Here is a 138,319-nt window from a genome sequence, read left to right as displayed (position 1 = left end):
CTCTAAACACACCTAAATTCATGATTTTTCATTAAAGCCTGCTTTTCACCTCAGAATTAACACACCGTAATTGATTTAATCATATCTAATGAAGAAGCATTTGGCTAATACTTCTCTGTTTAAGAAGCATACATACCAAGGTGGGTAACATTCAAAGTTTATGTTCTTGGTTAGGGGAAGTTGTTCATTTGTGCTCACTGAAATATTAAAAAAAATACGTGGCTAGATAAAAGTATAAAATTAAAGAAGGCTGTACATTACCAATGACAAGAATAGCTTATGAACCATAGGTAATGATGTTTAATTCACTTCTGCACAACTAATGACTCCTACAAAAAGATGGAAGTGTTTCACACATTTTCAGAGATGTTTGCTATTCTCTTTTATATTTACATGCCAGTTGATATCAACATTTTTCCCTTCAAAAGATCTCAGTGAGAGGAAGGACATATGTCCTACATTGAGGGTCATTGCAAAGAGATCTAGTGTTATTGGCTCTATAGGAAATGAGCATATAGATAGATCATAGTAACATTCAAGGATCTTATTCTCAAGATTCTGTAATTTATATGTAGTGATTGTGTTATTATTGGACTAGTGAATGAAACAATAAACAAAGGGATAAAGGATTGAAGAAAAAGAGTGCTGAGCTTGGACCAATGATGACTCCTAGAGTGGGGGTTAGGTCTGAATCCAAAATTGTAATTAATTCCTATCTCAAAATCTGTGGTCTATTGAGTAAAAAGCAGAAGGTAAACTCCCTGGGAAATGAACTCATGAACGGATAAAGAAATATGTAAATGAACGAAGATAAGGAGGGCCACACAGAGACCAATTATGAAATTATGTAATAAAGGTTATTATTAGCGCCTGTTTGAAACACGGGGTTCCATAGATGAAGAGATCAAAGCTCTGAACCCTTCCGTAGGGACAGTATAGACAGAGATACCTCAGAGTCCAGGTTGCTGCTTTCATTGCTGGTTTGGTTGTTTTAATTAGAAAAGGAGAAAAAAAAAGTTTACATAAAGAGTTGCTTAAATAATTGTCTTATTGAGAGAGGGCCAAACATGAACCAATACTGAGACTGTGTCATATGATCAGAGTTAGGATTAATCTAACTCTATTCGCTGAGTCTTATTTTTAAAAAAATCAAGAGGATTTAGTCAGTTATGTCCATGGAGCACTAAGCAGGATATTCAGTGGTCTTATGCAGTGCCTTGCTTTTCACTGATATTGATATGTTGTTATAAGAGAATGAAGGAATGTATTTTATATATAGTTACTCAAAAGAAGGCCAAGGAAGGGCCAGTGAGGAACATGTGTTATGAACCAGAGGTAATAATTACTCCAGTTATACCCAAATGTTGTCCAGATAAAGAACGAGAATTCTGGGTTTCTCCCCACTTTGGCTAAAAGTGGTCAAGCACGGACCAATGGGACTGATATAGAAATTCACATGGAGAAATTCTTTAGAAAAATGGGTAATTTATTTCATGCCTAATTATATACGTGAATCAATAAATGAATTACTAGATATATAAATCAGAAAAAATTGTGTGAATTGGTGAGACTATACCACAAAACAAAGATTTACACGTATCCAATTTTGCACAAGTGAGATACATTAAAAGCACTCACCAAGCTGTTACCTTTATGAATAGGGAGTGTGTAGACAATTTATGACAGATGAAGCTTCTTATTCTCATATTGGTATTCATTGTATTATTTAAAAATAAAAATTAAATGAATCAACGAGTAAAGAGTGCCATTCTTGGGCAATGATGAGATTATTAAATGACCCAAGTTTATAATTAATCAAATACTGAAAAACTAACTCCCATTAAAGAAAATCTAACTATAGGCTCTTTCTTTTTTTGGAAAGTCTGTGTTTTCACCAAGTGAACGTACTACAGATGATTTAATCATTATCTAATGCTAAAGATCTTGGCTTTTACAAATTTGGTGGGTAAGGACGGAAGAGAGTGATGTAAGTAACAGAGTTTATGTTCTTGGGTTGGGCGGTTGGTTTATGGGTGTTGCTTAAAGTTTTCGAAGTAATAATTGGGTATATTAATAAATAAAACCAAATAGCACCAACTTAGACCAGAACTGGGATTTATGATTGATTAATCTGATTTAGTACTCTTTTTAAAAAATAAATTTATTTATTTATTTATTTTTGGCTGCGTTGGGGTCTTCGTTGCTGTGCGCGGGCTTTCTCTAGCTGCGGCGAGCGGGGGCTACTCTTCCTTGCGGTGCGCAGGCTTCTCATTGCGGTGGCTTCTCTTGTTGTGGAGCACGGGCTTGTTGCAGAGCACGGACTCTAGGCACGCAGGCTCAGAAGTTGTGGCTTGCGACGTCTAGAGCACAGGCTCAGTAGTTGTGGCGCACGGGCTTAGTTGCTCCGCGGCATGTGGGATCTTCCCGGACCAGGGCTCAAACCCGTGTGCCCTGCATTGGCAGGTGGATTCTTAAGCACTGTGCCACACGGAAACCCCGATTTAGTACTCTTAAAGTCCAATAAAAAAAGATGCAGGTGTTTCCTTCACTTTCAGGGCTGCTTCACATTGTGTTTTATTTTTGTAGTGCAATTCATTTAAGTATGGTTCCATTGATAAAGATTTAAGCTATTAATTTTTTGAGGGAGGAGCACATAAGAAGATGGAAAAAATTGTTCTAGTTGTGGAGTGAGATTATGGGTCCCTTAGTTATTCACTGCGTCATCTTTAAATGAAAAGGGCCAAGCGTGGACCAATGGGACTGATACGAAGCAAGGATGCTGATTAATTTATATGTGCAAAAAGCACATATATATATTGCAAAAAATGTCTGTTAGCACTGTGGGAAGTAGGCATATAGACAGTTATTAGTGATATTCAAGGATGTTGTTCTTGGGCTTTTTGATTCATGAGAATTGATTATATTATTATTAGTGAATCAATGAATAAAGGAATAAACAATGCATAAAAAAGGAAGAAAAAGATGCCCGATATAGACCAACGATGAGTATTCTGAGATGTATCAATCGAAGATTTTGATTAAGCTCTGTAACTTTGAGATTTATTAGAAAAAAGAAACCTTGTTTATTTCCTTTGTGGAAGAGGGGCTTACAGCGAAAGTCAGGAGTAGGCAAAGATGTGGTTCTTGAGGTTTAGTTCTTAATGCCTGTGAAATGTATTGTAAGTGAAGCAATGCAAGAATAAATGAAGAAGTGTAAATGAATGATGACCAATGATTCAAGTCTGCAATGAAACAAGGATTGTTATTTAAATATATTATTTCCTGAAGCACTGAGTTTCATAACCTAAATAGATCAAGTCTCTCTTAACTGTTCTACATATGGGATATATTCTATTCCAGGAGTCCATGTTGTTTTGGGGTTGGTGTTGGGTAGCTGGTTGTTAGTTTATTTAGAAAAGGAACAAGTCATTTACATTAAAAATAATTGTTTAAATAAGTGCCTAATTGAAAGAAGGCCAAGCATGGACTAATACTGGGAATATGACAGTATATGTGATGAAATCAATTCTATTCACTGACTATTATTTTAAAAAACAAGAAAGGATCTAACAAGTTATATCTGGACAATGAGTGTATGGACAGAAACTAGTATTTGTCAGTATTCTCGTTCAGGGTCTTGGCTTGCATTCATTTCGGATGTGTTGTTAAAAGTGAATAAATGAATGAGTTCACATTTGCTCAATTATTTAAAAGAAGGTAGTACGTGGGTCAGTGAGGAGCAGGCGTCATGAAACAAAGATAATGATTACACCATTTTAGATGAAAGAAAAGAAATCTAGCCTTATTTTACTTTGGACAAAGCATGTCAGCAGTTGAATGAAATGGTATTTCAATTCTGAATACTGGTGGGTTTTACTCTTTCTTTAAAAAGATGAATAAATAATCACATTATTCTTTGAGTATTTAAATAAGAGAAAAACATGAGTGAGTCAGTGGATGAAAAATTAGGGTAAATCTTGGACCAGTATTTCATGGCACACTCTAAGCAATGCATGAATGTGGTCCTTTAAAAAAGATGAATGGGGCTGTGAACTGTGTGGCTAGGGAGTATATAGATCAATAGAAGTACCAGTTACGTTAATTATTCTCATGTTAGGTGGTAGACTTAACAGCATTCACTACGTTAATTAAAAACTAAACAGTAAACAAGTCAATATATGAAAATTCAATAATAAGAAAGTGATAGGAACCAAGGTTTATGATTAATCTAGTACCTCATGACTCCAGTTCTTTAAAAATAGTTAAATTTATCTTGTTCCATTCTCTATAAAAATGTACATCTTACGTCACAGAATGAAAGAACTATAGCTGATTTAATTATTCAATAGTCATAAGGTTTTAGTCTTTACCTCTGGGTAAGGAGTCTAGAGACTCTGGTAGACGACAGTCACAATTCATGTCCTTGGTGAAGGTGATTTGTCCATCCTGACATTATGTTAAAGGAAAAAATACTAAATACATAAATAAAATCAAAGTATGCCATGCAGGGACCAATAATGGTAATTAACCGAATTTTACATGTAATCCAATGAAGGGCAACTGAGATTCATTAAAAATGATGGAGGGCTTTTATTCATCTTCAGAGTTTTTAATATTTTATTTTATTTTATACCATGGTTAATTTAAACCTTTCCTCAGTGATAAAGAACTAGTCCATAACTCCTTGAAGGGGGAGTAGATAGGAGAAGAGAAAATAGTATTAATGTCCTCATGGTGAGATATGACAGTGGTTGGTTGATCATTGTATTGTATTAGTTATTTATTGCTGTGTAACAAATTACCCTACAAGTTAGTGGCTGAAAACAACAGTAAATATTTGTTACCTATCACAATTGCTATGGGGCAGGAATCCAGGAGAGGATTAGTGGGCAGTTTTGGCTTAGGGTCTTTTGTGAGGTTGTAGTCAAGATGTCAGGTAGAATTGTAGATATATGAAAGCTTGGGCTGGAGGATCTGCCTCCATGGCTCACTTACGTGGCTAGAAAGTTGGCGCTGGTTGTTGGCAGGAGGCCACAATTTCTTCCTACATGGGCCTCTCCTCAGGACTGCTTGAGTGTCCTTACAACATGACAGCTGACTTCCCCAAGAGTAATAAATACAAGAGAAAGGGAGGTGGAAAACTCAATGTATTTATAACCTAAATTCAGAAGTCATACACCATCACTCTCTCAAGTATTCTGTTGGTTATAGAGGCCAGGCATGGTTTAATATGGGAGGAGATTGTGCAAGGCTGTGAATACCAGGCATCATGGATCATTGGGCGCCATCTTGGAGGCTGGCTACCATCTTTAAAATGTGGAAAAATTAAAAGAAGGACAAGCATGGACAAGGCATAAATATGGGATTGGCATGAAGCAAGTAAGCTGATAATCTCTATGCTGAGATCTGCTGCAAAAAAGACGTAGCCTCGTAGTTTTATGGAAAACAAACCTATAGATAGAGCTTCGTAACATTCTAGGATATTGTTTTTAGTTTTTTTAATTTTATTTTTACACATTGACTTTATTATTATTAGTGACTTAATGAGAGAATCAGTAAACAAAAGTATGCATGAATGGAAAAGGCTCCAAGTTTGGACCAGTGAATATCTGGGGTGCCTGGAATCAATGATTTTGATTAAACCCTATAACTCTGAGGCCAGAGACCTAGTTAATGCCTATATGGTAAATGAACTTACAGCAGAAGTTAATAATATTTAGGATTTTGTTAGGCTATTAAGGTTCGTAGGTCTGGATTGTATTACTGTAAGTGAATTAATGAACAAAGAAATATATATATATTTTATATATATGTATATATATATAAATAAATGAAGACAAGGAGAGCCATATGTGGCCCAATTATGAATGTTTAATATATTTTTTATTATTAATATTTTTCTGAAATACTCAGTTCCAACATGAATCTATTTGAGTCAGTAGCATATAGAGATAAATATCTGGAAATCAATGTTGTTCTGCATTATTTGGGCAGTGCTGTTTGCTTATTGAAAATAAGAAGATATGATCTAATTGGTTATGTCTGGGAGTAATGAACACATGAGCAGCTGTTAATACCATTGAAATTTCTGATCCAGTTTCTATGTTCAGTGGTACTGGTGATATTATGAGTGAATGTATAAAGACAGTCATCTTTCAACCAGTTATTTTGAAGAAGGTAAAGTGGGATTTCTCAACCTCGCACTATTGGCATTTTGAGCTGGGTAACTCATTGCTGTTGGAGCGCTGTCCGGTGCATTGTAGAATGTTTGGTAACTTCACTGACTTCTACTAACTAGATGCCAGTATTGACCCCCTCTCCCATTGTGACCACCAAAAATATCTCAACATTGACATATGTCCTCTGGGGGCAATATCGCCTCCATTGAGGACCACTAGGTAAAGCATGGACCAAAGAGGAACATGTGTTAAAAAACAATGTGACTCATTTGTCCTATTGTTCCTTGCTGATATTAAGACAAAGAAAAATCAAACTAGGCTCTTCCCACATTATCTCAGGTTCATGTGTATCTAATTGTATTGCATTTTGAGTTGTTTATGGATTGATCATATTGTGTTTTCTCTGGAAAAATAAATTGATGTTCAAATTATTCATGAATACAAAAGTAAATGAATAAATAAAACAATGAATGGATAAATAAATACACAAAGTAGGGTCTAGCATGGACTATTGGTGAAAATGTGCCATGAAAGAAGTATTTAAGTGAATCCAATCCTGCACAAGTGACATCTACTCAACCTAAGTTGGGCTGTGAAAGAAAATAAGATGGAGGACATTTTCATCCCTTTCAGAGTGGATGATGATTCCACTGTATTTTTGTACCACAGCTAATTTAAATTTCCTCAAGTGACCTAGGCTCTTGACTCTTTAATGAGAGCACATAAGAAGATGGTTGATGTTGTCAGGGCTCCTATTGTGGGGTAAAGATTGTGGGTTCATGGTCATTTATTGTATCATGTTTAAAATAGGGACAAATTAAATGAAAAGGAGTAAGCATGGATCTGCCATGAGTACAGAATTTCTAAGAAGCAAGGAAGTTAATTAATCCATGTGTGTGACTTTGAGATTCACACATTGATCTTAGCAATATCACAGTTCTTAATTTTGGGATTTTCGTGTGTTGACATTTTATTGTTAGTGAATCACTGAATGAGTCAATCAATAAAGGTGCAAATGAATGAAGAAAAAGAGTGCCAAGCCTAAACCAATGATGAGTATCCTGGGGTGTCTGAATCTGAAATTCTGATTAAGCCTTATAGCTGTGAGATCTATTAGAAAAAGAAAATTACCCTATTATCTCTGTGGGAAATGATCATATAGCAGAACTGAGGAAGTGTCAGTTCTTATTCTTGGTCTGTTGAGGTTCTTGAGTATAGATTATATTTTAACTAAATCAGAATAAAATATGTAAATGAATGAAGACAAGGAATGTCCTGAATGGATCAATTATGAGTGTATGCAATTAAATAAGGAACAAAACTAATATGATTTAGAAATGCTGAGTTCCAATAAAATTAAATAGATCAAAGCTCTTACACTTTTGAGTAAGAAACATAAAAGACAATTTTATATGAGTCAATGTTGCAATTGATGAAAAGCAAATTTTTTGTTTTTGTTCTTTTTTTTTTTTTAGATGTTGCTTACTTTTCTAAAATACTTTATTTTTTTAGAGCAGTTTTAGGTTCATGGCATAATTGAGAGGAATGCACAGAGATTTCCCATAATCCCCCTGGGTCTACATGTATATAGCCTCCCCCATTATCAACATCCTGCACCAGAGGGGTACATTTATTATAATTGATGAACCTTCACTGACACATCATTTTCACCCAAAGTCCATAGTTGACCTCAGGGTTCACTCTTGGTTGTAAATTCAGTGGTTTTGGACAAATGTATAATGACATGTATCCACCATTATAGTATCATACAGAATATTTTGCTGCCCTAAAAATCCTCTGTGCTCCATTCATCCTTCTCTCCCCTTAACCTCTGGCAACCTCTCCATTTACTGTCCCCCTAGTTTTGCCTTTTTCAGAATGTAATAGTGTTGGAATTATACAGTACATAGCCATTTCTTATTGTCTTTTTAAATTTAGTAATATGTGTTTAAGGTTCCTTCACACCTTTTTATGGCTTTGATAGCTCATTTCTTTTTAGTGAAGAATAATCTTCCATTATTTTGATATAACACAGTTTATCCATTCACCTACTGAAGGATATCTTGGCTGCTTCCAAGTTTTGGCAATTATGAATAAAGCTGCTATAAATATCCATGTGGAAGTTTCTGTCTGGACATAAGTTTTCAGCTCCTTTGGGTAAATACCAAGGAGTGTGATTTCTGGATCGTATGGTAAGACGATGTTTAGTTTCGTAAGGAGCTGCCAAATATCTATTCTAATAGGTTTTAATTTCATTAATTTCATTGTTTTAATTCGCATTTCCCTCATGACATATGATGTGTAGAATCTTTTCATATGCTTATTTGCCATCTGTATATCTTCTTTGGTGAGGTATCTGTTGAGGTCTTTGACTTTTTTTTTTTAAATAGATCTTTATTGGAGTATAATTGCTTCACAATACCATGTTAGTTTCTGTTGCACAACAAAGTGAATCAGCCATAATGCATACACATGTCCCCATATCCCCTCCCTCGTAAGCTTCCCTCCCGTCCTCCCTGTTCCACCCGTCTAGGTCATCCCAAATCACCGAGCTGATCTCCCTGTGCTATGCTGCTGCTTCCCACCAGCCAACTATTTTAAATTCAGTAGTGTATATAAGTCGCTGCTACTCTCACTTCGCCCCAGCTTCACACTCCCACCCATGTCATCAAGTCCATCCTCTATGCTTACCTCTTTATTCCTGCCCTGCAGCTAGGTTCAGCAGTATCTTTTTTTTTTTTTTTTAGATTCCATATATATGTGCTAGCATGCGGTATTTGTTTTTCTCTTTCTGACGTACTTCACTCTGTATGACAAACTCTGAGTCCATCCACCTCACTACAAATAACTCAATTTCGTTTCTTTTTTGTTTTGAATTTTATTGATTTTTTATACAGTAGGTTCTTATTAGTCATCAGTTTTATACACATCAGTGTATACATGTCAATCCCAATCGCCCAATTCATCACACCACCATCCCCACCCCCCGCGGCTTTCCCCCCTTGGTGTCCATACGTTTGTTCTCTACATCTGTGTCTCAACTTCTGCCCTGCAAACCGGTTCATCTGTACCATTTTTCTAGGTTCCACATACATGCGTTAATATACGATATTTGTTTTTCTCTTTCTGACTTACTTCACTCTGTATGACAGTCTCTAGATACATCCACGTCTCAACAAATGACCCAATTTCATTCCTTTTTATGGCTGAGTAATATTCCATTGTATATATGTACCACAACTTCTTTATCCATTCGTCTGTCAATGGGCATTTAGGTTGCTTCCATGACCTGGCTATTGTAAATAGTGCTGCAATGAACATTGGGGTACATGTGTCTTTTTGAATTATGGTTTTCTCTGGGTATAGACCCAGTAGTGGGATTGCTGGATCATACAGTAATTCTATTTTTAGTTTTTTAAGGAACCTCCATACTGTTCTACACAGTGGCTGTATCAGTTTAGATTCCCAGCAACAGTGCAAGAGGGTTCCCTTTTATTCACACCCTCTCCAGCGTTTGTTGTTTGTAGATTTTCTGATGACGCCCATTCTAACTGGTGTGAGGTGATACCTCATTGTAGTCTTGATTTGCATTTCTCTAATGATTAGTGATGTTGAGCAGCTTTTCATGTGCTTCTTGGCCATCTGTATGTCTTCTTTGGAGCAATGTCTATTTTGGTCTTCAGCCTATTTTTGGATTGGGTTGTTTGTTTCTTTAATATTGAGCTGCATGAGCTGTTTATATATTTTGGAGATTAATCCTTTGATTGTTGATTCATTTGCAAATATTTTCTCCCATTCTGAGGGTTGTCTTTTCGTCTTGTTTATGGTTTCCTTTGCTGTGTCAAAGCTTATAAGTTTCATTAGGTCCCATTTGTTTATTTTTATTTTTATTTCCATTATTCTAGGAGGTGGATCAAAAAAGATCTTGCTGTGATTTATGTCAAAGAGTGTTCTTCCTATGTTTTTCTCTAAGAGTTTTATAGTGTCCAGTCTTACATTTAGGTCTCGAATCCAGTTTGAGTTTATTTTTGTGTATGGTGTTAGGGAGTGTTCTAATTTCATTCTTTTACATGTAGTTGTCCAGTTTTCCCAGCACCACTTATTGAAGAGACTGTCTTTTTTCCATTGTATATACTTGCCCCCTTTATCGTAGATTAGTTGACCATAGGTGCATGGGTTTACCTCTGGGCTTTCTATCTTGTTCCATTGATCTATATTTCTGTTTCTGTGCCAGTACCATATTGTCTTGATTAGTGTAGTTTTGTAGTATAGTCTGAAGTCAGGGAGTCTGATTCCTCCCGCTCCGTTTTTTTCCCTCTTTTACGTCTCCATACAAATTTTAAGATTTTTTGTTCTAGTTCCATAAAAAATGCCATTGGTAATTTGATAGGGATTGCATTGAATCTGTAGATTGCTGTGGGTGGTATAGTCATTTTCACAATATTGATTCTTCCAATCCAAGAACATGTTATATCTCTCCATCTGTTGGTATCATCTTTAATTTCTTTCATCAGTGTCTTATAGTTTTCTGCCTACAGGTCTTTTGTCTCCCTAGGTAGGTTTATTCCTAGGTATTTTATTCTTTTTGGTGCATTGGTAAATGAGAGTGTTTCCTTAATTTCTCTTTCAGATTTTTCATCATTAGTATATAGGAATGCAAGAGATTTCTGTGCATTAATTTTGTATCCTGCAGCTTTACCAAATTCATTAATTAGCTCTAGTAGTTTTCTGGTGGCATTTTTTGGATTCTCTATGAATAGTATCATGTCATCTGCAAACAGTGAGAGTTTTACTTCTTCTTTTCAATATGTATTCCTCTTATTTCTTTTTCTTCTCTGATTGCTGTGGCTAAAACTTCCAAAACTATGTTGAATAATAGTGGTGAGTGGACATCCTTGTCTTGTTCCTGATCTTAGAGAAAAGGCTTTCAGTTTTTCACCATTGAGAATGATGTTTGCTGTGGGTTTGTCATATATGGCCTTTATTATGTTGAGGTAGGTTCCCTCTATGCCCAGTTTCTGGAGAGTTTTAATCATAAATGGGTGTTGAATTTTGTCAAAAGCTTTTTCTGCATCTATTGAGATGATCGTATGGTTTTTAGTCTTCAATTTGTAATATGGTGTATCACATTGATTGATTTGCATATATTGAAGAATCCTTGCATCCCTGGGATAAATCTCACTTGTTCATGGTGTATGATCCTTTTAATGTGTTGTTGGATTCTGTTTGCTAGTATTTTGTTGAGGATATTTGCGTCTATATTCATCAGTGATATTGGTCTGTAATTTTCTTTTTTTGTAGTATCTTTGTCTGGTTTTGGTATCAGGGTGATGATGGCCTCGTAGAATGAGTTTGAGAGTGTTCCTTCCTCTGCAATTTTTTGGAAGAGTTTGAGAAGGATTGGTGTTAGCTCTTCTCTAAATGTTTGATAGAATTCACCTGTGAAGCCATCTGGTCCTGTACTTTTATTTGTGGAAGATTTTTAATCACAGTTTCAATTTCATTACTTGTGATTGGTCTGTTCATATTTTCTATTTCTTCCTGGTTCAGTCTTGGAAGGTTATACCTTTCTAAGAATTTGTCCATTTCCTCCAGGTTGTCCATTTTTTTGGCATAGAGTTGACTGTAGTAGTCTCTTAGGATGGTTTGTATTTCTGCAGTGTCTGTTGTAACTTTTCCATTTCTAATTTTATTGATTTGAGTCCTCTCCCTCTTATTCTTGGAGTCTGGCTAATGGTTTATCAATTTTTTTATCTTCTCAAAGAACCATCTTTTAGTTTTATTGATCTTTGCTATTGTTTTCTTTGTTTCTATTTCATTTATTTCTGCTCTGATCTTTATGATTTCTTTCCTTCTGCTAACTTTGGGTTCTGTTTGTTCTTCTTTCTCTAGTTTCTTTAGGTGTAAGATTAGATTGTTTATTTGAAATTTTTCTTGTTTCTTGAGGTAGGCTTGTATAGCTATAAACTTCCCTCATAGAACAGCTTTTGCTGCATCCCATAGGTTTTTGATCATCGTGTTTTCATTCTCATTTGTCTCTAGGTATTTTTTGATTTCCTGTTTGATTTCTTCAGTGATCTCTTGGTTATTTAGTAATGTATTGTTTAGCCTCCATGTGTTTGTGTTTTTTAGGTTTTTTTCCCTGTAATTCCCTTCTAATCTCATAGCGTTGTGGTCAGAAAAGATGCTTGATATGATTTCAATTTTTTAAAATTTACTGAGGCTTGATTTGTGACCCAAGATGTGATCTATCCTGGAGAATGTTTCATGCACACTTGAGAAGAAAATGTTATCTGCTGTTTTTGAATGGAATGTCCTATAAATATCAATTAAATCTATCTGGTCTATTGTGTCATTTAAAGCTTCTGTTTCCTTATTTATTTTCATTTTGGATGATCGGTCCATTGGTGTAAGTGAGGTGTTAAAGTCCCCCAATATTATTGTGTTACTGTCGATTTCCTCTTTTATAGCTGTTAGCAGTTGCCTTATTGCCGTATTGAAGTGCTCCTATGTTGGGTGCATATATATTTATAATTGTTATATCTTCTTCTTGGATTGATCCCTTGATCATTATGTAGTGTCCTTCCTTGTCTCTTGTAACATTCTCTATTTTAAAGTCTATTTTATCTGATATGAGTATTGCTACTCCAGCTTTCTTTTGATTTCCATTTGCATGGAATATCTTTTTCCATCCCTTCACTTTCAGTCTGTATGTGTCCCTAGGTCTGAAGTGGGTCTCTTGTAGACAGCATATATATGGGTCTTGTTTTTGTATCGATTCAGCCAGTCTATGTCTTTTGGTTGGAGCATTTAATCCATTCACGTTTAAGGTAATTATCGATATGTATGTTCCTGTGACCATTTTCTTAATTGTTTTGGGTTTGTTTTTGTAGGTCCTTTTCTTCTCTTGTGTTTCCCACTTAGAGAAGTTCCTTTAGCATTTGTTGTAGAGCTGGTTTGGTGGTGCTGAATTCTCTTAGCTTTTGCTTGTCTGTAAAGCTTTTGATTTCTCCATTGAATCTGAATGAGATCCTTGGCGGGTAGAGTAATCTTGGTTGTAGATTCTTCCCTTTCATCACTTTATGTATATCATGCCTCTCCCTTCTGGCTTGTAGAGTTTCTGCTGAGAAATCAGCTGTTAACCTTATGGGAGTTCCCCTGTATGTTTGTCGTTTTTCCCTTGCTGCTTTCAATAATTTTTCTTTTTCTTTAATTTTTGCCAATTTCTACTATGTGTCTCGGCATGTTTCTCCTTGGGTTTATCCTGTATGGGACTCACTGCGCTTCCTGGACTTGGGTGGCTATTTCCTTTCCTATGTTAGGGAAGTTTTTGACTATAATCTCTTCAACTATTTTCTCTGGTCCTTTCTCTCTCTCTTCTCCTTCTGGCACCCCTATAATGCGAATGTTGTTGCGTTTAATGTTGTCCCAGAGGTCTCTTAGGCTGTCTTCATTTCTTTTCATTCTTTTTTCTTTATTCTGTTCCATAGCAGTGAATTCCACCATTCTGTCTTCCAGGTCACTTATCCGTTCTTCTGCCTCAGTTATTCTGCTATTGATTCTTTCTAGTGTACTTTTCATTTCAGTTATTGTATTGTTCATCTCTGTTTGTTTGTTCTTTAATTCTTCTAGGTCTTTGTTAAACATTTCTTGCATCTTCTCGATCTTTGCCTCCATTCTTTTTCCGAGGTCCTGGATCATCTTCACTATCATTATTCTGAATTCTTTTTCTGGAAGGTTGCCTATCTCCATTCATTTAGTTGTTTTTCTGGTGTTTTATCTTGTTCCTTCATCTGGTACATAGTCCTCTGCCTTTTCATCTTGTCTATCCTCCTGTGAATGTGGTTTTTGTTCCACAGGCTGCAGGATTGTAGTTCTTCTTGCTTCTGCTCTCTGCCCTCTGGTGGATGAGGCTATCTACGTGGCTTCTTTGACTCATTTTTTAATGAAGTTGTTTATTTTCTTTTTTTTCCCTTAATTTTATTTATTTGTTTCTGGCTGTGCTGTTCTTTGTTGCTGCACATGGGGTTTCTCTACTTGCAGCAAGCAGGGGCTACTCTTCGTTGCAGTGCATGGGCTTCTCATTGTGGTGGCTTCTCTTGTTGCAGAGTATGGGCTCTAGGTGTGTGGGTTTCAGTAGTTGTGGCACACAGTATCAGTAGTTGTGGCCTGCGGGCTCTAGAGCGCAGGCTCAGTAGTTGTGGCACACGGCTTAGTTGCTTCGTGGCATGTGAGATCTCCCTGGGCCAGGGCTCGAACCCGTGTCTCCTGCATTGGCAGGCAGATTCTTAAGCACTGCGCCACCAGGGAAGTCCCAAGTTGTTTGTTTTCTTATTGTTGACTTTAAGAATTCTTTGTGTGTTTTGGATAATAGTCATTTATCAGACATGTCTTGCAAATATTTTTTCCCCCAATTTGTGGCTTGTATTTTGTTCTTTTGAAACTTTCTTTGCAGAGCCGAAACTTTTCATTTTAATGAAGTCCAACTTATCAATTGTTTCACATATGTCTTTGGTGTTGTATGTAAAAAGTCATCAGTTAACCCACCTCCTAGCAAAATGGAAATAAAAACAAAAATAAACAAATGGGACCTAATGAAACTTATAAGCTTTTGCACAGAAAAGGAAATCATAAACAAAACCAAAAGACAACCCTCAGAATGGGAGAAAATATTTGCAAATTAAGCAACTGACAAAGGATTAATCTCCAAAATTTACAAGCAGCTCATGCAGCTCAATAACAAAAAAACAAACAACCCAATCCCAAAAATGGGCAGAAGACCTAAATAGACATTTCTCCAAAGAAGATATACAGATTGCCAACAAACACATGAAAGAATGCCCAACATCATTAGAGCAATGCAAATCAAAACTACAATGAGATATCATCTCACACCGGTCAGAATGGCCATCATCAAAAAGTCTAGAAACAATGAATGCTGGAGAGGATGTGGAGAAAAGGGAACACTCTTGCACTGTTGGTGAGAATGTAAATTGATACAGCCACTATGGAGAACAGTATGGAGGTTCCTTAAAAAACTAAAAATAGAACTACCATATGACCCAGCAATCCCACTACTGGGCATATACCCTGAGAAAACCATAATTCAAAAAGAGTCATGTACCAAAATATTCATTGCAGCTCTATTTACAATAGCCAGGACATGGAAGCAACCTAAGTGTCCATCAACAGATGAATAAAGAAGATGTGGCACATATATACAATGGAATATTACTCAGCCATCAAAAGAAACGAAATTGAGTTATTTGTAGTGAGGTGAATGGACCTAGAGTCTGTCATACAGAGTGAAGTAAGTCAGAAAGAGAAAAACAAATACCATATGCTAACACATATATATGGAATCTAAGAAAAAAAACAGTCATGAAGAACCTAGGGGTAAGACGGGAATAAAGACACAGACCTACTAGAGCATGGACTTGAGGTTATGGGGAGGGGGAAGGGTAAGCTGGGACAAAGTGAGAGAGTAGCATGGACATATATACACTACCAAACGTAAAATAGATAGCTAGTGGGAAGCAGCCGCATAGCACAGGGAGATCAGCTCGGTGCTTTGTGACCACCTAGAGGGGTGGGATAGGAAGGGTGGGAGGGAGGGAGACGCAAGAGGGAAGAGATATGGGAACATATGTATATGTATAACTGATTCACTTTGTTATAAAGCAGAAACTAACACACCATTGTAAAGCAATTATACTCCAATAAAGATGTTAAAAAAAAAAAAGTCATCACTGAATACAACGTCAGCTAGATTTTCTCTTAGGTTATCTTCTAGGGGTTTTATTGTTTTACATTTTTCATTTAGGTCTGTGATCCATTTTGAGTTAATTTTTGGGAAGAGTGTAAGGTCTCTGTCTAGATTTCTTTCTTTCTTTTTTTAAATGTGGATGTCCTGTTGTTCCAGCACCACTTACTGAAAAGTGCTCCTTTGTCAAAAATCAGTTGCCCATATTTATGTGGGCCTTATTTCTGGGCTGTATTCTGTTCCATGGATCAGTTTGTGAATTCTTTTACCAATACCACAGTCTTGATTATTGTAGCTTTATAGTAAGTCTTGAAGTCAGATACTGCCATACCTCCAACTTTGTTTCTCAATATTGCGTTGGCTATTCTGGGTTGTTTTTTTTTTTTTTTTGCCTATCCATATAAACTTTAGGATCACTGTGTCTATATCCACAAAACAACTTGCTGGGATTTTGATTGGAATTGCCTTGAATCTATAGATCAAGTTGGAAAGAAGTGACATTTAGACAATATTGACTCTTCCTATCAATGAACATGGAATATCTTTCCATTTATTTAGTTCTTCTTTGATTATTTTCATCTGAGTTTTATAGTTTTCCTCATATAGTATTTATACATATTTTTTCAGTTTTATACCTAAGTATTTCATTTTTTGGGTGCCAATGTAAATAATATTATGTTTTTAATTTCAAATTCCACGTGTTCATTGCTATTATATAGGAAAGTGATTGACTTTTATTTATTTACCTTGTATCCTGCAGCCTTGCTATATTTGCTTATGAGTTCCAGGAGTTTTTTGGTTAGTTCTTTTGTATTTTCTATATAGATGACCATTTCATGTGTTAATAAAGACAGTTTTATTTCTTTTTTCACTAATAGTATACTTTTTATTTCCTTTTATTCTCTTGTTATGTTAGCTATAACTTCCAGTACAATGTAGAAAAGAAGTGTTGAGAGGGAACATCCTTGCATTGGTACTGATATTGGTGGGAAAGCTTCAAATTTTACATCATTAGGTATGATATTATCTATAGGTTTTTTTGTAAATATTCTTTCTCAAGTTGAGGAAATTCCTCTGTATTCCTAGTTTACTGAGAGTTTTTTTTTCTCATGAATTGCTGTTGTATTTTATCAGATGCTTTTTCTGCATCTATTGATATGATCATGTGAGTATTCTCCTTTAGCCTTTTGATGTGATAGATTACACTAATTGACTTTTGAATACTGAACAAGCCTTGCATAGTGGGATAAATTCCAGTTGATCATATTGTATTTCTTTTTATACATTGTTGGATTCAATTTGCTAATATTTTGTTGAGGATTTTTGCACCTATGTTCATGAGAGATATTGTTCTGTAGTTTTTCTGTATTTTTATTAGGGTAATGCTGGCTTCATAGAATGGGTTATGAAGTGTCTTCTCAGCTTGTATCTTCTTAAAAAGGCTTTAACAATCTACAGATTCAGTGCTATCCCTAACAAACTACAACTGGCATTTTTCACAGAACTAGAACAAAAAATTTCACAATTTGTATGGAAACACAAAAGACCCCCAACAGCCAAAGCAATCTTGAGAAAGAAAAACGGGGCTGGAGGAATCAGGCTCCCTGACTTCAGACTATACTACAAAGCTACAGTAATCAAGATAGTATGGGCTTCCCGGGTGGCGCAGTGGTTGAGAGTCTGCCTGCGAATGCAGGGGACACGGGTTCGTGCCCCAGTCCAGGAAGATCCCACATGCTGCGGAGCAGCTGGACCCGTGAGCCATGGCTGCTGAGCCTGCGCATCCAGAGCCTGTGCTCTGCAACGGGAGAGGCCACAGCAGTGAGAGGCCCACATACCACAAAAAAAAAGGTAGTATGGTACTGGCACAGAAACAGAAATATAGATCAATGGTATAGGATAGGAAGCCCAGAGATAAACCCACGCACACATGGTCAACTAATCTATGACAATGGAGGCAAGAATATACAGTGGAGAAAAGACAGCCCTTCAATAAGTGGTGCTGGGAAAACTGGACAACTACATGTAAAAGTATGAAATTAGAACACTCCCTAACACCATACACAAAAATAAACTCAAAATGGATTAAAGACCTAAATATAAGGCCAGACACCATCAAACTCTTAGAGGGAAACATAGGCAGAACACTCTATGACATAAATCACAGCAAGATCCTTTTTGACCCACCTCCTAGAGAAATGGAAATAAAAACAAAAATAAACAAATGGGACCTAATGAAACTTAAAAGCTTTTGCACAGCAAATGAAACCATAAACAAGACGAAAAGACAACCCTCAGAAAGGGAGAAAATATTTGCAAATGAAGCAACTGACAAAGGATTAATCTCCAAAATTTACAAGCAGCTCATGCAGCTCAATATCAAGAAAACAAACAACCCAATCCAAAACTGGGCAGAAGAGCTAAGTAGACATTTCTCCAAAGAAGTTATACAGATTGCCAACAAACACATGAAAGAATGCTTAACATCATTAATCATTAGAGAAATGCAAATCAAAACTACAAGATATCATCTCACACTGGTCAGAATGGCCATCATCAAAAAATCTACAAACAATAAATGCTGGAGAGGGTGTGGAGAAAAGGGAGCCCTCTTGCACTTTTGGTGGGATTGTAAATTGATACAGCCACTATGGAGAACAGTATGGAGGTTCCTTAAAAAACTACAAATAGAACTACCATACGACCCAGCAATCCCACTACTGGGCATATACCCTGAGAAAACCATAATTCAAAAAGAGTCATGTACCAAAATGTTCATTGCAGCTCTATTTACAATAGCCAGGACATGGAAACAACCTAAGTGTCCATCAACAGAAGAATGGATAAAGAAAATGTGGCACATATATACAATGGAATATTACTCAGCCATCAAAAGAAACGAAATTGAGTTATTTGTAGTGAGGTGAATGGACCTAGAGTCTGTCATACAGAGTGAAGTAAGTCAGAAACAGAAAAACAAATACCGTATGCTAACACATATATATGGAATCTAAGAAAAAACAGGAAAAAAATGGTCACGAAGACCCTAGGGTTAAGACGGGAATAAAGACACAGACCTACTAGATCATGGACTTGAGGTTATGGGGAGGGGGAAGGGTAAGCTGGGACAAAGTGAGAGAGTTGCATGCACATATATACACTACCAAACGTAAAATAGATAGCTAGTGGGAAGCAGCCGCATAGCACAGGGAGATCAGCTAGGTGGTTTGTGACCACCTAGAGGGCTGGGATAGGGAGGGTAGGAGGGAGGGAAATGCAAGAGCGAAGAGATATGGGGACATATTTATATGTATAACTGATTCACTTTGTTATACAGCAGAAACCAACACACCATTGTAAAGCAATTATACCCCAATAAAGATGTTAAATAAATAAATAAATAAATAAGTCTTTAAGAGAACTGTTATAATTTTTTCCTTAAATATTTGGTAAAATTCACCAGACAACCCACCTGGGTGTGGTGCTGTCTGTTTTGGAAGGTTATTAATCATAGACCTATTTCTTTAATGGATGTAGGCCTATTCATATTGTCTATTTCTTCTTGTTTGGATTTTAGCAAATTGTGTCTTTTGAGGAACTAGTCTATTTCATCTAGGTTATCAAATTTGTGGGCATGGATTTCACAGCATTCTGTGACCTTTCTTCTAATGTCCCAGGGATCTGTAGTGCTTTCTCCTTAGACTTTCTATAATAGTAATTTGTGTCCTCTCATTTTTTTTCTTAGCCTGGCTAGTAGCTTACTGTTTTTATTGATCTTTTAAAATAAACAGCTTTTTGTTTCATTGATTTTTCTCTGTTGATTCTCTGTTTTCAGTTTCATTGATTCTGCTTTAATTTTTATTATGTCTTTTTTTCTGCTTACTCTGGATTTAGTTTGTTCTTTTCCTAGTTTTCTAAGGCAGAAACTTAGATTACTGATTTTACATATTTCTTTTTTTCTTTAAATAAAAATTGTATATATTTAAGATGTACAACATGATGTTTTGATGTACATATATATAGAGAGAAATAATTACCACAGACAAGCTAATTAACATCTTCATCTCACACACTTTTATATTTTGCTTTTTTGTTTTTGTGATAAGAGCATCTGAAACTACTCTCTTAACAAATTTCCAGTATACAATATATTTATTAACTATGGTCACCGTGCTGTACATTAGATTTCTGGAACTTACCTACCTTACATAATAGCAGATTTGTACCTTAGACCAACATCTTTCTATTTCCTCCACCTCCCTGCTTCTGGTAACCAGTAGTCTAGTCTCTGATTCTGTGAATTCATCTTTTTTAGATTCCATGTGTCAGATCATTCAGGATTTTTCTTTCTGTATCTGGCTTATTTCACTTAGCATAATGTCCTCCATGTTCATCCATGTTGTTGCAAAAGACAGGATGTCCTCCTTTAAGGCTGAAAAATATTACACTGTATATATATACCACAATTTCTTTATCCATTCATCTGTCAGCAAACACTTAGGTCTTCTTTTCTAATGTATGCATTCAATGCTATAAATTGCCCTCCAAGTACTGTTTTTGCTGCATCCATTTTTTTGTTTTTTTGGTGTTTTTGAAACAGGAGACGTTAACATAAATGAACGAGAAGCTCATTGAATGAGAAGCAGTTATGGACATATGTTGATGACAGGTCATATAAAAAACATTAGGATTGAACAGATTGTGTTCTCTAAATTTTATTAACAGCCCAAACATGATCTAGTCTGTTATGTCTGTGACTAACAAGTGGATAGACAGATGTTTGTATCATTCAGGATTTATTCCTAGTGTCTTTGCATTCATAGATATTGATGTATTATTATAATTGAATGCGTAAATAAAATCCTATCTTAATTGTTTAAAATAAGAGAAAGCACAGATCATTGGAAGACCATGTTTTATGAGACAATGATAATTATTAGTTTGGGTTTTTGCTACAGATGTTTATAGAAAGAAAAAATTCCTAGCCTACTCCCATTTTTGATAAGGGACATATAATTCATTGCATATAATAATATTTCTGTTCTGGATTACTGGCTGGTTTACCATTTTGACTTTTTTCATATAATAAGCATATAATTTAATCATTCCATGTGTAGTTAAGTAAATAAATAAATGAACATATAAAATTGAATCAAGCAGAGTCATCACTGAGAATGTGAAATAAGAATTTTTAAAAATGAGATTATGGGTTCTTTCCTTTTCTGTTTTTTTTAAACTGAAGTATAGTTGATATATAATATATAAATTACAGGGGTACAATATAGTGATTCACAATTTTTAAAGGTTATATACTCCATTTATAGTTATTATAAACTATTGACTATATTCCCCGTGTTATACAACACATCCTTGTAGCTTATTTTATACCTAATAGTTTGTACCTCATAATTCCTTACCCCTATATTTCCCCTCCCCCTTTTCTCTCCCCACTGATAACCACTAGTTTGTTCTCTGTATCTGCTAGTCTGCTTCTTTTTTGTTATATTCACTGTTTGTTGTATTTGTTAGATTCATACTTTCTTTCTCTGTCTGACTTCACTTAATATCAATATGATAATCTCTAGGTCCATCCATGTTGCTGCAAATAGCATTATTTCATTCTTTTTTATGGCTGAGTAGTATTCCATCACACACACACACACACCACATCTTCTTTATCCATTCATCTGTTCATGGACACTTAGGTTTCTTCCATATCTTGGCAATTGTAAATAATGCTGCTGTGAACATTTGGGTGCATGTATCTTTTCAAATTAGTGGGTTTTTTTCTGAATATATACCCAGGAGTGGAATTGCTGGATTATATGATAGTTCTATTTTTAGGTTTCTGAGAAACCTCCATACTGTTTTCCATGTTTTACATTCCTACCAACAGTATATGAGGGTTTCCTTTTCTCCACATCCTTGCCAACATTTGTTATTTGTGTTATGTTTCATGATGGCCATTCTGACAGGTGTGAGGTGGTATCTCACTGTGGTTTTGATTTGCATTTCCCTGATGGTTAGCGATGTTGAGTATCTTCTCATGTGCCTGTTGGCCGCCTGCTTTTCCTCTTTGGAAGAATGCTTATTCAGTTCTTCTGCTCATTTTTAATTTTTTTTTTTTATGTTGAGTTGTATGAGCTGTTTGTGTATGTTGGATATTAACCTCTTATTGGATTTAAAGGTACCCAAATAAAGATTTAAATGTACCTAATTCTGCAAAAGTAGCATCCATTAAAATTATCTTTTATTCTGTTAAAACTGTTAAACTATAAAGATATATATATATATATATATACTTTTTTTTTTTTTTGTGGTACGCGGGCCTCTCACTGTTGTGGCCTCTCCCGTTGTGGAGCACAGGCTCTGGACGCGCAGGCCCAGTGGCCATGGCTCACGGGCCCAGCCGCTCCGCGGCATGTGGGATCTTTCCGGACCGGGGCACGAACCCGTGTCCCCTGCATCGGCAAGCGGACTCTCAACCACTGCGCCACCAGGGAAGCCCCCTATAAAGATATTTTTGATAAATATCTTTCTTATTCTTATGTGTGAATTCAACAGTGGCTATAACTAAAAGTATCTAAAAGTAAAAGTCGAATACTGGATTAATTAAAAAGGACCGAAGTTTATAACTCCCTAGCTCCAAGTAACTAAAATACGCTTAAATTCTAGTTTAATTCTCCTTCTTCCTCCACAGAATGACCACAGGACAGCACACTTATTCATTTTCTAAGAAGCAAAATCTTGGCAGTTAGCTCTGTGAGTTAAGAACCTAGAGAAAAATAAGTAAGAATTGAAGTTCCTATCCTTGGGTAGGATGATTTGTTCACAAATACTTAGTGGTATTTCAAAAGAATCAATGTGTATAAAGGAAATAAAAATCCCAAATATGGACCAATGATGGCAATATGTTATGAATCAAAAATTATGTTTAGTCTAATTCAGCAGTCTAATTCAGTAGTCGTTTCATTCATTTTTAGAACTACTTAATATTACATTTTATGTTCCTCCACAAATGACTTAAACATTTCCATATCGGTATAGCACTGGCTGGTAACTGTGTGGCAACCCACAAGCCCATGGAAGACTCTGTGTTTGAGAAGTGATTAAAGGTGGTGCTTTCATCACTTTTCATTGAACCATCATTAAAACATGGGCAAACTAAATAAAAGTAACACCCAGATGGACCAATGGTGAATGTGGATTTGGTATGAAGCATGGATGTTGATTGATCACACATGTTCTCTGAGGTCCATTATAAAAGATTTTGTTCCTGGAATTTTATGATTATATTGTTATTCATGGATCAATTAATAAGTAAATACAGAAAGAACAACGTGTCTGGATCGATGATGAGTTCCATGGGGTATCTGAAACAGGAGTTTTGATTAAATCCATATGCAATTCTGAGGTCCATTGCAAAGAGGCACATGGTTAAATTATTCCCTCTGTGGGAAATGAGCACATGGTACCTTGTGTTTGTACTTTTGTGGTTCTTGGGGATGGATTGTATTTTTATTATAAAGTTGAGCCATAAATAAGTGAAATGTATCAATGAATTTAAAAATATAATAAGTCATGTACCTATTATTAAGGAATGTAACGAAACATGGATTGTTATTAAAATCTAGCTGAGACTCTGACTCTTTACTATACATTAATAGTAGAGACTGTTACTGCTCTGGAAAGTGGTATATGTATGGTCATTTGTATATAACAGTTTTTGTTCTGTGGTGGTGGTGGGTTGCTGACTGGTTGTGGTATTAAGGAAATGCAAATGCATTTACTTGTATAAATACTTGTTTAAATAACCACTTAATTGAGAGCCAGAGACCACTGATGAGAATGTTTTGTAAGACAACACTTCTAATTAATCCAATCCTGTTTTTCATTGATTTTTGTTAAAACAATAAAAAAAGAAGCAAGTCTGTTATTCTCAATGGCAATGACCATAGATAGACATAAATTTTGTTCAGTGTTCTTGTCTAGTGGATAAGATCACAGATACTGATATGCTTGTATAAGAGAAAGAAGGTATAATTTTATATCTTAATCTATTTTTTAGGAAGTCAGCAAACCACAGACCAATTCAGAACACATGTTTTGATATCAGGATACTGACTCATTTTGTTTTCTGAGTCAGATATTCTAGGAAAAATTCTAAGCTCTTCTATTCTTTGAAAGGTACACCTGAACTTTTCCAAGTTCCAGTAATTTGATTCTGGGTTAGTGTCTAACCATTTTGAGTTTTCTTTAGAAAAATAAAGACATGATAATATTATTCTTTGAAAAATAAAATGAATCAGTAGGTGAATGAATCCATAAGTCCATATAGTGGAGGATTGGTGAGATGGTACCATGAAACATATTAAATATGTCCAATTCTGCAGAAGTCCAATAAGATGATCTTGGCTCTTCCTATGTAAGTAGCAGGTAAAGTCAGATATCTGTAATTGTAGTTTTAATTTTGTGTTGAACAATGAATTCGGTGGTATTCATATAATTTAATAGTAAAATGTAAGTAAATAAAAGAGTGCCATTCTTAGGAAAATGATGAGAACGTGTTATAGCAATTTGAAAAAAGCTAACTCTATAGTTTTTGATAATAGGCTCTTATTTTTCTTTATAGAATGAACACCACACATCTGATTTAATCATTCTCTAAAGGTGAAGACCCTTACTTCTGAGACTAAGGAGCTTAAAGACCGAAATAAGGAAACATCAATGTTGGTGTTCTAAGCTCCAATGGCGGTTATTAATGGGATCCCACTAAATTATTTCAATAAAATAAATAGTTAAATAGTACATGAAATTAAGAAATGCCAGTTACCAGCTCATGATTGGAATGTGTCATAAACTAACATTTATGATTAATTTGACCCGGCCCAACTAAGGACCGTTACTAAAGTGATGGAGGGCATTTCACGTATTTTCAGAGCAGTTTAACTTCCTACTTAATATTCTTGCCACATTTGCTGAATCCATTTCTTCATTGATTAAGATCTCAGTTGTTAACTCTTTGAGGCTGGAGTACTTTGGAAGATGGCAGATGTCATTTTTGTCAGTTGTGGGCTAAGATGATAGGTCTGTGGTTGTTGATTACACTAGCTTTAATGTAAGGACGAATCAAGTGAAAGAGTAGCAGGTGGGCACTAATCTTAAGTAAGGGATTGATATGAAGCAAGCATGTTGATTAATCCCTACATGTAAAACAGAGCCTCACAGTGAAAAGTGACTGAGTCTATTCACTCTACATGAACAGGGGCAACGAACAGATCTTGGTTGTATTTAAGGCTTTTGTTCTTAGTTTTGCGTCACCGAAGGTAATTGATTGTATAATTATTCGTGAATTCATGAACGAGTGAATCAGTTCAAGAAGGCATAAGTGGATGAAGAAATAGAAAGACATGCCTGGGTCGATGATGGGTATTGGGGGAGGTATCTGAGTCAATAACTTTGATTAAGTGCTCTGTGTAACTTTGAGGTCCACTATGGAAAGAGAACTAGTAAATATTCTCTGTAGACATTAACTAGTAGTAGAAGTTAGGAAAAGGCAATAAACTTGTTCCTGGGCTTTTGTGGTTCATGGATACGGATTGTATTATTGCAAGTGAATCAGTGCATGAATGAAGAAAGAAATGTACATCTGAAAAACGAAGAGATTTGCTCATGGAGCAATCAGTAGAGTGCAATAAAATAAGTATTAATATTAATACAGTTCTGAAGTAGAATGAACAGGTTTAGTCTGCAATCCTCTTTCACATGGAGCATATGAGTATCTGTGGTCAGGAGGCAATGTTTTGAGTTTTGGTAGTTTGCTATTTTTTAATTAGGAAAAGGAAAAGTGTTTGCATCAGTCAAAAATCTATTAAATAACCATGTACTTAACAGATGTTTATATTCGTGGATATCTGTAATCATTACAGATCTTAATCTTGGGCTAAGTGGTGAAGTTAATAATGTTTATTATATTATTCATAACTAAGAATTCAGTACTGGATTAGTAAAAAAATTACATTTTTGAGCCAAAGTTTATTGTTATCTAGTTCTGCCTGGCTAACAATAATTAAAAAATTGAAATCTAGTCTAAATCTGCTTTTTTCCTCCCCAGAGTGAACACAGGACAGCTGATTTAATCATTTAATAAAGAATTGTTATCGCAAGCAAGGAGCATAAAGTCTAATATAAGTAAGTCCCTTGGTTCACATTCTTTGTTTGAATGGTTTATTCATGAGTGTTAGCTGAAGAATTCCAAAGTAATAATTATGTACTACATACATGAAATATATAAAATACTTCAAGTATGGACCAATGATGGGAATGTGTTACAAACTCCAAATTATGTTTAATCTAAATCAGCACAACTGAGGTCATTTTAAAAGCAGATAGAAGTTATTTAATTTATTCTCCTAGCTGTTTAATATTATTTTCTATTTTCTACCATGGTTGATTTCACCATTTGCATATGGGTAGAGGGGCTGATAACTCTTTGTGGGCAGCCCAGAGGTGATTCAGATGGTGGTTTCATTGTTTTTCATGGAACCATCTTTGACATACAGATGAATTAAATAAAAGAGGGCCACACAGGAAGCAATGCTGAATGTGGGTTTGATACAAAGCCAGGATGTTGATCCATCCACACGTGCAGGTTTGAGTTCCATTATAGAAGAAATGTCGTTTATTAGCTCTATAGGGTGAGAGCCTAAAATTCAAGGATCTTGTTTTTGGAATTCTGTGATTGTATTATTTGTGCATCAGAAAATTAATCAATAAATGAAAAAAATTTTTCTAGCAAGGACCAGTGATGAATCTCATGGGGTTTGTGAAACAAGAATTTTGATTAAGCCCATCTGCAACTCTGAGGTCCATAACGAAGAGACATCTCATTATTTTCTTTGTGGGAAATGAGTGTACAAGCACCTTATTCTCAGGCTTTTTGGTTTGGGGTATGAATAGCATTATTAGAACAAATTTAGCCTATGAATAAAGAAATATATCAGTGAATGAGGAATAAGAGAGATATATGTGTAGTACTTTTTAAGGCATGCAATGAAACATTGATAATTACGAAAACAATTTTGAGATTTTTAGTCCCAGTAAATTAATAGTCAAGGCTCTTATCATTTTTGTAAGGAGCATATGGTCATTTGCACACAAAACTCAATGTTTTTGTTTTGTGTGGAGACGAGTTGCCAATCGATCATTTTATTAAGGAAAGAGAAATACATTTACATAAATAGTTGATTGAATAAACTGTGTAATTGGGAGGGAAGGCATTGAATGATGATGAGACTCTTTTATTCAGCCACATTTGTGATTAATTCAATCTTTTTATGCAATTTTATGTTGCATACAAACAAACTTAAATTAAAGGAACCAGTTTGCTATTCTTTTGGGTAATGACATTAGGACAAATGTAAATATTATTCAATTGGGTAATGACATTAGGACAAATGTAAATATTATTCAAGGTGCTTATCCAGTGTCGGTGGGTCACAGATATTGAAGTTTAATTATAAGTGAACAAATGTATACATTTGTATCTCAATCAATTTTTCAAAAAAGTCAGTCAATATTACCTCAATGGAAAGCATGCAATTGGATGTAAAGATTGTGATTCATCATGTTTTACACAACTGATGTCCGCAGGAAGATAAAGAGTCACAGGCCTTTCCAACGGTGTACATAGACATTTGTAAATAATAGTGTTTCAGTTCTGTTTTGATGATTGTTTAAGCTTTTTGGAATTCTTTTAGAAAAATAAAGGGATGGTCTTATTATTCCATGAGTAATTAAATAAAGGAATTAGTGAGTGAATTAGTAAATATATTAAGTAGGGTAAAGCTTGGACTATTGGTGAGATTGTGCCATGAGTTGAATCTCCCATGTATCCAATGCCACACAAATAAAGTTCAATAAAAAAGATGATCTTGGCTCTTCGTGGGTAGTCAGTAGAGAGACATATTCTTGTTTTTTTTTTTTTTTTTTTTTTTTGCGGTACGTGGGCCTCTCACTGTTGTGGCCTCTCCCATTGCAGAGCGCAGGCTCTGGACGCGCAGGCCCAGTGGCCGTGGCCCACGGGCCCAGCCGCTCCGCGGCACGTGGGATCTTCCCGGACCGGGGCACGAACCCGTGTCCCCTGCATCGACAGGCGGACTCTCAACCACTGCACCACCAGGGAAGCCCCGAGACATATTCTTAATAATTATAGTTATTTTTCTTCTGTTTACTGCTAGATCCAGTGGTGTTCATTGTATTATTTAAAATTAAGAATTGCACAAGTTAATAAATATGAAGTAGAGCTCTCTCTTTCCAAATGTTGAGAATAGAATGCAAACCAAGGATTATTGTTACCTGATTACTGATGTTTAAAAATGGGTAATTGTAGATTGATTCTTTTTAAAATTTGCTTTTTACTGCTCAGAATGAACAACTCTACCGTATTTGATTATTAGCCCATGGCAAAGATCTTGAGTTTTACCTCTTTGGATAAAGAGAGAAGAGATCTGTGTAAGTAATAAAGTTCATGTTCTACTTGGGGGTCTCGGTCATGGGTATCCACTGAGATGTTTTGAGGGAATAAATGGCTGCATACACAAACAATTCAAGGTGGATGACCAATGATTAAAGTGTGTTAGGAATTCAGAATTATGATCACTCCGTTTCAGCATTTCAGCATGACTGAATTTATTAGGACAACAAGATGAAAGGCATTTCACTCACTTTCAGAAAATTTTAATATTCCATTTAATTTTTTTCCCACAGTGGATATAAACTTCTCCATTGGTATTGTTATAGACCATGAACCCACTGAGGAGGAGAATATACAAAAATGGAAAATTTTGCATTTTTCTTAGTTGTGGTATAAAATGGAAGTTCATTGTTCATCTTTAAAATATGGATGTTAAGTGAAAGAGGTCCAAGCATGGACGAATGGCTAATATGGAACTGATATGATGCAAGGAAATGGATTCACTCCTATTTTCAATGCTGGGCTGCATTGCACGAAGAGAGCTACTTCTCTAGCTCTGTAGGAAGTGAATGTTCACAGACATATTCATATCTTCAAGGATCTTGGTTTTATTTTCCTAATTAATGGACATTGACTGTATTATTATTAATGAATCAATGAATAAGTCAAGAACAATATATCAAACAAAGGCACAGAATACCAAGTCTGGATCAATGATGAGTATGCGTGGGGCATCTGAATAACATTTTGATTAAACCCAGTCTGTAACTCTGAGGTCCGTTGCATCTTTGGGAAATGTGCTTACGAAGTCAGAAATATTCAAGGATTGTGTTCTTGACCTTTTGTTGTTTATGAATATGGATTGTATTATTGTAAGTAAATAAATGTATGAATAAATAAAGTATAAATAAAGAGGAGGGCTACACCTTGTCCAATTATGAAAGGAGCTTATGAACCAAAAATGATTGTTAATACATTTCTGAAAATTTGAGTTCAATAAAATAGACCAAGGCTACTCCTCCTTTGGGAGCATAGATATATGTGAACATCAGTGTTGTTCTTGGTTGGTGGTGAGCTTCTGGTTGTATGTCTTATTTTAAGAATATTTACATAACTGTACAATAATAATAATAAATATATTCAATAGTAATATAACAAATCATGATAAACATTAATATAACATATTTAATAAGTAGTAGTTTAATATAATCAATAATGAAAAAATAAAATACAAATGATTAGATAGTTATTGAAACATACAAAAGGTCTAAGCATGAGAATATACTAATTATGAATCCTCTTGTGTTCATTGATTTTTATTTTTAAAAAAGTAAATGCACGTTGTTGATGATTTTTGTGAGTAATCATCAAATGGATAGATTTAGTGTCTCTCAGTGCTTTTGTCAAGTGTTCTTAGGCTTCACCAATATTGGTGCTGTTATTATAAGTGAGTAAAAGCATAATTTCATATCTCAATCTATTATTTAAAAGAGTACAAACTGTGGGCCCGTTAGGAGCATATGTAATATGTGAAGGAGCATGATTAATCCTGTTTTATTGCCTAGAAATCCACTTAAATAAAAAAGATCTGAGCCCCTCCATCTTTAAGGAAGGATCACATAGACCCCACTCTCTAAACACATCTTGCTGTTAACGTTTAAATTCAAACAGCCAAAAATAAAAATTTAGTTCCGTAGTAACACTAGGCACATTTCAAGCTATAAGTGGCCAGTGGCTACCATTTTGGTCATTGCTGATAGAGAAAGTTGCATGGAATAGTATTTAGTTTTGAATAGCAGATGGCTCTATCAGTTTGTATTTCCTTTCAAAAAAAAAGTCTAGATAATTAAATTATGCTTAGAATTATTAAATAAATGAGTGAATAAACTAATCAATAAGTACATAGTTAAAGTATATGGCACCAAGGGGTCAGATTGTGTTTTGAAATAAGAATTTAAATTTATCACATTTTGCAAAAGTTTTCCCCATTAAAAAAATTATGTGGCCTTTTTGCGATTATGTAGGGGTATAGACAAATATTAATAATAGTTATAGTCCTTATATTGGGTGATAGATTAAAACACCTTCATAAAAACATTTAAGAAGTCTTTATTATTTTATTTCACACTAAAAATTAAGTCAATAGATGAAACGGATACCACTGTTGGATGGATTGATGAAAATGTGACACAAACCAATGTTTCTGGTTACTAGTAATGCAGAACTAACTTCTATTTTAAAAATCTAAGTTTACACTTTTCATTCTTTTAAAAATCTGCCTTTTCCTTCTGAATGAACACTCCACATTGGATTCAGTCGTTGTCCAATGATGAAGACCTTAGCTGTTACTTCTGTAGGTAAGGAGCAATGTAAGTAACAATCAAAGTTTCTGTGTTTTGTTCGTATGGTTTGTTCATGTGTGGTCACTGAGGTAGTTCAAGAGAACAAAAGGCTGTATACATAAAAACCAAATCCAAGAACACCAAGTAGGGACCAATAGTGAAGAATGTGTTATGGGCCAAGGAGTAGAATGAACACATTTCAGCACCTCTGAGATTCATTTTTAAAAAAAATGAAAGGTATTTAATTCATTTTCAGAACCATTTGCTATTTCATATTATTTCTGCACTGCAGTTGGTTTAAGCATTTCCATATTGTTAGAGATCCAGCCTATTAATTGTTTAGAGGAAGCTCTTAGAAGGTGGAACTTACTGTGTGTGTTCTAGATGTAGGGCACCATTGTGGTTTTTGGATGTTCACTACAGCATGTTTAAAATTGGGTGAATTAAATGAACATGGCCCAATCATGGGTCATTTTTTGTGATGGTACTGAGATGAAGCAAGGCTACCCTTAGATCTAGTCTGAAAGCTCTGTCAGAAATCAGTCTAGAGACAATTATCATAGTTATATCAAGGATCCTGTTCTTGGGAGTCTGTGACTCATGGGAAAATGAAGGTATAAATAACAAAGAAAAAGAGTGCCAAGCCTGGACCGATGATGAGATTGGAGGGTGTCTGAATCAAAACTTTTGATTAAAGCCATCTGTAACTCTGAGGTCCATCATTTAAAAGTGGCCTTCTCTTTTTTTTCCTTTATGGAAATGAGTGTAGAGCAGAAGTTCAGAATATTCAGGTGTCTTGATGACAGGCGTCCACACCTTCTGGGTATAGATTGATTTTCATAAATAAATCAATGCATGAATAAATGAAGAAATGTAAAGATGGGTAAATGTAAAAGAAGCTGGGCCTGGACCAGTTATGAGAGTATGTAATGAAACATGGATTATTGTTATATGTTTCTGTAGCACTAAATTCCAGTGAAATATATACATAAAGGCTGTTTGCCTTCTTTTGGAAGGAATATGTATACAGATGTATGTAAGATTCAGAATTATTGTTTGATGTAGGTGGTTGTTTGCTGGTTGGTTGTTTTTACTTAGAGAAGGGAAAAATTACATAAATAAATGCTTGTTAAATAATTATTTAATTGAAAAAAGAATGAGCAAAGCTCATCTTCAGAATGTGCCTTATGAGAAGAGTTATTATTAATCCAACTCTGTTCACTGAGTTTTATTAAAAATAATAAAAGAATCTAGTTTTCAAACCTCTGTGTAGTGAAATAGACATATGGAGATAATAAATATTATTCAAGTTTCCTATCTAATGTTAGTTAATTCCTAGATATCGATGTATTCTTACATGTAAGTAGATGAAGTCCTAATCACAGTCAATAGTCTAAAAGGAGGAAAACATGGCTCAGTAAGAAGCAAGAATAATGACTAATCTTTATGTATACTACTAATCCTCTCTTCCTAGTTTAGGTATGAACATATAGACATGTACATGAAGATCATTTCTGTTCTGGGTTTTTCATGGGTTTATCACTTTGTGTGTGCGTGTGTTTGTATATTTGAATATATGATCAAGTATTCCATGAATAATTCCATAAATGAATAAATAAAACAATGAACAATTGAATTAATATATGAGTAGGGTCAAGCATAGACCTTGGTGAGACTATGCCATAAATCACAGATTTTAAATTCAACCATTTCTACACAAATTGAGACCATTAAAAAAAGATTATCTAGGTTCTTACCTATGTGGGTAGGGGTCTATAGACAGATATGAGCAATAGTCATAGTTCTTATTTTTGAGTGATGAATTCAACAGTGTTCATTATATTATTTATAAGTAATAGTTAAATCAAGTAATAAAAAGGAGTGCTGTTCTCAGGTCAGTGATGAAAATGACACTTGAATCAACTTAATGATTAACCTAGTACCACGCAACTAATGTCCTTTTAAATCAATCTAATTCTGGACTGTTCATTCTTTTGATCATTGGCATTTGACTCCACAGGATGAAGACCATGGCTGCTTTCATCAGTCTGTTTTGAGGAAGATCTTGACTGTTACCTTTGTGGGTAAGGATTCTAATGACTAAACTAAAATAATAATAGTCAAAAGATCTTGTCAAAAGATCTTGGAGTGAATTTTTCATTAGTGTTTGTTGAATTATTTAGATTAGGAAGATGCAAGAGAGCTGGAAGGGGAAGCATAGAAAACAAGGATGATAATTGATCCATACATACCTCAATGAGGGCCACTACAAAAAGAGATCTCATCTATTGAGAAAGATCTAGTTTATGGGAAAAGAGCCTATACACAGATGTTGGTCATATTCAAGGGTCTTGTTCTTGGCTTTTTTTAAATTCATGGATATTGATGTTATTACTGTTGGTGGATCAATGAGCAAAGGTATAAATGAACAAAAAGATTGCTTAGCCTGGATCGATGATGAGTACCCTGGGGTGTCTGAAGTCAAGGACTTTGATTAAACCCTATAACTCTGAGGTCCATTACAAAAAGATTCATTCCTCTTTATCTCTACAGGAAATGAACTTGTTCAAGGAGTTAAAAATATTCAAGAGTTTGTTCTTGTGCTTGGGTTTCTGAGTATTGTATTTTCAGTAACTCAATGCATGAATAAATCAAGAAAGTATACATGAATAAGGACAAAATGGTTTATTCCTGGTCCAAATATGGGAGAATGTAATGTAATATATGTAATATAAAAATCATTATTAATACATTTCTGAAGCACTGAGTTCTAGTAAAATAAATTGATTGAAGCTGACCATTTTGAGTAAGAGCATCTCGATAAATGGGTGTAAGAGCTCATGCTGTTTTTCTGGGTTGGGTTGTTGGTTTTTGTTTTATTAAGAGAAGGGCAAAACATTTACTTAATTATTGATTAAATAACTACATAATTGAGAGTGGGCTTATACTTGGACCTATGTTGAGAATGTCACATGACAAGTTATGATTAATTCAATGATCTACTTTTTAATTAAAAAAAGAACAAGAAAAAAATTATCTGATCTTTTTTCTGTGCCTAGTGAGCATATGCACAGGCATTAATATTGTTCTGTTTCTGTGGAGTCACAAGTATTAATGTTATTATTATAAATATATCAAGGAATAAGTTAATATTTTAATCAGTTCCTTGAAAGAAGGTAACGCATGACCCAGTGAGGACCATGTGTTATGAAACAAGGAGAGTGATTAATCCAGTTCTAACGGTTGCTCTCTAGGTAAAAAAAGTAGACCTAAGCTCTTAATTTTTGAAATGGTCAATATATTTAGAGAGGATTTCTCTTCCTGGCTTGTTGGTGCAATTACTTTAAAAAAATGGAAGATAAAATGACTCCATGTATAGCTATATACATACATACATATATGAAGATGGGACAAGCATGGACAATTGCTGAGAATGTGCTCGAATCTAAGACTCAGATTAACCGATTCTCTCCAAGAAAGGTTCATTTAGAAAGTTGTTGTAGCTCTTACCTGACTGGGTAGGGGACACACATAGTTCTTATTCTTTTGTCTGGTGTTGCTTTCAGAGGTGTTCATTATATTCGTTACATTTAATACTTGATTCAATCAATCAAGCAATATACCATGGAGAGTTTTAATATACAACAAGCACTTAAGGTTTATTCCTCATCAGTTGTTGACTTGAAGTCAACTAGAAAAATCTGAATCTAGCTTTTCCTATCTATCTATCTATCTATCTATCTATCTATCTATCTACCTAATCTAATCTGTCTATTTTCATATTTGCTTTGTACTCTACAGAATGGATGCACAACGATTCAATTAAGGACTATAGAAACTTACGTAAGTAGCAGTCAAAGTAATTGCTTCTGGTTTGGTGGTTTGTCATGGGTGTTAACTCTGTTATTGGAAGGGAATAAATGGCTACATGTACAAATTAAATGAATGGAGATCATGTGTGGGCCAATTCAGTACATCTGTGGTCAATTAAGGAGAAAAAAGAAAGACCATTTTATTTATTTTCACAGTTAATTATTCAATTAATTAATTAATGTACAATGTATTGTCAATTTTAATTTGAGTCACAGTTGATTTAAACCTCCCTCTATAAAGACATGGTTTTGTCACATTCAAACAGTAAAATGGGGTCAATATAAAGTATTGTATTAATTAATCTATATAGAAAACATTGTGGCCAATTAATGAAATATATATATATTGTCAGTGGGAAGTAATTCTATAGAGAAATGTTAGAGATATTCAAGGATCTTGTTTCAAGTTTTTATGACCTCCAGGCATTTATTTTATTATTATTAGTGAATTGATGACTTAATCAATAAAAACATGCAGACATGATTGAAGGTAATGAGGGCCAATCCTGGACCAATGGTGATGCTGGTGGGGTGTGAGTCATGGATGATGAGTACTTGTCTGGAACTCTGAGGTCCAACCCAGTAAGAAATCTAATCTATACCATACGTCCGTTAGAAATTATCCTGTGGACATGTGTTAGTAATGTTCAAGGATCTTGTTCTTAGTTTTTGTTATGGAATTTGACTCTGTTATTACAGGTGGATCAATGAAAGAATCAATCAGTAAATACAGTTGACCCTTGAACAACGTGGTGTAACCCCACGCAGTCGAAAGTCCTTGTAAGGCTATCTCTGCTTTAGAAGCAAAGGAATTGATAAATGACTCACCCAAGGCCAGGAATCATAAATAGTTTGGATAGAATCAGGACTCAAACCCTGGTTCTTTTGATACCGCATGTTGTGATCTCTAATCAAACACAAATTTTTCCCACACTTAGTTAATTTAAAGATCCCTAAAATGAAAATACAGGTACTATATTTATTGAAAAAAATCCATGTAAAAATGGACCCATGCAGTTCAAACCCGTGTTGTTCAAGGGTCAACTGTATACAAATAAATAAAGAGGGTGAAGCATTATCCAATTATGATAATGTCATGAAGTAAGAGAATCTGTTAATATATGTTAAAAACACTGATTCAATTAAGAAGGACATGATTTTATGATATTTCTTTGGCTAATGGTTCTATAGAAAGTACAAGTAATAATTATTATTCCTATTCTGGCTCAGTGGCAAGTTTGATGTTTTTTTGAGGGAAATATCAATAAATATTACCCCCAATTAATGAATACCTAAATTACTGATGTAATCAAAGGTGAAATACAAGGATCAATGAAGATAATATCTCAGTTTTTTTTTTTTAATCTTCTCTGCTTTGTACTTCTTAGAGTGGGCGCACCAAGCCAACTTAAACGTCTTGCATGATCGTGAGCTCTAAGTGTAAGAAATAGTCAAAGTTCTTGTCTTGTTTTTGGTGGTTTGTTTAGGACGTTAACTGTAATATTAAAAAATAGTTAAATATAATAAAAAAGGCCAGGCATGGCCCCCTAATAAATACGGAACTGACATGAAACATTACATTGATGAATCAATATTTGCAACCACGTAGGTGATTAGCGAAATGTAAATTCAAGGAGGCAAATGATTCTATAGAGAGATGTTAGAGATTCTTTTTTCTTTGAATTTTATTTAATTAATTTTTTATACAGCAGGTTCTTATTAGTTGTCTATTTTATACATATTAGTGTATACATGTCAATCCCAATCTCCCAGTTCATCCCCCCCACCCCCACCCCACCCCCGCGCTTTCCCCCCTTGGTGTCCATATGTTTGTAGAGATTCTCGAAGGTCTTATTTTCAAGTTTTTTTTGACTCATAGATATTTATTTTACAATTGTTGCTTTATCGATAAGTTAATCAGTAAAGAAATGTAGAAGTGAATGAAGAAAAAGTGGGCTGAGCCTGGACCAATGATGACCACTGGTAGTGTATGAGTCATGGATGGTGAATACTATGTGTCCAGAACTCTGAGGTCCAACACAATAGGAGATCTAGTCTATTTCCTCTGTTGGAAATTACCATACTCACAGATGTTAGTAATATACAAGGATTGTGTTCTTGGTTTTTGTGTTCAAGAACTTTGATTTTATTAGTATAAACAGATAAATGAAAGAGTCACTCAATATAAACAAATAAATATGAATAAGTGAAGCACTGTAAATTATGAAAGTTAATAAATCCCTAAGAGGCTGAATAGCTGAAATGTGGAGAGCAAAGTCAATGCAGATAAGGTCTCAGTGTTTAAAAATCACCTTCTGTGCTTTGTACTTCTCAGCATGGATACATTGGAGCTGATTTAAGGATTCATCTAAGGTCACAAGATGTCTGATTGTCTCTGTGTTTGGCACATAGAAACAAATGTGAGTTTTTATGGGTAAACACTCTATTTGAAAAGTATGAAATATAAGCAAAGAATGCCAGACATGGTCCATTGATTAATAATGCAGCATTATATTGATTCATTCCTATATGAAATTTTGAGGGTGATTAATGAAAGAGATATATGAGTGTAGTAAACGATTCTATAGACAGAAGTTAAACGATTCAAGGCCTATGTTCTAGGTTTTTTGTGCTTCATAGGTATCCATTTTATTCCTATTAGAGAATTTGTTGAATTAATTACTAAACAAAGGTAGATGAGAGTGGGGAAGAAAAGAGGCCAAGCCTGGAGCAATGATGACCACTGGTGGCATATGCATCGTGGATGATGAATACGTGTCTGGAACTCTGAGGTCCAACATAAAAAAGAAATCTAGTTTATTGCCTCTGTTGGAAATGATCCTATAGACAGATTTAGGATTTATTTTATAAAGCTCATGCTCAGGGGTCTTTGTGTTTATGGATTTTGATTCTATTATAATAAATGAATCAATAAAGAATCAATGTACAGATGTAAATGAATAAGATGAAGAGGGTGAAGCATCGTCCAATTATGAAGAAATTTAAGGCTAGAGATAATATTAATAAATATGGAAACACTAAGTCAGTTAAGAAATAAATGGTTCAAGGGTGTTTCCTCTAGCTAAGGATATTATAGATAATATAAATAATGGCCAGTATTTACTCTGGGTTAGTAGAAAGTTCAATGTGGTTTGTTTTCTTAGGAAAAAGTTATATATTACCCAATTCATATATAACATAATCACTGAAAATTAATGTAGATACAAAGATCAGTAGAGGAAACATCTCAATCATGTTATCATCTACTCTGCATTCTGTGCTTTAGAATGGACACGCTTTAGCTGATTTAAACATATGTCTTGGTCAACAGTCTCTGAATTTGCCTGTACATGGAAACCAACGTGAGTAATAGTCAGTGGTCTCATCTTACCGTGGGTAATTTGTTTAGGGTATTCTTTGAAATATTAAAAAAAATATTCACTATAAGAAAAAATACTAACCATGGTCCAGTGATTAAATTGGAAATGTATGAATCATTCTGTTGATTAATCTATCTTTAGAATGATGAGGGTGATTAATGAAAGAAGTGTACTCAATTAGGCAGTGGTTCTAAAGAAAATTATAAAGATACTGAAGGCTCTTGTCCTTGAGCTTTTGTGACTCATAGGTATTTATTTAATTACCATCAGTAAATTGATAAATTAATCACTAAACAGAAGTAGATGGGAGGAAGAAAAAGAGTCGCAAAACTGGACCAATGATGACATCTGGTGGCGTAGGAGTCATATACGATGAATACCATGTGTCTGGAAGTCTGAGGTCCAACACAAAACAAAATCTATTCTGTTTCCTCTCTTGCAAATCATCCCTATAAACAAGGATATTGTTCTTCTAATTTTGGATCCATGAATTTCTATGTTATTAATATAAATAGATCAATGATACAACCAATAAACAAAGTATAACTAAATAAAAACAAGAATGAAGCCTTATCAACCATGAGTATATGTGGTGAGGCAAGAAGTACTATTAATATAAATTGAAGAAACTGATGCATATTAATAAATGGATGGACCAAGAGTGTTAGCTCTTTTTCTAAGGATCATGTCATTATATTCGTATTTATGCTTATATATGTGTATAAATCATGGAAAATAATAAATACCTTTGTGACTGAGTAAATGAAATGAGGAAAACAAGGACCAATTTAGAGAAAGTCTCAATTTTTTTCTATCATCTGCTCTGCTCTGTACTCCTCAGAATGGACGCACGCTAGTGGATTTAAGCATCTTTCATGGTCACGTGCTCTATAGACCAATGTGAGTAATGCAGTAAGCAAATTCATGTCTTTGAGAGCTTCTCTTTTTCCTCAGATATTCACTGTATTGTTAAAAGTGTGGAATAGAATTAATATTAGTAATAATGAGTTAATCAATGAACTTATGCAGATGAGAATGAAGAAATAGAGGCCCATGTATGGACCAATGATGATGACTGATATCATGTGAGTCATGGATGATGAATACTACATGTCTGAAACTCAGGTTCAGTAAATAAAAGAAATATAATCTGTTGCCTCTATTTGGTATTACACCATAGACAAATATTAGGAAAATAAAAGAGCAATTTTCTTGTTTTGTGTTCATGAATTTTGATTTTACTTTAAAAAAATAGCCCAAAGAAATAAGTGTAAGTATAAATAAGTTAAGATGAAGAGGTTGAAGCATATTCACTCTTAATATATGTGGTAAGGCAATAAAAACTATTAATATTGATTGAAAATACTGAAGTTCATTTGGAAATGTAAATGGTGCAAATGTCATACCTCTTTGGCTAAGAATGGTCTAGAAAATGAATAACAGTCGAAGTTCTTATTCTATGGTAGTACCAGGTTTGATATTGTTCTTTTTTCTAAAAGAAAAATAAGAAATATGACCTGAATTTATGATATTCCTAAATGACTGACTAGATGAAGGTGGAATGTGTGGATCAATAACGAGTATCTCAATGTTGTTATTATCTCTCCTGCTTTTTACGACTCAGAATGGATACACTGGAACCTATTTACGTATTTGGCCATGATCAGGACCTCCATGGATGGCCCTGTGTGTAAGATCATGAAGACCAATGTGAACAACAGATTCCTCTCATGGTTTAGGTGGTTTGTCTAGGATATTCAGTGTAATACTAAAAATTATTAAATATATTCAAAGATGGCCAAACATGGCTTAATGATTACCATGGAATTGACATGAAACTTTGTGTTGATTAATCGATATTTGCCACAATGAGGATGATTATTGAAATAAGTACATTCCATGAGGCAAAAGATTCTATAGGCAGAAGTTAGTATTTAAGATCTTGTCCTTGAGTTTTTTGACTCACAGATATTTATTTTATTATTATTAATGAATTAATAAAGTGATCAGTAAACAAATGTCGATGAGAATAAAGAAAAAGAGTCTAAGCTTGGACCATTGATGATGACTGATGGCATATGAGTCGTATATGATGAATACTGTGTGTCTGAAACTCTGAGGTCCAGCAAAAGAAATCTAGTCCATTTCCTCCGTTGGAAGTGTTCCTATAGACAGATGTCAGGAATATATAGGGACCTTGTTTTATTCTTTGTGGTTCACGAGTTTTTAAAAATATTATTATAAAATGTTACTGGCTGAATAAACAAGTATATAAGTGACTAAAGATGAAGAGGGTTAAGTACTGTTCATTACTTAAATACATAGTAAAGAGAAATAATATAAGTTAGAATGGATAATTAACAGATCAAGTATATTATGCATTTTTGAGTAAGGATGATATAGACAGTGATACGTAATAGTCAATTATTGATCTGAGTCTATTGCAAGCTTGATGTTTGTTTTATTAAGGAAAAAACAAATAAATATTACCATAAATTAATAAATACCTAAATGACTATGTATATGAATGGTGGAAAGTATGGATCAATGGAGAGAATATCAAACTTTTTATCACCTGCTCTGCTTGGTACTATTCAGGATTGATGCCCCAGCTGATTTCAGCTTCTGCTGTGATCAAGATTGTCCTATTGCCTCTGTATTAGAAAGAGACAAAGGTGAGTAATGGTCAAGTTTGTCATCTTAGATTGGGTCATTTGTTTAAAGGTATTCATTGAATTATTAAAAGTATTAAACATAATAAAAAAGTTAACTATGGCCCAATGATAAATATGATATGAAACATTATGTTGAGTCATCAGTATTGTGCACCATTGAGGTTGGTTAATAAAGAGAATCAGTCCATGTGTGAAATAGTTCTATAGATAGATGTTGGGAATATTCAAGGATCCTATTCTTGGATTTTGTGAATTATGTGTTTATTTTATGGTTATTAAGAAATTAATGATTTACTTGATAAATGAAGGAGGAAAAAGACAGCCAAACCTGAACCAATGAAGACAACTGGTGGTGTATGTGTTGTGGATGATGAATAATATGTGTCTGGAACTTTGAGGTCCAACACAAAACATAATTCATCAAATACCTGTGTTGGAAATGATCTTGTAGGCAGATATTAGAAATATACAGAGACCATGTTCTTACCCTGGATTCATTGATTAAATTTATTATTGTTAATGAATGGATGAATGATATTACTGTTGAAGAAGTATCAATAAATAGATAAAGGACCATTAAAGAAATAATAAATAAACAGATAAAAAGAGAGTGAAGCATTGTTCAACTGTGAGCATTTGTGGTGAGGCAAGAATTACTATTAATAAAAATTGAAAATATTGATGCCTCTTTAGAAATGAATGTATCAAGAGTGTCACCTCTTTGGCTAAGGATCATATAGATTCATAATTAGAGTCAATTTTATTTTCTAGGTCAGTATCAAATTTAAGGTTGTTCCTTTTGTTAAGAGGTAAAATCTAAATTATGAAAAATTAATAACTACCTAAAGGACTGAACGAATATATTGTGAAAAGGAAAAATCCATTCAGACAAGGTCTCATTTTTATAAATTTATTTTATTTATTTATTTTTGGCCGCGTCGGGTCTTCGTTGCTGCGCGCCGGCTTTCTCTAGTTGCGGCGAGTGGGGGCTACTCTTCGTTGTGATGCGCAGGCTTCTCATTGCGGTGGCTTCTCTTGTTGTGGAGCACGGGCTCTAGGCGTACGGGCTTTAGTAGTTGTGGCACATGGGCTCAGTAGTTGCGGCTCGTGGGCTCTAGAGCGCAGGCTCAGTAGTTGTGGCACACAGGCTTAGTTGCTCCGTGGCACGTGGAATCTTCCCGGACTAGGGCTCAAACCCGTGTCCCCTGCATCGGCAGGAGGATTCTTAACCACTGCGCCACCAGGGAAGCCCGGTCTCATTTTTAAAACATCATCTACTCTGCTTTATATTCCTCAGAATGGACCAGTCGAGCTGATTGGAAAATTCTCTCATGGTCACGTTCTCTGGTTGTCTCCACGTCTTTGGTGTATAGAGACCAATGTGAGTAATAACGTTCATGTCTTCATTCGAAACGTTTTTTAAAAAAGTGTACTTATTGGCCATCCGTGGCCAGTGATAAATATGGGATTATTCCCAATAGTATTTATTAATCAATTTATGGTATTGTAAGAGTAATTAATGAAAGAGAGATATCAATGTGATAAATGATTCTATGGACAGAAGTAAAATAGTCAAGGTTCTTATTCTTAAATTTATCTTATTTATTTATTTATGGCTGTGTTGGGTCTTCGTTTCTGCGCGAGGGCTTTCTCTAGTTGTGGCAAGCGGGGGCCGCTCTTCATCGTGGTGCACGGGCCTTTTGCTATCGCGGCCTCTGTTGTTGCGGAGCACAGGCTCCAGATGCGCAGGCTCAGTAATTGTGGCTCACAGGCCCAGTTTCTCCGCGGCCTGTGGGATCTTTCCAGACCAGGGCTAGAACCCGTGTCCCCTGCATTGGCAGGTAGATTCTCAACCACTGCGCCACCAGGGAAGCCCCAAGGTTCTTATTCTTTGTTTTTATGTGAATCATGGGGTTTTAAAAATTAATATCAGTGGATAAGAAATTAATTAATGAGCTAATGTACAGGAGGATGAGCAAAAAGAGACTGACATGTGGATCGATGATGACCGCTGGTGGAGTATGAGTCGTGGATGATGACTACTTCATTCTGGAATCTGAGGTCCAATCAGAAAGAAATATAGTCTGTTGCCTCTGCTTGAAATCCTATAGACTGATTTCAGGAATCTAAAGGGACTCTTTTCTTGACTATTTTTTGTGAATTTTGATTCTTTTATTATAAATGGATCAATTAAAGAATCAGTGTACAAATATAAAAAAGCGAGGATGCTGAGCATGAAGCACATGCACTCTTGAGATATGGGGTAAGGCGATGGAAACTGTTAAAACGTGCTGAGAATACTGAACGCCATTACGAAAAATAAGTGGTTCGAGTGGTTCGAGTGCCTTACCTCTTTGGCTCATGCTGATAGAGACGTTCTTATTCTGAGTCCATAGCGAGTCTGATCTTATTCATTTTTTAAAGAGGAAATTTGTTGAGTATTATCCCAGATTAACATATTACTGAATGATTGACTAAATGTAAGGTGGAGTGCACAGAACCATGGAGATAATGTCTTGATCTTGTTATATCTGTTTTGCTTTGTACTTCTCAGAAAGAGGACCCTGAACTCAGGAGCTCATGGGAGCATCTCTGTGTAGGAGCATTAAGTCCAGTGTGAGTAATAATCAAAGTTCTTGTCCTGGTTTGGGTGATTTGTTCAGGGTATCCCTGTAATAATTAAAAATGTATTAAATATAAGAAAAAAGACCAACTATGGTCCAGCGATTAAATTGGAAGTGTCTGAAACATTATGTTGATTAATCTGTTTTTACAACAATGATGATTAATGGAAGAGGTATATTCAATTAGGCAATGATTCTAAAGATAAATGACAGGGATACTGAAGGCTCTTGTCCTTGCATTTTTGTAATTCACATATATTTACTTAATTTTTATTAGTAGGTTGATGAATTAATGTATAAACAACTGTAGAGGAGAATGAAGAAAAAGGGGCCCAACCCCAGATCAGTGATGATGTCTGATGACCTAGGAGTCTTATACGATGAATGCCACATGTCTGGAAGTCTGAGGTCCAGCACAAAACAAAATCTAATCTGTTTCCTCTCTCACAAATGACCCTGTGGATCGATGTTAAGAGTTTACAAGGATACTGTTCTTGTAATTTTGGATTCATGGATTTATATATTATTAATATCAATCGATCAATGATAGAGCCAATAAACAAAATACAAATAAATAAAAATGAGGATGATGCTTTGCCCACCTATGAATATACATGAGAGGCAAGAAATACTATTAATATAAACTGAGGAAACTGATGCATGTTAAGAAATAAATGGACCAACGGTGTTCCCTCTTTTCCTAAGGATCATACAGACACTGACCTCGATAAGTAATACCTAGTTTTATAGGCCTGGGTCTGTCTCAGTAGAGGATGTCAATCTTGTTTCATAGGTATATATCTCATATGTACATATATTCGGAAAAATTAATAAATACCTTTGTAAATGAAATGATGTAAACAAAGACTGATGTGGATCTTCTTTTGAAAGGTCTAGATTTTTAATCATCCGCCTCATCTTGTACTCCCCAGAAACGACACACCCAAGCTGATTCAAGCATTTTCTATGGTTTCCTCTGTGTGTTAAGAGCCTAGAGATGAATGTGAGTAAAGGTTAAGTTCTTGTGTTTAAGAAGTTTTTTTTTAAGGGTATTCACTGCACTGTTAAAAGTGTGAAATGTAATCCAAAACACCAGTCATAGAAAATGTCCATGAGAATGAAGAAACAGAGGCTCAGGCATGGACCAGTGATGACCGTTGGTGGAGTATGAGCCATGGACGATGACTACTTTGTGTCTGAAACTCTGAGGTCCAATCAAAAAGGAAATATAATCTGTTGCCTCTCTTTGAAGTGATCTTATGGAAAGATGTTAGGATCATTTTTCTAAGGATCATATTATATTTATATTTATGCTTATATATGTGTATAAATTATGGAAAATAATAAATACTTTCATGTCTGAGTAAATAAAATGAAGAAAACCAGGACCAATTCAGAGAACGTCTCAAATTTTTTTTTTTCTGCTCTGCTCTGTACTCCTCAGAATGGACGCATGCTGGTGGGTTTAAGCATCTTGCACGGTCCTGTGCTCTATAGACCAATGTGAGTAATACAGTAATTAAATTCATGTCTTTGAGAGTTTTTTTTTCTCAAGTATTCACTATGTTGTACAAGTGTGAAATATAATATCAGTCACTTAATGAATTAATCAATGAACTATGCCGATGAGAATAAAGAAATAGAGGCCCATATATGGACCAGTGATGATGACTGATATCGTATGAGTCCTGGATGATGAATACTATGTGTCTGAAACTCCGAGGTCCAGTAAAAAGAGAAGTATAATTTGTCACCTCTATTTGGCATGCTATTACTGACAAGTATTAGGAAAATAAAAGAACAATCTTCTTGGTTTGTGTTTATGAGTCTTTGATTTTATTGATACTATAAAAATTAGCCCAAAGAAATAATCAATGTACAAGTGTAAATAAGTTAAGATGAAGAGGCTGAAGCATATTCACTCTTAATATATGTGGTGAGTCAATAAAAACTATTAACATTGATCGAAAATACTGAAGTTCGTTAGGAAATGTAAGTGGCTCAAATGTCTGACCTCTTTGGTTGAGAATGATGCAGACAGTAAATAACGATCAAAGTTCTTATTATTGGTCTGTGTCAAGCTTGATGCTGGTTTCGTTTGTTAAGAATAAATGAATAAACATGACCCCAATGTACTGTTTTCCTAAGTAAGTGACCAGGTGAAAGTTGAAATGTACGTATCAGTGGAGTGTCTGTCAATCTTCTTATCATCTTCTCTGCTTTGTATTCCTCAGAATGGATGCACCTGAATTGGCTAAGCATTGACCATGATCAGGAACTCTGCTGGTTGTCCTGTGTATAAGTACATGTGGTCCATGTAAGTAATTGTCAGATTCTTCTCTTGGTTTGGGTGTTCGTTTATTCGCTGTGATAATAAATAAATGTATTCAAAGAAGGCTAGACATGGTCTATGGATAAATATAGAATTGACATGAGATGTTATGTTGCTTAATAGGTATTTGCCTCAATGAAGATGATTAATGAAAGAAGAATATTCAATGAGGCAAATGATTCTATAGATAGCTATTAAAGATATTAAGGATCTAGTAGTCCTTGAGTATTTGTGATTCACAGATATTTATTTTATTATTATTGATGAATTGATCAGTAAATATAGATCAGAATGAAGAAAGAGTCCAATCGTGGACCGATGATGATGGCTAGTGACGTATGAGTTGTATACGATGAGTACTTGTGTGTCTGAAACTCTGAGGTCCAGCACAAAGAAATCCAGCCCATTCCTCCTGTTTAAAGTGATTCTATAGACAGATGTCAGGAATATACAAAGATATTGTTCTTGATGTTTGTGTCTGTGAATTTTACAAAACCTTATTCTGAAAGAATAAATGGCAGAATAAATAAACAAATGTGTAAGTAAAAATGAAGAGGCTGAAGTATTGTTCATCTTTAAAGTGTATAGTAAAGAAAATAATACTAATATAAATTGAAATCAATATTAAATGGATCAAGTGTATTACATCTTTGACTAAGGATGGTATAGACAGTGATATGTACAGTTTCTCATCTGAGTGAGTTACAACTTTGATGCTGAATTTGTTAAGAGGAAAATAAATAAATATTACCATTAATCAATAAATACCTAAATGACTATGTATCTGGATGGTGGAGACAATGAATCAATGGAGAGAATGTCTCCATCTTTTTATTTTCTTCTCTGCTTGGTACTATTCAGAATGGATCTTCCAAGCTGATTAAGATCGTCATGTTGCTCCCGTGTCAGGAAAGAGACAAAGGTGAGTAACAGTCAAAGGTCAAAGTTCTTGTCTTGGTTTGGGTTATTTGTTTAAAGGTTTCACAGTATTATTTAAAAAAATAATAAATATAATTAAAATGAACTATGTCCAGATTTAAACATCATATGAAATATTATGTTATTTAATCAACATTGAAATTCACTGATCAAAGAGATAAAGTCTACATGGGATATGGCTCTATATACTATGCTTGGGATATGCAAATATCTTGCTCTTGGGTTTTGGAATCATGTATTCATTATATTATTATCAGTGAATTAGTCTGATTTATTTAATACAGATGCAGAAATGAATGAAGAAAAAGAGAAACATATACCGGTGATGACAACTGGTGGCATATGAGTTATAAACAATGAATACTACGTGTCTGGAACTCCGGGCTCCAACACAAAACATAATTAGTTGAATCTCTCTTTTGGAAATGATCCAGTAGACCAGCGGTCCCCAACATTTTTGGCACCAGGGACCGGTTTCGTGGAAGACAATTTTTCCACGGATGGCACGGAGGGAGATGGTTCACGCGGCAATGCGAGCGATGGAGAGCAGCGATGGGGAGCGGCAGACGAAGCTTCGCTCGCTCGCCCGCTGCTCACTTCCTGCTGTGCAGCCCGGTTCCTAACAGGCCTTGGACCAGCCCCGGTCCGCAGTCTGGGGGTTGGAGACCCCTGCAGCAGACAGATGTCAGAAATATACAAATATTGTGTTCTTATTTTGAGTTCATAGATTTAGATTTATTATTACTAATGGATTGACGGTAGAATAAAATAGAAGTAAATAGATAAAGAAGAATGTTAAGCATTGTCCAACTATGAACGTATGTGGTGAGGCAAGAAATATTACTCATAAAAATGGAAGAAGACACTGCTGCCTCCTAAGAAATAAATGAATCAAGGATGTTACCTCTGTGGCTAAGAATCACGTAGGCTGATGAATAAGAGTCAGTTTTATTTACTGGATCAATTTCAAGTTTGAGAGAGTTTCCTTTGTTAAGAGAAAAGAAAATCCATATCATGAAAAATATATAAATACCTAAATGACTGAGTAACTGGACGGTGGAAAGCAGGGATCAATGGAAATAAGGTCTCAATTATCTTTATCATCTGCTCTGCTCTGTAGGCCTCAGAATGGACACCTGAGCTGATTTAAGCATCTTCCATGGGTACCAGGTCTACGGTTGCACCCGTGTGTTAGGAGCATGCAGACCAATGTGAGTAACAGTCAAAATTCTTGTCTTATTTTAGTGTTTTTTAAAAAAGCATATTCACTGTATCATTATGAAGTATTAATGTGAAGTATAATTGCATAAGGCTAACTATAGCCCAGTGACAAATATGGAATTGATTATATAAATATGGGGTTGATTATATTGATTAATGCATATAGGAAAATCAGAATAATAAATGAGAGAGATATATTGATGTGAGAATTATCCTGTATACAGTTTAGGGCTATCAAGGCTCTTCTTGGGTTTCTGTGAATAATAGGGTTTAAAAATTATTATTAGTGAATTAATGAATTAATCAATGGACAATGTACAAACGATTGAAGAAAAGGAGGGACAATACTGGATCGATGATGACTATTGGTGTAGTCATGTATGTCGTGTATGATGAATCTGTGTCTGGAACTCTGAGGTCTGATGCAAATGGAAACTAGTCCATTGCCCTGTGTGAAGTGATCCTATAGACAGATGCCATGAATATACAAGAATCTCATTTTTGGTTTACGTTCATGCATCCTCTATTTTTATAGTCAGATCAATGAAATAATCGATAAATACATACATAAATAAAGATGAAGGTCATTAAGCATTGTCCAATTATAAAAATATATAGCAAGACAAGAAATACTATTAACATATTTTGAAAATACTTCTATTTATTAGGAAACAAATCATACAAGGTGTTACCTCTGGCTAAGGATTTTATAGGCAGTGTGAAGTAGTTAATAGGCAATGTCCATATTCTGTGTTAGTGGCAAGATCGTTATTGTTTGTTTACTTAGGAGACATTAAGTAAACATTTTCCCAAGTTGCTAATTTCCTAAATAACTCACTAAGTGAAAGGTGAAATACAAGGACCAATGTTGATTAGGTCTCAGCCTTTTAAAATCATCTCGTCTGCTCTGTACTACTCAGAATGGACCCCCTCAAGCTGGCTTAATGATTCTTCTATGATCACAAGTTCTATGGTTTAGAGCATGGTGACCAATGTGAGTAATAGTCAAAGTTATTGCCTCGGTTTGGGTTGTTTGTTTAAGGGTATTCATTGTATTATTTAAAAATGTGAAATATAATCAGTGAATGCCAACCATGGCCCCCAAATGCAATTAATATGAAGCATTATGTTTATTCATCCAAGTCAAAACATTGAGGTCAATTAATGGAAGAGATGGTTTGATGAGGGAAATAATTCTACAGACAGATGTTAGGGATTAGTCCATGCTAACCTTGGACTAACAATAAGTAAAGTTAGATGTGAAAATGAAGCAAATATGATGACTAATCTGTACATTCAACACAAGGCCGATTAACAAAAGAGATCTGGACTTTTCACTCTGTAAAAAATGATTCTACATACAGATGTTAGGGATATTAAAACTCCTTTAAAAATTTATGAGTATATGTTTCTCATTATGAATTAACGATTTATCTCTAAACAAAATTATAATTGAATGAAAAAAAGAGGATGGAGTCTGAAGTAATATTGAGGACTGGTGGCATGTGAGTCAAGGATGAGCAATGCTTACCTAGAACGCCGAAGTCCAAAGCAAAAAGAAATCTAGTCCGTTCTTCTGATATAAATGAGCCTACAAAGACTTGTTAAGGATATCCAAGGATCTTATTTTTGGGCTTTTGAGTTTCATAGATATTGATTGCTTAGTAAAAGTTAATCAATACAATAATAACTAAACAAATGTATGAGTAAATGAAGGAAAAATAGGGCCAAATCTGGAATAACTATAGAGTATGTGATAAACATCATGACCAATCTATTTCTAAGGAACCGAAGTCTATTATAAATATGTAGAGGTTTTTATATCGTGAGACCCAGAGAAAGATGTTTGTAATTGTTGATGTTTATGTTCTGGGTTATCTTTGGGTTGCAGGCATTTTTTTTTTAATTAAGAAATGGGAAAAAAAAGTTTATATAATTGAACCCCCTTACTACATTAAAGAGGGCTTAACATGAACCAGTGACAAAAATGTGTCATATGACAAGTTATGATCAAGCCCTTGGCTTCAGCGTTCCATTGGTAATCATTCCACAGTGTATACGTAAATCAAATCTTCATGTTGTACATTTTAAATATATGCAAACTATGTTTGTCAATTACTCCTAAATAAAGTTGGGAATAAAAAGTATATAGTCCCTTGATGCTTAATGATAATGAGGGGCTGGATGCAGTTACTATTAATGAATGTTATTGAATTGAGTTTGTATACAAGGGTACTGATCTTAGTATTATAAATTAATAACTAAGTTAATACCTTAATAAGATCAAAGGGGACAAAGCACCTGGCCAGTGATGAATACATGATGAAACATGATTCATCAGTTTTACTCCTGTTGTGTCCCTCTTGAGAAAAACGAATCTTAGCTCTGGCCAGTTTGAATAAGGGGGATTAGACAGATATACACAATAGGCATTTGTCTCTTGGTTTCTGGGAAGTTAAACATTTTGCATTTTCTTTACGACACGAATAGTTTGTCAGATTCTTTCACGCATTAAAGAATGGATGAATGAAAATTAAAGCTATTAATAAATAGCTACCGACAAATAAATTCAAAGAAGACCAAATATGGATATATGCTGAAGATGTGCAATGTGGCAAGTTTTATGAAGTCATCGAATTCAGTACAAGTTTTTAAAAGTTTGAGGGTTTTACATTCACTTTCACAGCTACTTATTCCATACTAGGTTTGCACCACAGTTTATAAACATTCCTCTGTGGAAAAGACCTAAGCTGTGAATTGAGTGAAGCAACCCACAGGAAAATGTCAGATACTTACGGTGTTTGGATGTGGAGTGGTTGGCGGGTCCATGGTCGTTCTTTCTTACATCTTTAAAGAATGCAGAAGTTAAATGAAAACGAGTCAAGCACGGATCCATGATGTGAATGGAATGCAGTCTGAATGTGTCTTGTGATTAATTCGTTTCTGCATCACTGAAGTTCATTTCAAAAGGAGATTTGAGATATCGGTGGGAATAAGTGTATAGCTAGATTTCAGTAATTTTCAAGCAACTAATTCTGGGGTTTAAATGGATCATGGGGACTTATTACATTATTCTAAGGGAATAAATTAAAGAATCAAAAGACGGATAGATAGGTGATAGGTAGATAGATAAAGAGAGTAAAGCTGGGTTAATTAAGAAAAAATGTTGTGAGAGAAATTTTTGTTCATATAATTCTGAAGCACAGCAGTGCATTAAGAAACCAGTAGATCAAGGGTTTTGCCTCTCTGGGATAGGTTAATAATAGAGCAGTGTTCCTGAGTGAGAACCAGAATCACCCGAAGGGCTTGTTAAACTACAGATTGCTGGTCCCACTCTCAGCATTTCTGATTCAGTAAAATTAGTGTCGGGTCCGCTAATCTGCATTCCTAACACGTTCCCAAGTTCTGCTAATGCTGCCTATCAGGAAACAACGTTTCGAGAATCACCGATAAAGTCAAATATATGTCATAATAGTGCTGTTGCTGTGTGTCAGTGATGAGTTCCAGGTTGCTCATTTTTAAAGAAATAACAAATACATTAATTAATAAACATCTAAAAGTCTAAGTAAACGAAGGGAGAAAAGCATGGTCCAATGGAGAAAATGTCTCATTCTTTTAACATCATCTTTGTACTCTACGAAATGGGTGCCCCTGAACTGATTTAAGCATGCTGAAAAGACCAAGATCTGTAGGCTGCCAGTATGTTTAGGAATGTATATTTAAAATGAGTACGTGGCTACATACATGAACAAAATCAAACAAGGTTAGGCCTATACTAAGGATGAGGAACCAAAGTTTATGATTAATTTGATTATGATTAATTTGATCACTTAGGATGATTTTAAAAACAGGTTGAGTCCATGTCATTCATTTTATAGCTCTTTAAATTTGTTTTAGGTTTTCCCTACACATTCCTTAATTGATAACGATGTAAGCTATTTTCATTATGAGGACGGAGCACATAGGATACGTAAGTACTAGTCAGTATTGTAGTGCTGATGGTGGGTTCATGCTATATATAGAAACAGTATACAAATTATATGAAGAAAAGGCCAACCATGGACCGATTCTGAACTATATTTTATGATGAAAACATCTACGAACTACTGAGGTCCATTACAAAAAAATACTAAGTGTTTACATTTGTAGGAATGAGCCCATGGATAGATTTCAGTAATCTTCAAGGATCATATTCTCAGTCTTTGGTGCTTCATGGATTTTGATTTTATTAAGTGAATAAATGAAAGAATAAACAGATATGTCAGTGTATAAAGATGAAAAGGGTGAAGCATATCAAATTATGAAAATATGTGGTGAGGTATGAATTACTATTAATATAACTTAGAACCATGAGAGTTCATTAAGTGATAAATGGATCAAGCAGGTTACACTTTGGGGTAAGGATGATATAGATAGTTATATGTATTAGTCTGTCTTCTTGCTTTGAGTCAGTCATGAGTTTGAGTAGTTTGTTTACTTTAGATAAAAAGAAGTATATCACACTATAAAATAATAAATACTTAAATATTAAGAAAATGAAACGAGAAAACCATGTATTAATGGGAAGAATGTCTCAATATTTTATTATCTGCATTGCTTATACTCAGAATGAATGAACTGAACTGATGCAAGCCTTTTGCCCTGGCTGTGAATTCTGTATTAGGAGCAAAGAGACCAATGTGAGTAATAGTCAAAGCCCTTATCTTGGTGTGGGGGGCTTGTTTAAGAATATTCGCTGTTTTGTTATAAACATGTATTAAGTATAATCTAAGAAGTTAGCCATGGCCCACTATGGGTTTCATATGTCACATACGTCCCTTAATGAACAGGTGCAAACTAAGATTGATTAATGAAAGATATAGTTGCTGAGGGAAATTATTCTATGTACAGGTGTTAGGGATACTTGAAACTCTTGTTCTTGAGTTTTTGTGCTTCATGTAAATTTATTATTATTAGGCAATTAAAAATTAAAAATCAACGAGTGTGCAAATGAACGAGGAGAAAGAGGGCAAATCCTGGACTGAGATGGGACCGCTGGTGGGGTATGAATCACGGGTGATAGATGATATGTATCTGGCTCTGAGGTACTGTCCAGAAAGAGATCTAGTCTGTGGTCTCTGTTGGAAGTGATCCTCAAGACAGACTAGGAATGCACTGAAGTCTGTTCTTGGACTTTTGTGGTTCATGAATTTTGATGGTATTATTGCTACAAAAAATCAATAACAAAATCTATACAATTACGTAAATAAAGATGAAAGGGTGAAGTACTGTCCAGTAATATGAGACAAGAAATACTATTGATTTAACTTGTAAATATGAGTATCCATTAAGATATAATTGGATCAACACTATATAAAAGTTAGTTATTAAATTCTGGAAAGTATTTTATTTAATTTTATATATTTATTTATTTACATCTTTATTGGAGTATAATTGCTTTACAGTGGTGTGTCAGTTTCTGCTTTATAACAAAGTGAATCAGTTATACATATACATATATCCCCATAACTCTTTCCTCTTGCATCTCCCTCCCTTCCACCCTCTAGGTGGTCACAAAGCACTGAGCTGATCTCCCTGTGCTATGCGGTGCTTCCCACTAGCTATCTGTTTTACATTTGGTAGTGTATATATGTCCATGCCACTCTCTCATTTTGTGCCAGCTTACCATTGCCCCCCAACCCCGTATCCTCAAGTCCATTCTCTAGAAGGTCTGTGCCTTTATTCCCGTCTTGCCCCTAGGTTCTTCATGACCATTTTGTTGTTTGTTTTTTAGATTCCATATATATGTGTTAGCATATGGTATTTGTTTTTCTCTTTCTGACTTACTTCACTCTGTATGACAGACTCTAGGTCCATTCACCTCACTACAAATAACTCAATTTCGTTTCCTTTGATGGCTGAGTAATATTCCATTGTATATGTGCCACATCTTTTTTATCCATTCATCGGATGATGGACACTTAGGTTGCTTCCATGTCCTGGCTATTGTAAATGGAGCTGCAATGAACATTTTGGTACATGACTCTTTTTGAATTATGGTTTTCTCAGGGTATATGCCCAGTAGTGGCATTGCTGGGTCATATGGTAGTTCTATTTGTAGTTTTTTAAGGAACCTCCATACTGTGCTCCATAGTGACTGTACCAATTCACATTCCCACCAGCAGTGCAAGAGGGTTCCCTTTTCTCCACACCCTCTCCAGCATTTATTGTTTGTAGATTTTTTGATGATGGCCGTTCTGACTGGTGTGAGATGATATCTCATTGAAGTTTTGATTTGCATTTCTCTAATGATTAATGATGTTGAGCATTCTTTCATGTGTTTGTTGGCAATCTGTATATCTTCTTTGGAGAAATGTCTATTTAGGTCTTCTGCCCAGTTTTGGATTGGGTTGTTTATTTTTTTGATATTGAGCTGCATGAGCTGCTTGTAAATTTTTGAGATTAATCCTTTGTCAGTTGCTTCATTTGCAAATATTTTACCACATTCTGAGGGTTGTCTTTTGTTCTTGTTTATGGTTTCCTTTGCTGTGCAAAAGCTTTTAAGTTTCATTAGGTCCCATTTGTTTATTTTTGTTTTTATTTCCATTTCTCTAGGAGTTGGGTCAAAAAGGATCTTGCTGTGATTTATGTCATAGAGTGTTCTGCCTATGTTTCCCTCTAAGAGTTTGATAGTTTCTGGCCTTACATTTAGGTCTTTAATCCATTTTGAGTTTATTTTTGTGTATGGTGTTAGGGAGTGTCCTAATTTCATTCTTTTACATGTAGTTGTCCAGTTTTCCCAGCACCACTTATTGAAGAGGCTTTCTTTTCTCCACTGTATATTCTTGCCTCCTTTATCAAAGATAAGGTGACCATGTGTGTGTGGGTTTATCTCTGGGCTTTCTTTCCTATTCCATTGATCTATATTTCTGTTTTTGTGGAAGTACCATACTGTTTTGATTACTGTAGCTTTGTAGTATAGTCTGAAGTCAGGAAGCCTGAGTACTCCAGCTCCGTTTTTCTTTCTCAAGATTGCTTTGGCTATTCAGGGTCTTTTGTGTTTCCATACAAATTGTGAAATTTTTTGTTCTAGTTCTGTGAAAAATGCCAGTGGTAGTTTGATAGGGATTGCATTGAATCTGTAGATTGCTTTGGGTAGTAGAGTCATTTTCACAATGTTGATTCTTCCAATCCAAGAACATGATATTTCTCTCCATATGTTTGTATCATCTTTAATTTCTTTCATCAGTGTCTTATAATTTTCTGCATACAGGTCTTTTGTCTCCTTAGGTAGGTTTATTCCTAGGTATTTTATTCTTTTTGTTGCAGTGGTAAATGGGAGTATTTTCTTAATTTCACTTTCAGATTTTCCATCATAGTGTATAGGAATGCAAGAGATTTCTGTGCATTAATTTTGTATCCTGCTACTTTACCAAATTCATTGATTAGCTCTAGTAGTTTTCTGGTAGCATCTTTAGGATTCTCTATGTATAGTATCATGTCATCTGCAAACAGTGACAGCTTTACTTCTTTTCTGATTTGGATTCCTTTTATTTCTTTTTCTTCTCTGATTGCTGTGGCTAAAACTTCCAAAACTATGTTGAATAACCATGGTGAGAGTGGGCAACCTTGTCTAGTTCCTCATCATCGTGCAAATGGTTTCAGTTTTTCACCATTGAGGACGATGTTGGCTGTGGGTTTGTCATATATGGCCTTTATTATGTTGAGGTAAGTTCCCTCTATGCCTAATTTCTGGAGGGTTTTTATTATAAACGTGTGTTGAATTTTGTCGAAAGCTTTCTCTGCATCAACTGAGATGATCATATGGATTTTATTCTTCAGTTTGTTAATATGGTGTATCACATTGATTGATTTGCATATATTGAAAAATCCTTGCATTCCTGGGTTAAACCCCACTTGATAATGGTGTATGATCCTTTTAATGTGCTGTTGGATTTGTTTGCTAGTATTTTGTTGAGGATTTTTGCATCTATGTTCATCAGTGATATTGGCCTGTAGTTTTCTTTCTTTGTGACATCTTTGTCTGGTTTTGGTATCAGGGTGATGGTGGCCTCGTAGAATGGGTTTGGGAGTGTTTCTCCCTCTGCTGTATTTTGTAAGAGTTTGAGAAGGATAGGTGTCAGCTCTTCTCTAAATGTTTGAAAGAATTAGCCTGTGAAGCCATCTGGTTCTGGGCTTTTGTTTGTTGGAAGATTTTTAATCACAGTTTCAATTTCAGTGCTTGTGATTGGTCTGTTCATATTTTCTATTTTTTCCTGATTCAGTCTTGGCAGGTTTTGCATTTCTAAGAATTTGTCCATTTCTTCCAGGTTGTCCATTTTATTGGCATAGAGTTGCTTGTAGTAATCTCTCATGATCTTATATTTCTGCAGTGTCAGTTGTTACTTCTCCTTTTTCATTTCTAATTCTATTGATTTGAGTCCTCTCCCTTTTTTTCTTGATGAGTCTGGCTAATGGTTTATCAATTTTGTTTATCTTCTCAAAGAACCACCTCTTAGTTTTATTGATCTTTGCTATCATTTCCTTCATTTATTTTTCATTTATTACTGATCTGGTTTTTATGATTTCTTTCCTTCTGCTAAGTTTGGGGTTTCTTTTGTTTTTCTTTCTCTAATTGTTTTAGGTATAAGGTTAGGTTGTTTATTTGAGATGTTTCTTGTTTCTTAACATAGGATTTTATTGCTATAAACTTCCTTCTTAGAACTGCTTTTGCTGCATCCAATAGGTTTTGGGTCGTCCTGTTTTCATTGTCATTTATTTCTAGGTATTTTTTGATTTCCTCTTTGATTTCTTCAGTGATCTCTTGGTTATTAAGTAGTGTATTGTTTAACCTCCATATGTTTGTACTTTTTAGAGATTTTTTCCCCTGTAATTGATATCTAGTCTCATAGTGTTGTGGTCGGAAATGGTACTTGATACAATTTCAATTTTCTTACATTTACTGAGGCTTGATTTGTGACCCAACATATGATCTATCCTGGAGAATGTTCTGTGAGCACTTGAGAAGCAAGTGTATTCTGTTGTTTCTGGATGGAATGTCCTGTAAATATCAGTTAAGTCCATCTTGTTTAATGTATCATTTAATGCTTGTGTTTCCTTATTTATTTTCATTTTGGATGATCTGTCCATTGGTGAAAGTGGGGTGTTAGAGTCCCCTGCTACGATTGTGTTACTGTCGATTTCCCCTTTAATGGGTGTTAGTATGTGCCTTATGTATTGAGGTGCTCCTATATTGGGTGCATAAATATTTACAATTGTTATATCTTCTTTTTGGATCAATTCCTTGAAAATTATGTAGTGTCCTTCTTTGTCTCTTGTAATAGTCTTTATTTTAAAGTCTGTTTTGTCTGATATGAGAATTGCTACTCCAGCTTTCTTTTGATTTCCATTTGCATGGAATATCTTTTTCCATCCTCTCACTTTCAGTCTGTATGTGTCCCTAGGTCTGAAGTGGGTCTCTTGTAGACAGCCTATATATGGGTCTTGTTTTTGTATGGATTCAGCCAGTCTATGTCTTTTCGTTGGAGCATTTAATCCATTTTCATTTAAGGTAATTATTGATATGTATATTCCTATTACCATTTTCTTAATTGTTTTGGGTTTGTTATTGTAGGTCTTTTCCTTCTCTTGTGTTTCCTGCCTAGAGAAGTTCCTTTAGCATTTGTTGTAGAGCTGGTTTGGTGGTGCTGAATTCTCTTAGCTTTTGCTTGACTGTAAAGGTTTTAATTTCTCTGTCAAATCTGAATGAGATTCTTGCTGGGTAGGGTAATCTTGGTTGTAGGTTTTTCCCCTTCATCACTTTAAATATGTCCTGCCACTCCCTTCTGGCTTGCAGAGTTTCTGCTGAAAGATCAGCTTTTAACCTTATGGGGATTACCTTGTGTGTTATTTGTTGTTTTTCCCTTGCTGCTTTTAATTTTTTTTCTTTGCATTTAATTTTTGATAGTTTGATTAATATGTGTCTTCGCGTGTTTCTCCTTGGATTTATCCTGTATGGGACTCTCTGTGCCTCCTGGACTTGATTAACTATTTCCTTTCCCATATTAGGGAAGTTTTCAAGTATAATCTCTTCAAATATTTTCTCAGTCCCTTTCTTTTTCTCTTCTTCTTCTGGGACCCCTATAATTCAAATGTTGGTGCGTTTAATGTTGTCCCAGAGGTCTCTGAGACTTTCCTCAATTCTTTTCATTATTTTTTCTTTTTTCTGCACTGTGGTAGTTATTTTCACTATTTTATCTTCCAGGTCACTTATCTGTTCTTCTGCCTCAGTTATTCTGCTATTGATCCCTTCTAGAGTATTTTTAATTTCATTTATTGTGTTGTTCATCACTGTTTCTCTGCTCTTTCATTCTTCTAGGTCCTTGTTAAACATTTCTTATATTTTCTCCATTCTATTTCCAAGATTTGGATCATCTTTACTATCATTATTCTGCATTCTTTTTCAGGTAGACTGCCTATTTCTTCTTCATTTGTTAGGTCTGGTGGGTTTTTACCTTGATCCTTCATCTGCTGTGCATTTCTCTGTATTCTCATTTTGCTTAACTTACTGTGTTTGGGGTCTTCTTTTCACAGGCTGCAGGTTCGTAGTTCCTGTTGTTTTTGGTGTCTGTCCCTAGTGGCTAAGGTTGGTTCAGTGGGTTGTGTAGGCTTCCTGGTGGAGGGGACTAGTGCCTGTGTTCTGGTGGATGAGGCTGGATCTTGTCTTTCTGGTGGGTAGGTCCATGTCTGGTGGTGTGTTTTGGGGTGTCTGTGGCCTTATTATGATTTTAGGCAGCCTCTCTGCTAATGAGTGGGGTTGTGTTCCTGTCTTGCTAGTTGTTTGGCATAGGGTGACCAGCACTGTAGCTTGCTGGTCTTTTGAGTGGAGCTGGGTCTTGGCATTGAGATGGAGATCTCTGGGAGATTTTTGCCGTTTGATATTACATGGAGCTGGAAGGTCCTTTGTGGACCAATGTCCTGAACTTGGCTCTCCCACCTCAAAGGCACAGCCCTGATGCCTGGCTGGAGCACCAAGAGCCTGTCATCCACATGACTCAGAATAAAAGGGAGAAAAAAAAAGAAAGAAAGAAGAAGATAAAAGAAAATAAAAGTTATTAAAAAATAAAAAATAATTATTAAAAAGTTTTTTAAAGTAATAAAAAAAGAAAGAAAGAAGAGAGCAACCAAACCAAATCCACCAATTATAACAAGTGCTAAAAACTATACTAAAAAAAAAAAAAAAAAGAAACGGACAGACAAAACCCTAGGACAAATGGTAAAAGCAAAGCTATACGGACAAAATCTCACACAGAAGCATACACATAGACACGTAAAGAGAAAAAGGGGAAAAAAGAAATATATATATATCGTTGCTCTCAAAGTCCATCTCCTCAGTTTGGGATGATTCGTTGTGTATTCAGGTATTCCACAGATGCAGGTACATCAAGTTGACTGTGGAGCTTTAATCCCCTGCTCCTGAGGCTGCTGGGAGAGATTTCTCTTTCTCTTCTTTGTTCGCACAGCTCCTGGGGTTCAGCTTTGGATTTGGCCCCGCCTCTGCGTGTAGGTCACCTGAGGGCATCTGTTCTTCGCTCAGACAGGACGGGGTTAAAGGAGCCGCTGATTCGGGGGCTCTGGCTCACTCAGGCCAGACGGAGGGAGGGGCACGGAGTGCGGGGCGAGCCTGCGGCGGCAGAGGCCGCTGTAATGTTGCGCCAGCCTGAGGCGCGCTGTGCGTTCTCCCGGGGAAGTTGTCCCTGGATCCCAGGACTCTGGCGGTGGCGGGCTGCACAGGCTCCCCGGAAGGGGGGTGTGGACAGTGACCTGTGGTCGCACACAGGCTTCTTGGTGGTGGCAGCAGCAGCCTTAGCATCTCCTGCCCGTCTCTGGGGTCTGCGCTGTTAGCCACGGCTCACACCCGTCTCTGGAGCTCCTTTAAGCAGCGCTCTTAATCCCCTCTCCTCGCGCACCAGGAAACAAAGAGGGAAGAAAAAGTCTCTTGCCTCTTCGGCAGGTCCAGACTTTTCCCCGGACTCCCTCCCGGCCAGCTGTGACGCACTAACCTCACAGGCTGTGTTCACGCCGCCAACCCCAGTCCTCTCCCTGCGCTCCGACCGAAGCCCGAGCCTCAGCTCCCAGCCCCGCCCGCCCTGGCGGGTGAGCAGACAAGCCTCTCGGGCTGGTGAGTGTTGGTCGGCACGGATCCTCTGTGCGGGAATCTCTCCACTTTGCACTCCGCACGCCTGTGGCTGCGCTCTCCTCCGCGGTCCCGAAGCTCCCCCTCCGCCACCCGCTGTCTCTGCCCGAGAAGGGGCTTCTAGTGTGTGGAAACCTTTCCTCCTTCACGGCTCCCTCCCCGAGGTGCAGGTCCTGTCTCTATTCTTTTGTCTCTGTTTTTTCTTTTCTCTTTTGCCCTACCCAGGTACGTGGGGAGTTTCTTGCCTTTTTGGAGGTCTGAGGTCTTCCACCAGCATTCAGTAGGTGTTCTGTAGCAGTTGTTCCACGTGTAGATGTATTTCTGATGTATTTGTGGGGAGGAAGGTGATCTCCACGTCTTACTCTTCCACCATCTTGAAGCTCCTCTCTCTGGCAAGTATTTTAGTAGCAATTGACCTATCTTGAATTTTCATGAATAATTTTTTCACTTATACCAAACACTGAGCCTTCATTTTACTTGGCCTTGTCATATTTTTGTTTTATGTAATAAATTTACTTGAGTTGTATTAAAAAAATAAAAGAAATAATTGGATAAAGGGTATTACATCTTTGGCTAACTATCACATAGCCAGGGATAGTATATAGTCAATGTTACTGTTCTGGATCAGTAGTCAGTTCAATGTTGTTCTCTTCTTTTAGGAGATGAGACAAAGAATTATTAACATCAATTAGTAAATATTTAAATGCCTAATAAAATGAAATGTGGACAGCAATGATCAATAATGCTTCAATCTTTTTATCATCTGCTATGCTTTGTACTCCTCAGGGTGGGTACTGGATGCTGTTCAAGGTTCTGCCATGATCCCTGTGATCAAAAAATTTACGTTTGCATTTACATGTGCGGACCAGCGTAAGTAATAATTAAATTTCTTGTTGAGGTGACTAATGGCATTCACTATCGGGTACTTCCCTGGTGGTCCAGCGGTTAAGACTCCGTGCTTCCACTGCAGGGGGCGAGGGTTCAATCCCTCGTTGGGGAACTAAGATCCCATATGTTGTGCCAGAAAATAAATATCTATGAAATATAGTGACAGAAGACCAACCATAGCCTGATAGTGAAGCTGGTGTTGACATGAAGCATGATGTTGATTAATTGATATATTAAACATTGAGGTCAAATAGAGAAAGAGATCTAGTCTCTGTGGGAAATAATTCTATAGACAGATCTTAGGAATTTTCAATAAACTTCTTAGGTTTTTGTGATTTACGTGAATTTATTTTGCTATTATTTGTGAATGATTGAGTTAAACAAAAGATGAAGAATAAGGGTAAATTATGGACCAATGATGATGACTGGCGCATATGAGTCATATACAGTGAATATTACGTGTCGGGAGCTCTGAGGTCCAACTTAAAAAGAATCTAGTACGTTCACCCTGTTTGACATGTTCCATTGACATTTGTCACATATATGCAAGGATCTTTTTCTTGAACTTGTGGCCATAGACTTAAAAAATATTGTTATAAAAGAATCAATAGCAGAGTAAGGTTGATGTTTGATTAAGAGAAAAATAAATAAATATTACTATAAATTAATAAATACCTAAATTACTATGTATATGAATGGTAGAAAGTATGGATTAATGGTGTGAATGTCTCAATCTTTTTATTACCTTCTCTGCTTGGTACTCTTCAGAACAGATACTGGAGCTGATTTCAACTTCCACTATGATCAAGGTTACTGTACTGTCTCTGTCAGGAAAGAGACAAAGGTAGGTAATGGTCAAAGATCTTGTTTTGGTTTGGGTCTTTGTTTAAGGGTGTTCATGGTATTATTAAAAATTCTTAAATCAAAAAGTTAACTATTGTCAATGATAAATATGTATGAAACATGTTGATTAATCAATAATGTGTAACACTGAGATTGAATAACAGAAGAGATATGATCCATGTGGGAAATGCTTGTATAGACAGACTGTAGAATCTTGCTCTTGGTTTTTTTTGTGTGTGAATTATATACTTATTTTATTATTATCAAAGAATTAATAATTATTAATAGTTTAATCAATACAAACACCAATGAAGAAAATGACACCCTAATATGGAATAACATGACATTGATGACTACTGGTGACATATGAGTAGTGGATGATGAAAATAAGTGTCTGAAATGCTGAGATCCAATACACAACATAATGTGTTCGATCCTTCTTTTGGAAATGATCATATAGACAACTGTCAGAAATATACAAAGGTCATGTTCTTATATTAGATTCATAGATTTAATGGATCATAGATAGAACCATTAGAGAAAGATAAAAGTGAAAATGAAGCATTATTCAATCATGAACATATGTAGTGAGGCAAGATATATTATTAATAAATATTGAAAACAGTGAAGCCCTTTAAGAAATAAATGGATCAAGGGTGTTACTTCTTTGGCTAAGGATCATGTAGACATAGATAATTAACAGTCAGTTTCATTATTCTGGATGAGTTGCAAGGTTGAGGTTGTTCTCTTTGTTAATAGAGAAAATGTGTATATATAATGAATACCTAAAAAATTGGAGTAAGTGATGTGGAAAGGAAGGACCAATGTAAATAAGGTCCTAACTTTTTTTTTTTTTTAATAAACTGTTCTGCTCTATACTCCTCAGAGTGAACACCCTTGAGGGATTTAACCATCTTCCATGATCACAAGCTCTTTTGTTGCATCTATACATTAGAAGCATGGAGACCACTGTCAGTCAAAGTTCTCGTGTTGGTTTGGGTGGTTTGCTTAAGAGTAGTTACTGTATGATTAGTGTGAATTAATGAATTAATAAACAATTTAGAAATGAACAAAGAGAAATTGAGCCAATCCTGGACCAATGATGATGACTGATGATTTGAATCAAGGATGATAAATAATATGTGTCTGAAACTCTGAGGTGCAGCAAAAAGAAATCTGATGCATTAACTCTGTTTGTAAAGATCCTATAGATAAAAGTCAGGAATATACAAGGATCTTGTTTATTCTTTGTGTTCATTCATGCATTTTCACTTTACTGTTATCATTGGAGAAATGAAATAATCAAAAACCAAATATGTAAATAAATAAAGCTGAATGGGTGAATCCTTATCCAATTATAAAAATATGTGGTCATGCAAGAAATACTGTTAATAAATTTGAAAACAGTGAAGTCCAAAGAGAAACAAGTGGTGCATAACTGTTAAATCTTTGGCTAAGAATAATACAGACAATAATAAGATTATTTACTGTAATCAGTAAGTTTACTTACTGTAAGTCACTGCTCATTTTCTGTGTCAGGGACAAGTTTTAAGTTCACTTTTTTAAGAGAAAATGAAATAAACATACTCCAAATTAACGATTGTCTAAGTCACTAAAAATGAAATGCAGAAGCAAGGATCAATGGAGATTAGTTCTCAATATTTTATTATCTGCTCTGACCTGTACTTCTCAGAATGGATGCCCGTGAGCTGATTTAAGCATCTTCCATGGACAGGAGCCCTATGGTTGCATCTGTGTTAGGAGGATGGAGAACAATGTGAGTAGTAGTCAATGTTCTTGTCTTGAATTGAGCCGTATTTTTTTTTAATTATTACTTTAAAAGGTATTATTTAAAAAATTAAATATAAAAAGAAAGTCCAAGCATGCTAATGTCAAATACCATTGATACAAAACAATATGATTAATCCATATATGAAACACTGAGTTCAGTTAATGAAAGAGTTGGGTTTCAGGGGAAATGATTGTATAGATAAATGTTAGGGATATTCAAGACTCTTACACATAATTTTTTGTGTGATTTATTTATTTATTTATTTGGCTTTGTTGGGTCTTCGTTGCTGCGCACGGGCTTTCTCTGGTTGCGGCGAGTGGGAGCTACTCTTCATTGTGGTGCGCAGGCTTCTCGTTGCAGTGGCTTCTCTTGTTGCGGAGAATGGGCTCTAGACATGCGGCTTCAGTAGTTGTGGCAAGTGGGCCCTAGAGAGCACAGGCTTCAGTAGTTGCAGCACATGGGCTCAGTAGTTGTGGCATGAGGGCTCTAGGGTGTGCGGGCTCAGTAGTTGTGACTTGCAGGCTCTAGAGCGCAGGCTCAGTAGTTGTGGTGCATGGGCTTTGTTGCTCTGGACCAGGGATTGAACCCGTGTCCCCTGCATCGGCAGGTGGTCTCTCAACCACTGGGCCACCAGGGAAGTCCCTGATTTATGTTTATTTAAATAATAGGGAATTAATTAATAAACAAATGTAGAGGACAGTAGAGAAAACTGCCTCTCCTGGACCGTTGGCCATGACTTGAGTCATAGGAGTCATATATGGTGAATACCATGTGTCTGTAACCCTGATTCCACACAACGCAAAATCTAGCCTATCTTCTGTTATAAATGACCCCATGGGTCGATGTTAGGAATATACAAACATTATATTCCTATTCTGGGTTAATAGATTTAGACATATTATTAATAATAAATCAGCAATCTAGCCATTAAAAAATGTAAAAAAACACATAAAAAGAAGAAGGCAAAGCATTGTTCACTAGGAACATATGTGGTCAGGCAAGAAATATTATTAATTAAATAGAAAACATTCATGCCCTTTAAGCAATAAACGAATAAGTGTTTTGCCCTTTTGCTGAAAGGATCATACAGACACTGATAAGTAAGAGTCAACATTGTTGATCTGGGTCAGTCTCAAGTTTAAGGCTTTCTTTTCTTAAGAGAAAAAATACTATGTTATGAAAAATTAATGAATGCCTAAATGAGTAAATGAAATGTGGGTAACAAGGATCAATGGAGATAAGTCTGAAATTTTTTATCATCTTTTCTGCTCTGTACTCCTTAGAATGGGAGCACTTCAGCTGGTTGAAGGATTCTTCTATGGTCCTGAGAGCTCTGGTTGCATTCACGTGTTAAGACTGTGGAGACCATGTGAGTAATAGACAAATTTTGGCCTTAGTTTCAATATTTTATTTAAAGCTATTGACTGTATTATTGCAAGTTGTGAAATATAATCAATGAAATCCAAATAGCCCAGAGTGAAATATGGGATTAATATGAAGTATTATATTGATTCATTCATAAAATGAAAAATGAGAGTAATTAATGAAAGATGTTGACACAAGAATGATTCTAAATATATATTAGAGATTTCTAAGCTCTTTGGTGGTTCCAATGAATAACAATTTTTAAAATTATAATTACTGAATTATGAATTGAACAATAAGTAATATAGAAATGAATGAGTAAAAAGAGGTATGGTATTGGATCAATGATGACTATTGGTGGCGTATGAGTCGTGTACAATGAATACGTTCTGGAACTCTGAGGTCCGATGCAAAAGAAATGTCTTTTTTCTCTTCATGCATTTTCACTTTTTATTATAATTGAAGCAATGAAAGAATCAATAAACAAACATGTGGACAAATGGAGAGAAAGTCTCAATCTTTATCACCTTCTGTTTAGTACTTTTCAGAATAGAAGCTCAGAGTGATTTCAGCCTCTATTGTGATCAAGGTTATCATTTTCAGGTTGGTATAGGACAGAGACCCAGGTGAGTAATGACCAGTGTTCCTCTCTTGGTTTGGGTAATTTACTTAAGTGTTTTCATTGTATTCTAAAAAGTAATAAATCTAATCAACAGGTTAATAATGGCCCATTGATAAATATGACCTGAAACCTTATACTGATTAATTGATATTGTAGGGACTTCCCTGGTGGCGCAGTGGTTGGGAGTCCGCCTGTCAATGCAGGGGACACGGGTTCCAGCCCTTGTCCGGGAAGATCCTACATGCTGCAGAGCAACTAAGCCCGTGTGCCACAACTACTGAGCTGTGCTCAAGAGCCCACGAGCCACAAGTACTGAGCCTGTGTGCCTACAGCCTGTGCTCCGCAACAAGAGAAGCCACCACAATGAGAAGCCCGCACACCACAACGAAGAGTAGCCCCTACTTGTCACAACTAGAGAAAGCCTGAGCGCAGCAACAAAGACCCAACGCAGCCAAAAATAAATAAATAAATTTATTTTAAAAAATTGATATTGTATAACATTGATATTCATTAATGAAAGAGTTGTAAGCTATTTTGGTAATGATTAGAGAGAAGTTAGGGATATTCGAGTGTCTTGTTCTTTGGCTTTTGTTAATCATATATTTATTTTATTACTATCAATGAAGTAATGATTTAATTGATACAAATATATAAATGAATGGACTAAAATTGGGCTTAAATGAACCAATGATGAGGATTGGTAGAGGTTGAGGCACAGACAATGAATAATAAGTATCTGGACCCCTGAGGTCCAAGACAATACATACTCTATTTTCATGTTTATTTGATCCTATGGACAGATGTTAGGAATGTATAATTTTCAAGTTCTTCGATTAAGTTTTAAAATTATTACTAGATCAATGAGAGCACTATTAAAGTTACATAAATAATAGATTACAAAGAAAAGATAAATTATGTTCTCATTATGAACATCTATGATGAGACAAGAAATATTAATAAAAATTTCCAGCACTGATGATCATTATGAAATAGATGGATCAAGGGTGTCATCACTTTTTCCAGATACCAGATAGACTTGAACAATTAGGGGTCAATTTTATTGTTCTGAGTCAGTCTTAAGTATGAGCTTGTTCTTTCTGTTAAGAGAAAACAATTTCTACATTAAGAAAAAGTTATAAATTCCTAAATGACTGTAAGGTAGATAGCTAGTGGGAAGCAGCCTCATAGCACAGGGAGATCAGCTCGGTGCTTTGTGACCGCCTGGAGGGGTGGGATAGGGAGGGTGGGAGGGAGGGAGACGCAAGCGGGAAGAGATATGGGGACATATGTATATATATAACTGATTCATTTTGTTGTGAAGCTGAAACTAACATACCATTGTAAAGCAATTATACTCCAATAAAGATGTTTAAAAAAAAAAAAAAAGAAATGTACAATGCAAGAGTCAATGGAGATAAATTTTCTTTTTTTCTCATTGACTGTGCTTCATATTTTTCAAAATGGACACATTCGCGCTGATGAAGCATTATTCCATGGTGATGCACCTTATGATTACATCTCTGTATTAGAAGCACAGAGACAAATGTGAGTAATAGTCAAATTTCTCGTCTTAGTTTCAGTGATTTTTTTCCCCCTGTGTATTCAGTGTATTACTTGAAACTTCCATATAGAGTAACAGAAGGCCAGTGTAGCTCAGTGATAAATATAGGCCTTCATTAAACATTAATTGATTAATGCATAGATGTATAATAGCATATAATTTAAAAAGAGGTACGTTGCTGTGAGAATGATCTATTTACAGTTAGCGATATCACGACTCTTCTTGGGTTTTGTGACTAATAATTTTAAAATTATTATGAGTGACTTACTGAATTAGTCAATAAACAAATAGAAATGAACAAAGAAAAGAGTAAAAAGTATTAAATTAATCAAAAACTTACTCATAATTCAATGATAAATATAAGAAATATTCTTTTGAATAATTGATAATGGGCAGGATTGAGGTAGAAAATTGGAAGAGATGGACCCTTAATGGGAAATGATTCTGTAAACTGAGGTTAGGGGTATTGAAGGGTGTTATTCTTGAAATATTTAGTGAACCATATATTATTTTATTATTCTTCCATATAGAAATGATGGAAGAAAAGAGACTCAGGGATGGAACAGTGATGATGATTGTGACGGGAAGAGTCCTGAATGATGAAAACATGTCTGAAACTCTGAGGTCCAACCCAGACCGTAAGTAGTCTCTTCCTTCTGGTGAAACTGTTTCTATAGAGAGATGACAGGAATATAAATAGGTCACATTTTTGTATGGATTTCATAGACAGATTTGTTATTATTAATAGATCTATAATGAGCCATTTAGCAAATATAGATGAACATAAGGAAAAACAGGGTGAAGCGAGACAAAAGATACTGTTAATAAATATTGAAAACACTGATGCCCATTAAATAAATGGGTGAGGGTCACCTGTTTGGCCAAGGTTAGATAGAAAGACATGCATAAGCAAGAGTCAGTTTAATTGTTCTGCTTCATACAAAAGACTGAGATTTTCTTTTAACAAGGTAAAAAATTTAGAGAGAAAAAGTAATAAAAACATAAATACTGAGTAACAGAAATGCCGAAAACAAAGATAGTGGTGATTAGGTCTGAATATTTTTATCATCTTCTGTGTTGCGTACACCTCAGAGTGAAGTCACTAGACGTGATTTAGAATCGTCCATGGATATGAGCTATGGGTTTGCCTCTGTGAAATAGGAGATGGAGATTACTGTGAGTCATAGTAGAAGTTCTTTCCTCTATGGTTTTATCAAAATAATTCAATATATTTAATAAGAAATGAGGAATATAAGTAAAGAAGGAGACTGCATCTCAGTGTTGAGTATGGATATAAAACCCACTATATGGTTTAATACATATATAGAAAACGATGTATTAAAGAGAGATATATATTTAAGTAATAATTATTCTATATAGATGAAGGCTTTTTGTATTTTTTTCTTGAATTGTACTGCTAAAAATAATTAGTGAATTTTTTATTTAATCAAAAAAAAGATGTGTATATAGAAAAAGGACCAATGTTGGATCGATGATGATTTCTGTTCATCAGTATGAGTGATATAAAGTGAATACTTGTCTGGAATTTTGAGGTCCGATATTACATTAATCTATTCCATTCTCAACTCAAGAAGGCATCCTATAGGCAGGAATAAATGAGGAGCTTACTTTGGTCTTGTGTTCATATTTTTCATTCTATTATTAAAATAGGAAAATGGGAGAATCTATAAATACATATGTAATTAAAAATAAAGGTGAATGATCTGTATACCTTCTTGGGAGAAATGTCTATTTAGATCTTATGCCCATTTTTTGATTGGGTTGTTGTTATTTATTATTTTTTAAATTAATATGTATTGGAGCATGGTTGCTTTACAATGTTGTGTTAGCTTCCACTGCACAACAAAATGAATCAGAGCTGCATGAGCTGTTTGTATATTTTGGGGACTAATCCCTTGTTAATTGCTTGGTTGCAAATATTTTCCCCCATTCTGAGGGTTTTCTTTTCGTTTTGTTAATGGTTTCCTTTGCTGTGCAAAAGCCTTTAAGTTTAATTAGGTCCCATTTGTTTATTACTGTTTTTATGTTCATTAGTTTAGGAGATGGATCAAAAAAGATCTTGCTGCAATTTGTGTCACAGAGGGTTCTCCCTATGTTTTCCTCTAAAAGTTTTACACTATCTGGCCTTACATTTAGGTCTTTAATCCATTTTGAGTTTATTTTTGTGTATGGTGCTAGGGTGTGTTCTAATTTCATTCTTCAACATGTAGCTGTCCAGTTTTCCCAGCACCACTTATTGAAGAGACTGTCTTTTCTCCATTGTATATGTATACTTGCCACTTTTGTCATAGATTAGGTGACCATAAATGCGTGGGTTTATCTCTGGACTTTCTATCCTGTACCATTGATCTATATTTCTGTTTCTGTGCCGGTACCATACTGTTTGATGACTATAGCTTTCTAGAAGAGTCTGAAGTCAGGGAGCCTGATTTCTTCAGATCTGTTTTTCTTTCTCCAGATTGCTTTGGCTATTCATGGTCTTTTGTATTTCCATACAAATTGTAAAGTTTTTTGTTCTAATTCTGAAAAAAAAATTGGTAATTTGATAAGGATTGCATTGAATCTGTAGATATCTTTGGATATGTAGCCATTTTCAGAATATTGATTCTTTCATCCAAGAATATGGTATATCTCATCATCTGTTTGTGTCATCTTTTATTTCTTTCATCAGCATCTTATAGTTTTCTAATTACAGGTCTTTGGCTTCCTTACGAAGGTTTATTCCTAGCTATTTTATTCTTTTTGATGCAACGGTAAATATGATTGTTTCCGTAATCCCTATTTATGAACTTCCGTTGTTAGAGTATAGTAATGCAAGAGATTTCTGTGTATTAATTTTGAATCCTGCAACTTTTCCAAGTTCATTGAAGAGCTCTACTAGTTTTCCGGTATCATATATATGATTTTGTATGTATAATATAATATCATTGGCAAATAGTGACAGTTTTACATTCCCTTTTCCAATTTGGATCACTTTTAATTCTTTTCTTCTCTGATACCAGTGGTTACGGCTTCCAAAACTATGTTGAATTATACTCAAATAAAAAATTTAAAATATTAGGTGAGCAAAAAAATACCAATTTCCAATTACGGGAAATATGGGTGGAGACAATAGATAGCTAGTGGGAAGCAGCCGCATAGCACAGGGAGATCAGCTCGGTGCTTTGTGACCGACTAGAGGGGTGGGATAGGGAGGGTGGGTGGGAGGGAGATGCAAGAGGGAAGAGATATGGGGACAAATGTATATGTATAGCTGATTCACTTTGCTATACAGCAGAAACTAACACACCATTGTAAAGCAATTATACTCCAATAAAGATGTTTTTTAAAAAAAGATATACCAGTAATATGTCAAGCAAAGCCAGAATTTCAATTATAAAGCCAAAGGACATGACTGTTACCACTTAGGGTAAGGACGAGGGTCAGGAGAAGTGGTTGACAACCTTCATATTCTGGCGCAGTGGCAAGATTGAAGATTCCTTTTCAACAGATTTCACATATCCTCAACATTAGGGATTGCCTAAATAATGATGTGAATGCGGAAGCAGGGATAAGTGGAGAGTGTCTCCACCATTTTTATCTTCTACTTTGTTTTATACTCCTCAGAGTGGGTGCACTGGACCAGAAATGAGGATTCTTCCTTGAGTGCCATCCTAGGATGGCATCTTTGTCATAGGAGCCCGGACACCCATGTGAGCATCATCTAGTTCCTAGTCTGGGGATGGGTGGTTTCTCAAAAAGTAATGACTAAGCTAAAAAAAATGAGTGAAAGAAAATTAAAGGAGGACATCTTTATCCCATTGATAAACAAGGAACTGTTGTGAAGCAAAAACCTGATAATAAATATGAGAGAGATATAATGATGTGAGAATGGTTATAGAGACAGGTGAGTGATATCGAGGTCTCGCTGGGTTTTGCAAACCCTAGAGTGTCAAAATTTGCATTAGTGAAGTAACGCATGCATCAGTGAAACATATAGAATGAAGAGAAAGTCATCTTTTCTGGATCGATGATGATAAATGCCAGCGCATGAGTCGTGGATGACGAATAATACATGTCTGGACCTCTCAGGTCCAATACACAAGACATGTGGTCTGTCTCTTCATGCGTATTCACTGGTTATGCTAACTGAGCCAATGAAAGCATCAGTAAACAAATCTGCTGGTCCATGGAGAGAAAGTCTCAATCTCGGTCATTACCTTCTCTGTTCGGTACTTTTCAGAATAGAAGCTCAGGCGATTTCAGCCTCCATTTTGATCAAGCTTCTCCTCTTCAGGTTGCTATGGGACAGAGACCCAGGTGAGTCATGGCCAGGGTTCCTGTCTTGGTTTGGGAAATTTGTTTAAGTGTTTTCATTGTATTCTCAAAAGTCATCGATATATATCAAAGGGTTGATGATGGCCCGTTGAAAAATAAGCCATGAGAGCTTATGCTGATGAAGTGATCATCTAGATCCTGGAAATGCATTAAGGAAAGAGATCACATGTATGGTGATAGTGATTGGATAGAAGTTAGGGATATTTGCAGGTCTTGTTCTTGGGTTTGGGGTATTCATGTCTTTCTTTCATTAGTATCAATGGTATAATGATTTATTTGATAGAGATATGTCAATGAACGAACTAAAATTGAACCCAAGGGGACCAACAAACAAGGTGGGTAGAGGATGAGGCATGGGCAAGGAACTATAAGTATCTGGAATTTGAGGGCCAAGAAGGATACGTACTCTGTTTTCTACATTGATTTCTTCCTATGGACAGATGTTCAGAATATATAACATCATGCTCTTAGTTTGGGTTACTTAATTTAGATTTCATATTATTAATCGATAAGTGATAGAACCGTTCAAAATATGTAAATAGTAGATTAAGAAGAAAAAGTCAGTTAATTCCTACTGTGGACACATGTGGTCTGGCAAGAAGCAATCCTAAATATTTCCACTGGTGATGACCATTAATAACAAATGGATCCAGGAGGTCAGCTGTTTGGCCAAGCTTCATGTGGATGTGAATAATTAAGAGTCAATTTTATTGTTCTGGGGTGCTCTCAAGTTTGACGGTATTTTTGTTTGTAGAAAAAGAAAAATCTCTGCGTTATGAAAGAGTGACCAATTCCTCATGATTGAGAACATTAAATCTGGAAAGAATGCATCAAAGTCCATAAAGTTTCCTTTCTCTCTCTCTCTTTTGTTTCATCGACTGTGCTTTCTATTGATTAAAGTGGGCATGTTCGAGCTGATCAAGCCTTCAGTATTCCATTGTGAGGCACCTTATAATTGCAGGAACCCATGTGAGTAATAATCAAATTTCATGTCATGGTTTCTGTTATTATTTTGTCCCTATGTGTATGCATTCAGTATATTACTAGAGACATCCCTATAGGAAAACAGAAGGCCAGTCAGCTCAGTGATAAATGTTACATTTTATGAAATATTAATTGCTTACTGCCCCAATGAAAAAAACAAGGCAAAACAAAACAAACCACAACAAGACAAAATCAGCATTGTGATTTACAGGTGAGACACACTGCTGTGAGAATAAATTATGGAGAGAAGAGGGATATCATGACTGCCCTTAGGTTTCGTGATTAGTAGGGTTTTCAATACCTATGAGAGATTTATTGCCTCAATCAGTACACGATGTAGAAATACGTGAAGAGAAGGAGGGACACTATTGGATCGATGATGACTACTGGTGGCGTATGAGTCATGTACAATGAATATGTGTCTGGAACTCTGAGGTCTGATGCAAATGGAATCTAGTCCATTGTCCTATTGGTAGTGACCCTAGAGGCTGAAGTCAGGAATGAATGAGGGTCTTCTTTGCAGTCTTTGTGTTTATGCCTTTTCATTCTGTTTGTACAATTGAAAAACTGAGGCTCTCTTCATAAATATATGAATAAAACTAAAGATGAATGATGGAAAACAATTTCCAGTCACAGAAATTTGGGTGGAGATGAGATATACGATTAATATATCAAGGAAAGCCTGAAATTCAATTACAAAGCCATGGCACATGACTGTTACCACTTACGGTAATGAGGTGGGGGCCAGGAGAAGTGGTAGACAACATTCATATTCTGGCACAGAGGCAATATTGAAGTGGTTCCTTTTCAAAAGCTTTCGTATATCCACTACATTAGGGATTTCCTATATAATGATGTGAATGTGGAAGCAGGGATGAGTGGAGAGTGTCTCCACCATTTTAATCTTCTGCTTTGCTTTATACACCTCAGAGTGGATGCATTGGACCAGAAATGAAGATTCTTCCTTGAGTGCCAGCCTAGGATGGCATCTTGGTCGTAGGAGCCAGGAGACCCTTGTGAGCATCATCTAGTTCCTAGTCTGGGGATGGGTGTTTTCCCTAAAAGTAATGAGTATATTAACAAAATGGTGAAGGAAAATGAGAGAATGGTATCTTTATCTCATTGATAAACAAGGAACTGTTGTGAAGCAAAATGCTGATAATAAATATGAGAAAGATATAATGGTGTGAGAATAGTTCAAGACAGGTGAGCGATAGCGAGGCCACATGGGGTTTTGCGAACCCCAGTGTCAAAATTCGCATTAGTGAATTAATGCATGAATCAGTGAACCGTACAGAATGAAGAGAAAGTCATCTTTTCTGGATCGATGATGATAAATGCCAGCGTATGAGTCGTCGATGATGAATAATACGTGTCTGGAACTCTGAGGTCCAATACAAAAGAAATGTGGTCTTTCTCTTCATGCATTTTCATTGGTTATGCTAACTGAGCCAATGAATGCATCAAGCAACAAATCTGCTGATCCATGGAGAGAAAGTCTCCATCTCGTCATCACCTTCTCTGTTTGGTACTTTTTAGAATAGAGACTCAAGGTAATTTCAGCCTCCATTTTGATCAAGTTTCTCCATTTCAGGTTGCTATGGGACAGAGACCCAGGTGAGCTTTGTCCAGGGTTCCTGTCTTGGTTTGGGGAATTGATTTAAGTGCTTTCATTGTATTCTCAAAACTCATTGACATATTTCAAAGGGTTGATGATGGCCCGTTGTAAAACAAGCCATGAGAGCTTATGCTGATGAAGTGGTCATCTAGATCCTGGAAATTCATTAAGAAAAGAGATCTCATGTATGGTGGTAGTGACTGGAGAGAAGTTAGGGATATTCGCAGGTCTTGTTCTTGGGTTTTGGGTATTTGTGTCTTTCTTTCATTAGTATCACTAAAGTAATGATTTAATTGATAGAGATATATAAATAAATGAAGTAAAATCCGACCCAAGGGGACCAACGATGAAGATGGGTAGACGATGAGGCATCGGCAAGGAGCCATAAGTATTTGGAGGCCGGACGGCAAAGAAGGATACGTACTCTATTTTCTACATTGATTTCTTCCTATGGACAGATGTTCGGAATATATGATGTCATGCTTTTATTTTGGTTACTCAATTTAGTTTTCATACTATTAATCGATCAGAGATAGAACCCTTCAAAATAAGTAAATAGTAGATTAAGAAGAAAAGGTCAATTATTGCCTACTGTGGACTCATGTGCTTCAGCAAGAAGTAATCCTATGGACGGCCACCAGTGATGCCCATTAATAACAAGTGGACCTAGGAGTTCCAGTGCACATGGAATCTAGTCCATTGTCCTATGGGAAGTGACCCTAGAGGCAGAGGTCAGGAATGATGAGGGGCTTCTTGGTGGTCTTTGTATGCATGCCTTTTCATTCTGTTCAACAATTGAAAAACTGAGGCTGTCTTCATAAATATATGAATAAAAAAAAATTAACGGCAGCAATTACCAATCATTGAAATATGGGTGGAGGCGAGATATACCATTAATATATTAAGGAAAGCCTGAATTTCAATTAGAAAGCCATGGCGCATGACTGTTACCACTAGAGTAAGGAGGAGCAGGCCAGGATAATGGGTAGAAAAACTTCATAATATGACACACCGGCAAGATTGAACTGGTTTCTTTTCAACAGATTTCACATATCCGCTGTGTTAGAGATTGCCTAAATAACAATGGGAATGTGGAAGCCGGGATGAGTGGTGAGTGTCTCCACCATTTTTATCTTCTGCTTTGCTTCATACTCCTCAGAGTGGATGCACTGGACAAAAAAAGAGGCTTTGTCCTCGAGTACCAGCCTAGAATGGCATCTTGGTCATGGGAGCCCGTGTGAGCATCATCTAGTTCCTAGTCTGGGGGTGGGTGTTTTCACTAAAAGTAATGACTATGCTAACAAAATGGGTGAAAGAAAATCGAAGGAGGGCATCTTTATCCCACTGATAAACAAGGAACTGCTGTGAAGCAGAAAGCCGATAATAAATATGAGAGAGATATGATGATGTGAGAATGGTTCTAGAGACAGGTGAGCGACATTGAGGCCTTGCTGGGTTCTGCAAAACCTAGAGTGTCAAAATTGGCATTAGTGAAGTAACGCGTGAATCAGTGAAACATATTGAATGAAGAGAAAGTCATCTTTTCTGGATCAATGATGATAAATGCCAGCATGAGTCATCGGTGATGAATAATATGTGACTGGAACTTTGAGGTCCAATACAAAAGAAATGTGGTCTTTCTCCTCATTGGTTTTCATTGGTTATGTGAATTGAGCCAATGAAAGCATCAATCAACAAATAGGCAGATCCATGGAGAGAAAGTCTCCATCTCGTCATCACCTTCTCTGTTTGGTACTTTTCAGAATAGAAGCTCAAGGAGATTTCAGCCTCCATTGTGATCAAGGTTCTCCTTTTCAGGTTGCTATGGGACAGACACCCAGGTGAGCTATGGCCAGGTTTCCTGTCTTGGTTTGGGGAATTGGTTTAACTGTTTTTATTGTATTTGTAAAAGTCATCAATATATATAAAAGGGTTGACGAAGGCCTGTTGATAAACAAGCCATGAGAGCTTATGCTGAAGAAGTGATCATCTAGATCCTGGAAGTTCATTAAGGAAAGTGATCTCATGTATGGTGATAGTGATTGGAGAGAAGTTAGGGATATTCGCGGGTCTTGGGTATTCATGTCTTTTGTTCATTAGTATCACTGATGTAATGATTTAATTGATATATATCAATGAATGAAATAAAATTGGACCCAAGGGGACCAACGATCAATTTGGGTATAGGATGAGGCCTGGGTAGGGAACCATAAGTATCTGGAAGCCTGATGGCCAAGAAGGATTCATACTCTGTTTTCTCCATTGGTTTCTTCTTATAGACAGGTGTCCGGCATATATAAAGTCATGCCCTTTGTTTGGGTTACACAATTCTGATTTCATACTATTAATAGATCAGTGATAGAATGGTTCAAAATATGGAAATAGTATATTAAGAAGAAAAGGTCAATCATTGCCTACATTGGACACGTGTTCCAGCAATAAGTAATCCTAAAGATTACCACCACTGATGCCCATTGATAACAAATGGACCTATGAGGTCAACTTTTTGGCCAAGCATCATTTAGATGTGAATAATTAAGAGTCAGTTTTATTGTTCTGGGTCGCTGTGAAGTTTGAGGGTATTTTGGTGTGTAGAAAAAGAAAAATCTCTGCATTACGAAAGAGTGATCAATTCTCCATGACTGAGAACATTAAATCTGCAAAGAAAGCGTCAAGGTCCATAAAGTTTCTTTTCTCTCTCTCTCTTTTCTGTCATCGACTGTTCTTTCTACTGATTAAAGTGGACACATTTGTGTTGAGCAAGCTATCAGTATTTCACGGTGATGGCATCTTATCATTGCCAGAACCCATGTGAGTAATAATCAAATTTCATGTCATGGTTTCCGTTATTTTTTTGTCCCTCTGTGTTGCATTCAGTGTATTATTGGAAAGATCCCTATAGGAAAACAGAAAGCCAGTGCAGCTTGGTGATAAATGTTACATTTTACGCAACATTAATTGATTACTGCCTCATGAAAAAAACAAAGCAAAGCAAAACAAAACAAAACAAACCACAACAACCCAAAACCAGCATCGTGATTTACAGGAGAGAATACTACTGTGAGAATGAACTATGGAGAGAAGAGGGAAGTCCTGACTGCCCTTAGGTTGTGTGATTAATGGGTTTTCAATATTTATGAGAGATTCATTGCCTCAATCAGTACACAATGTAGAAATACGCAAAGAGAAGGAGGGACAGTATTGGATAGATGATGACTACTGGTGGCGTATGAGTCGTGTATGATGAATACGTGTCTGGAACTCTGAGGTCCGATGCAAATGGAATCTAGTCCGCTGTGCTATTGCAAGTGACCCTAGGGGCTGAGGTCAGGAATGAATGAGGGGCTTCTTTGTAGTCTTTGTGTTCATGCCTTTTCATTCTGTTCATACAACTGAAAAACTGAGTCTCTCTTCATAAATATGTGAATAAAAATAAAGACGAATGGCAGAAAACAATTTCCAATCATGGAAATATGGGTGGAGATGAGCTATACCAGTAATATGTCAAGGAAAGCCTGAGTTTCAATTGGAAAGCCATGGCACATGACTGTTACCACTTAGGGCAAGGAGAAGGGGGGCAGGAGAATCGGTAGACATCCCTCATATTCTGGCACAGCAGCAAGATTGAAGTGGTTTTTATTCAACAGATTTCACACATCTGCTACATTAGGTATTGCCTAAATAACGATGTGAATTTGGAAGCAGTGATGGGTGGAGAGTGTCTCCACCGTTTTTATCTTCTGCTTTGCTTTATACTCCTCAGGCTGGATGCACTGGACCTCAGGAGGATTATTCTTTGAGCGCCAGCATAGGATGGCATCTTGGTCATAGGAACCAGGAGACCATTGTAGGCATCATCTGGTTCCTAATCTGAGGGTGGGTGTTTTCACTAATAGTAATGACTACGCTAACAAAATGGGTTAATGAAAATTAAAAGGAGGGACTCTTTTTCCTATTGATAAACAAGGAACTGTGTGAAGCAAAAACCAGATAGTAAATATGAGAGAGATATAATGATGTAAGAATGGTTCTAGAGACAGGTGAGTGATATCGAGGCTTCAGTGTGTTTTGCAAACCCTGGAGTGTCAACATTGGCCTTAGTGAATTCACACATGAGTCAGTGAAACATATAGAATAAGAGAAAGTCATCTTTTCTGGATCGATGATGAGAAATGCCAGTGCATGAGTCATCGATGACGAATAATACGTGTCTGGAACTGTGAGGTCCAATAGAAAAGAAATGTGGTCTTTCTTATGTGTTTTCTTTGGTTATGCTAATTGAGCCTGTGAAGGCATCAGCCAACAAATCTTCGGATCTATGGAGAGAAAGTCTGAATCTCGGTGATCACCTTCTCTGTTTGGTACTTTTCAGAATAGAAGCTCAAGGAGATTTCAGCCTCCATTGTGATCAAGGTTCTCCTTTTCAGTTTGCTATGGGACAGAGACCCAGGTGAGTTATGGCCAGGGCTCCTGTCTTGGTTTGGGGAATTGGTTTAAGTGTTTTCATTACATTCTCAAAAGTCATTGATATATATCAAAGGGTTGATGATGCCTGTTGAAAAATAAGCCATGAGAGCTTATGCTGATGAAATAATCATCTAGATCCTGGAAATTCATTAAGGAAAGTGATCTCATGTATGGTGATAGTGATTGGAGAGAACGTATGGATATTCGCAGGTCTTGTTCTTGGGTTTTGGATATTCGTGTCTTTCTTTCATTAATATCAATGATATAATGATTTAATTGATAGAGATATGTCAATGAACGAACTAAAATTGAACCCAAGGGGACCAACAAACAAGGTGGGTAGAGGATGAGGCATAGGCAAGGAACCATATGTATCTGGAAGCCTGAGGGCCAAGGATACGATACGTACTCTGTTTTGATTTCTTCCTATGGACAGATGTTCAGAATATATAAAGTCATGCTCTTAGTTTGGTTTACTAAATTTATATTTAATACTTTTAATCGATCAATGATAGAACCATTCAAAATATGTAAATAGTAGATTAAGAAGAGATGGTCATTTATTGCCAAATGTGGACACACGTGGGCAATTTCCACCCCTTATGCCCCTTAATTACAATTGGACCTAGGAGGTCAACTGTTTGGCCAAGAGTCATGTAGATGTGAATAACTGAGTCAATTTTATTGTTCTTGGCCACTCTCAAGTTTAAGGGTATTATTTTCTGTAGAAAAAAACATCTCTTCATTATGAAAGAGTGGTCAGTTCCTCATGACTGAGAACATTAACTGTGGAAAGAAAGCATCAATGTTCATAAGTTTCCTTACTCTCTCTTTTGTTTCATCGACTGTGCTCTTATTGATTAAAATGGACACATTTGAGCTGAGCAAGCTATCAGTATTCCATGGTGAGGTACCTTATGATTGCAGGAACCCATGTGAGTAATAAGCAAATTTCTTGTCATGGTTTCCGTTTATTTTTGTCTGCCTGGGTGTGCATTCAAGGTATTATTCGAGATATTCATATAGGAAAACAAAAGGCCAGTGCAGTTCGGTGATAAATGTTACATTTTATGAAACATTAATTGATTACTGCCCCAATTAAAAAAATAAAACAAAACAAAACAAAACAACACAAAATCAGCATCATGATTTATAGGAGAGACACACTGCTGTGAGAATGAACTATGGAGAGAGGAGGGAAATCATGACTGCCCTTCGGTTTTGTGATTAATAGGCTTTTCAGTATTTATGAGAGATTTATTACCTTAATCAGTACACAATGTAGAAATAATGAAGAGAAGGAGGGACACTATTGGATTGATGATGATTACTGGTGGCGTACCAGTCGTGTATGATGAATACATGTCTGGAACTCTGAGGTCCGATGCAAATGGAATCTAGTCCATTGTCCTATTGGAAGTGACCCTAGGGGCTGAGGTCAGGAATGAATGAGGGGCTCCTTTGCAGTCTTTGTGTTCATGCCTTTTCATTTTGTTTGTGCAAATGAAAAACTGAGGCCCTCTTCATAAATATATGAATTAAAATAAAGAAAAATGACGGAAAACAATTTCTATTCATGGATATATGGGTGGAAACAAGATATACCATTAATATGTCAAGGAAAGCCAGGATTTCAATTTTAAAGCCATGGGACATGACTGTTACCACTTAGCGTAAGGAGAAGGGGACCAGGGGAAGTGGTAGACAACCTTCATATTCTGGCGCAGAGGCAAGATTGAAGTTGTTCCTTTTCAACAGGTCTCACATACCTGCTATGTTAGGGATAGCCTAAGTAACGATGTGAATGTGGAAGCAAGGATGAGTGGAGAGTGTCTCCACCATTTTTATAATCTGCTTCGCTTTATAATCCTCAGAATGGATGCACTGGACTAGAAACGAGGACTCATCCTCAAGGGCCAGCCTAGGATGGCATCATGGTCGTAGGAGCCAGGAGACCTGTGTGAGCATCATCTAGTTCCTAGTCTGGGGGTGGGCGCTTTTGCTAAAAGTAATGACTATGCTAACCAAATGGATGAAAGAAAATTAAAGGAGGGCATCTTTATCCCATTGATTAACAGGAACTCTTGTGAAGCAAAAACCAGATACTAAATATGAGAGAGATATAATGATGTGAGAATGGTTATAGAGACAAGTGAGAGATATCAAGGCCTCACTGAGTTTTGCGAACCCTAGAGGGTCATAACTGGCATTAGTGAATTAGCGCATGCTTCAGTGAAACATATAGAATGAAGAGAAACTCATCTTTTCTGGATTGATGATGATAAATGCCAGCGTATGAGTCACTGATTATGAATAATATGTGTCTGGAACTCTGAGGTCCAATACAAAAGAAATGTGATCTTTCTCTTCATGCTTTTTCATTGGTTTTGCTAATTGAGCCAAAGAAAGCATCAGTCAACAAATCTGCCTATTCATGGAGAGAAAGTCTCAATCTCAGTCGACACCTTCTCTGTTTGGTACTTTTCAGAATAGAAGCACAAGGTGATTTCAGCCTCCATTGTGATCAAGGTTCTCCTTCTCAGGTTGCTATAGGACAGAGACCCAGGTGAGTTATGGCCAAGGTTTCTGCCTTGGTTTGGAGAATTGATTTAAGTGTTTTCATTGTATTCTCAAAAGTCATCAATATATATTAAAGGGTTGATGATATGGCCATTTAAAAACAAGACATGATAGCTTATGCTGATGAAGTGATCACCTAGATACTGGAAATGCATTAAGGAAAGAGATCTCATGTATGGTGATAGTGATTGGAGAGAAATTAGGGATGTTCGTGGGTATACTGTTCTTGGGTTTTGTTTTTTCGTGTCTTTCTTTCATTAATATCAATGATGTAATGATTTAATTGATAGTGATGTATCAATGAATGAACTAAAATTGGACCCAAGGGGACCAACGATGATGTTCTGTAGAGGATGAGGCATGGCCAAGGAACTATAAGTATCTGGAATCCTGAGGTCCAAGAAAGGATACATACTTCATTTTCTACATTGATTTCTTCCCTTGGACAGATGTTCGGAATATATAAAATCATGCTCCTACTTTGCGTCACTCAATTTATATTTCATACTATTAATCGATCAGTGATAGAACACTTCAAAATATATAAATAGTAGATTAAGAAGAAAAGGTCCATTATTGTCTACTGTGGACACATGGGGTTTGGCAAGAAGCAATCCTAAATATTTCCATCAGTTAGGACCGTTAATAACAAATGGACCTAGGAGGTCAGCTGTTTCCAAGCATCATTTAGATGTGAATAATTAAGATTCAATTTTATTGTTCTGGAACACTCTCAAGTTCGAGGGTATTTTTGATTGTAGAATAAGAAAAATCTCTGCATTATGAAAGAGTGATCAATTCGTGAATACTGAGAACTCTAAATTTGGACAGAAAGCATCAATGTCCATACAGTTTCCTTTTTCTTTCTCTTTTTTGTTTCATTGACTGTGCTTTCTACTGATTAAAATGGACATGTTCAAGCTGATTAAGCTATCAGTATTCCATGGTGATGCACCTTATGATTGCTGGAACCCATGTGGGTAATAAATTTCATGTCATGGTTTCCGTTATTTTTTTTGTCCCTCTGTGTGTGCATTGAGTGTATTATTGGAGAGATACATACAGGAAAAGTAAGGCCAATGCAGCTCAGTGATAAATGTTACATTTTATGAAACATTAATTGATTACTGCCCAGATGGAAAAAACAAACAAATCAAAACAATACAAAACAAATCAACACAAACCCAGCATCATGGTTTACAGGAGAGATGTACTGCTGTGAGAATGAACTCTTTTGCTAAGAGGGATATCATGACTGCCCTTAGGTTTTGTGATTAATAGGTTTTCCAATATTTATGAGAGATTTATTTCTTCAATCAGTAAACAATGTAGTAATAAGCAAAGAGAAGGAAGGGCCATAATAGATCGATTCCATGGCGATGCATCATATAACTGCAGGAACCCATGTAATCAATAATCTAATTTCTTGCTTTTCTTTTAGTCTTTTTCCTTCCTCTGAGCGTACACTCAGTTTATTTTTAGAAAGATCCATATAGGATAACATAAAGCCAATGCACCTCAGTTTTAAATGTTGCATTTTTCAAGCATTAGTTGATTACTACATAGCTGAAAAAAAAATACAAAAGCAGCATCATAATTCACAGAAGAGATTCATTGCCGTGAGAATGAACTATTTACAGAATAGGGATATCATGATTATCCTTAGGTTTTGTGTTTAATAGCACTTTCAATTATTTTGTGATGTATTGAATTATTCAATAAACAATGCCCAAATACTTGAGGTCACAGAAGTTACATTGTATGGCTGATTACTCCTAGTGGCTTATGGGTTATGAAAGTTGAATTTGTGTCTGTAACTTTGATGTCCTATTCAAAGCTAATGTAAGGATTTTTCTTTGGGCATCTGCCTTGGGTGGCATCTTTTTTTAGGAGCCAGGAGACCAGTGCTATCTACAAGAGACCCACTTTAGACCTAGTGACACATACAGACTGAAAGTGAAGGGATGAAAAAAAGATATTTCATGCAAATGGAAATCAGAAGAAAGCTGGAGTAGCAATACTCGTATCAGATAAAATAGACTTTAAAATAAAGACTCTTACAAGAGATATGGAGGGACACTACATAATGATCAAAGGATCAATCCAAGAAGAAGATATAACAATTATAAATATTTATGCACCCAACATAGGAGCACCTCAATACATAAGGCAAATGCTAACAACCATGAAAGGGAAATTGACAGTAACACAATAATAGTAGAGGACTTTAGCACCCCACTTACACCAATGGACAGATTATCTGAACAGAAAATAAATAGGGAAACACAAGCTTTAAAATGACACAACAGACCAGATAGATCTAATTGATATTTATAGAACATTCCACCCAAAAGTGACAGATTACACTTTCTTCTCAAGTGCACATGGAACATTCTCCAGGATAGATCACATCTTGGGTCACAAATGAAGCCTTGGAAAATTTAGGAAAATTGAAATCATATCAAGCATCTTTTCTGGCCACAAAGCTATAAGACTGGAAATCCATTACGGAAAAAAACTGTAAAAAACACAAATACATGGAGGCTAAACTTAATAACCAAAAGTTCACTGAAGAACTCAAAGAAGAAATAAAAGAATACATAGAAACAAATGACAATAAAAACACAACGACCCAAAACCTATGGGATGCAGCAAAAGCAGTTCTAAGAGGGAAGTTTAGAGCAATACACTCTCACCTCAAGAAACATTTCAAATAAACAATCTAACTCTACATTTAAAACAACTAGAGAAAGAAGAACAAAGAAAATCCAAAGTCAGTAGAAGGAAAGAAATCATAAAGATCAGAGCAAGAATAAATGGAATAGAAACGAAGAAAACAATAGCAACGATCAATAAAACTAAAAGCTGGTTCTTTGAGAAGATAAACAAAATTGATAAACCCTTAGCCAGACTCATCAAGAAAAAAAGGGAGAGGATGCAAATCAATAAAATTAGAAATGAAAAAGGAGAAATCACAACAGACAGTGCAGAAATACAAAGGATTATAACAGACTACCACAAACAACTATATGCCAATAAAATGGACAACCATGAAGAAATGGAAATTCTTGGAAAAGTACAATTTTCCAAGACTGAGCCAGAAAGAATTAGAAACTATAAACAGACCTATCACAAGTAGTGAAATTGAAACCGTAATTAAAAATCTTCCAACAAACAAAAGCCCAGGACCAGATGGCTTCACAGGCTAATTCTATCAAACATTTAGAGAAGAGCTAACACCCATCCTTCTAAAACTCTTCCAGAAAATTTCAGAGGCACAAACACTCCCAAATTCAATCTACGAAGCCACCATCACCCTGATACCAAAACCAGAAAAAGATATCACAAAAAAAGAAAATTATAGACCAATATCACTGATGAACATAGATGCAAAAATCCTCAACAAAATACTATCAAACAGAATCCAACAACATATTAAAAGGATCATACACCATGATCAAGTGGGGTTTATTCCAGGGATGCAAGGATGCTTCAATATATGCAAATCAATCAATGTGAACACCACATTAACAAAATAAGGAATAAAACCCATATGATCATATCAATAGATGCAGAAAAGCTTTTGACAAAAGTCAACACCCATTTATGATAAAAACTGTCCAGAAAATGGGCATAGAGGGAACCTGCCTCAACATAATAAAGGCCATATATGACAAAACCACAGCAAGCATCATACTCAATGGTGAAAAACTGAAAGCATTTCCACTAAGATCAGGAACAAGACAAGGATGTCCACTCTCACCTCTCTTATTCAACATAGTTTTGGAAGTCCTAACCACAGCAGTCAGAGAAGAAAAAGAAATAAAAGTAATACAAATTGGAAAAGAAGAAGGAAAACTGTAACTTTGCTGATGACATGATACTATACACAGAAAATCCTAAAGATGCCACCAGAAAACTACTAGAACTAATCAATGAATTTGGTAAGGTTGCAGGATACAAAATTAATGCACAGAAATCTCTGGCATTCCTATACACCACCAACAAAAAATCAGAAAGAGAAATTAAGAAAACACTCCCATTTACCATTGCAAGAAAAAGAATAATATATCTAGGAATAAATCTTCCTAAGGAGGCGATCAGTTGATCTTCCGATCAATTGGTTGGAAGAATCAATATTGTGAAAATGACTATACTACCCAAAGCAGTCTACAGATTCAATGCAATCCCTATTATCAAACTACCACTGGCATTTTTCACAGAACTAGAACAAAAAATTTTACAATTTGTATGGAAACACAAAGGACCCTGAATAACCAAAGCAATCTTGAGAAAGAAAAACGGAGTTGGAGGAATGAGGCTCCCTGACTTCAAACTATACCACAAAGCTACAGTAATCAGGACAGTATGGTACTGGCAGAAAAACAGAAATATAGATCAATGGTATAGGATAGAATGCCCAGAGATAAACCCACACACATATGGGCACCTAATTTACGACAAAGGAGGCAAGAACATACAATGGAGAAAAGACAGCCTCTTCAGTAAGTGGTGCTGCAAAACTGGACAGCTACATGTAAAAGAGTGAAATTAGAACACTACCTAACACCATACACAAAACTTAACTCCAAATGGATTAAAGACTTAAACATAAGACCAGACACTATAAAACTCTTAGAGGAAAACATAGGAAAAACACTCTTTGACATAAACCACAGCAAGATCTTTTTCACCCACCTCTTAGAGTAACAGAAATAAAAACAAAACTAGACAATGGGACTTAATGAAACTTAAAAGCTTTTGCACAGAAAAGGAAACCATAAACAAGACAAAAAGACAACCCTCAGAATGGGAGAAAATATTTGCAAATGAAACAACAGACAAAGGATTAATCTCCAAAATATACAACAGGTCATGGAACTCAATATCAAAAAAAACAAAACAATCCAGTTAAAAAATGGGCCAAAGACTTAAATAGATATTTCACCAAGGAAGACATACAGATGGCCAACAGGCACATTAAAAGATCCTCAACGTCACTAATTATTAGAGAGATGCAAATCAAAACTACAATGAGGTATCACCTCATGCTGGTCAGAATGGCCATTATCAAAAAATCTAGAAACAGTAAATGCTGGTAAGGGTGTGGTGAAAAGGGAACCCTCCTGCACTGTTGGTGGGAATGTAAATTGATACAACCACTATGGAAAACAGTATGGAGTTTCCTTAAAAAACTAAAAATAGAACTACCATATGACCCAGCAATCCCACTACTGGGCAAATACCCTGAGAAAAACATAATTCAAAATGAGACATACACCACAATGTTCATTGCAGCACTATTTACAATAGCCAGGATATGGAACCAACCTAAATGCCCATCGACAGATGAATGGATAAAGAAGACGTGGCACATGTAAACAATGGAATATTTCTCAGCCATAAAAAGAAACAAAATTGAGTTTTGTAGTGAGGTGGATGGACCTAGAGTCTGTCATACAGAGTGAAGTAAGTCAGAAAGAAAAACAAACACCGTATGCTAACGCATATATATGGAACCTAAAAGAAAAAAGGTACTGATGAACCTAGATGCAGAGCAGGAATAAAGAGGTAGACATAGAAAATAGACTTTTGGACATGGGGTGGGAGGGCGAAGGTGGGGCGAAGTGAGAGTAGCATTGACATATATACACTACCGAATGTAAAATATTTGGCTGGTGGGAAACAACAACATAGCACAGGGAGATCAGGTCGGTGCTTTGCGATGACCTAGAGGGGTGGGGTAGGGAGGATGGGAAGGAGACTCAAGAGGGAGGGGATATGGGGACATGTGTATGCATATGGCTGATTTGCTTTGTTGTGCAACAGAAACTAACACAGTATTGTGAAGCAATTATACTCCAATAAAGATCTATTAAGAAATATTTAATCATATTTTTTTTTCTCATGGTTTTGTTGATTTCTGTGTTTGTGTGTGTGTGTGTGTGTGTGTGTGTGTGTGTGTGTGTGTGTATTAAGGGTAAAGTTCAAAATTTCCATACAGAATAGTAGATGGCCAAGCTCAATAAGAAATAGAGAATTTGATGAAACATTAAATGATTAATAAATAAATGAAAACAGCATCTAATTCAAAAAAGAGTTTCATTGATATGAAATTGAACTATTTACACAGTAGGGATATCATGCTCTTTTTGGGTTTTGCAGATAATAGAATTTAAAAATGTTTGTGAATGGATTACTTGATCAGTTAATAAACAAATAGAAATGAACAAAGAACAGAGACATATTCATGGACGAAGTATGATGATCGTTCCAGGAATAGTCCTTAGTGATGAAAACATGTCTGAAACTCTGAGGTCCAACACAGAGCATAAGTAGTCTATTTCCTTCATTAAAATTGTATAGGGAGATGTCAGGAATACCAAAAGATCATATTCTTATTGACTTCATAGAGTTATAGTTGTTTTTTGTAATTGATCTGTGATGGACTCATTAAGCAAATATAAATGTATAAGGAAAAATAGGGTGAAGTATTTTTCTCATATGAACACCTTTGTTGAAGCAAAAGATATTGTGAATAAAAACTGAAAATTCTGAATCCCATTAAATAAATGGGTGAGGGTCACCTCCTTGACCAGAGTTCTATAGACATGCCTATGTAAGAATCATTAAATTATTCTTTTTCAGACTAAAGATTTAGGTTTTTCTTTAATAAGGTAAAAAATAAATAGAAAAACAATAACTAATAAATAATTAAATACTGAGTATATGAAATTCCAAAAACAAGGATCTGTGGCTTCTGGTCTCAGTATTTTCATCATCTTCTGTGTTTTGTACTCAGAATGAATGCACTAGAGATGGTTTAGAATCATCCATGGTCACCAGATCTGTGGTTGCCTCTGTATAATACGAGGATGGAGATTAATGTGAGTAATAGTTGAAGTTCTTTTTTCAGTTTTTTTTTTATTAAAGAAATTCACTGTATCGTTAAGAAATGTGGAATATGAGTAAAGAAGGTAGCTGCATTTCAGTGTTGAGTATGTTATTACAAACCATTATATTGATTAATGCATATATGGAAAACTGAGCATTAATATGAGACATATATTAAACTAAGAATAATTCCATATACATCAGTGCTCTTGTTTTTTTTTGTAATGCTAAAATTATCAGTGAATTTGTGATTTATACAATAAAGAAATAAAAATGTATGTAGAAAAGAGGGTCAATATTGGATCAGTGATGACTACCCGTGGCGTAAGAGTCGTGTACGATGAATACGTGTCTGGAACTCTGAGGTCCAATGCAAATGGAATCTATTCCATTGTCTTGTTTGAAGTGATTCTATAGGCAGAGGTTAGGAATATACAAAGATATTTGTTTTGGTTATTACGACCATGCATTTAAAAAATTTTTATGATTGGATCAATGAAGTAGTCAATATACAAATTTGTAAATTAAATAATGATGAATATGAAGGCTTTTCAATAATAAAAATATGTGGTTAGTCAAAAATTACTATTATATACAAATACATTAATATATATTGAAAAGACGTTTTTAGGTAAAAAGTTATATAAAGATGTTATCTCTTTGGTTAAGAGTGATATAGAAAATGATAGGTATTAGTTACTGACTGAGTCAGTAAGCACTTTGACATTTGATTCATTAAGGAAAAAACAAATAAATAATTACCATAATTTAGTAAATGACTAAATTACTGTGCAAATGAATAGCGGAATATTGGATGAATGGAGAATAAATAAATAGATGGATAAATCTGAATATTTTTATCACCTTGTCTGCTTGTTACTCTTCAGGACAGATGTTCCCCCTACTTCAGCTTCTGCTGTGCTCAGTTGTCCTGCTGCTTCTGTGTCAGAAAGTAACTAAGGTAAATAACAGGCAAGGTTGGTGTTCTTGGATTAGGTGATGTGTTTGAGGGTACTCATGGTGTTATTAAAAAGTATTAAATTAATCAAAAATTATTCATAGTTCAATGATAAATCTGAGAAGAAATATTATTTTGAATAATTGATAGTGGGCAGGATTGAGGTTGAATAATGCAAGAGGTGGACCCTTAATGGGAAATGATTCTTAAACTGAGAATTAGGGATATTGAAGGGTCTTATTCTTGGGGTTATTATCAACTAATTAATGATTTAATCAATGCAAATATACAAATGTATGAAGAGAAGAGACTCAGTCGTGGACCAATGATGATGATCGTTTCGGGAAGAGTCCTGAACGATGAAAACATGTCTGAAACTCTGAGGTCCAACCCAGAACATAAGTAGTCTCTCCCTCTTTGAAATTGCTTTTGTAGAAAGAGGTCAGGAATATTTAAAGATCATATTCTTGTATTGATTTCATGGATTTAGATTTGTTAGTATTAATGGATCTGTGATGGAACCATTAAGCAAATATAAATTAACATGTAAGGAAAGAATACGGTGAAGCATGGTCCAAATTGAACGTATTTTGTGAGGCAAAAGATATGGTTAATAAACATTGAAAACACTGATGCCCATTAGATAAATGGGTGAGGGTCACTTATTTGACCAAGATTAGATAGAAATGCATAAGTAGGCATCAGTTTAATTGTTCTGCTTTAGCCAAATGGTTGTGTTTTTTCTTTTAACAAGACAAAAAATAGAGAGAATAAGAAAAACTCATAAATATCTAAATACTGACTAAATGAAATGTAGAAAACAAGGATCACTGGTGATTAGGTCTCAATATTTTTATTATCTTTCATGTTCTGTACTCTCCAGAATGAATGCATCATTTAGCATCTTCCATGAACATGAGCTCTGTGGTTGCTTCTGTATAATAGGAGGATGAAGATTAATGTGAGTAATAGTTGAAGTTCTTTTTTCAGTTTGCTTTTTTATTAAAGTAATTCACTGTATTGTTTGGAATGTGGAATATAAATAAAGAAGGCAGCTGTATCTCAGTATTGAGTATGGATATACAAACCATCATATTGATTAATGCATATATGGAAAACTGAGACTCTTAGTAGATATGTATTACACTGAGAATAATTCTATGTACATCAGGGGTCTTCTTGGGTTTTTTGAATTGTACTGCTAAAATTATTAGTGAGTTTTTAATTTAATCAATAAAGAAATAGAAATGTATGTAGAAATAAGAACAGTACTGGATCGATGATGATTTCTGGTCATCATCAATATGAGTTGTATATGATGAATACATGTCTGGAACTCTGAGGTCCAATATTAAATTAAGCTTGTCCATTCTCAACTTGAGAAGGTGTCCTATAGACAAATGTTAGGAATAAATGAGGGGCTTGTTTTTTGTCTTTGTGTTCATGCATTTCATTCTATTATTATAATTGGATACTATGAGAATCTATAAATAAATATATAATTAAAACTAACAATGAATGGAGTAAAACACTTTCCAATTACCAAAATATGTGGTGAGACAAGAAATATTATTAATATATCATGGAAACCCTGAAGTTCAATTAGTAATGAATGGTACATGACCATTACCACTTAGGGTAAGAATGAGGTAGACAGGATAATTTGTAGACAACCTTCATATTCTGGCTCAGTGGCAAGATTGAAGTGGTTCGTTTTCAACAGACTTAATACATACACTAAATTAATGATTGCCTAAATATCTGTGTGAATGTTGAAGTAAGGGTAAGTGGAGAGTGTCTCCACCATTTTTATCATCTGCTTTGCTTTATACTCCTCAGAGTGGACACACTGGACCTGAAAGATTCTTCCTTGAGCACCAGCCTAGGATGGCATCTTTGTTTTAGGAGCCAAGAGACCAGTGTGAGCAAAATCAAATTTGTAGTCTTGGGTTGGGTGGTTTTTCTAACATATTTACTGTATTAATAAAATATTTGAAGTATAATTAAAGAAGGCTATTTTTATCCTATTGATAATAAAGAGATTAATATGAAGCATTATATTGATTAATGCAGATTTGAAAAACTGATCATAAATATGAAAGAGATATAATTATGTGAGTATCTTTCTAGAGACATGTTAGTGGTATCAAGGCCTTGTTGGGTTTTGTGACTCATAGAGTTATAGATTATAATTAGTGAATCAATGAACTAATCAATTAACAATATAGAATGAAGAGACATTCATCTTTTCTGGATCAGTGATGATAAATGCCGGCGTATGAGTCATCGATGATGAATAATACGTGTCTCGAACTCTGAGGTCCAATACACAAGAAATGTGGTCTTTCTTTTCATGCATGTTCATTGGTTGTGCTAATTAAGCCAATGAAAACATCAATCAAGAAATCTGCGGATCAAAGGAGAGAAAGTCTCAATCTCGGTCATCACCTTCTCTGTTTGGTACTTTTCAGAATAGTAGCTCAAGGTGATTTCAGCCTCCATTGTGATCAAGGCTCTCCTTTTCGGGTTGCTATGGGACAGAGACCCAGGTGAGTAATGGCCAGTGTTCCTCTCTTGGTTTGGGGAATTGGTTTAAGTGTTTTCATTGTATTTTCAAACATAATCGATATATATCAAAGGGTTGATGATGGCCTGTTGATAAATAACCATGAGAGCTTATGCTGATGAAGTGATAATCTAGAACCTGGAAATTCATTAACCAAGGAGATCTCATGTATGGTGATAATGTTTGGAGAGAAGTTAGGGATATTCGCTGGTCTGGTTCTTGGGTTTGGGGTATTCATGTTTTTCTTTCATTAGTATTAATAATGTAATGATTTAGTTGATAGAGATGTACCAATGAATGAACTAAAATTGGACCCAAGGGGACCAACGATGAAGATGGGTAGAGGATGAGGCATTAATGGGCAAGGAACCATAAGTATCTGGAAGCCTGAGGACCAAGAAGTGTACACACTCTATTTTCTACATTGATTTCGTCCTATGGACACATGTTTGAAATATATAAAGTCATGCTCTTAGTTTGGGTTAATAGATTTTGATTTAGTATTATTAATGGGTAAATAATAGAACCATTAAAGATATATAAATAATAGCTTAAGAAGAAAAGGTAAATTATTAGGTACCTATGAAAATATATTGTCAGCCAAGAAATAGTAATGAAGATTGCCAGCACTGATGCCCATTAGGAAATGAATGGATCAATGGTGTCACCTCTTTGACCAAGCATCATACAGATGTGATGATTAAGTGTCAGTTTTATTGATCTGTGTCATTCTCAAGTTTGAGGTTCTTTTTGTTCATAGAAAAATTCTCTAAATTATGAAAAAGTTATAAATTCTTCATGATTTGTGTACTATAAATCTAGAAAGCAAGAATCAATCGCAATACATTTTCCTTTTTTTTAAACATCTGCTGTGCATTGTACTTCTGAAAATGGACATGTTTGAGCTGATTAACCATGATTCCATGGTCATGCACCTTATGATTGCATCGCTGTGTTAGATTCACAGGAACCAATGTGAGTAATAGTCAAATTTCTTGTCTCAGTTTCAGTGATTTTTTTTTTTCCTGTGCATTATTCACTGTTTTATTTGAAAGTTCCATACAGAATAAAAGAAGGCCAACTGTAGCTCAGTGATATATATTGAATACTGCTTAGATGAAAAACGGCATCATTATTTTTAAGAAAGATACTCTGCTGTGAGAATGAATTATTTACAGAATAAATAAGGCCTAACCCTTTTTGTGAATAAACTGTTTTAAATTATTATGATTGATTTTTCTGAATTAGTCAATAAACCATGTAGAAATGAGTGAAGAAAAAGAGGGACAATATTGGATCGATGATGACTATTGGTGGCGAATGAGTCGTGTACGATGACTGGAAGTCTGATGTCCGATGCAAATGGAATCTAGTCCATTGTCCTATTTGAGTTGATTCTAGAGACACTTGCCTGATATATACAAGGGACTTGTTTTTGGTCTTTATGTTTATGCATTTTCTTTATATTTTATAATTGGGTTAATCAAATAAGCAATAAACAAGCATATAAATAAATAAAGATGAAGGCAGTGAAATATTGTCCAATTATAAACATATGTGGTGATAGAAGAAACAATATTAGTAAATTTGAAAACAGTGAAGTCCAAAGAGAAATAAATGGTACATGAAAAATCTTTGACTAAGAGAAAGATGGACAATTGTAGTAATAATCACTGCTCATTTTCTTGGTCAGCGTCAAGTTTTAAGTTCATTTTCTTAAGAGAAATTGAAATAAATATACTCCAAATTAATGATTGTCTAAACCACTGAAAAATGAAATGCAGAAGCAAGGATCAGTGGAGATTAGTTCTCAATTTTTTATCATGTGCTCTGCCCTGTACTCCTCAGAATGGATGCCCTTGAGCTGATCTAAGCATCTTGCATGCTCAGGAGCCCTATGGTTGCATCTGTGTTAGGAGGATGGAGAACAATGTGAGTAGTAGTCAGTGTTCATGTCTTGGATTGAGCCGTATTTTTAAAAAGACACTTACTGTATTGTTAAAAAATATAGTAGAAGTCCAAACTTGCCAAAGTCAAGGAATATGATCATTAATCCATATATGAAACACTGAGCTCAGTTAATGAGAGAGTTGAGTGTCAGGGGAGATGATGGTTTAGATAGATGTTAGGGATATTTAAGGGTCTTACTCATGATTTATTTGTGTGACTTATGTTTATTTATTTATTTTAAAATATTTATTTATTTGGCTATGCCGGGTCTTAGTTGCAGCGTTAAGTATCTTTAGTTGCAGCATTTTTAGTTGCAGCATGTGAGCTCTTAGTTGTGGCATGCGGTATCTAGTTCCCTGACCAGGGATCAAACCCGGGCCCCCTGCATGGGGAGCATGGAGTCTTAACCACTGGACTACCAGGGGAGTCATTTAAATAATAGTGAATTAATCAATAAACAGATGTAGACGATACTGGAGAAAAGAGCCCCTCCTGGACCACTGATGATGACTGGAGGCATAGGAGTCATATATGGTGAATACCATGTGTCTGTAACCCTGATTCCACACAATGCAAAATCTAGCCAATGTTCTGTTATAAATGACCCCATGGGTCGATGTTAGGAAAATACAAGCATCATATTCCATTTTTGGGGTTAGATGTATTAATAATAATAAATCAGTAATTGAGCCCTGAAAAAATGTAAAAAAAAGATGAAAAGAAGAAGGTGAAGCATTGTCCACCAGGATCATATGTGGTCAGGCAAGAAATATTATTAATAAAATAGAAAACATTCATGCCCTTTAAGCAATAAGTGAATAAGTGTCTTGCCCTTTTGCTGAAAGGATCATACAGACACTGATAAGTAAGAGTCAACATTATTGTTCTGGGTCAGTCTCAAGTTTAAGGTTTTCTTTTGTTAAGAGAAAAAAATACTACACTATGAAAAATTCATGAATGCTTAAATGAGTAAATGAAATGTGGATAACAAGGATCAATGGAGATAAGGTCTGAAATTTTTTATCATCTTTTCTGCTCTGTACTCCTTAGAATGGGAGCACTTAAGCTGGTTGAAGGATTCTTCTGTGGTCCTGAGAGCTCTGGTTGCATTCACGTGTTAGGACTGTGGAGACCACGTGAGTAATAGACAAATTTTGGCCTTAGTTTCAATATTTTATTTAAGGCTATTGACTATATTATTGCAAGTTGTGAAATATAATCAATGAAATCCAAATAGCCCAGTGTGAAATAATGGGATTAATATGAAGTACTATATTGATTCATTCATAAAATGAAAAATGAGAGTTATTAATGAAAGATGTTGACACGAGAATGATTCTAAATATAAGATATTTCTAAGCTCTTCGGTGGTTCCGATGAATAACCATTTTAAAAATTATAATTACCGAATTATGAATTGACCCATAAATAGTGTGGAAAGGAATGAAGAAAAAGAGATACTGTACTGGATTAATGATGACTACTGGCAGCATGTGAGTCACATACGATGAGTGTGTGTCTGGAACTCTGAGGCCCAATAAAATTAATCTAGTCCATTTTCATTATTTGAAGGTATTCTATAGACAGATGTCAGGAATATACCGAGATCTTGATTTGTTGCTTATGTGCATGCATTTTCATCTATTATTATAATTGGATAAATGAGAGAATCTATAAATAATTATATAAATCAGTAAAGATGAATGCATGAAGCATTGGCCATTATATAAATATATGAATGGTATATGACTGTTAACTGTTTTCTAAGGGAATAAAAGTCTTACATAATGTTCATAATCTGGTCAAGGGTCAAACTTGTTCATTTTCTTAAGAGAAATGAATATTCACACCAAATTAATGATTGCCTAAGGATTGATTAAATGAAAGGTAAAAGCAATCAATGATCAGTGGAGAGAATGTCTCAACCATTTTGATCATCTGTTCTTCCCTCTTCTCCTCAGAAGCAATACAGTGGACCTGATTTAAGGACCTTTCCTTGATTGACAGCCTTAGGATAGGATCTGTGTTTTAGGATCCCAGAGATCTATGTGAGTAATAAGCAAATTCTTTCCTTGGTTTGGATGTTTTGTTAAGGGTCTTCATTATGTTAACAAAAAGAATTAAAAATATTCCAGAAAGTCCAATGTGTCCTTGTAACAAATATGTGATTAATAGAATCACAATGATTAAAGCATTTATGAAAAGTTGTATAATTAATAACAAAGATACATTGATTTGAGAATGACTCAAGATACATATCAGGAATAACAAGGACTTCTTGGCGTTTTGTGAATCATATTGTTTTAAAGTTGTAATTAGTGAATTAATGAATTAACCAATAAATGATATAGAATGAATGAAGAGAAAGTCATCTTTTCTGGATTGATGATGATAAATGCTAGTGTGTGAGTCACTGATGACGAATAATATGTATCTGGAACGCTGAGGTCCAATACAAAAGAAATGTGGTCTTCTCTTCGTGTGTTTTCATTGGTTATGCTAATGAAAGCATCAGTCAACAAATCCACCGATCCATGGTGTGAAAGTCTCAATCTCGGTTATCACCTTCTCTGTTTGGTACTTTCCAGAATAGAAGCTCAAGGTGAGTTCAGCCTCCATTTTGATCAAGGTTCTCCTTTTCAGGTTGCTATGGGACAGAGACCCAGGTAAGCTATAGCCAGGGTTCCTGTCTTGGTTTGGCGAGTTGGTTTAAGTGTTTTCATTGTATTCTTTGAAAGTAGTAAATATAATCAAAAAGTTAACTATGGCCAATGATAAATATCATATGAGACCTTATGTTGATTAATTGATAATATATAACATTCATATTTATTAATGAATGATATAATCTATGTTGGTATTAGAGACAAGTCAGGGATATCCAATGGCTAGTTCTTTGGTTTTTGTTACTCAAATATTTATTTTATTATTATAAGTGAAGTAATCATTTAATTGATACAAATATATAAATAAATGAACTAAACATGGGCCCAAATGAATCAATGATGATTAACACATGACCATGGATGATGAAAAATAAGGGTCTGGAACGCTGAGGCCCAACACAGTCCATACTCTTTTTCTTTGTTTATTTCATCCTATGCACAGATGTTAAGAAGTTCAAGTGCTTAGACCGAGGTTAAAAATTAGTAATACAGCAATAAGAGCACCATTAAAAATATGTAGATAATAGATGAAGAAGAACAGTAAATTATTGTCTAATTAGGAATATATATAATGAGGCAAGAAATATTAATAAAAATTGCCAACATTGATGTCCATTATGAAATGGATGGCTCAGGGGTATCACCTCTCTGGCCAAGTATCAAATAGACTTGAACTATTCAGAGTTGATTTTATTGTTCTGAGTCAATCTCAAGTTTGAAGTTGTTCTTTCTGTTAAGAGAAAACAATGTCTGCATTATAAAAAAGTTATAAATTCCTAAATGACTGGGTAAATGAAATGTAGAATGCAAGAGTCAATGGCAATAAATTTGTTTTTTTTCCTCATTGACTGTGCTTCATATTGTTCAAAATGGACACATTCGCGCTGATAAAGCGTTATTCCGTGGTGATGCACCTTAATGATTGCATCTCTGTGTTAGAAGCACAGAGACCAATGTGAGTAATAGTCAAATTTCTTGTCTTGGTTTCAGTGATTTTTTTTCCTCTGTGTGTGTATACAGTGTACTATTTGAAAATTCCATATAGGATGACAGAGGGACAATGCAGCTCAGTGATACAGAAGTTTATGAAACATTAATTGATTAATGCATAGATGAGTAACAGCATATAATTTAAAAAGAGGTACATTGCTGTGAGAATGATCTATTTATAGACAGAAATATCATAACTCTTCTTTGGATTTGTGAATAATAGGCTTTTTAAATTATTATGAGTGACTTACTGAATTAGTCAATAAACAAATAGAAATGAACAAAAAAAGAGACTCAATCGTGGGCCAATGATGATGATTGTGATGGGAAGAGTCCTGAATGATGAAAACATGGTTGAAACTGAGGTCCAACCCAGATCATAAGTAGTCTATTCCCTGTTTGAAATTATTTCTATAGAGAGATGTCAGGAATATAAAGAAATCATATTCTTATATTGATTTCATAGACTTAGATTTGTTGTTATTAATGGATCTGTGATGGAACCATTAAGCAAGTATAAATAAACATATAAGGAAGAGTAGGGTGAAACATTGTCCAAATTGGAACTTTGTGACAAAAGTTACTGTTAACAAACATTGAAAACACTGATGCCCATTAAATAAATGGCTGAGGGTCACCTATTTGACCCAGTTTGGATAGAAATGCATATGTAAGAGTCAGTTTACTTGTTCTGCCTCAGACTAAAGACTGAGCTTTCTCTTTTAACAAAATAGAAAGTATTGAAAGAAAAAATAATAACTACCTAAATACTGAGTAAATGAAATTTGGAAAATAAGGATCAATGGCAATTAGGTCTGAATATTTTTATCATCTCCTGTGTTCTGTACTCCTCAGAATGAAGGCAATAGAGATGATTTAGCGTCTTTCATGGGCATGAGCTCTGTGCTTGCCTCTGAATAGTAGGAGGATGGAGATTAATGTGAGTAATAGTCGAAGTTCTTTTCTCAGTTTGTTTTTTTATTAAAGTAATTCAATGTATGATTAAGAAATGTGGACTATAAGTAAAGAAGGCGGCTGCATCTCAGTGTTGAGTATTGGTATAAGAATCATTATATTGATTAATGAATATACGGAAAACTGAGAGTGTTAATGAGAGATGTATTAAAGTAAGAATATTCTATATACATCAAAGCTCTTCTTGTTTTTCTAATTGTACTGATAAAATTATTAGTGAATTTGTGATTTACACAATAAAGAAATAGAAATATATTTAGAAAAAAAGGGACAATATTGGATCGATGATGACTACTGGTGGCGTATGAGTCGTGTACGATGAATACGTGTCTGGAGCTCTGAAGTCCGATGCAAATGGATTCTAGTCCATTTTCCTGTTTGCAGTGACCTTATAGGCAGTGATTAGGAATACACAAAGATGTTTGTTTTGGTTATTATGACCAGGCATTTTTTTCTATTTTTGTAACTGAATCAATGAAATAGTGAATATACAGATGTGTAAAATTTAAAAAATGATGAATGTGAAGCCTTTTCCAATTATAAAAATATATGGTTAGGCAAAAATTACTATCGTATATTAATACATTAATATTTTTTGAGGGGCTTCCCTGGCGGTCCAGTGGTTAAGAATTCGTTTTCCAATGCAGTGGGTGCGGTTTCGATCCCTGGTCGGGGAGCTAAGATCCCACATGCCTCGTGGCCAAAAAAACAAAACATAAAACAGAAGCAATATTGGAACAAATTCAGTAAAGACTTTAAAAATGGTCCACATCCAAAAAACACCCCCATAATTCTTTTTAAAAAAATTTATTGAAAAGACTTATAACCATTGGGAAAGAAGTGGTATATCACCTCTTTGGCTAGGGGCGATATAGAAAATGACAGGTATTGGTTACTGACTGAGTCAGTTACAACTTTGACATTTGATTTATTAAGGGAAAAAGAAACAAATATTACCATAATTTAGTCAATGCCTCAATTACTGTGCAAATGAATAGTGTGATATTTGGATCAATGGAGAGCGTATATCTCAGTATTTTTATCACCTTGTCTGCTTGTTATTCTTCAGGATGAATGTTCCTGCTATTTCAGCTTCTGCCATGCTCACTTGTCACACCGCCCCTGTGTCAGGAAGGAAACTAAGGTGAGCAATGGGCAAGGTTGTTGTCTTGGACTGGTGGTGCGTTTGAGGGTACTCATGGTGTTATTAAAACGTATTACATTAATCAAAAACTTACTCATAGTTCAATGATAAATATAAGAAATATTCTTTTGAATAATTGATAATGGATAGGATTGAGGTTGAAAATTGGAAGAGATGGGCCCTTAGTGGGAAATGATTCTGTAAACTGAGGTTAGGGGTATTGAAGAGTCTTATTTTTGGAATATTTAGTGAACCATATATTATTTTTATTATTACCAATTAATTAATGATTTAATCAATACAAATATAGAAATGATGGAAGAAAAGAGACTCAGTGATGGACCAATGATGATGAACGTGACGGGAAGAGTCCTGAACGATGAAAACATGTCTGAAACTCTGAGGTCCAACCCAGACCCTGGTAGTCTCTTCCTTCTGGTGAAACTGTCTCTATAGAGAGATAACAGGAATATAAATAGATCATATCTTTGTATGGATTTCACAGACTTAGATTTGTTATTATTAACGGATCTGTGTTAGAACCTTTAAGCAAATATAAATAAACGTAAGGAAAAATAAGGTGAAGCATTGTCCAAATGTGAATGTGTTTTGTTTGGCAAAAGATACTGTTAACAAACATTGAAAACACTGCTGCCCATTAAATAAATGGGTGAAGGTCACCTCTTGGACCAAAGTTAGATAGAAATGCATCAGTAAAGACAGTTTAATTGTTCTGCCTCAGACTAAAGATTGAGTGTTTTTTCTTTTAACGGGATAAGAGAGAAAGAAAAACTAATAATACCTAACTACTGAGTAAATAAAATGCAGAAAACAAGGATCGGTGGCTATTAGGTCTCAATATTTTTATCATCTTCCGTGTTGTGTACTCCTCAGAATGAAGGCAGTAGAGATGATTTAGCATCTTCCATGGACAGGAGCTCTGGTTGCCTCTGTATAATAGGAGGATGGAGATTTATGTGAGTAACAGTTGAAATTCTCTGTTTTTTTATTAAAGTAATTTACTGTATTATTAAGAAGTGTGGAATATAAGTAAAGAAGGCAGCTACATCTCATTGTTGAGTATTGTTATACAAACTATTATGTTGATTAATGCACATATGGAAAACAATGTATTAAAGAGAGATATATTTAAGTACAAATTATTCTATATACATCAAGGCTTTTCTTGTTTCTTTTTTTTGAGTTGTACTGCCAAAATTATTGGTGAATTTTTTATTTAATCAATAAAAAATAGAAATATATGTAGGAACATAGGAACAATATTGGATCAGTGATGATTTCCGGTCATCATTATGAGTGGTATATGGTGAATATACCAGTATATTCTGGAACTCTGGAGCACTGAGGAACTCTGAGGTACAATATTAAATTAATTGAGTCCATGCTCAACTCGAGAAGGCATCCTATAAACAGATGTCAAGAATAAAGGAGGGGCTTATTTGTGGTCTTTGTGTTCATGGATAGTCATTCTTTTATTGTAATTGGAAAATGCTAGAATCTGTAAATAAATATATAATTAAAAATAAAGATGAATGGAGTAAAACAATTTCCAATTACTGAAATACGTGCTGAGCCAAGAAATATTATTAATGTACCACGGACACCCTGAATTTCAATTAAAAATGAATGGTACCTGACTGTTACCACTTAGGGTAAGGATGGAGGTGCCAAGAGAAGTGATGGACAATCTTCATCATGTAGCGCAGTGTCAAGATCAAAATGGTTCGTTTTCATAAGATTTCACATATCTGCTACATTAGGGATAGCTTACATAACAATGTGAATGTGGAAGCAGGGATGAGTGGATTGTCTCCACCATTTTTATCTTCTGCTTTGTTTTATACTCTTCAGAGTGGACACACTGGACCAGAAATGAGGATTCTTCCTCGAGTGCCAGCCTAGGATGGCATCTTGGTTGTAAGAGCCAGAACAACCATGTGAGCATCATCTAGTTCCTAGTCTGGGGGTGGGTGGATTCTCTAAAAGTAATGACTGTGCTAACAAAATGAGTGAAAGAAAATTAAAGGAGGGCATCTTTATCCCACTGATAAACAAGGAACTGTTGTGAAGCAAAAACTTGATAATAAATATGAGAGAGATATGATGACGTGAGAATGGTTCTAGAGACAGGTGAGTGATATCGAGGCCTCGCTGGATTTTGCAAACCCAAGAGTGCCAAAATTGGCATTAGTGAATTAACGTATGAATCAGTGAACCATATAGAATGAAGAGAAGGTCATCTTTTCTGTATCGATGACGGTAAATGCCAGCATATGAGTCATCGATGACGAATAATTACGTGTCTGGAACCCTGAGGTCCAATACACAAGAAATGTGGTCTTTCTCTTCATGCGTTTTCATTGGTTATGCTAATTGATTCAATGAAAGCATCAATCAACAAATCTGCCAATCCATGGTGTGAAAGTCTCAATCTCGGTCATCACCTTCTCTGGTACTTTTCAGAATAGAAGCTCAAGGTGATTTCAGCCTGCATTTTGATCAAGGTTCTCCTTTTCAGGTTGCTGTGGGACAGAGACCCGGGTGGGGTCCTGTCTTGGTTTGGGGAATTGGTTCAAGTGTTTTCATTGTATTCTCAAACGTGATAGATATCATCAAAAGGTTAACTATGGCCCAATGATAAATATGATATGAAACCTTATGTTGATTTATTGATAATATATAACATTGATATTTATTAATGAAAGGTATAATCTATTTTAGTATTAATTAGAGACAAGTCAGGGGTATTCGAGTGTCTTGTTCTTTGTTTTTTGTTAATCATGTATTTATTTTATTATTATCAATGAATAAGGATTTAATTGATACAAATATATAAATGAATGAACTAAAACTAGGTCTCAAATGAACCAGTGATGATTAGCAGATGAGTCATGGATGACAAATGAAAAATGTCTGGAACCTTGAGGCCCAAGACATTCCATACTCTAGTTCTTTGTTTATTTCATCCTATGGACAGACGTTATGAATGTTTAAAGTTCAAGTTCTAAGATTGAGTTTTAAAATTATTAATACATCAGTGAGAGTACCTTTAAAGATATAGATAATAGATGAAGAAGAACAGATATATTATTGTCTAATTGTGAACATAAATGGTGAGGAAAGAAATAGTAAGAGAAACTCCCAACACTGGTGCCCATTATGAAATCAGTGGATGAAAGATGTTACCTCTGTGGCTAAGATTCAGATAGACTTGAAGTATTGGAAGTCGATTTTGTTTTTCTGAGTCAGTGTCAAGTATTAGGTTTTTCTTTCTTTCAGGAGAAAACAATGTCTACATTAGAAAAAGCTATACATTCCTAAATGTCTGGGTAAACGAGACGTAGAATGCAAGAGTCAATGACAATAAATTTTCTTTCCTTTGTTTTTATCATTGACTGTACTTCATATTGTTCAAAATGGACACATTCACGCTGATGAAGCATTATTCTGTGGTGATGCACCTTATGATTGCATTTCTGGGTTAGAAGCACAGAGACCAATGTGAGTAATAGTCAAATTTCTTGTCACAGTTTTGTTGATTTCTGTTTGTTTGTTTGTTTTTGTTTGTGTGTGTATTCATTGTATTGTTTGAATGTTCCATATAGAATAACAGAAGGCCAAGTGTAGCTCAGTGATAACTATTGAATTTTATGACACATTAATTGATTACTGCATCAGTGAAAAACAGAATCTAATTTAAAAAAAGGGATACGTTGATGTGAGAATGATCTATGTACACAATAGGGATATCATGACTCTTCTAAGATTTTGTGAATAATAGGGTTTTTTAGTTATTGTAAGTGCATTACTGAATTAGTCAATGAACAGAATTGAGCAAAGAAAAGAGACTCAATCATGGACCAATGATGATGATCGTTTCGGGAAGAGTCCTAAACGATGAAAACATGTCTGGAACTCTGAGGTCCAATGCAGACATAAGTAGTATATTTCCTCTGATGAAACTTTTTCTGTTGAGAGGTTTCAGGAATATAAATAGATCATATTCTTGTATTAATGTGTTAAAGTAAGAATAATTCTTTATACATCAAGGCTCTCTTTGTTTTTTTAAAATTGTACTGCTTAAAATTATTAGTGAATTTGTGATTTACACAATAAAGAAATAGAAATGTATGTTGAAAAAGATGGACAATATTGGTCTGATGATGACTATCCGTGGCATATGGGTTGTGTACGATGAATATGTGTCTGGAGCTCTGAGGTCTGATGCAAATGGAATCTAGTCCATTGTCCTGTTTGAAGTGACCTTATAGGCAGTGGTTAGGAATATACAAAGATCTTTGTTTCGGTTATTATTACCGTGCATTTTTTCTATTTTTATAATTGAATCAATGAAATAGTCAATATACAAATGTGTAGAATAAAAAAATGATGAAAGTGAAGCCTTTTTCAATTATAAAAACATGTGGTTAGGCAAAAGTTACTATCATATAGTAATACATTAATAAATATTGAAAAGACTGATAACCATTGAGAAAGATGTGGTATAAGGGTGTTACCTCTTTTGGTGATATAGAAAGTGACAGGTATTGGTTACTGACTGAGTCAGTTACAACTTTGACATTTGATTTATTAAGGGAAAAAGAAACAAATATTACCATAATTTAGTCAATGCCTCAATTACTGTGCAAATGAATAGTGTGATATTTGGATCAATGGAGAGCGTATATCTCAGTATTTTTATCACCTTGTCTGCTTGTTATTCTTCAGGATGGATGTTCCTGCTATTTCAGCTTCTGCCGTGCTCACTTGTCACACCGCCCCTGTGTCAGGAAGGAAACTAAGGTGAGCAATGGGCAAGGTTGTTGTCTTGGACTGGTGGTGCGTTTGAGGGTACTCATGGTGTTATTAAAACGTATTACATTAATCAAAAACTTACTCATAGTTCAATGATAAATATAAGAAATATTCTTTTGAATAATTGATAATGGATAGGATTGAGGTTGAAAATTGGAAGAGATGGGCCCTTAGTGGGAAATGATTCTGTAAACTGAGGTTAGGGGTATTGAAGAGTCTTATTCTTGGAATATTTAGTGAACCATATATTATTTTTATTATTACCAATTAATTAATGATTTAATCAATACAAATGTAGAAATGATGGAAGAAAAGAGACTCAGTGATGGACCAATGATGATGAACGTGACGGGAAGAGTCCTGAACGATGAAAACATGTCTGAAACTCTGAGGTCCAGCCCAGACCATAAGTAGTCTCTTCCTTCTGGTGAAATTGTCTCTATAGAGAGATGACAGGAATATAAATAGATCATATCTTTGTATGGATTTCACAGACTTAGATTTGTTATTATTAATGGATCTCTGATAGAACCATTAAACAAATACAAATAAACATAAGGAAAAATAGGGTGAAGCACTGTCCAAATATGAACGTATTTGGTTTAGCAAAAGACACTGTTAGTAAACACTGAAAACACTGCTGCCCATTAAATAAATGGCTGAAGGTCATCTCTTTGACCAAGCTTAGATAGAAATGCATCAGTACAGACAGTTTAATTGTTCTGCCTAAGACTATAGATTAAGCTTTCTCTTTTAACAAGATAAAAAGTATAGAGAGAAAGAAAAAGTAATAAATACCTAAATACTGAGTAAATGAAATGCAGAAAACAAGGATCAGTGGTTATTAGGTCTCAATATTTTTATCATCTTCCGTGTTCTGTACTCCTCAGAATGAAGGCAGTAGAGATGATTTAGCATCTTCCATGGACAGGAGCTCTGAGTAACAGTTGACGTTCTCTGTTTTTTTATTAAAGTAATTTACGGTATTATTAAGAAATGTGGAATATAAGTAAAGAAGGCAGCTACATCTCAGTCCTGAGTATGAATATATGAACCATTATATTGATTAATGTATATATGGAAAACAATGTATTATCGAGGAAGATATGTTACAGTAACAATACTTCTATGTACACCAAGGCTCTTCTTGTTTTATTTTTTGAATTGTACTGCTGAAATTATTAGTGGATTTTTGATTTAATCAATAAAGATATAGAAATGTATGTAGAAAAATAGGACAAATATTGGATCGATGATGATTTCTGGTCATCATCAATATGAGTCATATACGATGAATACATGTCTAAAACTCTGAGGTCCAGTATTGAATTAAGCTAGTCCATTCTCAACTTGAGAAGGCATCCTATAGACAGATGTCAGGAAGAGCATCTCATTTTATTATCATCTCCTCTGCTTTATATTCCTCAGAATGGACGCACTGGAGCTGATTGAAACATCTTGCATGGTCACGAGCTCTCTGGTTTCATCTGTGCTGTAGGAGTATGAAGACCATGTGAGTAATAGTCAATGTTTTAGTTTCAGTGGTTTGTTTAAGGTTATTCATGTATTATTCAAAATATGAAATATAATCAAAGAAGGAAAAATGCCATGTTAGTATCAGAGTGACATGAAATGTTATGTTGATTAATCTATAAATGTATCCTTGAGGTCAGTTTTTGAAACAGAGTTAGTCTCTGGAAAAGATTTTAGAGATAGATATTGACAATATTTTAGTTTATTTTTTATTTCTGTGTATTTAGCAATGAATTTATCGATAAACAGATGTTTATGAGAATGAAAAGAAAGAGGGCTTTCATGCGCCAGTGATGATGAATGGTAGCAGATGAGTCTGGATAGTGAGTAATATATGTCTAGATACTGAGGTCCAACAAAATACCTAGTGTATTTCTTGTATTTCATGTTAAGATATACCCAGTATACGTATTTGGTTCATAGATTTAGATTTATTATTATTAATGGATTAATTATAAAACCATTAAATAAATATAAATAACAGGTAAAGAAAAAAGGGTGAACTTTGTCTAAGTATAAACATGTGGCTAGACAAGAAATACTATTAATAAAATTGAAAACACTGAAACTCAGGAATAAATGGATCAAGAGCATCGCTTTGACTAAGGATCATATCAATACAGATAATTAAGAATCAATTATATTGTTGTGGGTTTGTCTCAAGTTTGCTGTTATTCATTTTGTTAAGATAAAAATATCTCCACTGTGTATTCCATGCAAATGGAAACCAAAAGAAAGCTGGAGTAGCAATTCTCATATCAGACAAAACAGACTTTAAAATAAAGACTATTACAAGAGACAAAGAAGGACACTACACAATGATCAAGGGATCAATCCAAGAAGAAGATATAACAATTGTAAATATTTATGCACCCAACATAGGAGCACCTCAATACATAAGGCAAATACTAACAGCCATAAAAGGGGAAATCAACAGTAACACATTCATAGTAGGGGACTTTAACACCCCACTTTCACCAATGGACAGATCATCCAAAATGAAAATAAATAAGGAAACACAAGCTTTAAATGATACATTAAATAAGATGGACTTAATTGGTATTTATAGGACATTCCATCCAAAAACAACAGAATACACATTGTTCTCAAGTGCTCTTGGAACATTCTCCAGGATAGATCATATGTTGGGTCACAAATCAAGCCTTGGTAAACTTAAGAAAATTGAAATTGTATCAAGTATCTTTTCCGACCACAACACTATGAGACTGGATATCATTACAGGAAAAGATCTGTAAAAAATACAAACACACGGAGGCTAAACAATACACTACTTAATAATGAAGCGATCACTGAAGAAATCAAAGAGGAAATCAAAAAATACCTAGAAACAAATGACAATGGAGACACGATGACCCAAAACCTATGGGATGCAGCAAAAGCAGTTCTAAGAGGGAAGTTTATAGCAATACAATCCTACCTTAAGAAACAGGAAACATCTCAAATAAACAACCTAACCTTGCACCTAAAGCAATTAGAGGAAGAAGAACAAAAACACCCCAAAGTTAGCAGAAGGAAAGAAATCATAAAGATCAGATCAGAAATAAATGAAAAAGAAATTAAGGAAATGATAGCAAAGATCAGTAAAACTAAGAGCTGGTTCTTTGAGAAGATAAACAAAATTGATAAACCATTAGCCAGACTCATCAAGAAAAAAAGGGAGAAGACTCAAATCAATAGAATTAGAAATGAAAAAGGAGAAGTAACAACTGACACTGCAGAAATACAAAAGATCATGAGAGATTACTACAAGCAACTCTATGCCAATAAAATGGACCACCTGGAAGAAATGGACAAATTCTTAGAAATGCACAATCTGCCAAGACTGAATCAGGAAAAAATAGAAAATATGAACAGACCAATCACAAGCAGTGAAATTGAAACTGTGATTAAAAATCTTCCAACAAACAAAAGCCCAGAACCAGATGGCTTCACAGGCTAATTCTTTCAAACATTTAGAGAAGAGCTGACACCTATACTTCTCAAACTCTTCCAAAATACAGCAGAGGGAGGAACACTCCCACACCCATTCTATGAGACCACCATCACCCTGATACCAAAACCAGACAAGGATGTCACAAAGAAAGAAAACTACAGGCCAATATCACTGATGAACACTGATGCAAAAATCCTCAACAAAATACTAGCAAACAGAATCCAACAGCACATTAAAAGGATCATACACCATTATCAAGTGGGGTTTAACCCAGGAATGCAAGGATTCTTCAATATACGCAAATCAATCAATGTGATACACCATATTAACAAATTGAAGGAGAAAAACCATATGGTCATCTCAATAGATGCAGAGAAAGCTTTCGACAAAATTCAACACCCATTTATGATAAAAACCCTCCAGAAAGTAGGCATAGAGGGAACTTTCCTCAACATAATAAAGACCATATATGACAAACCCACAGCCAACATCGTCCTCAATGGTGAAAAACTGAAAGCATTTCCACTAAGATCAGGAACAAGACAAGGTTGCCCACTCTCACCACTCTTATTCAACATAGTTTTGGAAGTTTTAGCCACAGCAATCAGAGAAGAAAAGGAAATAAAAGGAATCCAAATCGGAAAAGAAGAAGTAAAGCTGTCACTGTTTGCAGATGACATGATACTATACATAGAGAATCCTAAAGATGCCACCAGAAAACTACTAGAGCTTATCAATGAATTTGGTAAAGTAGCAGGATACAAAATCTGGCATTCCTATACACTAAGGATGAAAAATCTGAAAGTGAAATCAAGAAAACATTCCCATTTACCACTGCAACAAAAAGAATAAAATATCTAGGAATAAACCTACCTAAGGAGACAAAAAACCTGTATGCAGAAAATTATAAGACACTGATGAAAGAAATTAAAGATGATACAAATAGATGGAGAGATATACCATGTTCTTGGAATGGAAGAATCAACATTGTGAAAATGACTCTACTACCCAAAGCAATCTACAGATTCAATGCAATCCCTATCAAACTACCACTGGCATTTTTCACAGAACTAGAACAAAAAATTTCACAATTTGTATGGAAACACAAAAGACCCCGAATAGCCAAAGCAATCTTGAGAACGAAAAACGGAGCTGGAGGAATCAGGCTCCCTGACTTCAGACTATACTACAATGCTACAGTAATCAAGACAGTATGATACTGGCACAAAAACAGAAATATAGATCAATGGAACAGGATAGAAAGCCCAGAGATAAACCCACGCACATATGGTCACCGTATCTTTGATAAAGGAGGCAGGAATGCACAGTGGAGAAAGGACAGCCTCTTCAATAAGTGGTGCTGGGAAAACTGGACAGGTACATGTAAAAGTATGAGATTAGATCACTCCCTAACACTGTACACAAAAATAAACTCAAAATGGATTAAAGACCTAAATGTAAGGCCAGAAACTATCAAACTCTTAGAAGAAAATGTAGAACACTCTATGACATAAATCACAGCAAGATCCTTTTTGACCCACCTCCTAGAGAAATGGAAATAAAAACAAAAATAAACAAATGGGACCTAATGAAACTTCAAAGCTTTTGCACAGCAAAGGAAACCATAAACAAGACCAAAAGATAACCCTCAGAATGGGAGAAAATATTTGCAAACGAAGCAACTGACAAAGGATTAATCTCCAAAATTTACAAGCAGCTCATGAAGCTCAATATCAAAAAAAGAACAACCCAATCCAAAAATGGGCAGAATACCTAAATAGACATTTCTCCAAAGAAGATATATAGACTGCCAACAAACACATGAAAGAATGCTCAACATAATTAATCATTAGAGCAATGCAAATCAAAACTACAGTGAGATATCATCTCGCACCAGTCAGAATGGCCATCATCAAAAAATCTAGAAACAATAAATGCTGGAGAGGGTGTGGAGAAAAGGAAACACTCTTGCACTGCTGGTGGGAATGTGAATTGGTACAGCCACTATGGAGCACAGTATGGAGGTTCCTTAAAAAACTACAAATAGAACTACCATATGACCCAGCAATCCCACTACTGGGCATGTACCCTGAGAAAACCATAATTCAAAAAGTGTCATGTACCAAAATGTTCATTGCAGCTCTATTTACAGTAGCCAGGAAATGGAAGCAACCTAAGTGCCCATCATCGGATGAATGGATAAAGAAGATGTGGCACATATATACAATGGAATATTACTCAGCCATCAAAAGAAACGAAATTGAGCTATTTGTAATGAGGTGGATGGGCCTAGAGTCTGTCATACAGAGTGAAGTAAGTCAGAAAGAGAAAAACAAATACCCTATGCTAACACATATATATGGAATATAAGAAAAAAGGTCATGAAGAACCTAGGGGTAAGACAGGAATAAAGACACAGACCAAAAAAAAAAAAAAAACAAAGACACAGATCTACTAGAGAATGGACTTGAGGATATGGGGAGGGGGAAGGGTAAGCTGTGACAAAGTGAGAGAGTAGCATGGACATATATACACTACCAAACGTAAAATAGATAGCTAGTGGGAAGCAGCCGCATAGCACAGGGAGATCAGCTCGGTGCTTTGTGACCACCTAGAGGGTTGGGATAGGGAGGGTGGGAGGGAGGGAGACGCAAGAGGGAAGAGATACGTGAACATATGTATATGTATAACTGATTCACTTTGTTATAAATCAGAAACTAACACACCATTGTAAAGCATTGTAAAACAATAAAGATGTAAAAAAAAAAAAAATGCTGAGTAGCCAGGGGCCACCGGGAGGTGGGAGAAATGGGAGATGTTAGTCAAAGGGTACACATTTCCCTTACACAATGAATAATATGTAGGGATGTAATGCACACCTTCGTGGCTATGGTTAATAATACTCTATTGTGTTCTTGGAATTTGCAAATAGAGTAAGTCTTAAGTGTTCTCATCACACACAAAGTCAACTATGTGAGGTGATGGGTGTGTTCATTAACTTGATTTTATTGATTATTTCACAATCTGTATGTGTGTTAAATAATGTTGAATAGCTTTAAACATCATTTTGTACAGTTTAGACATGAACAATTTTTATTTGTCCATCGTAGCTCAATAAAGCCGTAAATTTAAAAAACAAAAACAAACAAACAAACAAATATCTCCCTTGTGAATAATTTATAAATACCTAAATGCATGAGTAAATGAAATGTGGATATCAAGGATCAATGGGGATTATACTTAAATGTTTTTTTATCATCGACTTCTTTGTACTTTGCAGAATGGAAACACTTGAGCTGATTTAAGCAGTGTACCGTGATGGTGACCTCTGTGATTGCATCTCTGTGTTAGGAGAACAGACACCTAACACAGACACCTAATGTGAGTAATAGTCAAAGTCTTGTATGGATTCAGTGATTCCTTTCAGGGTATTTAGTGTGTTATTGAATAGTACCATATATAATAAGAATGGCCAACTGTAGCCCAGTGATAAATACTGAATTAATATGTAACATAAAAACAAAGGATATAAACAAAGAGATATACTGATGTGTAAATAATTCTATTATATATACAGAATAGGGATTTCAGGGCTTTTCTGGCTTTTTGCGAATAATTGAGTTTTAAAATTATTATTAGTGAATTAATGAATTAGTCAATAAACACTGTAGAATTGAATGAAGAAAATAGGTACAACATTGGATCCATGATGACTGTTCGGTGCGTTATGAGTTGTGTATGATGAATACGCGTCTGGAACTCTGAGGTCCAATGCAAATGGATTCTGGCCCATTGCCCCTATTTCAGGTGATCCTATAGACACATGTCAGGAGTATACAAGGATCTTGTTTTATGTTCATTCATTTTCTTTTTATAATGGGATCAATCAAATAATAAATAGATAAATAAAGATGAAGGTGGTGGAACTTTCTCCAATTATAGAAATATGTGGTTAGGCAAGAAATACTATCAATATATATTAAAAACAAATGTGTGTTAGGAAACATATGGTACAAGGGGGTTATTCTTTGACTAAGGATGAGATAGTTATTGATAAGTCAAATTTTCATGTTCACTGTCATTGTCAAGATCGATATTGTTCATTTACTTAGGAGAAAATAAAATACAAATGATCCCAATTCACTACCTACCTAAATGACTGACTGAATGAAATGTGCAATTCAAGGACTAATGAAAATATCTTAACCTCTTTTTTTATCTTCTACTTTGTCTTGTGCTCCTTAGAATCGTTGCAATGGGCTGACTTAAGTGTTCCACCGACGTCACGAATCCTGTGGTTTCATCTATGTGTTAAGAGCTTGGAGAGCAAAGTGAGTAATAGTCAGAATTATTTTCTTGGTTTTGTGGTTTTGTTTTTTATAAGATTTTCACTGCATTCTTAAAACCTGTGAGGGACTTCCCTGGTGGTCCAGTGGTTAAGACTTCGCCTTCTATTGCAGGGGGTGTGGGTTCGATCCCTGGTCAGGGAGCTGAGATCCCACATGCTGCGGGGCCAAAAAACCAAAACATAAAACAGAAACAATATTGTAACAAATTCAATAAGGACTTTTAAAATGGTCCACATCAAAAAATCTTTAAAAAAAAATGTGAAATATAATTGATGATTGTCGACCATGGCTAAACAGTAAAAGTAGGGTTAATATGAAGCATTAATAAATTTATATAGGATTCATATTAATGAATCTATATAGGAAACTTTGAGGTCAATTAATGACAGTTTCTGTGGGAAGTAATTCTATAGACAAATGAAAGAGCCAAGGACCTTGTTTGTTTTAAGTTTTTGTGACCGTGAAGCATTTATTTTATTATTATTAGTGAATTGATGAATTAATCAATAAAAAGTGTTGACGTGAATGAAGGTAATGAGGACCAAGTCTGCATAAACAATGATGACTTGTGGTATGAGTCTTTGATGAGGAACACTACAGGTCTGGAGTTCTGAGGACCAACACAAAACAAATCTAACATTCTCCCCTCTTTTTTTTTTTTTTTTTTTTTTTTTTTTTGCGGTACGCGGGCCTCTCACTGTCGTGGCCTCTCCCGTTGCGGAGCACAGGCTCCGGACGCGCAGGCTCAGCGGCCATGGCTCACGGGCCCAGCCGTTCCGCGGCATGTGGGATCTTCCCAGACCGGGGCACGAACCCGTGTCCCCTGCAACGGCAGGCGGACTCTCAACCACTGCGCCACCAGGGAAGCCTCTCCCCTCTTTTGAAGTGATCCTGTAGGGAGATGCCAGGCATATATGAGGATCATGTTCTTAGTCTTAGTGTACAGAAATATCTAAAAGTATTATTATTAAGAAATCAATGGCAGGATAAGTCAATAAATAGGTAAGTAAATAAATATGAAGAGCAGAAACACTGTTCATTGTTAAAAAGTATTATGAAGAAATCTGATGATGTAAGTTGGGACGGAAAATAAAATGATCAAGTGTATATGTCTTTGAGAATAATAGTGATAATTGTCATTTACTGATTCAGTTACAACTTTGACATTTGATTTCTTAAGAGCAAAATAAATAAATCTTACCATAAATTAATAAATGCCTAAATGACTATGCAGATGAGTTGTGGAAACTTTAAATCAGTGGAGAGAAAGTCTCAACATTTTTATCATCTTGTCTGCTTCGTCCTCTTCAGAACAGATGCTGGAGATGACTTCAGCTCCTGTTGTCATCAAGATCGTCTGCTGCTTCCTTGTGTGGAAAGAGACCAAGGTGAGTAATGGTCCACACTGTTGTCTTGGATTGGGTCATGTGTTTAAGGGTATTTACAATATTATTAAAAAGTATTAAATTCATTAAAATATTCCTAATGATAAATAGGATATGAAACATTATGTTGATTAATCAATAATGTGCAGGATTGAGGTCTATTAATGAAAAAGGTATAGTCTGTGTGGAAAATGATTCTGTAAACCAGTGTTAGGAATCTTGTCCTAGAGTTTTTATGAACCATGTATTATTTTTATTCTTATCAATGAATTCATAATTTAATCAGTACAAACATACAAATGAAGAGAAACAGACCAAATCATGGACCAGTGGTGATGTCTGATGGCACAGGAGTCATGGACGATGAAAGAATTTGTGTCTGAAGCTCGGAGGTCCAACACAGAACAAAATTAACCTGTTCCTCTGTTGAAATTGTTTCTATAAAGAGATGTGAGACATATACAAAGATCATATTCTTGTATTCATTTCATAACTTAGATTTGTTACTATTATGGAATTACTATAGAATCATTAGACAAATATAAATACATACACTAAAAACAATAGGGTGAAGCATTGTCCAATTATGAATGTATGTTGCGTGGCAAAAGATATTAATAAAATTGAAAACATTGATACCTATTCAGAAAAGGTGATTAAGTCTCATTTTTTTAATTGTCTGCTCCATGTTGTACTTCTCAGTACAGATGCCCTCGAGGTGCTTTCAGCATCTTCCACCCTCATGAGCTCTACGGTTGCCTGTATATACTAGGAAGACAGATTAATGTGAGTAATAGTGAGGTTACTCTCTTGGTTTCAGTGTTGTTGTTTTTTTAAGCGATTCATTTAAAAGTGCAAAATAAGGGGCTTCCTTGGTGGCTCAGTGGTTGAGAATCTGCCTGCTAATGCAGGGGACACGGGTTCGAGCCCTGGTCTGGGAAGATCCCACAGGCCACGGAGCAACTAGGCCCGTGAGCCACAGCTACTGAGCCTGCACGTCTGGAGCCTGTGCTCTGCAACGAGAGGTCGCGATAGTGAGAGGCCCGTGCACCACGATGAAGAGTGGCCCCCGCTTGCCACAACTAGAGAAAGCCCTCACACAGAAACAAAGACCCAACACAGCCAAAAATAAATAAATAAATTAATTAATTTTTAAAAAAGTGCAAAATAAATTTAGAGAATGCAACTCTATCTCAGTGATAAATATGGGATAAAGTTATCATATCAATGTATATATGAAAAACTGAGGATAATTAGTGAGAGATATACTGTTGTGAGAATAATTCCATATATAGATTCGGGACACAGAAAGTATTCTTGAGTTTTTGTGAATCATAATATTTAAAAATGATTATTAATGAGGTAATGATTTAATCAACAAACCTATAGAAATTAATGAAAAAAAGGAGGGGCAATATTGGATTAGTGATGACCACTGATGGCGTATGAGTCATATATGATGAATGTGTGTCTGGAACGTGGTCCAACCTGAAAAAAATCTAGTTCATTATCTCTGTTTGAATTGACGCTTTAAACTAATGGCAGGAATGTATGAGGAAAAATAATATTATAATTTGGAATGGACAGTAAATGTACCGTGTGTATTTTGCCAAGTGTGTTTTGTCTTTGACAAAAGGATGATAACAGAACCTTGTAAGTAAGAGTCAGTTATTGTTGAGTCAGTTTCCAGTTTGACAATTTGATTTATTAAGAAGAAATATATTAACCTATTTTAATAAATACCTCAACAACTATATAAATGAACGGTGTAATCTATAGATCAATGGATAGAATGTCTTATTTTTTTTATCATCTGCTCCTCATTTTGCTCCTCAGAATGGACCCACTCGAGCTTATTTAAAGGTTCTTCCAAAGTCACAAGCTGTATGGTTGCATCTTTGTATTAGGAGTGTGGAGAACAGCATAATAGTCAAAGTTCTTGACTTGGTTTGAGTGTTTTTTTTAAAAACAACTATTCACTGTATTATTAAAAAGTATTGAATATAATCAAAGAAAGCCAACCATACTGATGCTTAATATCAGATTAATATGAAGCATTACATTGATTAATCCATAAATGGAACATTGAGTTCAGTTAATTGAAAGAGATGATTGAAATGAATGAGTCTATAGGTGGATGTTATGAGATATTCAAGAATGTTATTCTTGTCTTTTTTTGGTGATTTACATGTATTTCCTTATTAGTGAATTAGTAAACAAATATTGGTGACATAAAGAGCAAGTTGGCCAATCATGGTCTAATGATGATGACTAGTGTATGAGTCATATATGATGAATTCTACGTGTCCAGAAGTCTGAGGATCAACACAAAGGGACTCTGTCTATTCATCATATTTTAAGCGACTATAGATAGATTTCAGGATTATACAGTGATCTTTTTCTTGGACTTTGTGCTCATGAATTTTAAAAATATAATTATAAAAGAATCCATGGCAGAATAAATTAACAAATGTGTGAATGAATAAAGATGAAGAGGGGTGAAGCATTGTTAATTAATAAAATATTTAGTCAGCAAAATGAATATTAATATATACTGGAATAGATAATAAAATGGACCAAATATATTATGTCTTGAACTAAATAAGCATGATATTGACAGGGGTAAGTAGTAGCCAGTTATTGCCCTGAGTCAGTTGCATGTTTGATATTTATTGTATTGAAAGAAAAATAAAAATTACCGTGAATTAATAAACACTTAAATGACTATGTACATGGAGGATGGAAATTGTGGATAAATGGAGAGAAGAGAATATCTCAACTTTTTTTTATCATTATGTCTGTTTGGTACTCTTCAGAATGGATGCACTGAGCTGATCTTAGGTTCTGTTGTGATCAAGATTATATTGCCTCTGTGTCAGGAAAGAGAACAGATGAGTAGTAGTAGTCAGAGATCTTATTTTGGTTTCAGTAATTTGTTTGAGTATTCCTGGCATTATTAAAAAGTACTAAATATAATGAAAAATTATCCATAATAGATAATAAGAGATGTCATAGGAATCATCGTCATAGGATGTCATAGGAATCATCGACTAATCAATGTTGAAGTCACTTAATGAAAAAATATAGTGTATATGGGAAAAGATTCTGTAGACAGACTTCAGGAATATTTAAGGATCTTGTTCGTGTGTTTCCTTAAATAATTTGATTTTTGTTAAAATCCATGAACGAATTATTTAATTGATACCAATGTAAAACAAATGAAGAAAACGAGGGTCTAATGTGGACCATTAATGATGTCTGGGGCATGTGAGTCACGGATGATGAGTAGTATGTGTGTGGAACTTGGGGTCAACCTGAGATCCAGTCTATTCCCTCTGTTTGAGATGATCCTATAGACAGATGTCAGCAATATACAAATACCGTGTTCTTATTTAGATTCATAGATTTAGATTTGCTATTACTAATGAATCAATGATAGAACCATTAAGCACATATAAATAAATAGATAAAGAAGAGGAGGGTGAAGCATTTTTCAACATGAACATATGTGGTGACACAAAAAATATTGCTCATAAAAGTTTTCATGTTAATATTGAAACGTTGTTCCTTAAGAAATAAATGATTCAAGAATGTTACCTCTTTGGTTTAGGATCATCTGGACACTGTTTTGTAAGAATCAGTTTTTTGATCTGGATCAGTTCCAAGTTTAAGGTTAGTCCTTTTTTGTTAAGGAAAAATGTATATTTATGCAAAATTAATAAATACCTCAATGAGTAACTGAAATGCAGAAATCAAGGATCAATGGAGATGAGGTCTGAGTTTTTTTGATTTCTTTGTCCTGCTTTGTACTCTCCAGAATGAATGCACTTGAGCTGATTTAAGCATCTTCCATTGTCAGGAGATTTCTGGTTACATCTGTGTTTGGAGCATGAAGACCATGTGAGTAATAGTCAAAGTTCTTGTCTTGGTTTGTTTAAGAGTATTCAAAATATTATTAAAAAGTGTGAAAAATAATCAAAGATGGTCAACTCTAGACTAGCAATAAATATGAGATTGATGTGATGCACTGTATTGTTTATTGAATGTTTGTAAAACTGAGGATATAGTGAAATATATATTGATGTGAGAATTATTCTGTGTACAGATTATGTATGTAAAAACTCTTCTTGGGTTTTTGTGAATCATAGTGATTTAAAATTATTATTAGTGAATTAGTGATTTGATCAATAAACACATAGAAATGAGCGAAGAAAAAGAGGGGCAATACTGGATTGATGATGACTACTGGTGGCGTATGAGTCGTACATGATGAATACGTGTCTGGAACTCTGAGGTCCAACCGGAAAGAATTACCATAAACTAATAAATATTAAATGACTGAGTCCATGAAAGGTGGAACGCAAACAATCAATGCATAGAAGGTCTCAAACTTTACTTTTTGTTCTTTTTTCTACTCCTCAGAATGGTCACTCCTGCACTGATTCTAGCATTCTACTGTGGCCTCAAACTCAGTTGTCTTAGGAACATGGAGACCAGTGTGAGTAATAGTCAAATTTCTTGTCTTGGTTTGGGTGGTTTATGGTGGTCAATGCATTATTAAGAAATAGGAAATATAATCAGAGCAGGGCAACCATAGTCCAATAATGGACATGGAAACATGTTGAGGCATCCATGTATGAAACACTGAGGTCAATTCAAGAAACAGATCTGGTGTCTAGGAAATGATTTTATAGATCTACATTAGGGATATCAAGGTTCTTATTTTGGGTTTTTTCTGATTCATGTATATTTCTTTATTTGTAAGTCGTAACTTAATAAATAAAATCAAGAGGCAAAGTATAAATGAAGAAAAAAGATTCCGTGCTTGGACCTTTGCTAACAACTGGTGATGTCTGAGTCAAGGATGTTGAATAATATGTGTCAGGACATCTGAGGTCCACCACAAGAAGAATCTAGTCTATGTCTGTATTGGAAATGATCTTATAGACAGTTGTTTCGAATATTCAGTTATCCTGTTTTTGCGCTTTTGTGGGTCAAGGATAATGATTATATTAGTATAAGTGAATTAATGCATGGAGGTTTAAAAAATAGGAATAAATGAATAAAAACATGGCCAGTCCTGGACTAACTATCGCAGATGTGATGAAACAAGTATCAGTACTAATCTATTTTTGAGGAGTTGGGATTCATGTTCCTTATCTCTCAGAATGCAGCACATACAGACAGATGCATGAATTGTCAATGTTCTCATTCTGGGATGTCTTTGGTCTACTGGTTGTTTGTTTTATTACTAATTCGGAAACATGTTTATAAAATTAAATAAAAGATTAAGTGCCGTTTAAATTAAAGAAGGCCAGTGATAAAAGTTTGTTAGGCAGCATGAGCTATTGTGCTCACTGAATTCCATTGCAGAGTTACCCAGTCTGTTATCAGCTTGCTAATGAGCAGCAAACTGCGCAAGTATTACTATTATTCATGCTATTGCATTGCGCGTGTGCAATTTTATCATTACAGTGAATAAATGGATAAGTTAATAACAATCACTAGCTCAAAGGGACAAAGTGTGGGCCAGTAATGAGCGTGTCTTGAAATAATTATGATTTAACCAGTTCCATTCAGTTGATGTCCCTCTTAGGGCAGAAATTCTGGCCCTTGCTAGTTTGGGTAAGAAGAACATTGATACATACAGTAGCATTTCTGTTCAGGGTTTTGGAGGTTTTAAACGTTCCATTTCTTTAAAAAGAATGAATAGTTTCCGAATTAATTTATGAATAAATAAATAAATAAAGTAGGATTTAGTATTGTTCATTGGTATGAAATTACCTTGGAGCAAGGGCTGAGATGAATCTAATTCTGCACAAGTAAGGCTCAGAGATTCAGGTGGTTGTATGTATGTGTGGAGCATAGAGACGGATGCTCACAGATGCTCCTGTCCTTGATTCAGGTACTGGATTCAAAGGTATCCCTTTTTTATGTAAACTTTATCATTGAATTAATTAAATTAAAAGAGGGGTTACTTTTTTGCCAATTGTAGCAAGTAACATGGCCCAAAGTTTTAAGGTTAATCTCAACCTGCTCACCCTGCATCCATTAGCGTATTAGAGCAAAGTCAAGATCTAGGCTGTTTCAATCTTTTTAACATTTGCTTTCTACTCCCCAGAATGTCTTCTCATGGTTAAACGTCATGGCTGGGGAGTCTCTGGGTAAGAAGCCTATAGGCCTGTATACGTGGTACACAAAGTTCTCATCCTTGGGTGGGTAGTTTGCTCATGGGTGTTCGCTGTATTACAAAAAATGGATAAATGTCTATATACGTACACAAAAATTTAAAAGACCAGAGATGAGAATGAATTACACATCAAGGATTAGTATGTAACCAGTCAGTACAACTGTTGAACTATATATTTTTAAATATCATCCTAGGACACTGAGGTTCATTAATAAACAAACAAATCAGAGGTGTTACCTGTTTGGGATGAAGGTCATTTAGACAGAGAATAGTCATAGTCAATGTTCTTGGTCTAGATCAGTGGTGAGTTCTAGTTTATTTAATTAAGAGAAACAGAAATAAATAATGAAATGAATTAATACCTAAGTAGCAAGTCAATCAAGTGGAAAACACGAATCAGTGGAGAGAATTTTGCATATTTGCCTTTTTGGACAAAAGATATTCTGTCCTATTTTATTTAACATTTTTAAAGTTATAAAAGAGTCCGTATTCATTTCCTCCCCCGCCCTTTTTTGTGCTCTTTGCTTTGTGCTTCACAGAATGGACATGAGTGGGTAATCATTTTGTAATTATCAAGACCTTCATGGTTCAATGTGAGTAATGGTCAAGTTCTTGTCTTCGTTGGGATAACTTATTTAAAATATTCAGTGTATGATTTAAAAGTATGGAATACATTTGATGGCTGTTCCTCTCACTACTTTACCTCTTGGGTAGTGGGATTTTAGTCCATCATATAGCAAGCTGATCTGTTTTCACTCAGAGCACCATGCGGATGGATTGCCTGTCCGATAGTGACTCCTGATTTTTGCAGATCGAACAATTGAAAAAAAGAAAGTATGGACTATAATCGAAGAAGACCACATAAGGACCAATGATAAGATTGTGTCGTAAACCAAGATTCGTGAAGAATCTGATTCAGCACAACAGACACCTTTTAAAAAATGAAGTTCTACAAACGTATGAACACCAAGGAGGGTAAGGGGGTTATGGGATGAATTGGGAGATTGGGATTGCCATCTATACACTAATATGTATAAAATAGATAACTCATGAGAAGCTGCTGTGTAGCACAGGGAATTCTACCTCACTTCGCTGTTTGGTAGAAACTAACACAACATTGTAAAAGAGCTATACCCCAATTTAAAAAAAAAAATGAAGTTCTGACTTCTTAGCTCTGTGGGTAAGGGACCTAGAGTCTCTTGTCTGCAACACTCATAGTTCTTCTTATATTGGGTGTTCATTTACAGGTGCTTATTGTGTTATTAAAATGAGTAACTGAATACATTAATTAATAAAATGGAGGTCCATTCATGAAGCAGAGATAAGAATGTAGCATAAATCATTGTTTACAATTAATTGTTGTCATGGTTACCTCAGGTTCACTAAATTAAAACCCCAATCCAGGCCTTTTCATTTGTCAGCATCTTACATTCCACAGGATGGATGAACTATAACTAATTAAATTATTCTCCAATCATGAAGATATTTGCCTAATCCCTCTGGGGGAGGACCATATCTTGCCATGTAAGTAATAAAGTTCTTGGTTTGGGTGGTTAGCTCATGGGTTTCCGTTGTATCATTAAAAAAGAATAAATGTAATTAAAATTAAATGCCATGCATAGACCTACAATGAGAAGGTGTTATGAGCCAAAGTTTATGATTAATGCAATTTAGCACAAATGAAGTACAAGAAAAAAACTTAACTTTTCCCATTCATTTCAAAACTGAAATGTCCTATTTTATGTTTGTCCCATTGATTATTTAAACATCCCCCTCTTGATAAAGATCTAGGCTGTTACTCATTTAGGAAGTCAGTACTCTAGTTGTTGAGTAGGACAACAGTTTCATGGTTGTTCATTGTAACATCTAAAAATTGTTCAAATTAAATGCAGAAGGGCCACACCTGGACCAATGATGTGAATGGAATGCATCTGAATAAAAATTATGATCAATCATTTTTTGAACCACTGAGGTCCATGGCAAAAAGAGAACTAGTGTATGACTTTTTTGGGAATGATCTCAGGAAAGTTTGAGAATCTAGTTAATAGACATTGGTTTTATACTATTAGTGAATAAATGAATGGATCAATAAACAAATACACTCAAAAGAAAAGAAAGAGAGGTCAAAACACGGACCAATTTTTAGGATGTGTTATAAAATAAGGAATATAATTACTTCAGTTCTGAAATATGTTGGCTCAATAAGAAAACATATACATAAAGTTGTTACCACTTTGTGTAGGAAGCAGCTAGAAAGAGGTATTTAATAATCAATGTTCAGCTTTTAGTCTGAAGTGGGTTACTAGATGTTTGATTCATGAAGGAAACAAAATTAGGATTAAAAAATGGTTAACTAAATGAAAGAGTACAAAATAGGAACCAATGATCAGTGCATGTTATTCTTTTTTCCATCTGCTTTGTGCCCCAGAATGGCCACACCTTGGTTGTTTTAGTCATTATTTAATGATGAAGATCTTGACTGTTACCTATGTGGCCAAGAAGAGTATAGATCAGGGTAAGTAAGAGATTAAGTTTTTATTCTTGGTTTGGTCATTTTGTTTATGGATGATGACTATATTCTTTAAAAAGAATAGATGGCTTCATGTAACTATAGAACAAATCAAAGAAGATTATGCAGGGACCAATGACAAGACTTTGTCTGACAAGGATCGTGGTTAATTCATTTTGCAAAACCAAAAAAAAAAAAAAAAAGGTTTCTGTTAAAAAATAGATTTAGACTGCTACCTCTTAGAGTAAGAAGAGCATAGATGAATTCTAGGCTTAGTCAAAGATCTTGTTCTTGGGTTGGTTGTGTTTTCCTTGGGTAATAAATAATTGAACAAATTAAAGATAAATATGCTAGTAAAATCACATTGGCCACTCATGACCAATGATGTGATTATTCATGAAACAAGGATTTGTTTAACCCAAGTCAGCTATTGTACCACTCTGTTTAAGGAGTTTATAGGGAGACGTAATAGTCAAAGCTTACCCTCTTGTTTGGAAGTGGATTCTTTGCTGTTGACTTTACTTTTGAAAATGAATACCTGACTAAATTAATAAATAAGAGAAAATCCATATATAAAGAAAATTAAAATGACCAAGAGTACTTCAATGATAACATTTTATGAAACAAGAATTATGAGGGGCCCAATTTTGCTTCTCTGAGATCCATTTAACCAAAAAGACTTAATCTGTTACCTCTGTTTATAAGGGGGACATAGATATTAAAATATTTGTTGTTGTATTTTAGTGGGTTCTTGGGTGTTACTATTATCGTTATTATTATTGTTTAGTAAATCAATCTATGAAAAAGTAAATTAGAAGAGGGCCAGTGATGGAAATGTGTTTTGAAACAAGGGTTATGATTATTACAGTTCTGCACCACTGACATTTATAAAAATAAAACACCTTTTAAAATGTTTGTTTTAATAGTACGTAGTGTGCAGTTCATGTTGTACTGAACTAATTTGGATGTTTTTGCATGCTGCTTATCTGGATTTTTTTTTTTTACCCTATCTCAGGAACAAATACTAATGACCTGATTGGAGGTGATGGCAGGAGGTCCCTCTACCCCATATTTTAAAATTTTCTGGCCCTTGGTATCTGAGAGAGTGCAAGAATAACTGATACTAAGGTATTAATTTCAGCTCAACAAGTATTGATCCAGATCTGTGTGAGGCTCTGTATTGGTCATGGCATTCATATCTAAATCTGATCTAGTTCCAGCAATCAAATAGCTCTTTGGGATTAGGTGGAGACCTACTGATAAATATAATAATTCAATATAAATAGGGCAAGTAGATGGGCTTTCCAGAAGCACAGATGGCAGGACTTCAGCTCAGTCTCAAGTATCAGATGCTTTATAAAAGAGAAGATGCCTGTGCCAATGACCACCTCCCTGGGCTGTAATGTCCAGGGCGTTAGGACTCACACTCCTCCTGCGCACTGCACAAAGAGCACATGTAATACATTTGTTGGATGAGTCATTGAATAAAAGGTGAATGAAATAATGAATGAATGAAGCAGTGAGTAAGTGAACGAATGAGTCTTTTTTAAAATAAATTTATTTATTTAATTTTATTTATTTTATTTTTGGCTGTGTTGGGTCTTTGTTGCTGCCTGCCGGCTTTCTCTAGTTGTGGCGAGTGGGGGCTACTCTTTGTTGCAGTGTGAGGGCTTCTCACTGTGGTGGCTTCTCTTGTTGCAGAGCACAGGCTCTAGTTGCACGGGCTTCAGTAGCTGTGGCTCGCAGGCTCTAGAGCGCAGGCTCAGTAGTTGTGGCACATAGGCTTAGTTGCCCCGCGGCATGTGGGATCTTCCTGGACTAGAGCTTGAACCCGTGTCCCCTGCATTGGCAGGTGGATTCAAAATGATTGTGCCACCAGGGAAGCCCCTGAATGAGTCTTTGAGTAAAAAAAGGAATGGGAAAAAAGGAGTGAAAATGTGGAGTACACAAATGAGTGAACACATTGATAATGTGTAGAGTAACTAAGTCAATGAGTACTTAAGTGTATGATGAATTCATGAGTGGATGAGTCGATGTGTAGGTACAGATGTCAAGAGGTGGATGGCGAGTGATGAATGAGTAAGTGAAGGAGGGAATGAATGAAAGACTAGTTGTTCAATGACCCAATAAGAGAAAGATGAGTATGCAACCAGATGGGTGAATTAATAAGTGGATTCCAGAATGAGTTTATCAATAAATGGATTAGTGAAAGTTAATTGGTAAGGACAGAATGAGTGAGCCAGTGAGTCAATGAGGAACCAAATGAATTAATTGATGAATAAGTCAAAAAAGGAGTGTGGGAATAAAGAAGTCAATGAAAAGAGGACAAAGTTGAATAATTTAACTAATCACTAGATAAGTAAGTCAAGGCCTGAGACAAATTAATGAGGGAATGGACAGGCAAATGGATGGAGGAATGAATATCTTAGAGTCATTGAATAAAAGAATAATAATTGAGTGATTCAACGAGTCAATGAATATGTCATCCAAGAATAAATTGAGTGCTCTATGAATGAACGAGTGAATAAGTGAACGAATCAGTAAATGAATGAGTCAGTGACCCATGTGTGAGGCAATGGGTAGATGAGGTCCCACTGGGCTTCCTTCCCTGACCAGTCCAAAGTCAGCCACACCCCAGCCTCAGAGCGCATTCTAAATACCGCACGGAACACCCATCCCACTCCGTCGTGGGCATCTGTTTACATGTCACCATTAAACTGACCTGCTCCATGAGCCAAAAACTGGGTCAAATTCTTCTCTGTCTCCCCAGGGCCTGCCCAGCCTGAGCCTAGGAGGCGCCCAGTAAATTACTGCTGAATGAATGAATGAATAGCTAAAAATACATGTGCTTTTGTGGAACCGGGATGGCCCTTCTCAGAAGGGCCCGGGAGCTCTTCTGCAGGGAGGTGTGCTGTGTGTCAGATGGTCTGTGGCATCCTCCTACCCAAGTGCAAATTCTCCCTTGAGTCCAGCTTCCTGTGGCCAGTGCCAGACAGTGAGACAGGATCCTGGCAGTTCTGACTGCCCTGGACCTTGGCCCATCCTTGGGCAACATTGGCTTGGACTGGTGGAATGGAAGCCCTGGGTCTTCCCGAAAGCTGCCCCGGCCTCTGCCAAGACAGGAGATTGAAAATAACCCAGTCTTGTTTTCATGCCTCCAGTGAGGGGGGCCACTCCTTGTCTTTCATCCTGCTTCTAGCTGTGGGACTTTGGGTTAGACAGGAAGCACTCCGGACCTCCAGCCTCAGTGTCACCTATTAGATGAGAATAATGATACCTACCTGGCTGGATTGTTGTGAGAATTAACCTTGTCTAACAGGAGCTTATTATAAGGCCCTTATCTGGCGTAACACCTATCCTGTACATAATAGTATGGTACCAGAGAGGAAAGAGATACCTCAGAAATTACCTGAAGGAGATGTAATTGATGGTGTCAACTGCATTCATTTAAAAGCTCCCAAATGGATGTGGTACCCAAATTCCCCTGTCCCAGAAGAATAGAGTTCAACTAAGTTTTGGAAGAATACCAGTTTGGATGGGACAGGCCAGCCCAGACCATGCACATTTAAGGCATCATATCATACCCTCTACCAGGGACAGACAACAAGAAATGTGAGTTGGCAACAATTTTGCACTGTGTGGAGCATTTGCCCAAGATTCTCCCTCCCTCCCGTCCTCCTTCCCTCCCTCCTTCTATTCCTCCCTCCCTCCCCCCAGCAATTACATATTCAGTATCCACTATTTACCTAATACCGACCACTACTCTTCCTCTCTTGTCTTGACCAGCTCCTGACCCTGGATTCCGTCTCCCACTCCTGGTCTTGCATCCTTCCTTTGAACTTGGTGGTGGTACTTGGTCAGCTGGCTTGGAATATAGCCATCTTCTTCTCAAGGATTTGATGTCCACTCAAACCATTCACCTGAATCAGGTAGAATCCCCCTTTTTAACTGTGGGCATCTGGGCCTCTAATTTTGAGTCTTCTGGGTCAACTCTCTCCCATCTGGGCAAACTCCAGTCCCTCCAGAGAGGCGTTCAGACCATGTGGGTAGCAGGTGGGCCCCCCGCATGCTGAGGGTGAGCAGCATGGTCAGCGTTGATGCCTTTGGGCCAGAGGCTAAGATTCGGCTGTCAAGTGTGTACACATATGGGAATCAGGTTCTCACATTTCCCCAGAGTTCCTGGGTAAACGAGGTGTGCTTCCCTCACTGCCTAACACAGATGTCACCTGCCTCTCACATTCCCACAGTCCCTTGCCCCTCCTTTGACTTCCCACATCCCTGTGTCCAAATTTGCCCTTCCTCACTCATTCATCTTTCATCAGTACCACTGACAGAGCCCATATCACGTTGTTAAATTATGAGCCACCAGTCTCTCCCAAAGGGCTCTGAACTTCTTGAAGTTGGGGTCTTCTTTTTGAGTCATGCTCCCCCAGCAGAAGGTCTGGGCATCTGGAAATGCTTGGCGAATTAATCATTCATTCTTTCATTTACTCAAAAAATATTGGGCCCTTTCTATGGCGCCAGAGGCTGGGTGATAAATAGCAAGAAATAAGACATATCCCATCTCTATCCTGGTGGAGCGTCAAGTCTTGAGTGGGAGATAGATTTTAAACAACTATGCATATGGCAAAATTACCTGATTACATATGTGACCAGTGCTATGAAGCCCAGGTGCCCGGGGCTTTGTTAACCTGCCAACTGGACTGGTCTTGACCCTCATAAGAAGCTGAATCTGCTTGTCTCCTGTGTTTTGGGGGCCACTGAAAGGAGGACAAAGCTATAGACTTGGTGGGAGCTGCTTGATGGCTTTGGCTCCCTGGGGTCAATCAGGTCAGCAGAGTCTTTGGACATCCTTGGAGGAAAGAGAGACAAGTGTACTTTGGAGTTTGTGCAGCTGCTGCCTGGTCAGTTGTGACCAGCCAGCCCAACACAACATTCACTCAAGCACCGTGCTTGTTAAGGAAAGTTCTGTTGAGTGTCAGGGTTTGATCTGCCCTGTCAACTTTCAAGTATTTCTCTTAGATGTGTTGCCAAATGACAAACCGAGGGTAGAATGGGATATATGTTGACCTTTTTGCTTCCCTCTACCATATTTCTTTGAGTTTCTCAAAATGGCTGCCTGGGACACTGGCTATCGCTAACATTACTAGAATGTTCTACAGCACCCCCGGCAAATGGGCATACGTTGTTTCAGTCGCCATCCCTGATGCCTCCCTCCCTCTGCTTCCAACTCCAGTCCACCCCCTTCAGCATCTCTCCAGGGAGCCCATGAGTCTACGGTTCTCATCACCATCACCCCCATGTTGGTCCAGGCTCCTTGGGCTGTCATCCGCCTCCGACTGGTCTTCTTGCTCCTCCTCCAATTTGCTCTCCTCCATGTGCATCCTTTTAGAATGACTGAGAAAGAGTCCTCTGCTCCTTAGAGCTCTCTCATGAGTTCCCAAAGCCCCAGGGTGAAGTCCAGGCTCCTTGGCTTCATGCTCAAGGATCCTCATGACTTGGCCTCCCATCACAAGCTCCCTGACCTCGTGCATCACCCAGCCCACCATCCCCCCCCCCCGAGTTTGCGTGCATCTGTGCCCCTGAGCCTTTTGCACAAGCTCACCCTTTAGCCCTCTCCCCACGGTGCTCAATCACCGGAGGGCTTGTCCTGCCCCTCCAGATGGGATGAGTGCCCCCACACTCACAACTGTTCCATGGCCATGAACTTGACTTCCATGTGGAAACCGGTCCTGTTGCTTGGCCGTGATCTGGTTAGGCATCTGCTTTCCCAACCACACCTTGAGCTTCCCGACTGGGGGTGCTCGGTCTTGGGTGCCTCGGACTCCCCACTCTCCAGTACAGAACCTGTGCAGAGTAGCTCATCCATCAGTAAGAATACGGGTTGAGTGAAAGAATGAATGAATGCACAAAAGAATGATTGTGAGGCCGTGCTGGGGGGCAGATTATATCCCTGGCAGAGAACCGGGGTCCTTGGCGCTGAGGCCTAGCGCCTCCTCAGGACCGAGGCTGGCCCTCCTCCTCCAGCCAACTCCACTTTGCTTTCTGCCTGTGACTCATTAAGAGATATGTAACCTTAATCCTTGAAATTGCCTGTGATGGAGCGTGTTTTCACTCAATGGCCTGAACATGGGGATTTTATTCCTTTCTTAAATAAATCTCGCTCCCCAGGAAGTTTAGACAGGATGTGGGCAATCGGACCAGGGCTCGAAACTGAACATTTTGCAAAAGGCCCGTTTCAGAATTTGAAACCCCTTGGCCACTGGCCAGAGCCGAGTCTGGTTTGTGGGGGTCGCTGGGGCCTCCTCCCAAAGAAGGGAAGGGAAGATTGAAAACAAACCTTCAGCCGTCACCGAATAGGCTGAAGGTTTGCAAGACAGAATTCCGCGGTTTGGTTTTGCTTCTCTGATGAAACTTGAGCGGGCTGGGTCACCCTCATCAGCTCTTCTTTCAAGCTTTCGGCGGAGGCCTCAAACCCTCCCGAAGCCAGAGGGGAGTTTGAGCTGGTCCTGAAATCAATGGGACAAGTGTGTGAGCGCTACAGGGACCAGGGCTTTGGCCCAGGCCTGGAGGAGAGAGATGCTCAGGGACAGGCTCGGGGACCATCCAGCCCCACTGGGGGGACCACGGCGACCAGAGGCTCCCCTTCCCTTTGGGAGCAGGCCCCGGAGGGGCTGTGCACTGCAGCTCAGTGGGCCTGGCATTGGGGTGAAAGAATAATGACGTTATAGTGTGTCTGCTCTCACAGCCCAAAGTGTCCACATCTCACTTGGAGATGGGTGACACTCATTCCTCACTGTGGAGACAAGGACACTGGGGCCTGGGGGGAGGGGTGGAGATGTGTCCTGGGTCCCCTCAGGGCCGCAGTTCAGCCAGACAGTCCTGATTCCACATCCTGCGCTCTCCCTGGGCTTTTCCTCAATGGGCGCCCGACACACAGAGCAAAGCCTGAGGCCGGGCTTCAGGACCACAGAAGCGGTGGCGGTGGGGCACAGGGTTACACAGCCCTGGAGATCAGTTCTCAGTGTTCACGCCCCGTGGCCCCTGTCCCTGCTGTCCTCGGTGAGTGGACACTGGCCCTGGACTGGCCCCCAAGGACAGGTGATTCTGTTGTCTCTCGTTCTCTTCTGACTTCTTTGTTCTTTTCTCTGCCAGGAAAGATAGCAGAGAGTGCCCTTGGAGAAGTCACCAGGCCCCTCCAAGTCCCATGCCCGTCATCTGTAAAAGGGAAGTAAATTTCATTCATTTATTCTGCAGATATCTCGAAAGTGCTAAGAGCTGTGCACTGACCAGAGCTCGTGGCCCCTGCATGCAGCTCTGTCCCTGTGGAGCGTGTGCCGTGCCATGGGTTCTTCTCCTGTCCCTGCCCTTCCAGAGCCTCAGAGGTGCTCACTCACATGATGAATCTCCCACTTGCCTTTTCGTCCTCACGTCTTCCCTCCACTGGCCTCCCAGGCTCGCAGGGGAACCTCAGTATCCCCCAGGGACCCTCACAGAGGGTGATGTTTCCTCCTTCCAGCATCTGAGACTCGAGCTGGAGCCAGTGGCCACCCAGCCTGGCCTCAGTTTCCCCATCTGCAGACCTGGAAGAAGGGTGATGTCTTGCCTGCTGGGGAGAGAGAAAAGATGTCTCCCTATTTCACTGTGATCCTGACCCCTCTCTTTTCTGTCCTTCCAGGCCCTTGAGCCTCCCTTGTAATTTGGGGCCAGTTTTCTTTTTTTTTTCAATATTTATTTATTATTTTATTTGTTTATTTTGGCTTGCTGGGTCTTAGTTGTGGCATGTGGGCTTCTCAGTTGCAGCATGTGGACTCTTAGTTGCAGCATGCATGCGGGATCTAGTTCCCTGACCCGGAATCGAGCCTGGGCCTGCATTGGGAGTGCAGAGTCTTACCCACTGGACCACCAGGGAAGTCCCCAGTTTTATTTTCTTTTCCCTGAGATCCAAGGCTTCTCCCAGCGCGTGGTTTTTCAACATGATACGATGACAGTCCCGCTAGCTTGGTGGGGGCTGGACCCTGTCTGTGGCAGATGTTCCTGGTATCGGCCCGAGCTGCTGGCAGCTGCCCAGCGGGGAGGAAGGTGGGCCTGGGCACAGGTGTCCCTGCTGCAGCCTCAGCTGTCCACTCACCCCTGCTGCACCACCCACCCCTGGTGCCGCCGGGATCCTGGTTTCATTTTCTGATGGCCCCTCCTGTGGGGTTCTCCGGGGAACCCCGGCCCACGTTCAGACTTCTCAAAGGCCATGTGTCCAGCTGCCTCTGCCCCTGGCCTCCCCCTGCATCTCTGGGCCCATGCCTCCTCCTGTTCATGCCCCTCCTCTCTATATAGACCCTCTGCCCGGCCCCCCTTCCCCCCCACAAAACAACCCCGCTGATCTGCAGGTCGCATATCCAGATATTCAGTACCCCGGCAAGCCGTGAGCCTACCTTCCTCGCTCGGCTGTTCATCCAGCTGGCGGGCGCTCGTCACACTTTGAAGGAGCTGTGCTTGAAGGGCAGGGAGGTCACCAAAGGAGACTCATTCCCTTCGCAGAAGACAGGGCGTGAGAGGGCCCCTGGGACCCTCCGGTCTGAGTCCTTCACTTTGCACGTCTCCCAGCCTCTCCTCCCAACTCTTTCTCCCTGCCACGCCTTCTCAGGGACTGCGCTTGGTGCCCGGTTTGGAGGGAGACTGGGGGACGTGAGGGCGGGGATGGCTGGAAGATGAGCCTCCCCATACGATAGCCCTTCTCTGGGCTGCGACAGGGCACACAGAGGGAAGGGTTTTGTGAGCTAGAAAATGCTGGGCAGATGTTGGAGACACAAGGGAAGGAGAGGCCCTTCGGGGACCCACAGCCCACCTGTGCACGTCCTCCCTGCCCCCCGCCCCAGGAGCTGCTCTGCCTTCCCTTCCCGCCCCTCCCCGGGAGCTGGCTGAGTCAGAGGGTGCTGCTGCATTTGCACCTCACCGAAGCCCCCAGTGCCACAGGGGGCACATCATTGTCTCCCCCTTGCAAAGAAGGAAACCGAGGCTCAGATGTGATGAGCCCAGCTCTGTGCCTGAGCCCAGCGCCGGTCCCCTGGGTCCCGCAGCAGTCCCGGCACTGGTCACCTCCCTGGGTCGTAGGGTAGGAGAGAGTGAAGCCGGAGAGGTGCTCTGGGGGCAGAGCCTGGGTGTCTGCTGTCCTCACCTGTGGGATCGGAGGCAGTGTCCCCTTTTGTGCAAGGGGTCAGGTCCTGAGGAAAGCACGTATTTATGGTTTGCTCATCAGGATGAAAGAACTGAACAAATGTTCCAGGCCGACTCCACCAGCGAGCGTGGTGACCTTTCATAAAAGCCCTGCAGGGAACCTTCTGGAAAATGCTCTTCCACTCCTGAGTGTTGCCCCAAACAGCATGTTTCAAAATACACTGAACGCGAGACTCCAACCATCAGGGGAGCAGGTGTAGGGCCACCCTTGGCCCGCCCGAACTGCCCCCTGCCCCAGAGCCCACTTGGTACTCACTTGCCCCCAGACCCTGGCTTCTGTGACCTCAGGGAGAACTCCAGCTGGGGCTTTGTCTGAGACCAGCCCGTTTCTTTCACAGTGTCGAGAGCCTGGCCTCGCTTAGTTCCCAGGCCAGGAATGGCGTGGCTGGAACGGATCGGAGCAGGGAGTAAATAGCTGGGGCGTGGCTCCCAAATCCAGCATCTGGGCATGTCAGCCTCCAATGGCAGGGCTGGAGGGGAGCCCCATGACCCCAGGGCTCTACGGAATGGCCACCCAGCCCTGGGGGATGCAACTTACAGTTAGTGTCCTAGCTCTGGGTTGGAGCTCTGGTGGGTTTATGAATGAGCATTAAATCCTTAAAAAGTTAAAAAGAATAAACTAAAAGAGCCATTCGTGGACCAGTGGTGATTGGTGTCATGGGATGAAGACTGTCATCAGTCCAACTCCGTGTATCCCTGGATACAATAGACAATGACAGTGATACTAACAACGGCGCTAACTCGACGGGTGCAGGTCCGAGGGCACTGATCGGCTAGGCCAGTCCCACAGGCCCCTGTGTTCTTTATCCTGACAGACGTCCCAACTGGCCGAAACCGAGGTCATCCTCTCCTTCCTCCCCTCCGCCCTGCTCCAGCCTGCGTTTCTTGTCCTTCCCCCATTCACACCTCCTATCACCCCGACCCAGATCTGCCCCGTTCGTGTCACGTTGGGTTAGGAGCATCTGAGTCGGGGAGCTGCCTCTGCTCTGGCCCCACGTCCCCAGGGCTGGCCTCACCATTAACCAGCCACCCCTCCAGGGATGGACCCTGGGGGTCAGACACGTGCTCACACGGTTGGACATGGTTTTGTGACTCAGCCCTCTTGTCTTGGAAGGTTGTTCGCACGGAGCCCGTGGAGGTGTGGTTGCTTGAGCGCAAGGCTTCCCGAGGACACTTCCAATGGGTGGAGCCCTTGCTTCGCTGGGTGAGTTGTGCTTTTCCTGGTTACACTCTAAGAAGCTTGTGTGCCCGTGACTAAGGGCCAGGCTTGGTCTAGAAAAGGTAAAGACTAGAGGCGATACTAGCGTGTGTGAAGGCCTCCGAGGGGCCCAAGTGCACGCACTGCCCACCTGGGCAGTGGCAGGTAGAGGCTGGGCCGTTTCTGGCAGCTGCTTCTCTGAGTGAAGGATGAAGCCACTCAGAAGCTACCCCAAGCATAGAAGGGAGGTCAGCAGGGTCCCAACCCCAGATACCTGGCCCTCATCTCTGGTCCCACCCAAGTGGTCACTTTGCAGCTGACCAGACGCCAGAGTCCTTGTTGGCTGCTTGAGCTGAGACTCAGGGTTACCTTCACACCCCTGTCCCCTGCTGAGTCTCTTATAAATTATGCAGATAATTGTGTTTTGTGAACTCATTTCTGTCGTGGAGAATGAAGACGGGGGAGCCATGTGAGTTTTTCCTGTAAAGTTACTAAGCTGATAACTAAACTTTATTGCATGTAATAATTCTAGAAAAAAGAAATACGTTTATTGTGAAAACTTGTAAAATACTAAAAAGAACAAGAGTCTCACTGCTCAGAGATGACCACTGCCGGCATTTTGGTGACCAGCCTCTGGTCTTTTGGTTTCACTTATAAATTGCAAAAGTGTGTGTGTATGCGTGTGTGTGTGTGTGTGTGTGTGTGCGCGCGCGTGTACACACATATGTCTCTATATTGTAAATTGGGTTCATCACAGTCATCCTAATTTTTCACCTAACTATACATCCTGAACATTTTCCTATGCCATTAAGTAATTTCCTGTCTTGTGATTTTTTGACCTAGTATCCTAGCAAATGACTAAATCATAATTGATATAATTGACCTGCTCTTGTCAGATATTTACATGATTTTTAAAAGTTGGATGGTGTAAGTTGGGCTGAACAACTTTGTGTTTTTCATCTTTCAGTTTCCTGCAGTGCACTCTGAAAGTGGAATGGCCATGTCAAAAGGTGTGAGCATTTTATGGCCAAATTGCCCTCCTTTGTACCAACTTACTTACATTCTCAGAATTAGTTTAAGAAGTGACCGTTTTTCTGGGAATTATCAAAGTTTTAAAACATTTGCCAATTTGTCAAAACGCAATATTTCATTGTTCTCATTTTCAGTTATTTTATTACCTGCGATAAGAGCATTTCCTCCCGTATCTTTATTGGTGCTTTGTATCTGAGTTGTCATTTCAGGTTCTTTGCATTTTTCATTGAGTTTTATTTTTGTTGAAATCATGCACATACGTCATTTTAAGCATCAAATAGTTTTACAAAATTTTGTAGAAGCATCAGCCTTCTCCACTCCAATCCCGTAGCCTGCTCCACAGAAGCAACAGTTTTTAACTCTTTTAACTGAGTCTCTTGACATTTACAACCATTTTTCTAAGTAACATTCTGATTTTTCTAGTTCTCAGAAAATTTTTTTTAGCTTAAGCATTATCTTGACTTTTCAACCACAGAAGATGAAGATTTAAATCTCTTTCACAAATGCCCTTGGCCTCACCACACACAGGAAGACCTCTCTGTCCCATCCTTTCCATATATTTAGCTCACATTTTTGGTTTGATTGATATTCAGTGTTTACATTATTTTAACAGTATAAATACTCTTGATAGCGGAACAACAGCACGATGTTTATTTACTTCTCCTTACAACTTGTTGTTTTCTCTGGAGGTAATAATTGTCTTGGTTTTTGTTTGTTTCTTTCTTTTTTTCCTTCTCCCTTTAATTGGTTGGTTAGTTTTTAATGAACTTATCAAAACTTTATCCCCAGCCTCTCAAGACATTCAAACACATCAGTATTTTTTGTTTGTATTTAATGTGTTTTATCTTTTTGAAGAAATCTCTTCCTGGAGCCTCCTTGCCTGTTCTCTTCTGGATTGGTTCATCTTTGGGCTTCCTGCCCTTATCTTGGGATCTCCTCCTCATTCTCTACCCGGGGATTCCCTTGACCATCTCTCCTTGGTTGGATCCCTGATTTTGTAAATCCCGTGTTATCCTCTTTTTTGGTTTACTCCCTTGTTTAGCTAGAGTGCATCCTCTAGCAGTTTCCTGAGAAAGGGTTCATGGGAGGTAAATTTTTGGAGACCTTTCACATCTGAAAAGGAAAATGTCTAGTCCACACTGATGTTGATGGCTTGTCTGGGAATAGAATTCTAGTTAGTATCTTTTTTCCCCTTCAGATTTGGAAAGCATATATAATTGCTTTCTGGCTTCTAGTGCTGTTGACCAGAAGTCTGAAAACTTTTTGATTCCTCATCCTTTGTATGTGATCTTTTCTTCCTCCTCCCTTTCTGTAACTTGCAGTGTTTTCTTATTGTCTTCTTGTGCTTTGAATTTCATGTGTGTACGTCTTGATGGGGATCTACGTTCATCCATTTTTCCAGGCCCTTTTGATCTGAAAATGTGTGTCCTTCAGTTGTGAAAATTTTTCTTAAACGATTGCTTGGACAATGTCCTATCACTTTTCTCTTTCTTGAACTTATATTGTTTGTATGTTGGATCTCTTTGACTGGTTCTCTGCTACTCATGTATTTTTCCTCTGATTTTCATCTCTTCACCTCTTTGTTCTCTTCCTGAGAGATTTCTCTGTCTTCTTCTTTTAACCTGTTTTCACTTCTGCAATCTCTGATATTCAAGAGTTTTTTTTTAAAATTATACCCTGAACAGTATTTTATAGCATTTTGTTTCATGGAGGTAATTGCTTCTTTGATATTTCTGAAAATATTAATAATAGGTTTTCTGAAATTTATTTTCTCTCACAAAATCTCCAAGCTTTTTTTTTTTTTTTTTTTTTTGGTCTCTTCCTCCTTCCAAGTGAGTCTCTAACTTCCATGTTAGGTGCTTTTCTCAACTCTCTGGTCATATAGATAGATATATAGGTATAGATGATATAGATGCACATCTGTAATGCATGCATCCAGATACACTAATGGGCTATTTGGAAGCTCTCAGTATGTGGCTGAGCCGTGTAAACTATGGGCTTTACTGTAGAGTGAACTAACTGGTCTTTCTGATTGGGGAACCCAGGTTTCAGCATTTTTATGTTTTTTTTCTTTTAGATTGCTCAGATGCTCCAAAGAAAGTTTTTCAGTTTCTGGTCTAGAGTATTACTGGCTGCCAGTGCTCTGGGAGATTTGTAGAGGAAGACTGGGTGGTCTCAGCAACCAAAGCTTCGCCTTCTTTTTCAACTTTAGGACTCTTGCCCTCAACTGGTGCATCTCTGCTCCAGTCACCTCTGCTTTGCTTTCTGCGTGTAATACCTTTTCAGTCTTCTCTCACAGTTAGGGAAGGCTTTGCCTAATGGGTGAAGATCTGGGGCTCTGTCTTCTTTTACAGACTTTTAGCCAATTCATCTTATTTAGGCCCAGGTGTTCCTGGAGGCACCTGGTACTGCCAAGTCCTGAGACTTCAGTGGGTTCCATGGCATACCCTGGCCTTTATTTCAGCTTTCCTCACTGCCAGTCTAGAGTTCCCAGCTCTGAATCAGTTACCCTCCCCTATCTTCTTGTCCTCTTCCCTGTGTCCTCACGCTCCAGGTGAAAATCCCTTCACTTTCATTTAGCGCAGTTTCAAGAGAGAGGGCAGGTGAATATCTATATGTAATTCACCATATTGAACTGAAAGTCATTTTCCCATTTTTCTCTACTGGTGTATCTTTTATTTTATAATACCTTTCAAAATAAGAATAGTAACTCTTTTTCCATCCTATATTACCAACATTTCCCCCCCCCCCCCATTTTTCATTTGCCATTCCATTTTGTTCATGGAGCTTTCAACATTTTTATTTAAAAAAATTTTAAGTTCTAAAAATCTATCACTAATTTGTTCTTATAGTTTCTTCTTGCTTAGAAGCTCATATAATTAGTCACTTTTATTTTTTCCTAGTTCTTTCATGATTTCTTCTTTATATTGAATCTTTAATCCTTTAATTATTGTGAGAAGCAACTGCATCCTTCATTTCCACGTTTACCACATGCTAGATACTTTTATAGTTTTTGTTTCTCATTGTGGCTTTCTAGTATGCCATTAATCTGTCTATTCTTACCCTAGAATTGCTTTGTTATAATATATTGTATCGTTGTAATATGTATTATTATTTGATAGCAATAGTCTTCCTTCATTCTTATTTTTCAAGATTTTCTTGTTTAGTCTCATTTGTTTATTCTTCCAGGTGAATTTTAGTAATATGGTGAAGTTAAAAACATGCTTTATAGATATTCTGTGGAATTTTATAAAATTGTAAATTAAAAAGAATTGGTATTTTTTGATACTGTGGCTTTACATATTCTGCAGTTTAATATATATATTCACAATTTGTCAAATTTGACAGATTCACAATTTGTCATTAAGTTTATTTCAAGGAATTAAGTACTGCTTCTATTGTGAATGTTTTCTTATATTTTCTGACTGGTTGTTACTGGTATGTAGGGAAGAGATTATGTATGTATTGTTTTGGCTATCTCATTGAATTCTCTTGTATGTTCTACAAGTTTTTAGTTGAATGTTTTGGAATTTCTAGGTAAAGAGTCATTCGTATCTATACAATTACAGGAAATTTTTAAAAATTTTATCTCTTCTATTTCTCTTCCTTGTCTTATAGTATTGGCTAGATCTTCCAAAACATTAAATTGTTGATAACAGAAAACTTTATCTCATTTCTGGTTCATGTTAAGTATGATAACAGATACTTTTTTAAGGTTGTATGTTTTTATAATGCTAATTAAGTATTTATTTCTATTTCATGTACGATTAAAATCAGGAATGGATTAGAATTTTATGAAATACTTTTTTGATATCTATAGAGATATTGGTGTTGTTTTTCTCCATTGACCTGTTGATGCAATGAATTATAATAATGTTTCATAACTTAGAAACATTTTTGGATCAAATTCTACCTGGTTGTGGTATACTGGCCTTTTAATATACTACATGATTTGGTCCGCTAGTATCTCAAATTAATTTTTTGTTCATTTGATTTCAAAGTTATGCTGGCTTTGTAAAATGAATTAGGGAACCATCCACCTTTTTCTGTATTCTGTACCATATATACATCATTTAAATGATCTATTTCATGAAAGCTTGAAAGAACTCAGCCATATAACTCTCCTGGGATAATTCTGGCAACTTTTCCTATTTCTTCTGTATTTATTGGATTCTTCAGACTTTATAAATCTTGAGAATGTTTGCTTCTTTTCCTGATATAGCTCAGTGTTTACATGTGCAGGCCCTGGAATCAGGCAACTTGGGTTCAAATTCTTGCTCTGTCATTTTTCATGTGACCTCGGGAAAACTATGTCTTCTCCCTAATTCTTAGTTTCCTCACTTGTTAAATGGTTAATGAGAGCCTGTAGCTAAGAGGGCCACTGTGAGAATTAAAGAGATAAAGTATCTTGCACTGAGTCTGGCACATAGCGAGTGCTCCATGATTCTTTTAAAGCTAATCCTAGAAAATAATCTATTTTTCTGAGATTTAAATATTTCTAAGCATAGAATTATAAATAGTATTTTTATAATAAAATTGTATCTATTTCTGTGATTATATCATCTTTTTCATTCTTAATTTTGTATATGTGTACTTTATCTCTTTTTTTATTAGGTGAGGTAGAGGAGTGTATATTTTAGAGGGTTTTCAAAGAATCAGTTCTTGGGAATAGTTTATCAATTCAACTGTTTTTGTGTGTGTTCAAATTCACCAATATCTGCTTTTATCTTTATTGATCCCTTCCTTCTGCTTTCCTTGTTTTATGGATCTGTTCATATGTCCCTTATGTTATTCTTCTTTAATAGTGAAACCATTTCGTAGTATGAATTTGCCTCTGATTGCAATTTTGACTGCCTGTCATAAGTTTTAATATGTAGTCTTTTCAATATTTTAAAATTTTTATAATTATGCTTTTCATTTCTTC

At 36.4% G+C, this 138,319-nt stretch overlaps 6 long non-coding RNA genes, 60 other non-coding genes and 5 pseudogenes across 68 annotated transcripts; all 71 read left to right on the top strand.

The window, feature by feature from the left end:
• Positions 1 to 23,287: 23,287 nt before the first annotated feature.
• On the top strand, positions 23,288 to 23,362 carry LOC137207904 (small nucleolar RNA SNORD113/SNORD114 family). Its single transcript, XR_010935368.1, has one exon. It is a non-coding gene; the product is annotated as a small nucleolar RNA SNORD113/SNORD114 family (small nucleolar RNA).
• A 1,995-nt stretch (positions 23,363 to 25,357) lies between these two features.
• LOC137207926 (small nucleolar RNA SNORD113/SNORD114 family) lies at positions 25,358 to 25,435 on the top strand. Its single transcript, XR_010935373.1, has one exon. It is a non-coding gene; the product is annotated as a small nucleolar RNA SNORD113/SNORD114 family (small nucleolar RNA).
• Positions 25,436 to 26,739: 1,304 nt separating this feature from the next.
• LOC137207914 (small nucleolar RNA SNORD113/SNORD114 family) lies at positions 26,740 to 26,814 on the top strand. Its single transcript, XR_010935369.1, has one exon. It is a non-coding gene; the product is annotated as a small nucleolar RNA SNORD113/SNORD114 family (small nucleolar RNA).
• Positions 26,815 to 29,123: 2,309 nt separating this feature from the next.
• On the top strand, positions 29,124 to 29,198 carry LOC137207844 (small nucleolar RNA SNORD113/SNORD114 family). Its single transcript, XR_010935324.1, has one exon. It is a non-coding gene; the product is annotated as a small nucleolar RNA SNORD113/SNORD114 family (small nucleolar RNA).
• Positions 29,199 to 31,405: 2,207 nt separating this feature from the next.
• Positions 31,406 to 31,479, top strand: LOC137207822 (small nucleolar RNA SNORD113/SNORD114 family). The gene has a single exon (XR_010935301.1). It is a non-coding gene; the product is annotated as a small nucleolar RNA SNORD113/SNORD114 family (small nucleolar RNA).
• A 1,727-nt stretch (positions 31,480 to 33,206) lies between these two features.
• On the top strand, positions 33,207 to 33,279 carry LOC137207865 (small nucleolar RNA SNORD113/SNORD114 family). Its single transcript, XR_010935340.1, has one exon. It is a non-coding gene; the product is annotated as a small nucleolar RNA SNORD113/SNORD114 family (small nucleolar RNA).
• A 1,859-nt stretch (positions 33,280 to 35,138) lies between these two features.
• On the top strand, positions 35,139 to 35,209 carry LOC137207762 (small nucleolar RNA SNORD113/SNORD114 family; annotated as a pseudogene).
• A 1,385-nt stretch (positions 35,210 to 36,594) lies between these two features.
• LOC137207706 (small nucleolar RNA SNORD113/SNORD114 family) lies at positions 36,595 to 36,669 on the top strand. Its single transcript, XR_010935216.1, has one exon. It is a non-coding gene; the product is annotated as a small nucleolar RNA SNORD113/SNORD114 family (small nucleolar RNA).
• Positions 36,670 to 37,357: 688 nt separating this feature from the next.
• On the top strand, positions 37,358 to 37,429 carry LOC137207736 (small nucleolar RNA SNORD113/SNORD114 family). Its single transcript, XR_010935231.1, has one exon. It is a non-coding gene; the product is annotated as a small nucleolar RNA SNORD113/SNORD114 family (small nucleolar RNA).
• Positions 37,430 to 38,342: 913 nt separating this feature from the next.
• On the top strand, positions 38,343 to 38,417 carry LOC137207699 (small nucleolar RNA SNORD113/SNORD114 family). Its single transcript, XR_010935211.1, has one exon. It is a non-coding gene; the product is annotated as a small nucleolar RNA SNORD113/SNORD114 family (small nucleolar RNA).
• Positions 38,418 to 39,069: 652 nt separating this feature from the next.
• Positions 39,070 to 39,142, top strand: LOC137207808 (small nucleolar RNA SNORD113/SNORD114 family). Its single transcript, XR_010935264.1, has one exon. It is a non-coding gene; the product is annotated as a small nucleolar RNA SNORD113/SNORD114 family (small nucleolar RNA).
• Positions 39,143 to 40,062: 920 nt separating this feature from the next.
• On the top strand, positions 40,063 to 40,137 carry LOC137207711 (small nucleolar RNA SNORD113/SNORD114 family). The gene has a single exon (XR_010935217.1). It is a non-coding gene; the product is annotated as a small nucleolar RNA SNORD113/SNORD114 family (small nucleolar RNA).
• Positions 40,138 to 41,015: 878 nt separating this feature from the next.
• Positions 41,016 to 41,090, top strand: LOC137207766 (small nucleolar RNA SNORD113/SNORD114 family). The gene has a single exon (XR_010935240.1). It is a non-coding gene; the product is annotated as a small nucleolar RNA SNORD113/SNORD114 family (small nucleolar RNA).
• Positions 41,091 to 42,680: 1,590 nt separating this feature from the next.
• Positions 42,681 to 42,753, top strand: LOC137207771 (small nucleolar RNA SNORD113/SNORD114 family). Its single transcript, XR_010935242.1, has one exon. It is a non-coding gene; the product is annotated as a small nucleolar RNA SNORD113/SNORD114 family (small nucleolar RNA).
• An 896-nt stretch (positions 42,754 to 43,649) lies between these two features.
• Positions 43,650 to 43,724, top strand: LOC137207801 (small nucleolar RNA SNORD113/SNORD114 family). The gene has a single exon (XR_010935257.1). It is a non-coding gene; the product is annotated as a small nucleolar RNA SNORD113/SNORD114 family (small nucleolar RNA).
• A 726-nt stretch (positions 43,725 to 44,450) lies between these two features.
• LOC137207731 (small nucleolar RNA SNORD113/SNORD114 family) lies at positions 44,451 to 44,525 on the top strand. The gene has a single exon (XR_010935228.1). It is a non-coding gene; the product is annotated as a small nucleolar RNA SNORD113/SNORD114 family (small nucleolar RNA).
• A 439-nt stretch (positions 44,526 to 44,964) lies between these two features.
• Positions 44,965 to 45,039, top strand: LOC137207757 (small nucleolar RNA SNORD113/SNORD114 family). The gene has a single exon (XR_010935237.1). It is a non-coding gene; the product is annotated as a small nucleolar RNA SNORD113/SNORD114 family (small nucleolar RNA).
• Positions 45,040 to 45,953: 914 nt separating this feature from the next.
• LOC137207768 (small nucleolar RNA SNORD113/SNORD114 family) lies at positions 45,954 to 46,029 on the top strand. The gene has a single exon (XR_010935241.1). It is a non-coding gene; the product is annotated as a small nucleolar RNA SNORD113/SNORD114 family (small nucleolar RNA).
• Positions 46,030 to 46,896: 867 nt separating this feature from the next.
• Positions 46,897 to 46,971, top strand: LOC137207804 (small nucleolar RNA SNORD113/SNORD114 family). Its single transcript, XR_010935262.1, has one exon. It is a non-coding gene; the product is annotated as a small nucleolar RNA SNORD113/SNORD114 family (small nucleolar RNA).
• A 1,179-nt stretch (positions 46,972 to 48,150) lies between these two features.
• On the top strand, positions 48,151 to 48,225 carry LOC137207826 (small nucleolar RNA SNORD113/SNORD114 family). The gene has a single exon (XR_010935302.1). It is a non-coding gene; the product is annotated as a small nucleolar RNA SNORD113/SNORD114 family (small nucleolar RNA).
• Positions 48,226 to 60,758: 12,533 nt separating this feature from the next.
• On the top strand, positions 60,759 to 65,975 carry LOC137218540 (uncharacterized). Its single transcript, XR_010940735.1, has 5 exons — positions 60,759 to 60,847; positions 61,634 to 61,709; positions 63,402 to 63,485; positions 64,784 to 64,869; positions 65,404 to 65,975. It is a non-coding gene; the product is annotated as an uncharacterized lncRNA (long non-coding RNA).
• On the top strand, positions 61,274 to 61,347 carry LOC137207781 (small nucleolar RNA SNORD113/SNORD114 family). The gene has a single exon (XR_010935247.1). It is a non-coding gene; the product is annotated as a small nucleolar RNA SNORD113/SNORD114 family (small nucleolar RNA).
• LOC137207889 (small nucleolar RNA SNORD113/SNORD114 family) lies at positions 62,049 to 62,121 on the top strand. The gene has a single exon (XR_010935363.1). It is a non-coding gene; the product is annotated as a small nucleolar RNA SNORD113/SNORD114 family (small nucleolar RNA).
• LOC137207854 (small nucleolar RNA SNORD113/SNORD114 family) lies at positions 62,801 to 62,873 on the top strand. Its single transcript, XR_010935334.1, has one exon. It is a non-coding gene; the product is annotated as a small nucleolar RNA SNORD113/SNORD114 family (small nucleolar RNA).
• LOC137207949 (small nucleolar RNA SNORD113/SNORD114 family) lies at positions 64,220 to 64,293 on the top strand. The gene has a single exon (XR_010935386.1). It is a non-coding gene; the product is annotated as a small nucleolar RNA SNORD113/SNORD114 family (small nucleolar RNA).
• On the top strand, positions 65,203 to 65,273 carry LOC137207739 (small nucleolar RNA SNORD113/SNORD114 family; annotated as a pseudogene).
• A 192-nt stretch (positions 65,976 to 66,167) lies between the features above and the next one.
• Positions 66,168 to 66,242, top strand: LOC137207857 (small nucleolar RNA SNORD113/SNORD114 family). The gene has a single exon (XR_010935335.1). It is a non-coding gene; the product is annotated as a small nucleolar RNA SNORD113/SNORD114 family (small nucleolar RNA).
• Positions 66,243 to 67,606: 1,364 nt separating this feature from the next.
• On the top strand, positions 67,607 to 67,678 carry LOC137207881 (small nucleolar RNA SNORD113/SNORD114 family). Its single transcript, XR_010935354.1, has one exon. It is a non-coding gene; the product is annotated as a small nucleolar RNA SNORD113/SNORD114 family (small nucleolar RNA).
• Positions 67,679 to 68,533: 855 nt separating this feature from the next.
• On the top strand, positions 68,534 to 68,607 carry LOC137207893 (small nucleolar RNA SNORD113/SNORD114 family). The gene has a single exon (XR_010935366.1). It is a non-coding gene; the product is annotated as a small nucleolar RNA SNORD113/SNORD114 family (small nucleolar RNA).
• Positions 68,608 to 71,071: 2,464 nt separating this feature from the next.
• On the top strand, positions 71,072 to 71,146 carry LOC137207838 (small nucleolar RNA SNORD113/SNORD114 family). Its single transcript, XR_010935322.1, has one exon. It is a non-coding gene; the product is annotated as a small nucleolar RNA SNORD113/SNORD114 family (small nucleolar RNA).
• A 1,593-nt stretch (positions 71,147 to 72,739) lies between these two features.
• Positions 72,740 to 72,811, top strand: LOC137207722 (small nucleolar RNA SNORD113/SNORD114 family). Its single transcript, XR_010935219.1, has one exon. It is a non-coding gene; the product is annotated as a small nucleolar RNA SNORD113/SNORD114 family (small nucleolar RNA).
• Positions 72,812 to 73,690: 879 nt separating this feature from the next.
• On the top strand, positions 73,691 to 73,765 carry LOC137207727 (small nucleolar RNA SNORD113/SNORD114 family). Its single transcript, XR_010935227.1, has one exon. It is a non-coding gene; the product is annotated as a small nucleolar RNA SNORD113/SNORD114 family (small nucleolar RNA).
• On the top strand, positions 73,705 to 76,799 carry LOC137222597 (uncharacterized). Of its 2 annotated transcripts, XR_010942530.1 has the most exons (4): positions 73,705 to 73,987; positions 74,289 to 75,098; positions 75,752 to 75,829; positions 76,730 to 76,799. It is a non-coding gene; the product is annotated as an uncharacterized lncRNA (long non-coding RNA). The 2 variants fall into 2 exon arrangements; XR_010942520.1 differs by having other exon boundaries at positions 73,705 to 75,098.
• Positions 75,535 to 75,607, top strand: LOC137207778 (small nucleolar RNA SNORD113/SNORD114 family). Its single transcript, XR_010935245.1, has one exon. It is a non-coding gene; the product is annotated as a small nucleolar RNA SNORD113/SNORD114 family (small nucleolar RNA).
• Positions 76,800 to 77,190: 391 nt separating the features above from the next.
• LOC137207716 (small nucleolar RNA SNORD113/SNORD114 family) lies at positions 77,191 to 77,262 on the top strand. The gene has a single exon (XR_010935218.1). It is a non-coding gene; the product is annotated as a small nucleolar RNA SNORD113/SNORD114 family (small nucleolar RNA).
• An 881-nt stretch (positions 77,263 to 78,143) lies between these two features.
• On the top strand, positions 78,144 to 78,218 carry LOC137207793 (small nucleolar RNA SNORD113/SNORD114 family). The gene has a single exon (XR_010935253.1). It is a non-coding gene; the product is annotated as a small nucleolar RNA SNORD113/SNORD114 family (small nucleolar RNA).
• Positions 78,219 to 79,768: 1,550 nt separating this feature from the next.
• Positions 79,769 to 79,840, top strand: LOC137207748 (small nucleolar RNA SNORD113/SNORD114 family). The gene has a single exon (XR_010935235.1). It is a non-coding gene; the product is annotated as a small nucleolar RNA SNORD113/SNORD114 family (small nucleolar RNA).
• Positions 79,841 to 80,723: 883 nt separating this feature from the next.
• LOC137207753 (small nucleolar RNA SNORD113/SNORD114 family) lies at positions 80,724 to 80,798 on the top strand. Its single transcript, XR_010935236.1, has one exon. It is a non-coding gene; the product is annotated as a small nucleolar RNA SNORD113/SNORD114 family (small nucleolar RNA).
• Positions 80,799 to 81,361: 563 nt separating this feature from the next.
• LOC137207939 (small nucleolar RNA SNORD113/SNORD114 family) lies at positions 81,362 to 81,436 on the top strand. The gene has a single exon (XR_010935378.1). It is a non-coding gene; the product is annotated as a small nucleolar RNA SNORD113/SNORD114 family (small nucleolar RNA).
• Positions 81,437 to 82,793: 1,357 nt separating this feature from the next.
• On the top strand, positions 82,794 to 82,865 carry LOC137207929 (small nucleolar RNA SNORD113/SNORD114 family). Its single transcript, XR_010935375.1, has one exon. It is a non-coding gene; the product is annotated as a small nucleolar RNA SNORD113/SNORD114 family (small nucleolar RNA).
• Positions 82,866 to 87,286: 4,421 nt separating this feature from the next.
• LOC137207950 (small nucleolar RNA SNORD113/SNORD114 family) lies at positions 87,287 to 87,358 on the top strand. Its single transcript, XR_010935389.1, has one exon. It is a non-coding gene; the product is annotated as a small nucleolar RNA SNORD113/SNORD114 family (small nucleolar RNA).
• Positions 87,359 to 87,838: 480 nt separating this feature from the next.
• On the top strand, positions 87,839 to 91,452 carry LOC137222562 (uncharacterized). Its single transcript, XR_010942499.1, has 5 exons — positions 87,839 to 87,922; positions 88,817 to 88,890; positions 89,771 to 89,848; positions 90,727 to 90,808; positions 91,359 to 91,452. It is a non-coding gene; the product is annotated as an uncharacterized lncRNA (long non-coding RNA).
• LOC137207742 (small nucleolar RNA SNORD113/SNORD114 family) lies at positions 88,229 to 88,300 on the top strand. Its single transcript, XR_010935232.1, has one exon. It is a non-coding gene; the product is annotated as a small nucleolar RNA SNORD113/SNORD114 family (small nucleolar RNA).
• Positions 89,206 to 89,277, top strand: LOC137207875 (small nucleolar RNA SNORD113/SNORD114 family). The gene has a single exon (XR_010935344.1). It is a non-coding gene; the product is annotated as a small nucleolar RNA SNORD113/SNORD114 family (small nucleolar RNA).
• LOC137207786 (small nucleolar RNA SNORD113/SNORD114 family) lies at positions 90,160 to 90,236 on the top strand. The gene has a single exon (XR_010935251.1). It is a non-coding gene; the product is annotated as a small nucleolar RNA SNORD113/SNORD114 family (small nucleolar RNA).
• Positions 91,139 to 91,213, top strand: LOC137207735 (small nucleolar RNA SNORD113/SNORD114 family). The gene has a single exon (XR_010935229.1). It is a non-coding gene; the product is annotated as a small nucleolar RNA SNORD113/SNORD114 family (small nucleolar RNA).
• A 54-nt stretch (positions 91,453 to 91,506) lies between the features above and the next one.
• LOC137218545 (uncharacterized) lies at positions 91,507 to 95,525 on the top strand. The gene is made up of 4 exons (XR_010940736.1): positions 91,507 to 92,428; positions 93,302 to 93,385; positions 94,454 to 94,539; positions 95,365 to 95,525. It is a non-coding gene; the product is annotated as an uncharacterized lncRNA (long non-coding RNA).
• On the top strand, positions 92,747 to 92,810 carry LOC137207843 (small nucleolar RNA SNORD113/SNORD114 family; annotated as a pseudogene).
• Positions 93,897 to 93,970, top strand: LOC137207820 (small nucleolar RNA SNORD113/SNORD114 family). Its single transcript, XR_010935290.1, has one exon. It is a non-coding gene; the product is annotated as a small nucleolar RNA SNORD113/SNORD114 family (small nucleolar RNA).
• On the top strand, positions 94,870 to 94,941 carry LOC137207776 (small nucleolar RNA SNORD113/SNORD114 family). Its single transcript, XR_010935244.1, has one exon. It is a non-coding gene; the product is annotated as a small nucleolar RNA SNORD113/SNORD114 family (small nucleolar RNA).
• Positions 95,526 to 95,781: 256 nt separating the features above from the next.
• On the top strand, positions 95,782 to 95,856 carry LOC137207783 (small nucleolar RNA SNORD113/SNORD114 family). Its single transcript, XR_010935250.1, has one exon. It is a non-coding gene; the product is annotated as a small nucleolar RNA SNORD113/SNORD114 family (small nucleolar RNA).
• An 856-nt stretch (positions 95,857 to 96,712) lies between these two features.
• Positions 96,713 to 114,016, top strand: LOC137222506 (uncharacterized). 2 transcript variants are annotated; one of them, XR_010942489.1, is made up of 8 exons: positions 96,713 to 97,024; positions 97,915 to 97,999; positions 103,928 to 104,002; positions 105,443 to 105,527; positions 110,782 to 110,882; positions 111,747 to 111,832; positions 113,162 to 113,238; positions 113,943 to 114,016. It is a non-coding gene; the product is annotated as an uncharacterized lncRNA (long non-coding RNA). The 2 variants fall into 2 exon arrangements; XR_010942483.1 differs by lacking the exon at positions 113,943 to 114,016 and having other exon boundaries at positions 113,162 to 113,832.
• LOC137207948 (small nucleolar RNA SNORD113/SNORD114 family) lies at positions 97,361 to 97,430 on the top strand (annotated as a pseudogene).
• LOC137207744 (small nucleolar RNA SNORD113/SNORD114 family) lies at positions 98,312 to 98,383 on the top strand. Its single transcript, XR_010935234.1, has one exon. It is a non-coding gene; the product is annotated as a small nucleolar RNA SNORD113/SNORD114 family (small nucleolar RNA).
• On the top strand, positions 99,517 to 99,588 carry LOC137207861 (small nucleolar RNA SNORD113/SNORD114 family). The gene has a single exon (XR_010935338.1). It is a non-coding gene; the product is annotated as a small nucleolar RNA SNORD113/SNORD114 family (small nucleolar RNA).
• On the top strand, positions 101,446 to 101,521 carry LOC137207898 (small nucleolar RNA SNORD113/SNORD114 family). The gene has a single exon (XR_010935367.1). It is a non-coding gene; the product is annotated as a small nucleolar RNA SNORD113/SNORD114 family (small nucleolar RNA).
• Positions 103,056 to 103,127, top strand: LOC137207847 (small nucleolar RNA SNORD113/SNORD114 family). Its single transcript, XR_010935329.1, has one exon. It is a non-coding gene; the product is annotated as a small nucleolar RNA SNORD113/SNORD114 family (small nucleolar RNA).
• LOC137207850 (small nucleolar RNA SNORD113/SNORD114 family) lies at positions 103,353 to 103,424 on the top strand. Its single transcript, XR_010935330.1, has one exon. It is a non-coding gene; the product is annotated as a small nucleolar RNA SNORD113/SNORD114 family (small nucleolar RNA).
• Positions 104,341 to 104,412, top strand: LOC137207884 (small nucleolar RNA SNORD113/SNORD114 family). The gene has a single exon (XR_010935355.1). It is a non-coding gene; the product is annotated as a small nucleolar RNA SNORD113/SNORD114 family (small nucleolar RNA).
• On the top strand, positions 105,260 to 105,336 carry LOC137207815 (small nucleolar RNA SNORD113/SNORD114 family). The gene has a single exon (XR_010935277.1). It is a non-coding gene; the product is annotated as a small nucleolar RNA SNORD113/SNORD114 family (small nucleolar RNA).
• On the top strand, positions 105,831 to 105,903 carry LOC137207942 (small nucleolar RNA SNORD113/SNORD114 family). The gene has a single exon (XR_010935383.1). It is a non-coding gene; the product is annotated as a small nucleolar RNA SNORD113/SNORD114 family (small nucleolar RNA).
• LOC137207796 (small nucleolar RNA SNORD113/SNORD114 family) lies at positions 111,201 to 111,273 on the top strand. The gene has a single exon (XR_010935256.1). It is a non-coding gene; the product is annotated as a small nucleolar RNA SNORD113/SNORD114 family (small nucleolar RNA).
• On the top strand, positions 113,558 to 113,633 carry LOC137207878 (small nucleolar RNA SNORD113/SNORD114 family). The gene has a single exon (XR_010935353.1). It is a non-coding gene; the product is annotated as a small nucleolar RNA SNORD113/SNORD114 family (small nucleolar RNA).
• A 637-nt stretch (positions 114,017 to 114,653) lies between the features above and the next one.
• LOC137207777 (small nucleolar RNA SNORD113/SNORD114 family) lies at positions 114,654 to 114,722 on the top strand (annotated as a pseudogene).
• A 767-nt stretch (positions 114,723 to 115,489) lies between these two features.
• Positions 115,490 to 115,561, top strand: LOC137207836 (small nucleolar RNA SNORD113/SNORD114 family). The gene has a single exon (XR_010935315.1). It is a non-coding gene; the product is annotated as a small nucleolar RNA SNORD113/SNORD114 family (small nucleolar RNA).
• Positions 115,562 to 116,476: 915 nt separating this feature from the next.
• On the top strand, positions 116,477 to 116,549 carry LOC137207933 (small nucleolar RNA SNORD113/SNORD114 family). The gene has a single exon (XR_010935376.1). It is a non-coding gene; the product is annotated as a small nucleolar RNA SNORD113/SNORD114 family (small nucleolar RNA).
• A 501-nt stretch (positions 116,550 to 117,050) lies between these two features.
• Positions 117,051 to 121,210, top strand: LOC137222468 (uncharacterized). Its single transcript, XR_010942468.1, has 4 exons — positions 117,051 to 117,135; positions 117,658 to 117,733; positions 119,357 to 119,399; positions 119,965 to 121,210. It is a non-coding gene; the product is annotated as an uncharacterized lncRNA (long non-coding RNA).
• Positions 117,464 to 117,535, top strand: LOC137207703 (small nucleolar RNA SNORD113/SNORD114 family). The gene has a single exon (XR_010935213.1). It is a non-coding gene; the product is annotated as a small nucleolar RNA SNORD113/SNORD114 family (small nucleolar RNA).
• LOC137207813 (small nucleolar RNA SNORD113/SNORD114 family) lies at positions 118,062 to 118,136 on the top strand. Its single transcript, XR_010935265.1, has one exon. It is a non-coding gene; the product is annotated as a small nucleolar RNA SNORD113/SNORD114 family (small nucleolar RNA).
• LOC137208029 (small nucleolar RNA SNORA79) lies at positions 120,102 to 120,247 on the top strand. The gene has a single exon (XR_010935443.1). It is a non-coding gene; the product is annotated as a small nucleolar RNA SNORA79 (small nucleolar RNA).
• A 119-nt stretch (positions 121,211 to 121,329) lies between the features above and the next one.
• On the top strand, positions 121,330 to 121,403 carry LOC137207946 (small nucleolar RNA SNORD113/SNORD114 family). Its single transcript, XR_010935385.1, has one exon. It is a non-coding gene; the product is annotated as a small nucleolar RNA SNORD113/SNORD114 family (small nucleolar RNA).
• The last annotated feature ends 16,916 nt before the right edge of the window (positions 121,404 to 138,319 follow it).

This window comes from Pseudorca crassidens, chromosome 1 (assembly GCF_039906515.1).
Source record: "Pseudorca crassidens isolate mPseCra1 chromosome 1, mPseCra1.hap1, whole genome shotgun sequence".
Lineage (NCBI taxonomy): Eukaryota > Metazoa > Chordata > Mammalia > Artiodactyla > Delphinidae > Pseudorca > Pseudorca crassidens.
The sequence above is the reverse complement of the archived record's forward strand: the minus strand, read 5'-3'. Positions and strand labels throughout refer to the sequence as shown.